Here is a 144,179-nt window from a genome sequence, read left to right on the forward strand (position 1 = left end):
TGTTACTATGGTATATTGAAGTATAATTACAAGCATTCCATAAGTGTCAAAGGCTTTTATTGACAATTACATTAAGTTTATGCAAAGAGTCAATATTTGCAGTGTTGACCCTTCTTTTTAAAGACCTCTGCAATCCGCCCTGGCATGCTGTCAATTAACTTCTGGGCCACATCCTGACTGATGGTAGCCCATTCTTGCATAATCAATGCTTGGAGTTTGTCAGAATTTGTGGGTTTTTGTTTGTCCACCCGCCTCTTGAGGATCGACCACAAGTTCTCAATGGGATTAAGGTCTGGGGAGTTTCCTGGCCATGGCCCCAAAATGTAGATGTTTTGTTTCCTGAGCCACTTAGTTATCACTTTTGCCTTATGACAAGGTTCTCCATTATGCTGGAAAAGGCACTGGTCGTCACCAAACTGTTCTTGGATGGTTGGGAGAACTTGCTCTCGGTGGATGTGTTGGTACCATTCTTTATTCATGGCTTTGTTCTTAGGCAAAATTGTGAGTGAGCCCACTCCCTTGGCTGAGAAGCAATTTACACATGAATGGTCTCAGGATGCTTTACTGTTGGCATGACACAGGACTGATGGTAGCGCTCATCTTGTCTTCTCCGGACAAGGTGTTTTCCAGATGGCCCAAACAATCGATAAGGGGATTCATCAGAGAAAATGACTTTACCCCAGTCCTCAGCAGTCCAATCCCTGTACCTTTTGCAGAATATCAGTCTGTCCCTGATGTTTTTCCTGGAGAGAAGTGGCTTCTTTGCTGCCCTTCTTGACACCAGGCCATCCTCCAAAGTCTTCGCCTCACTGTGCGTGCAGATGCACTCACACCTGCCTGCTGCCATTCCTGAGCAAGCTCTGCACTGGTGGTGCCCCGATCCCGCAGCTGAATCAACTTTAGGAGACGGTCCTGGCGCTTGCTGGACTTTCTTGGGCGCCCTGATGCCTTCTTCACAACAATTGAACCTCTCTCCTTGAAGTTCTTGATGATCCAATAAATGGTTGGTTTAGGTACAATCTTACTAGCAGCAATATCCTTGCCCGTGAAGCCCTTTTTGTGCAAAGCAATCATGACGGCACATGTTTCCTTGCAGGTAACCATGGTTAACAGAGGAAGAACAATGATTTCAAGCACAACCCTGCTTTTAATGCTTCCAGTCTGTCATTCAAACTCAATCAGCATGACAGAGTGATCTCCAGCCTTGTCCTCGTCAACACTCTCACCTGTGTTAACGAGAGAATCATTGACATGATGGCAGCTGGTCCTTTTGTGGCAGGGCTGAAATGCAGTGGAAATGTTTTTTGGGGGGATTAAGTTCATTTTCATGGCAAAGAGGGACTTTGCAATTAATTGCAATTCATCTGATCACTCTTCATGACATTCTAGAGTATATACAAATTGCCATCATCAAAACTGAGGCAGCAGACTTTGTGAAAATTAGTATTTGTGTCATTCTCAAAACTTTTGACCACGACTGCACTGCTTTTGAACATATGGGGCTTTGGTCAAAAGTAGTGTACTATAGGGAATAGGGTGCTATTTGGGAGTGATGCAGAGTGATTTGTGTTGATATGATGGAGATTCACAGTGAGGTTATTTTTCCTGGGGATGTTGTTGTTGACAAAGAACATCAGAGCTGTTTGGAGTCAGATTGTGGAACTCTATCAGCCATAAAAACAGCATCTGAGAGACCAGCACAAACAACCTCCTCCCTCTCTCTCTCTCTCTCTCTCTCTCTCTCTCTCTCTCTCTCTCTCTCTCTCTCTCTCGCATCCCTCCGTCTCTCTTTCTTGCTTTCTCTCTCCCTCCCTCTCCACTACTCTCTCCCTCTCCAACCATCTCCCAACTCTCATCCTTTCCTCTCTCCATTTCATTTCACACATATTATTTAGTATATGTAAAGACAAGATTAAATCAAGAATAGTCTGATGGGTGACAATATTAGCCTATCACTTGTGAATTATATATTATCACTTGCCCAGCTTAAGGCAAGAAACAATGCCTTTTTTTGTGTAACTTTTTCAAATCATAGTGGCACACCTCATGTAGCCTAGCCCATCGGCCTATATGTTTTGATAAGGTTTGTATTACAACTAAAGTGGCCAAATAACTTCTTAAAATTAAGTACATTCATTCGCTTTACAAGGGGTGTAGAGCCTAACTGGCATACATACAGTGGGGGAAAAAAGTATTTGATCCCCTGCTGATTTTGTACGTTTGCCCACTGACAAAGACATGATCAGTCTATAATTTTAATGGTAGGTTTATTTGAACAGTGAGAGACAGAATAACAACAAAAAATCCAGAAAAACGCATGTCAACAATGTTATAAATTGATTTGTATTTTAATGAAGGAAATAAGTATTTGACCCCTCTGCAAAACATGACTTGGTGGCAAAACCCTTGTTGGCAATCATAGAGGTCATACGTTTCTTGTAGTTGGCCACCAGGTTTGCACACATCTCAGGAGGGATTTTGTCCGACTCCTCTTTGCAGATCTGGGACCATAGTCACCAATTATGATCATTTCTTTGGCAGTGGGCAAACGTACAAAATCAGCAGGGGATCAAATACTTTTTTTTCCCTCACTGTAAGCAGTGTGTGAGTTTCAAGTTTGGCGCGAGCAGTTGCGCCCCTGATGTGTCTGTCTTCACTTGTAGCCTGGGAGAAAGACCCGATCATGTGAGCCATGTGAGTGAGAGGTGCTTCGGAGCAGGCAGCAGAACGCAGCACTCTGGGCCAAGGGCACAACGGCCACTGCCTGCAAAAGGCATGGATTTTTTCAGGGTGCATTACAGCCACACAAAGGGGATGCCGCCGGGAAATTTGAGGCATTAGCAAGTGCTTGTCAAATTGTGAATGAGAGACTGATGAAGTGTACAGCCTGCGCAAAAAACAAAGCAGAGCTCATGCCTTTCATGCAACTTTTTTCAAATCATCATTAGAGTCGCATCATGCAGCCTTACAATGTATTAAAAATGAAAACATATAACCCAACGTTTGTAGAACAACTAAAGTCATATTAATAACTCTAAATTAAGCATTTAGGAGTGCCTATTTATTTGTTAACCGCTCAACACAGAATAGCCGCATGTGCGCACTCCCACAAATCGTTTGGATAAAATATCCTTTCTATTTTATTCAGCTTTGTTAAATTATATTCTTCATACTATAAAATAATATAAAATAATGCCACGGAATTCTAAGCAAATCTTGTCTGCTAAATGAACTAGTGCTGCCCACAGCCATATGGCATAGCCAGATCAGGACCTAACATAAGGACAACTCAGAGTATGCGATTCTGTTCTTCTGAAATAGACTACATTTTCTTCATATCATGTTTCTTTAGGCCTGTCTTAAATAAATAATGGATTTATTGTGAAGTTGTAAGCTATATTACATGGATTTATTAGACTTTTTAAAATGTAGATGTTCCAAAGGTCTGCATCAGTGGCTTGTAGGCTATGTGTGGAAGCCAGGAGATGCTAAATGTGTTTATGTTAATTAACGGTCAATTACCGTGAGACCGACAGTTATTTGCTTGCCAATCATCGGCTGGCGAAATTTCGTGACCGCCACAGCCCTAATCTTAACCTGTGTCATGTAATCTGGAAACACGTTGTCCATTGCATCGCATGCAGTACAGCTGGGTCTCTGCATGCGATGTGTGTGTGTGTGTGTTTGATGTCTACATCTGTTAGCTGAGCTGGGATGTTGTGTCATGTCTGCCTGTGTGAACTCCACTGCATTGCTGTGTGCGTGTGTGCTTGCTTGCTTGTGTGTGTGTTCGTGTGCCTTCATGTGTGTCTGTGTGTTCTCCATATGTATTCTCAGTGTGCAGCAGGCAGCAGCAGGGTGCGTGTTGAGGACAGCAGTGAACTGTGATTATATTCAAGGAGGCATAATGAGGAAGGAATGATGATGAGAGATACAAATATGGAATGAATAGACAGAGGAACAGTAAGACAGGAAGACTGGCCCCCTCATTAATAGGCAACCTATAATCCACACTGTTGTCATGTCATCTACATTGCCTCTCTCTGTGTGTGTCCCAAATGGCACCCCATTTCCTATATAGTGGTGCTTGCCTACAGAACTGCCCCTCCCTATCTTCAGGCTATCCCACTCCCCCCCCAAAAAACAAAACAACAACTGTCTTTTCCTACTAGCACTGACCTTGCTGATAACTTTGAGGAAAAATGTACTTACTATGACTGTGGTATGTGGTTGTCTCATCTAGCTATTTTAAGATTAATACACTAACTGTAAATCGCTAAATGACTAAAATGTAAAATGTAAATATAGTGCACTAATACCCCATAGGGTTATGGTCGAAAGTGGTGAACTAAATAGGGGTTTAGGGTGCCATTTGGGATGCAGTCTCTGTCAGGCAGTGACTTTCTTTGAATGTAATGACATCAATGTGAATCTAATGATGTGGATTTTTTATTTGGATTAATAACTGAAATCAGATTAGTGGATGATCATATTTACATTTACGTCATTTAGCAGACGCTCTTATCCATGAATGTATATTTTTCTTTCTCGCTCTCTGCTAGACGCTCTCTCTCTCTCTACCTCCCTCTGTCTCCTCCAGTGAAAGAACATAAGGTTCTAAGCTAAAATACAGATGAATATTCAAATCTATAGCAGAATAATCCCTAGCTGGGAGTGGTGTGTGTGTGTGTGTGTCTAGTACATTAGTCAACTTCTAAGAAGCCAGGAGTCTATACCGGCATGCATTAGATAAGTCCTCAATGGCATTGGCACTCTACTCCCTATGTGGGACGTAGACATTGACTAAAGGAATGAATGGATGAATTGTTATTTTCCATTGACTTCATTAAATATCAGAATTTCCTTCTGAACCAAAAACAAACCAATCAAAAAGCCGTTGTGCTGTTTTATCAAATGGAGCAGCCTGCTGGCATCCATACTAATGTGTGTGTGTGTGTTGGCTTCCAAACCAGTGAACGTTAATGTCCCCTCACCGAAGATGAAAATATATGTAATCTTAATGTTCTGGTGCCGTTCGGCCAGTTTAGAGTATTGATTGGGGACTTATTTGTTGGAGGAATGTAACAGTTTTGTGATGTTTTACTTGTGCTTCCTATGACTGTGTTTTTGTATTTTAATGTGTATGTATGTATGTGTGTATGTATGTGTATGTATGTACAGTTGAAGTTGGAAGTTTACATACACTTAGGTTGGAGTCATTAAAACTTGTTTTTCAACCACTCCACAAATTTCTTGTTAACAAACTATAGTTTTGGCAAGTCGGTTAGGACATCTACTTTGTGCATGACACAAGTAATTTTTCCAACAATTGTTTACAGACAGATTATTTCACTTATAATTCATTGTATCACAATTCCAGTGGGTCAGAAGTTTACATACACCAAGTTGACTGTGCCTTTAAACAGCTTGGAAAATTCCAGAAGAATATGTCATGGTTTTAGAATCTTCTGAAAGGCTAATTGACATCATTTGAGTCAATTGGAGGTGTACCTGTGGATGTATTTCAAGGCCTACCTCCAAACTCAGTGCCTCTTTGCTTGACATAATGGGAAAATCAAAAGAAATCAGCCAAGACCTCGTAAAAAAAAATTGTAGACCTCCACAAGTCTGGTTCATCCTTGGGAGCAATTTCCAAACACCTGAAGGTACCACGTTCATCTGTACAAACAATAGTACGCAAGTATAAATGCCATGGGACCACGCAGCCGTCATACCGCTCAGGAGGGAGACGCAGTAAAACAAGTCTTAAATCGACATAACCTGAAAGGCCGCTCAGCAAGGAAGAAGCCACTGCTCCAAAACCGCCATAAAAAAGCCAGACTACAGTTTGCAACTGCACGTGGGGACAAAGATCGTACTTTTTGGAGAAATGTCCTCTGGTCTGATGAAACAAAAATAGAACTGTTTGGCCATAATGACCATTGTTATGTTTGGAGGAAATAGGGGGATGCTTGCAAGCCAAAGAACACCATCCCAACCGTGAAGCACGGGGGTGGCAGCATCATGATGTGGGGGTGCTTTGCTGCAGGAGGGACTGGTGCACTTCACAAAATAGATGGCATTATGAGGACAATGACCCCAAGCACACTTCCAAAGTTGTGGCAAAATGGCTTAAGGACAACAAAGTCAAGGTATTGGAGTGGCCATCACAAAGCCCTGACCTCAATCCTATAGAAAATGTGTGGGCAGAACTGAAAAGGCGTGTGTGAGCAAGGAGGCCTACAAACCTGACTCAGTTACACCAGCTCTGTCAGGAGGAATGGGCCAAAATTCACCCAACTTATTGTAGGAAGCTTGTGGAAGGCTAACCGAAACATTTGACCCAAGTTAAACAATTTAAAGGCAATGCTACCAAATACTAATTGAGTGTACTTCTGACCTACTGGGAATGTGATGAAAGAAATGTAAGCTGAAATAAATAATTCTCTCTACTATTATTCTGACATTTCACATTCTTAAAATAAAGTGGTGATCCTAACTGACCTAAGACAGGGAATTTTTACTAGGATTAAATGTCAGGAATTGTGAAAAACAGAGTTTAAATGTATTTGGCTAAGGTGTATATAAACTTCCGACTTCAATTGTACTTTTGATACTTAAGTATATTTCAAACCAAATACTTTAAGACTTTTACTCAAGTAGTATTTCACTAGTTGACTTTCACTTTTACTTGAGTCATTATCTATTGAGGTATCTTTACTTTTACTCAAATATGACAATTGGGTACTTTTTCCACCACAGGGTAATTGGTATTGCCAAAAATAAATACAAAAACTTTAGCAGCCATGCCATTCTAAAGAGGTTTATTCTACCTGTAAGATTGTTAGGAAGATTATTCAAATTAAATCGATCTGCTTTCATATTGTTGAGTAATGGAATATAGTTATGTTTATATATATATATATTTTTTGTCATTAATCATCTTAAGTATTTAAAAAAAAAATTGTGGTCCACTTAAAGCATGGGAGTCAAACTCATTCCACGGCGAGCCGAGTGTTTTTTCCTTTCAGTTAAGACCTAGACAACCAGGTGAGGGGAGTTCCTTACTAATTAGTGACCTTAATTCTTCAATCAAGTACAAGGGTGGAGCGAAAACCCGCAAACACTCGGCCCTCCGTGGAATGAGTTTGAGACATGTGACTTAAAGGATTGCTGTAGATTGTGATTCCTTTTTTCCTTTTTCCTATTGCCATTATTTCGTGTTTTTCCCCACGTTAATCTTATATCCTGTGATTTTGAGTATTCTGAAAATAATTTTAGCAAAGGGGGCATTACATTTTCAATATTGGTCTGGTATATCAGGAGATAATCTGCAAATAAATTGAGTTTATATTCATGTTTACTAGGGGTGTAACGATCCATCTACTACATCGATGTATCGATTTATATTCCTATGATCCAACTACATCGATCTGTGCTCGGCGAGTTGGCCTTTTGGACAACATATATCAATCTAACATCGTTTTAAAATGTAATAAATCGATTGTATCGATACTAGGAAATAACCCATTGGATTTAAGCACGTCAGACTTTATATGGATGTTTTTTCTTAGCACTTTTAATGATAAAGGCTTTAAACATTACTCGATTCAGTCTGCCTATCCGTGACGTCATCGCCCGCGCCAGCAGCAGCGCAGAGCGCAAAGACAACAAAACATAGCATGGCGGACGACAGAGGAGAAGCCGACGAGCGAGAAATTATCAAGCCACCATTGCGGTCCTTACAAGAAACAGGAATCTAGGAAACTTCACCTGCACTGTCCAGTATCCAGGTATTTATTTCAGTCACACTGGTTGAATTTTTGGCTAAAAGGTTACTGAATCGATTTCAAGTCACTGAATCGTTTCGGATCGTATCGTTCTAAATGAACCAATATCGTCCTTGAATCGTATCGACAACCACGAATCGTGATACAAATCGAATCGTTGTTAAAACGAATCGTTACACCCCTAATGTTTACCAATACTGATACCTGTTACATTTGGGTCCTGTCTAATTCTGTCTGAAAGCGGTTCAATTCCCAGTGCAAGAGGAAATCCCTGTTTTGTGCCCCTTTCTAAAGAAATGTCATCAGACAATGTATTATTTGTGTATATTTTTGCTTTAGGACATGTATACCACATTTTTATTAAATGTATTATTGCAGCTGGAAAGTTGCTGCTTAAGTTCCCAAAATTGTATATTCTTCTTTACCTTGTGAAGATTGTTTATGGGCTTTTTATAAGATAGTGATTTAATTTCTATATCAGATTAAACTTTTGCAGAGTATGAGATTATCATCCTCCTAATGTATGCCTTAAAGGCATCCTAAATTATATCGGGGGTCGGCTTTTCTCTGTAATGGTAAAGGTTTTAATTTGTCCATTTACCTATTTAGTAAAGTTCAGATCCAGAAGATGCGCTCTGTTCATTTTCCAAACTCTGTCGCTAAGTGTATTTTTTATTGGTGTAATTAAACATGATACTGGAGAATGAGCCGATATCACAAAATCATGAATTTTGGAATCCAGTAAATTGTTGAGCGCATTTTTGGAAATAAAAATGTAGTCAATTCTTGAATAGCTTTTCTTACTTTGAGAAAAAAAGGAATAGTATTTTGAAGTTGGGAATACTAATCTCCAGGTATCCAGTAAATTATTTGTAGAGATTAAAAGGTTCAGCCTCTTTGGAGGTTCATTGAATTTGACTTTTTTATTGCTACTTCTGTCAATCTTATCAAATGTATGATGTAGGTCTCCTGCTAAGATAATTGGTTGTGTCTGGATTTGATCTAATATAGCTTGAATTCTATTTTATAACACCAGATTTGCCCCTGCTGGGATATACATTGAAATCAATGTGTATTTTTCACCATGTAAGGTAGAATTCAACATTAGAAAATGGCCTTCTTGATCTGTTATCTAGCTTATCCAGTTAATCTTCTGAAGTTTGCACCTTTGTTTTCCAGAAGGCCAATTTTGTTGTGTTGTTCGTCCACGTGCCCACCCTGTATATGCATGTCTGACACGATAGACTCTACTTTCCTTTCGAGCAAGTCTACTTTTTTTAACAGGAGATTGTAACAGTTTGTTTGTTTGGTGAGCATTGAGAGCATTTTAGCTCTGTTTTCCTGCATATCCTTCAGCTGTTCGTTGCTTTCATTTGTATCTCCAAGTTGTTCTTTGTCTTTTCCTTTAAGGGAAGCCATGGCTTGTTGGGTTTGAGTCTCAGTGTTGCTTTGCTCATAGATTTGGTTCGCTGTTGTGTACAACTGACCGCTCACACTTTCCAATTTGCTCGGGATATATTGATCTATCGATTTTAATCCTTAAGCTTCTATTGACGCACCCGTGCGTCAATTTAAGTAACATAATAAAACAAATCCCCATCAAAATCCGATATTTTTGCATGGGCTCAATCTACCGCATCCGCCTATGTCAGCCTTCCGCATCTGCGGTGGAAGGTGGCCGAGCTACAGTGGTGTTTGTCAGACCATGAGACATCCCAGAAATTCGGTCTTCTATCTGTAGCGTCAGCCTACAAACTATTATGATCTCACGAACACAATGGTGTTCTCCATTTTGCTCTACGACCCCCACAAGTGTCAAGGGACTCGTCTGAAGGTAACCCATGCAAACGAATGGAAGTATAGAGGTAGTTTTGTGACAACAAAAACAAGGGGTTAAATAGGTGATATAACGTCTTTTTATACAGTATTTGTTAATGTCTTTGATTTCATGAGCTGCGTGGGATTGGGAGGATGAGGACATGCCATGTAATTATTTATGTCACTGGTGGGTGCCAGGAGGTCTGCGTGCCAAGATAGCTTGGGGGCCACTTGTGTTAATCTTAGAATGAGTACGTGATGGAATATCCTTATTAGGGTGCGAGCTGACTGGGTTGCAAGATGATACTATTGTTGTTGGGAGTGACAGTCAATAATGGTTGGCAACTGTTGGATGGAATTAGCTTGCAAAGCTGTAAATAAACTGAGAGATTTTGTATGCCTATCATTCAGATGACAATAGGCTACGCCCGTACCGCTTATGTGAATCCAGTACTGTAATATTAAATAACACTAAACCAACTCTCCATCTAAGTGTTTAACTATTCTTTTACATCCTGAAGTACTCGATACCAGAGAAACTCGTCATAACAGATTGCCGTCTAAACGAACAGGATGCAGTTTACAGCCGAACTAACAGGTAAGCAGACTCGTTTTTTGATTAGGTTAAATTCTGCTTATTTGTGGTAAAGCTGAGCTGTGACGAAGGTTTAAAATTCAAAAAAAATGTTTGAGTGGAACAGATGAGTGGTATTCAAGTACATAAATAGATATCAAAGAAATATCAAATTAGACAATGACATGGTGCTATGATTCTAAACAGGTTTGTTCAGAGTAATGAGTAAAAAACAACAGAGGAGAAGGAGAGTGGGTTTAACAAGATTGGGTGTAGGGTCTTTTGATGTTTATGACATTAGAAAGATAGAGGTTTGAGTCCTTTAATGTGAAAATTCATTATAAAGTTGTAAAGAGGTTCAAGTCCTCCACAAGAAGAGATTATTGTCACACCCTGGCTCTGGGACTCTATATGTTGAGCCAGGGTGTGTTCATTCTATGTGTTGAAGTTCTATGTTGGGAGTTCTAGTTTGTTTATTTCTATGTTGGCCTGAGTGACTCCCAATCAGAGGCAACGAGTGTCAGCTGTGGCTGGTTGTCTCTGATTGGGAGCCATATTTAAACTGTCGGTTTTCCCTTAGTGTTTGTGGGATCTTGTTCCAGTTGGTTGTGTTTAGACTTAGGACGTCACGGTATCGTTTGTTGTTTTGTTATTCGTGTGTGCACTTTAATTAAATAAAGTATGTTCGCTCAACACGCTGCGCCTTGGTCTACTCGATACGACGATCGTGACAGAAGATCCCACCATACAAGGACCAAGCAGCATGTCCAGGAGCAGGCAGCCTGGACGTGGGAGCAGATCTTAGATGGGCAGGGGTCCTGGACCTGGGAGGAAATCCTGGCCGGGATGGATCGCCGGCCATGGAGTGAGACGGTAGAGGCGCGACGGAGAGAGGAGCAACGGCGTGATCAGTGTCGTCGTCGAACGGTCGAGAGGCAACCCCAAACATTTTTTAGGGGGGGGCACTCGGCATGGGCGACTGCGCAGCAGGAGGCTGCCACAGGGCGATTAGGTGAGGAGGCCACCAGGTTAAGGGGGCTATTGGCGCAGAGGGAGCAGGAGTTAGTGTTACAGAGGGTGGAGCTATTGGAGGCGATAAGGGAGAGGGTGAGAATTGAGGCACGGCGAGAGGAACTCGGTAGACAGCTGAGGGAGCGGAGGGTGACGACGAAACCCAGTCCCGCTCCTCACACCAAGCAAGTGGTGTGTGTCACCAGTCCGGTCCGGCCCGTTCCTGCTTCCCGCACTAAGTGTACGGTGCGCGTCGCCAGCCCGGCCCGGCCTGTTCCTGCCCCTCGCACCAAGCCTACGGTGTGCGTCGCCAGCCCGGCCCGGCCTGTTCCTGCCCCTCGCACCAAGCCTTCGGTGTGCGTCGCCAGCCCGGCCCGGCCTGTTCCTGCCACTCGCACCAAGCCTACGGTGCGCGTCGCCAGCCCGGCCCGGCCTGTTCCTGCCACTCGCACCAAGCCTACGGTGCGCGTCGCCAGCCCGGCCCGTTCCTGCCCCTCGCACCAAGCCTACGGTGCGCGTCGCCAGCCCGGCCCGGCCTGTTCCTGCCCCTCGCACCAAACCTACGGTGTGCGTCGCCAGCCCGGCCCGGCCTGTTCCTGCCACTCGCACCAAGCCTACGGTGCGCGTCGCCAGCCCGGCCCGGCCTGTTCCTGCCACTCGCACCAAGCCTACGGTGCGCGTCGCCAGCCCGGCCCGGCCTGTTCCTGCCCCTCGCACCAAACCTACGGTGTGCCGCCAGCCCGGCCCGGCCTGTTCCTGCCACTGCACCAAGCCTCGGTGCGCGTCGCCAGCCCGGCCCGGCCTGTTCCTGACACTCGCACCAAGACTACGGTGCGCGTCGCCAGCCCGGCCCGGCCTGTTCCTGCCACTCGCACCAAGCCTCACGGTGCGCGCCGCCAGCCCGGCCCGGCCTGTTCCTGCTACTCGCACCAAGCCAGGGGTGCGAGTCGTCAGCCTGGTAAAGCCGTTGCTGCTCCACGCACCAAGCCAGGGGTGCGAGTCGTCAGCCTGGTCCAGCCTGTTCCTGCTACTCGCACCAAGCCAGGGGTGCGAGTCGTCAGGCTGGTAAAGCCCGTTGCTGCTCCACGCACCAAGCCAGGGGTGCGAGTCGTCAGTCCGGTGAGGCCCGTTCCGGCTCCACGCACCAAGCCAGGGGTGCGCATCGTCAGCCCGTCCGGCCGTTGCTGCTCCACGCACCAAGCCAGGGGGTGCGCATCGTCAGTCCGGGTGAGGCCCGTTCGGCTCCACGCACCAAGCCAGGGGTGCGCATCGTCAGCCCGGTCCGGCCCATTGCTGCTCCACGCACCAAGCCAGGGGTGCGCATTGTCAGCCCGGTCCGGTCCTTTCCTGCCTCACGCACCAAGCCAGGAAGGCGCGTCGTCAGTCCGGCACAACCCGTGCCTGGGTCACGGGTGCCTAATCAGGTACCGGTCAACTGCTCCACAACGGAGCTGAATCTAACCGCTCCTGCTACGTCCAGTTCAGCTCCAGCCAGCGGGGCCAGACCGGACCAGGGGCACTATGGGGGGATTATTGGAGGGTGGTGGGCAAGCCCGGAGCCAGAACCGCCGCCGAGGAGGAATGCCCACCCAGCCCTCCCCTGTTTTGCTCTGGTGGAGGCGCGGTCGCAGTCCGCGCCTTTAGGGGGGGGTACTGTCACACCCTGGCTCTGTGACTCTATATGTTGAGCCAGGGTGTGTTCATTCTATGTGTTGAAGTTCTATGTTGGGAGTTCTAGTTTGTTTATTTCTATGTTGGCCTGAGTGACTCCCAATCAGAGGCAACGAGTGTCAGCTGTGGCTGGTTGTCTCTGATTGGGAGCCATATTTAAACTGTCGGTTTTCCCTTAGTGTTTGTGGGATCTTGTTCCAGTTGGTTGTGTTTAGACTTAGGATGTCACGGTATCGTTTGTTGTTTTGTTATTCGTGTGTGCACTTTAATTAAATAAAGTATGTTCGCTCAACACGCTGCGCCTTGGTCTACTCGATACGACGATCGTGACAATTATAAAGTGTGATAAATTGTCACGATCGTCGTAGGGAATAGACCAAGGCGCAGCGTGATGAACGAACATGTTTAACTTTATTATCTTTAGTGATAATAGACACCAATAAACAAAACAAGAAACGACTCGTGAAGTCCACGGTAACAATGACCAACACGGAACAAGAACCCACAAACACAAAGGGAAAACAGACTGTTTAAATATGGCTCCCAATCAGAGACAACCAACGACAGCTGACACTCGTTGCCTCTGATTGGGAGTCACTCTGGCCAACATAGAAATAAACACAACAGAAAGAACACACCCTGGCTCAACATATAGAGTCCCAGAGCCAGGGTGTGACAGTACCCCCCCCTAAAGGCGCGGACTGCGACCGCGCCTCAACTTGAACAAAACAGGGGGGGGCGGGGTGGGCATTCCTCCTCGGCGGCGGTTCTGGCTCCGGCCTTGCCCACCACCCTCCAATAAACCCCCATAGCGCCCTGGTCCAGTCTGGCCCCGCTGGCTGGAGCTGAACTGGACGTAGCAGGAGCGGTTAGCTTCAGCTCCGTAGTGGAGCAGTTGACCGGTACCTTACCAGGCACCGGTGACCCAGGCACGGGTTGTGCTGGACTGACGACGCGCACCCCTGGCTTGGTGCGTGAGTAGGAACGGGCCGAACCAGGCTGGACGACTCGCACCCTGGCTTGGTGCGTGAGTAGGAACGGGCCGGACCAGGCTGACGACTCGCACCCCCTGGCTTGGTGCGAGTGGCAGGAACAGGCCGGGCCGGGCTGGCGACGCGCACCGTAGACTTGGTGCGAGTGGCAGGAACAGGCCGGGCCGGGCTGACGATGCGCACCATAGGCTTGGTGCGTGGAGCAGGGACAGGCCGGGCCGGGCTGGCGACGCGGACCGTAGGCTTGGTGCGAGTGGCAGGAACAGGCCGGGCCGGGCTGACGATGCGCACCATAGGCTTGGTGCGTGGAGCAGGGACAGGCCGGGCCGGGCTGGCGACGCGCACCGTAGACTTGGTGCGAGTGGCAGGAACAGGCCGGGCCGGGCTGACGATGCGCACCATAGGCTTGGTGCGTGGAGCAGGGACAGGCCGGACCGGGGCTGGCGACGCACACCGTAGGCTTGGTGCGTGGAGCAGGGACAGGCCGGACGGGCTGGCGACGCACACCGTAGGCTTGGTGCGTGGAGCAGGGACAGGCCGGACTGGGCTGGCGACGCACACCGTAGGCTTGGTGCGTGGAGCAGGGACAGGCCGGACTGGGCTGGCGACGCACACCGTAGGCTTGGGGCGTGGAGCAGGGACAGGCCGGACTGGGCTGGCGACGCACACTGTAGGCTTGGTGCGTGGAGCAGGGACAGGCCGAACCGGGCTGTGGAGACGGATAGGAGACCTGGAGTGAAGAGCGGCCACAACCCGTCCTGGCTGAATGCCTACCCTCACACACTCTGTGTGAGGCATCCGCACAGGACGTACAGGGCGGTGTACCCGTAACCTGGTGGCCTTCTGAATCCGCCCCTTTTCTGCCTCCGTCAGCCCCGTCGTCCATGCCGTGTGCCCCCCCCTAAACATTTTCTGGGGTTGCCTCTCGCCTGTCCGACGTTGACACTGCTGACGCCGCTGCTCCTCTTTCGCCAGGGCCTCTCCCGGCGCTTCCTCCCATGTCCAGTCCAAGTTCTGCCCCGGGACACGCTGCTTGGTCCTTACTTGGTGGGTTCTTCTGCCACGATCGTCGTAGGGAATAGACCAAGGCGCAGCGTGATGAACGAACATGTTTAACTTTATTATCTTTAGTGATAATAGACACCAATAAACAAAACAAGAAACGACTCGTGAAGTCCACGGTAACAATGACCAACACGGAACAAGAACCCACAAACACAAAGGGAAAACAGACAGTTTAAATATGGCTCCCAATCAGAGACAACCAACGACAGCTGACACTCGTTGCCTCTGATTGGGAGTCACTCTGGCCAACATAGAAATAAACACAACAGAAAGAACACACCCTGGCTCAACATATAGAGTCCCAGAGCCAGGGTGTGACATAAATAAGTCCTTTGTTGTTGAATCATCATAAAGTGTAATAAATAGGTTTGAGTCCTGTGGTGTTAAAGAATCATCATATAGTGTTAGATGTGTTAGGAGGTTCAAGTCCTCAACAATATTGTAAAAGCACTATGAGAGAATTAGTCCTTGGTGAATTACTCAAAATGGTCAGGAGAGAGAGAGAACAATTTGCATCCTGTAGCACGAACTCCAAAAAGTTTTGGGACACTGTAAAGTCCATGGAGAATAAGAGCACTTCCTCCCAGCTGCCCACTGCACTGAGGCTAGGAAACACTATCACCACCGATAAATCTACAATAATCGAGAATTTCAACAAGCTACGGCTGGCCATGCTTTCCAACAGGCTACCACTACCCCGGCCACCAACTCTGCACCCTCCGCTGCAACTTGCCCATGCCCCCCCGCTTCTCCTTCACACAAATTCAGACAGCTGATGTTCTGAAAGAGCTGCAAAATCTGGACCCCTACAAATCAGCTGGGCTAGACAATCTGGACCCTTTCTTTCTAAAAATTGTCGCAACGCCTATTACTAGCCTGTTCAACCTCTCTTTCGTAACATCTGAGATCCCCAGAGATTGGAAAGCTGCCGTGGTCATCCCCCTCTTCAAAGGGGGTAACACTCTAGATCCAAACTGTTACAGACCTATATCCATCCTGCCCTGCCTTTCGAAAGTATTTGAAAGCCAAGTTAACAAACAGATCACCGACCATTTCGAATCCCACCGTACCTTCTCCGCTATGCAATCCGGTTTCCGAGCTGGTCATGGGTGCACTTTAGCCACGCTCAAGGTCCTAAACGATATTATAACCGCGATCGATAATAGACAGTACTGTGCAGCCGTCTTCATCGACCTGGCCAAGGCTTTCGACTCTGTCAACCACCACATTCTTATTGGCAGACTAAATAGCCTTGGTTTCTCAAATGACTGCCTCGTCTGGTTCACCAACTACTTCTCAGATAGAGTTCAATGTGTCAAATCGGAGGGCCTGTTGTCTGGACCTATGGCAGTCTCTATGGGGGTGCCACAGGGTTCAATTCTTGGGCCAACTCTTTTCTCCGTGTATATATATGATGTCGCTCTTGCTGCTGGTGACTCTCAGATCCACCTCTACGCAGACGTCACCATTTTGTATACATCTGGCCCTTCATTGGACACTCTGTTAACAAACCTCCAAACGAGCTTCAATGCCATACAACACTCCTTCAGTAGCCTCCAACTGCTCTTAAACACTAGTAAAACTAAATGCATGCTCTTCAATCGAACGCTGCTGGCACCCGCCCACCCGACTAGAATCACTACTCTTGACGGGTCTGACCTAGAGTATGTGGACAACTACAAATACCTAGGTGTCTGGTTAGACTGTAAACTCTCCTTCCAGAGTCACATTAAGAATCTCCAATCCAAAGTTAAATCTAGAATCGGCTTCCTATTTCGCAACAAAGCCTCCTTCACTCATGCTGCCAAACATGCCCTCGTAAAACTGACTATCCTACCGATCCTTGACTTCGGCGATGTCATTTACAAAATAGCCTCCAACACTCTACTCAGCAAATTGGATGTAGTCTATCACAGTGCCATCCGTTTTGTCTCCAAAGCCCCATACATTACCCACCACTGTGACCTGTACGCTCTTGTTGGCTGGTCCTCACTACATGTTCGTCGTCAAACCCACTGGCTCCAGGCCATCTATAAATCACTGCTAGGCAAATCCCCGCCTTATCTTAGCTAATTTGTCACCATAGCAGCACCCACCCGTAGTCTGCGCTCCAGCAGGTATATCTCACTGGTCATCCCCAAAGCCAACACCTCCTTTGGCCGCCATTCCTTCCTGTTCTCTGCTGCCAATGACTGGAACGAATTGCAAAAATCTCTGAAGCTGGAGACTCTTATCGCCCTCACTAACTTTAAGCATCAGTTGTCAGAGCACCTTACCGATCACTGCACCTGTACACAGCCCATCTGTAATTAGCCCACCCAACTACCTCATCCCTATATTGTTATTTATTTTGCTCTTTTGCACCCCAGTATCTCAATTTGCACATAATCTCTTGCACATCTAGCATTCCAGTGTTAATACTAATTGTAATTATTTTGCACTATAGCCTATTTATTGCCTTACCTCCATAACTTGCTACATTTGCACACACTGTATATATATTTTCTTTTCTATTTTTTGACTTTATGTTTTTTTACCCCATTTGTAACTCTGTGTTGTTGTTTTTATCTAACTGCTTTGCTTTATCTTGGCCAGGTCGCAGTTGTAAATGAGAACTTGTTCTCAACTGGCTTACCTGGTTAAATAAAGGTAAAAAAAAATAAATAATAATAATAATAACTCATACAGCATAAAGAATCAGAGCAGATACAATTAAGCATGTTGAATCATGGCACCAATGACAAAATAGGTAAATGAAATTTTAATAAAGATCAAGTTGGGGATTTGATTCAAGTATTTGATTAATAATATTACATGAACTAATAAAAGTAATGGATAGTCAACTTAGTAGACCGGTGTCTGGAAAGACAGTCACCATTAAGATTAAATCAGAGCTTCATTTACCTTGAAGAGAGAGAAAGGAAATGACAAAATTATTACAGACAAATCCGCATTTAAAACAAGTATTTTTTTAAAGTAGTGAAAATCAGACAATGTGCGAAAGGATGTTAAGTAAATTAGGATTTTTCTATGGGGAACCATATATTAGTGATTTATCAGCATGGACAGATAATGAGGATCCTCAATAATCTATTTTTTAAAGGGGATAGGTTAAAGATAGCGCGAAAAATTTGCTAACAACGTTAAGTAATTAAATGGAACTACATAGGCTATTTTCGGAAAAAAAAAGCTCAAAGTAATTTTTATCTGAAAGGGTGCATAATAAATTATATGAATGTGTATGATAATTTGATATAAGTTGAGATAAGAAGTTTCGATGTATAACACAATTAGGTCATAGAATATCAAGGAGTGGTATGGAGAGTGTGAGGTTATTTTAGAGAGTAGTGGAAAAGTCTATGTTTTAATGAGAGGCTTGACTTTGACAGGGTTTCCTGGAGGTTAGAGAACCGGTGAGGATCCCATGACAGGAAGGTCAGTGTCCGGGAAAAAAAAGTTGTTTTGTTTTTTGGTTCTGCTGGGAGTATGTTTGAAGAAGTTGATTTGTGTCTATTGAGAATCTTTAAAAAAAAAAATGTTTGATGTGAGTACCTAGGAGTTTCTAACTTTCCATATGGAGTATGTGAAGATATGAAAATAGGATGAATTTTATGTGTGTGTAATCGATTACTAGAGCGGTGATTAAGTAATAATTAGAATAATATGTACAGTGGGGAGAACAAGTATTTGATACACTGCCGATTTTGCAGGTTTTCCTACTTACAAAGCATGTAGAGGTCTGTAATTTTTATCATAGGTACACTTCAACTGTGAGAGACGGAATCTAAAACAAAAATCCAGAAAAACACATTGTATGGTTTTTAAGTAATTAATTTTCATTTTATTGCATGACATAAGTATTTGATCACCTACCAACCAGTAAGTATTCCGGCTCTCACAGACCTGTTCGTTTTTCTTTAAGAAGCCCTCATGTTCTCCACTCATTACCTGTATTAACTGCACCTGTTTGAACTCGTTACCTGTATAAAAGACACCTGTCCACACACTCAATCAAACAGACTCCAACCTCTCCACAATGGCCAAGACCAGAGAGCTGTGTAAGGATATCAGGGATAAAATTGTACAAGGCTGGGATGGGCTACAGGACAATAGGCAAGCAGCTTGGTGAGAAGGCAACAACTGTTGGCGCAATTATTAGAAAATGGAAGAAGTTCAAGATGATGGTCAATCACCCTCGGTCTGGGGCTCCATGCAAGATCTCACCTCGTGGGGCGTCAATGATCATGAGGAAGGTGAGGGATCAGCCCAGAAATACAGGGCAGGACCTGGTCAATGACCTGAAGAGAGCTGGGACCACAGTCTCAAAGAAAACCATTAGTAACACACTACGCCGTCATGGATTAAAATCCTGCAGCGCACGCAAGGTCCCCCTACTCAAGCCAGCGCATGTCCAGGCCAGTCTGAAGTTTGCCAATGACCATCTGGATGATCCAGAGGAGGAATGGGAGAAGGTCATGTGGTCTGATGAGACAAAAATAGAGCTTTTTGGTCTAAACTCCACTCGCCGTGTTTGGGGAAGAAGAAGGATGAGTACAACCCCAAGAACACCATCCCAACCGTGAAGCATGGAGGTGGAAACATCATTCTTTGGGGATGCTTTTCTGCAAAGGGGACAGGACGACTGCACCGTATTGAGGGGAGGATGGATGGGGCCATGTATCGCGAGATCTTGGCCAACAACCTCCTTCCCTCAGTAAGAATATTGAAGATGGGTCGTGGCTGGGTCTTCCAGCATGACAACGACCCGAAACACACAGCCAGGGCAACTAAGGAGTGGCTCCGTAAGAAGCATCTCAAGGTCCTGGAGTGGCCTAGCCAGTCTCCAGACCTGAACCCAATAGAACATCTTTGGAGGGAGCTGAAAGTCTGTGTTGCCCAGCGACAGCCCCGAAACCTGAAGGATCTGGAGAAGGTCTGTATGGAGGAGTGGGCCAAAATCCCTGCTGCAGTGTGTGCAAACCTGGTCAAGACCTACAGGAAACGTATGATCTCTGTAATTGAAAACAAAGGTTTCTGTACCAAATATTAAGTTCTGCTTATGTCATGCAATAAAATGCAAATTAATTACTTAGAAATCATACAATGTGATTTTCTGGATATTTGTTTTAGATTCCGTCTCTCACAGTTGAAGTGTACCTATGATAAAAATTACAGACCTCTACATGCTTTGTAAGTAGGAAAACCTGCAAAATCGGCAGTGTATCAAATACTTGTTCTCCCCACTGTATGTATTAACTTCCTCACCCAAACGTAGTCGTACATCAGGGGTGGGAAATAATAAATAAAGGTTTTCTGATCCGTTAATGGATCATTTGATAGAGATAAGGTTTAAGAAATGAACTGCCCATAAGGAGTGGAATTTAAAGAAGTAACTTATAACATAGTACAACGCCAATTTAGGGTTTCCATTAAACTAATTATCATTGCACAGCTAAGGTGATGAAGTGAAGGAATTTCATTTTGAATCAGATGGTAAGACAATAAACCAGTGTAATTGGGCTATAAATCTGGGTTTCTGAGTGTAATTTAACTGTTGGTATGTGTTGCTGTCACGATCGTCATGAAAAGTGGACCAAGGCGCAGCGTGATATGAGTACATACTTTAATAGGTACTTTTCAAATACAACAAAAACAACAAAACGATACGTGAAGTCCTCGGTCAATAACACAAACCTACACGGAACAAGATCCCACGAATCACAAGTGCACAAAAGGCTGCCTAAGTATGGTTCCCAATTAGAGACAACAAGCAACAGCTGATTCTCATTGCCTCTGATTGAGAACCATAAAAACACATAACCTAGAACAGAACATAGGAAACGAAACATAGACACTACACAAAGAACCTAACACCCTGGCTCAACATACAAGAGTCCCCAGAGCCAGGGCGTAACAGTACCCCCCCCCCCAAAGGCGCGGACTGCGACCGCGCCAACATAAACCCAACAGGGGAGGGGCCGGGTGGGCATTCCACCTCGGAGGCGGATCCGGCTCCGGGCGTGACCACCACCCTCTAACAACCCCCCCGTAGTGCCCCTGGTCTGGTCCCGCTGGCTGGAGCTGGACTGGACATCGGTGGAGCGGATTGCTTAGGCTCCGGTGTGGAGCAGCTGACCGGTACCTGACCAGGCACCGGTGAAACAGGCACGGGCTGTGCCGGACTGACGACGCGCACCACAGGCTTGGTGTGGGGAGCAGGAATGGGCCGGACCGGGCTGACGACGCGCACCACTGACTTGGTGCGGGGAGCAGGAACGGGCCGGACCAGGCTGACGATGCGTACCACTGGCTTGGTGCGGGGAGCAGGAACAGGCCTGACCGGGCTGGCGACGCGCACCACAGGCCTGGTGCGAGGGACAGGAACAGGCCGGACCGGGCTGGCGACGCGCACCACAGGCTTGGTGCGAGGGGCAGGAACAGGCCGGGCCGGGCTGGCGACGCGCACCACTGGCTTGGTGCGAGGGGCAGGAACAGGCCGGGCCGGGCTGGCGACGCGCACCACTGGCTTGGTGCGAGGGGCAGGAACAGGCCGGGCCGGGCTGGCGACGCGCACCACAGTCTTGGTGCGAGGGGCAGGAACAGGCCAGGCCGGGCTGGCGACGCGCACCACAGGCTTGGTGCGAGGGGCAGGAACAGGCCGGACCGGGCTGGCGACGCGCACCACAGGCTTGGTGCGAGGGACAGGAACAGGCCGGACCGTACTGGGAACACACACCACTGGCCTTGTGCGGGGATCAGGAACGGGCCTGACCGGACTGGTAACACACCCCAGTACCTCTCGCCGTGCCTCTACACTCTCCTTCCTCCTCATGACCAATGGCCCCCGTAACCTGGTGGCCTCCTCTCCTAGTCCACAAACTCGCCCTGTAGCTGCCTCCAGCAGCCCCGTCATCCATGCCGTGTGCCCCCCCCAAAACATTTATTGGGGTTGCCTCTCACCTGTCCGACGACAACACTGTTGGCGCCGTACCTCCTCTCTCGCCAGGGCTTTAACTTTAGCCCATGGCCCTTTGCCCGCGAACATGTCCTCCCAGGACCACCATTGGCCCACCTGGGCCATCGCCAACCGCTCCAGCTCCTTACCCGGCGTTTGCTCCTGCACATGCTGCTTGGTCCAGTTTTGGTGGGATCTTCTGTCACGATCGTCATGAAAAGTGGACCAAGGCGCAGCGTGATATGAGTACATACTTTAATAGGTACTTTTCAAATACAACAAAAACAACAAAATGATACGTGAAGTCCTCGGTCAATAACACAAACCTACACGGAACAAGATCCCACGAATCACAAGTGCACAAAAGGCTGCCTAAGTATACATTTACATTACATTTTAGTCATTTAGCAGACGCTCTTATCCAGAGCGACTTACAGGAGCAATTAGGGTTAAGTGCCTTGCTCAAGGGCACATTTACGTCATTTAGCAGACGCTCTTATCCAGAGCGACTTACAAATTGGTGCATTCACCCTATAGCCAGTGGGAAAACCACTTTACACAATTTTTATTTTTATTTATATATATTTTTTTTTATATACCCTTTGTTATATACCCTTTGTTGGCAATGACACAGGTCAAACGTTTTCTGTAAGTCTTCAAAAGGTTTTCACACTGTTGCTGGTATTTTGGCCCATTCCTCCATGCAGATCTCCTCTAGAGCAGTGATGTTTTGGGGCTGTCGCTGGGCAACACAGACTTTCAACTCCCTCCAAAGATTTTCTATGGGGTTGAGATCTGGAGACTGGCTAGGCCACTCCAGGACCTTGAAATGCTTCTTACGAAGCCACTCCTTCGTTGCCCGGGTGGTGTGTTTGGGATCATTGTCATGCTGAAAGACCCAGCCACGTTTCATCTTCAATGCCCTTGCTGATGGAAGGAGGTTTTCACTCAAAATCTCACGATACATGGCCCCATTCATTCTTCCTTTACACGGATCAGTCGTCCTGGTCGCTTTGCAGAAAAACAGCCCCAAAGCATGATGTTTCCACCCCCATGCTTCACAGTAGGTATGGTGTTCTTTGGATGCAACTCAGCATTCTTTGTCCTCCAAACACGACGAGTTGAGTTTTTACCAAAAAGTTCTATTTTGGTTTCATCTGACCATTTGACATTCTCCCAATCCTCTTCTGGATCATCCAAATGCACTCTAGCAAACTTCAGACGGGCCTGGACATGTACTGGCTTAAGCAGGGGGACACGTCTGGCACTGCAGGATTTGAGTCCCTGGCGGCGTAGTGTGTTACTGATGGTAGGCTTTGTTACTTTGGTCCCAGCTCTCTGCAGGTCATTCACTAGGTCCCCCCGTGTGGTTCTGGGATTTTTGCTCACTGTTCTTGTGATCATTTTGACCCCACGGGGTGAGATCTTGCGTGGAGCCCCAGATCGAGGGAGATTATCAGTGGTCTTGTATGTCTTCCATTTCCTAATAATTGCTCCCACAGTTGATTTCTTCAAACCAAGCTGCTTACCTATTGCAGATTCAGTCTTCCCAGCCTGGTGCAGGTCTACAATTTTGTTTCTGGTGTCCTTTGACAGCTCTTTGGTCTTGGCTATAGTGGAGTTTGGAGTGTGACTGTTTGAGGTTTTGGACAGGTGTCTTTTATACTGATAACAAGTTCAAACAGGTGCCATTAATACAGGTGACGAGTGGAGGACAGAGGAGCCTCTTAAAGAAGAAGTTACAGGTCTGTGAGAGCCAGAAATCTTGCTTGTTTGTAGGTGACCAAATACTTATTTTCCACCATAATTTGCAAATAAATTCATTAAAAATCCTACAATGTGATTTTTCAATTTGTCTGTCATAGTTGACGTGTACCTATGATGAAAATTACAGGCCTCTCTTATCTTTTTAAGTGGGAGAACTTGCACAATTGGTGGCTGACTAAATACTTTTTTTCCCCACTGTATATCTGCATCACGTTTTGTGTGTAATTACTATTTTTGGATTGCTGATTATAACTGAATGTTAACTAAATGTATACTTTCTCTTCCAGGAAAATTGGGATTTCCTTATCTTTCATTGGAATGTTTCCAAAGTCTGTGGGCTAGGGGGAGCAGTTAGTAAAATTTGGCAGTCTTATAATTAGGTCATAAGAGGGAGCTACCAAATTAAATAAGGCCTGGCTATTTTTGTTTGTTGTTTTCCAATATGCTTTTTCAAATAACCACACACAACCCACCTATTATAATGGTTATATAGGGTTTTGATTTTGATTTTAGGGGGTTTTAACAGGTTAGAGATGTCTTAAAGTGGCACACACATGGACTTTTCTGAAGTTTTTTGTTTTGTTTTGGGTAAACACATAATTTCTTTTGAGAAGAAATGTAATGAGGACTTACTGTACACTTGGGATACAAAATTTATGAAATGTTTTGACTGTTCACTTCTTTGAAGGGTTTGAATGACCTCTGAACTCTGTCCTGACTTTCTAGTGTGAATTGATCACCCACACTGGAAAGCCAAGAGGCATAGGATGAGGAATTTAAGGTAATTTATTGAGTTGAGGGTCATTTATAATACTGATAATTATGAAGAAGTTTATAATTTGGCAATAGTCCTATATAGGATTCGGACCATAACAAGGACAGAGTGAGAGAGCTAGTCCTGAATGATGAACACATGTCGCTAGTCAATTTTAATATTACTTGAATTACCTTATGGGATACAATTAAGTTAAGGTATTATCAAAAGTTTGTCATTTTAATTTAATTTATTATTTTGGCTTGGAAGGCAACTTTTGAACGCATGAATCACGATGTGAGTCATGTGTCCAAAGGGGGAAGTACTGGTCGCATGGGGCTTTTTGGTAAATGTTCAAATTGTATAAAGAATATGAGCAGTAGTAATTAATGTGTTATGGGTTAGATTAAATGTTTTATGTGCAAGTGTATTTTTGGTAGGAGGCAGGGTGTAGAGGAGGCCTGTCTCTGAAACTAGTGACCTATAAGCTGCAAGAATGTGCACTTCCTAATCTCAAGGCTCTGATAAGAAGACAGGGTATAGTAGCATACGGTGTCTCACCGAACAATGTTCCTAAGACTTTCTTCCCACGGGTGAAGGCTTCTCTGCCCAACCTAACAGGAGAATCTGGGCATTGTCTGCGCCCTGGAGACTGGCGGTAAATGATTACAGAAGTAAGAGATGGACAAAACCTAGGTGGGGAGGTCAGTACTAGGTGTTGTTGGCTACATCGATGGAGGGGAAGGTAGCAGAGAAAGATACCTGCATCCATGTGTCCCACTGTAGGAGTGGTCAAACCCAGAGGAGGAAGATGGCACCGCCACTGCGGAGCATTGTTTTATTTTGTGTCTGTCTGTGTGTCTTTGCAGCAGGGACTCTCAACTTCCCTATTGGGACGCTGCCAGAAAGACACACTCCACAGAACGATGTTGATAAATGGAGAAGGACTCTGCATGATCCGAGACCCTAGTGACGGAAGAAGGTTCAGAGCTAAAGGGACCATAGATCATCACCCAGGCTACACCAACGGATGTACGGATAGAGGGGAGATCGACCTGGTATCATCTAAACCACTGCAACAGAGTACTACGAGGAAACCGACGACCTAGAGATGAGGGAGCTGAGGACGCTGGAGCTGACAAGGATCAGGTGATGGGAGACGATGGCAAGGGGAATGCTACTGATGAGCTATGTGTTCTGGCTGATTCCCTCTGTGGAGGGACAGACCTCCAAGAACATCCAAGAACTTCAAGATCTTCTAGAATTTCAAGAATCACCTGACATTCACACCATTCATTTCTCTGTCTGGATGGTTTCCCTAACAGAAATTGGGGAGTATATTAGAAATTGGTATTAAGAATAATTGGTAAAACATAATAATTTCTCATATAGTCAATGCTTATATGGATTTCTTGGATTAGAAATGACCACAACTAAACTGTTATGTTCGGTCTTCTCTCGAGGTAAATACAGATGGTGTCTTGATGCATATCAGGGATAATTTGGCCTAGAAAGTTGTAAAGAAAAAGAAGGAAAAAAAACTGAACCGGCTGAAGATGAATATCAGAGGCGTTGAAGACGTTCCTGTACAGCACCACTTCTACCTGCAACCGGTGTAATACATCCAATCGAAGCTATCAACTGTCTTTTATCTCATGCTTTTCTCGCAGGAGTGTGACGGGAGTCCACGAGGAGTGAGGATGGAGAGAGATCTGTTCAAATACAACATTTCTCATGTTGTTAGTATACTGGTTGGCAAAGGGACAAGACAGAATGGGGTGAAGAGATGGTGGTGACTCGGATGAAGGTGGGACTGTCTGAAGAGGATAATGAACATACGCCAGAAGATTGAGTGCCAGTGAAGGAAGGAGTTGGCTAGCTGTGTCGATAATACATTTGGATTTATCTACATTTGCTAATTTGGGTAGGAGGTATAAACACTACTAAATTAATAGTACTAAGAATGCATTGAGATAATGATCTGTAGTTATTCTCATGATGAGGAAGGTAATACTGGCATTCTGGATTGTTATACTGTGTCACGATCGTCATAATGAGTGGACCAAGGCGCAGCGTGATATGAGTACATACTTAAATTAGTAACAACCCCCCCGTAGCGCCCCTGGTCTGGTCCCGCTGGCTGGAGCTGGACTGGACGTCGGTGGAGCGTATTGCTTAGGCTCCGGTGTGGAGCAGCTGACCGGTACCTGACCAGGCACCGGTGAAACAGGCACGGGCTGTGCCGGACTGCCGACGCGCACCACAGGCTTGGTGCGGGGAGCAGGAATGGGCCGGACCGGGCTGACGACGCGCACCACTGACTTGGTGCGGGGAGCAGGAACGGGCCGGACCGGGCTGACGATACGCACCACTGGCTTCGTGCGGGGAGCAGGAATGGGTCGGAATGGGCTGACGACGCGCACCACTGGCTTGGTGCGGGGAGCAGGAACGGGCCGGACCGGGCTGACGATGCGCACCACTGGCTTGGTGCGGGGAGCAGGAACAGGCCGGGCCGGGCTGGCGACGTGCACCACAGGCTTGGTGCGAGGGGCAGGAACAGGCCGGACCGGGCTGGCGACGCGCACCACAGGCTTGGTGCGGGGAGCAGGGACAGGCCGGACCGGGCTGTGGAGACGGACTGGAGGTCTGGAGCGAAGAGCTGACACAACCCGTCCTGGCTGAATGCCTATTTTTACACACTCTGTGTGAGGCATCAGCACAGGACGTACAGGGCTGTGTACTCGTACTGGCACTACAGCACATGACACTGGCGCAGGATATCCGGGACCGAGGAGGGGTACTGGAGGCCACAAGCATTGAGCCGGCACACTCCGTCCTGGCTGCATGCCCACCTTAGCACGACACGTGTGTGGTGCTCGCACAGGACGTACCGGACTGTGCCGGACCACTCGCGGCACAGTACGCAGCTCCGCATACCTCGGAACCTGCCCAGTCTCACGCTGCCTAGCCTGAGTACGGGGAGTTGGCTCTGCTCTACCTCTAGGCTCCGCCAACCTCCCTTCCAGCCCCCCAAACCCGGTGGCCTCCTCTCCTAATCCCCAAACTCGCCCTGTAGCTGCCTCCAGCAGCCCCGTCGTCCATGCCGTGTGCCCCCCCAAAAAAATGTCTTGGGGTTGCCTCTTGCGTGTCCGACGTCGACCCGGTTGGCGCCGCTGCTCTTCTCTATGGCGCGCCTCCACCGTCTCCTCCCACGGACGGCGATCCTTTCCGGCCTGGATTTCCTCCCAAGTCCAGGACCCCTGCCCGTCCAAGATCTCCTCCCAAGTCCAGGCTGTCTGCTCCTGGTCACGCTGCTTGGTCCTTTGATGGTGGGATCTTCTGTCACGATCGTCATAATGAGTGGACCAAGGCGCAGCGTGATATGAGTACATACTTAAATTAGTACTTTAAACAACAATTACAAAACAACAAAACGATACGTGAAGTCCTCGGTCATGTACACAAACCTACACGGAACAAGATCCCATGAATCACAAGTGCACAAAAGAATGCCTAAGTATGGTTCCCAATCAGAGACAACAAGCAACAGCTGATTCTCGTTGCCTCTGATTGAGAACCACCCCGGCCAACATAGAAACACATAACCTAGAACAGAACACAGGAAACGAAACATAGACACTACACAAAGAAACTAACACCCTGGCTCAACATACAAGAGTCCACAGAGCCAGGGCGTGACATACTGTATGTAATATACAGTAGGGAAAAAAAGTATTTAGTCAGCCACCAATTGTGCAAGTTCTCTCACTTAAAAAGATGAGAGAGGCCTGTAATTTTCATCATAGGTACACGTCAACTATGACAGACAAATTGAGATTTTTTTTTCAAGAAAATCACATTGTAGGATTTTTTATGAATTTATTTGCAAATTATGGTGGAAAATAAGTATACGGGAGCTAATGACTGTTTCGCCCAGTGATGTAGTCGAGTCACTAAACCTCCAAGTCCAAGTCACCAATGGTCGAGTCACGAGTCCCTATGGCTGAGGTCCGAATCCCAGTGCTCGAGTCCTGGTCCAAGTGCTCAAGTCTGAGTCATTGGGTCCACATTAACTCAAAATAAAGTTATTTACCCAGATATAGTGTAGTGGCAAGAGGAATTTTTTCAATAAATTGTTTGCTATCTCTTTTCCTTTCTTTCTGTACCACCAAATGTTTGCATATAGGCTACTGGTAATGTTACCAGGGCCACATTCAGTCGCAAAACGCTCTCGAACGTTGCAGATAGACAACCCATGAATTGAGCCAACGTTATTTCTTATTCAACATGTCAGAGGCATGTTTGTTCTTCATAGCATATTTCTATCTGAATGTTCCAAAACGTTGCATCCTGCTGAACACGCCCCAGGTTGTTAGCCATAGCTAGCTAATGAGGTAACATGACTGAACAAGGTGTAGCCTAAACAAATGGTTAATGGTACAGAAACACACACATGAACAGCAGCTTCACACTCCTGCAGCACAGACACACACACATGCACACACGCAGGCAAGCACGCGCATGCTCACGCACACACACACACTCCACTAGAAATCACGCTCTAGTAGTCTGGTGTAGTAGCAGTTCTCTTTTCTCCGAACTGTACATTACAGAGGGGAGATTTTATTCCTGATTTCCTTTCTCAATGTGTTCTCTTCTGCCTTCAGAAAGTATTTACACCCTTTGACTTTTTCCACATTTTGTTGTGTTACAGCCTGAATTTAAAATGTATTCAATTGAGATGTTGTGTCACTGGCCAACACACAATACCCCATAATGTCAAAGTGAAAAGATGAAATGTCTTGAGTCAATAAGTATTCAACCTCTTTGTTATGGCAAGCCTAAATAAGTTCAGGAGTAAAAATGTGATTAAAAAGTCAATTAATAAGTTGCATGTTTTTGAATGACTACCTAATCTCTGTACCCCACACATACAAATATCTGTAAGGTCCCTCAGTCGAGCAGTGAATTTCAAACCCAGATTCAACCAAAAAGACCAGAGATGTTTTCCAATGCCTCGCAAAGAAGGGTACCTATTGGTAGATTACCACATTCATGGTGGAGGTGGACGCCTCAGAAGTAGGTGTGGGAGCCATCCTGTCCCAACGCCAAGGTAACCAACAGAAATTGAATCAATGTGCATACTTCTCAAAAACATTGTCTCCTGCAGAGAGGAACTGTGACGTCGGCGACCGGGAGCTCCTGGCGATGAAGTTGGCATTAGCGGAGTGGAGACACTAGCTGGAGGGCGCCAAGGAGCCAGGAGCGGCTGAACCCGCGCCAAGCAAGGTGGGCCCTTTTCTTCACCAGATTTCACTTCACCCTGTCATATCGCCCAGGTACTAAGAACATCAAAGCCGATGCCCTGTCCCGTCTCCACAATTCGGGAGAGGTTCCGATCCCGAGTGCGACCATCATTCCACCCTCTCGAATCGTTGCTTCCGTTCTCTGGGACGTAGACGTGGACATCCCACCAGGCTCTGGAGAGGGAACCCGTGCCGGCTACCTGCCCTCCAGAGCGCACCTGTTTCCATGGGGGTAAGGAATCAACTGTTGACCTGGGCACACACATCCCTCGCTGCTGGACACCCAGGTATCACCCGCACTATCCAATCCCACTCCGATAAGTACTGGTGGCCCACCTTGGTGCAGGACGTTGCCCGCTATGTCAACTCCTGCTCCCTATGTGCCCAAATCTAATCTCCCTGGCAGGCTCCAGCAGGGAAACTCCTTTCCCTTCAGCAGGGAAACTCCTTGCCTCAGCGGCCTTGGTCACATCTGTCCATAGACTTCAGAACTGATCTCCCCCTTTCTGATGGTTGTACCACTATTATAGTTATAATATAATATGCCATTTAGCAGAAGCTTTTATCCAAAGCAACTTACAGTCATATGTGCATACATATTTACGTATGGGTGGTCCCGGGAATCGAACCCACTACCCTGGCGTTACAAGCACCATGCTCTACCAATTGAGCTACAGAGGATGTCACGGCCGTCTACGGAAGGAGTGGACCAAAGCGCAGCGTTTGTAGCGAACATGACTTTATTAAAGTTAAAGTGCACGAACGAGAAAACAATAAACAATGACGGATAGTGAAGTCCTCAGTACACAGACTGAAACATGGAACAAAAACCCACAACCCTAAGGTGAACACTGACAGGTTAAATATGGCTCCCAATCAGAGATAACGAGCCGACAGCTGACACTCGTTACCTCCGATTGGGAGTCACATGACGAGACAAGACACTACAACCAAAACCAAACACAACCAAATGAACACACCCTATACCCAACACAACCAAATGAATACACCCTGGCTCAAACTACACAGTCCCGGAGCCAGAGCGTGACAGTACCCCCCCCTAAAGGCGCGGACTGCGACCGCGCCTCAATAAGGGCTAAACAAGGGAGGGCTGGGTGGGCATACCTCCTCGGCGGTGGTTCTGGCTCCGGCCCTAGATCCCCACTTCCTCTCCAACCCCCCAAAGTACCCCTGGTCCTGTCTAGCCCCGCTGGCCGGAGCCGGACTGACGACACGCGCCCCTGGCTTGGTGCGTGGAACAGGAATGGACCGGAATGGGCTGGCGACGCGCACCACAGACTTGGTGCGGAGATCAGGAACGAGCCGGACAGGGCTGACGACGCACCCCGTAGGCTTGGTGCGTGGAGCAGGGACAGGCCGGGCAGGGCTGTCGACGCACACCGTAGACTTGGTGCGTGGAGCAGGAACAGGCCGGACCGGGCTGGCGACGCACACCGTAGACTTGGTGCGTAGAGCAGGAACAGGCCGGGCAGGGCTGTCGACGCACACCGTAGGCTTGGTGCGTAGAGCAGGAACAGGCCGGGCAGGGCTGGCGATGCACACCGTAGGTTTAGTGCGTGGAGCAGGAACAGGCCGGGCTGGGCTGGCGACGCACACCGTAGACTTGGTGCGTAGAGCAGGAACAGGCCGGGCAGGGCTGTCGACGCACACCGTAGGCTTGGTGCGTAGAGCAGGAACAGGCCGGACCGGGCTGGCGACGCACACCGTAGACTTGGTGCGTAGAGCAGGAACAGGCCGGGCAGGGCTGTCGACGCACACCGTAGGCTTGGTGCGTAGAGCAGGAACAGGCCGGGCAGGGCTGGCGATGCACACCGTAGGTTTAGTGCGTGGAGCAGGAACAGGCCGGGCTGGGCTGGCGACGCACACCGTAGGTTTAGTGCGTGGAGCAGGAACAGGCCGGGCAGGGCTGTCGACGCACACCGTAGGCTTGGTGCGTGGAGCAGGAACAGGCCGGGCTGGGCTGGCGACGCACACCGTAGGTTTAGTGCGTGGAGCAGGAACCGGCCGGGCTGGGCTGGCGACGCACACCGTAGGTTTAGTGCGTGGAGCAGGAACAGGCCGGGCTGGACTGGCGACGCACACCGTGGGCTTGGTGCGTGGAGTAGGAACAGGCCGGGCTGGACTGGCGACGCACACCGTGGGCTTGGTGCGTGGAGTAGGAACAGGCCGGTCCGTACCGGGAACACACACCACTGGCCTTAACTGGGGATCAGGAACGGGCCGGACCGGACTGGTAACACACATCAGTCTCTCACGCCGTGCCACAACAACTTCCCTCCTCTACTCGCCAATGGCTCCCGTAATCCGATAGCCTTCTCTCCACATCTCCCTGTGGCAGCCTCCTGCTGCCCAGTCGCCCATGCCGTGTGCCCCCCTAAAAAATTATTGGGGGTGCCTCTCGTCCTTCCGACGATGGCCCTGCTGACGCCCGTTGCTCCTCTCCTGCCAGGTTCTCCCCCTTCATCGCCCTCCGGTACCGGACGGCCTCCTCCTGCGTAATATGTCCCCAGCCGAGGAGGACATCCACCAGCGTTCTCTCCTGCGGGTGTTCCTGTATATGCTGCTTGGTCCTTTTGTGGTGGGTTTTTCTGTCACGGCCGTCTACGGAAGGAGTGGACCAAAGCGCAGCGTTTGTAGCGAACATGACTTTATTAAAGTTAAAGTGCACGAACGAGAAAACAATAAACAATGACGGATAGTGAAGTCCTCAGTACACAGACTGAAACATGGAACAAAAACCCACAACCCTAAGGTGAACACTGACAGTTTAAATATGGCTCCCAATCAGAGATAACGAGCCGACAGCTGACACTCGTTACCTCCGATTGGGAGTCACATGACGAGACAAGACACTACAACCAAAACCAAACACAACCAAATGAACACACCCTATACCCAACACAACCAAATGAATACACCCTGGCTCAAACTACACAGTCCCGGAGCCAGAGCGTGACAGTACCGCCCCCTAAAGGCGCGGACTCCGACCGCGCCTACACCCCAAAATAGGGGAGGGCTGGGTGGGTGTTGCTCCTCGGAGGCGGCTCCGGCTCCGGGCTTGACCACCACCCCACTTCACTCCCCCCGTAGTGCCCCCGGTCTGATCTGACCCCGCTTGCTGGATCAGGACCTCCGACGCGCACCCCTGGCTTGGCGCGTGAGGTAGGAATGGACCGGACCTGGCAGACGATACGCACCCTTTGCCTGGTGCGTGGAGCCGGAACAGGCCTCACCAGGCTGAAGACTCGCATCCCTGGCTTGGTGCGAGTAGCAGGAATGGGCTGGATCAGGCTGACGGCTCGCACCCTTTGCTTGGTGCGAGTAGCAGGGACGAGCTGAACCAGGCTGACGACTCGCACCCTTGGCTTGGTGCGAGTAGCAGGAACGGGCTGGACCAGGCCGACGACTCGTACCCCTGGCTTGGAGGACATCCACCAGCGTTCTCTCCTGCGGGTGTTCCTGTATACGCTGCTTGGTCCTTTTGTGGTGGGTTTTTCTGTCACGGCCGTCTACGGAAGGAGTGGACCAAAGCGCAGCGTTTGTAGCGAACATGACTTTATTAAAGTTAAAGTGCACGAACGAGAAAACAATAAACAATGACGGATAGTGAAGTCCTCAGTACACAGACTGAAACATGGAACAAAAACCCACAACCCTAAGGTGAACACTGACAGGTTAAATATGGCTCCCAATCAGAGATAACGAGCCGACAGCTGACACTCGTTACCTCCGATTGGGAGTCACATGACGAGACAAGACACTACAACCAAAACCAAACACAACCAAATGAACACACCCTATACCCAACACAACCAAATGAATACACCCTGGCTCAAACTACACAGTCCCGGAGCCAGAGCGTGACAGAGGACCACAAAACATTTACGTCATTTAGCAGAAGCTCTTATCCAGAGCGACTTACAGTAGCAATTAGGGTTAAGTGCCTTGCTCAAGGGCACATCGACAGATTTTTCACCTAGTTGGCCATGGGATTAGAACCAGCAACCTTTCGGTTACTGGCACAATGCCCTTAACCACTAAGCTACCTGCCGTTGTTGACAGATTCTCTAAATCCTGCTGTTTTATCCTTCTCTCTGGTCTTCCTACCACATATTACGTTACAGCACTAAAGTAATACTGCAAAAAATGTGTCTAAGTAATTCACTTTTTCTCCTGAATACAACATGTTATGTTTGGGGCAAATCCAATACAACACATTACAGAGTACCACTCTCTGTATTTTCAAGCATAGTGGTGGCTGCATCATGTTATGGGTATGCTTGTTATCGTTCATTAAGGACTGGGGAGTTTTTCAGGATAAAAAGAAACAGAATGGAGCTAAGCACAGGCAAAATCCTAGAGGAAAACCTGGTTGTCTGCTTTCCTCCAAACACTGGGAGATGAATTCACCTTTCAGCAGGACAATAACCTAAAACACAAGGCAAAATCTACACTGGAGTTGCTTACCAAGAAGACAGTTAAGGTTCCTGAGTGGCCAGGTTAGTTTTGACTTAAATCTACTTGAAAATCTATGGCAAGACCTGAAAATGGTTGTCTAGCAATTATCTGCAACCAATTTGACTGAGCTTGAAGAATTTTGAAAAGAATAATGGGCAAATGTTGCACAATCCAGGTGTGGAAAGTTCTTAGAGACTTACCCAGAAAGACTCACAGCTGTAATCACTTCCAAAAGTGCTTCTACAAAGTATTGACCTAGGGCTGTGAATACTTATACAAATTAGGTATTTCTGTATTTAATTTTCAATACATTTGCAGAAATGTCAAAAATCATGTTGTCACTTTGTCATTATGGGGTATTGTGTATTATGGTGACAAAACAATCTATTTAATCCATTTTGAATTCAGGATGTGGAATAAGTCAAGGTATACGACTAATTTCTGAAGGCACTGTATGCTTATATTTTCTGTAATTTTAGTAGATAAACATGTAACACAACAACTCAGCAGTTGGGGTGAGCTGTGTGTGTGTGGTGGGGGTGTATGGGGACATGTGTGTGTGTGGGGGGGGGGGGGGATGTGTGTGCAAGCAAAGTGGGAGATAGATGATAATATTTGTGAATGTGTGTGTCAGCGAGACACTACTGTGTGTGTGTGTGGCCACAGTATACTAAATCCAATTTTGTGTTTTGACAGGTCTAAATGAGAAGTTATGGGGAAAAAATTGAGCGTGAGAGACAGACCGACACAGAGATGATGTGTGTGTGTGTTTGTGTACTCTATCTCCCTATGGATGAGTCTTGTTGACATTAATCCTTATGACAGACCACACACAGCATGGCCATTCATGACATTTCATTGTTAGACAGTGCCACACACACACAGTCGGAGGACAGTCAACCCTCTGGTTGGGACGTTGTTGTCTGCTTGTTGCGTGAGGTAGAGCGGGGAAAGGGATGAATGAGAGAGAGAAGGGTGAAACGTGGTGAGAGAGAGAGAGGAGAGACAGCTGCTTTTCAACTCCCCCCCACTCCCCCTTTACATTTTAGTCATTTAGCAGACGCTCTTATCCAGAGCGACTTACAGTTAGTGAATGCATACATTATTTTTTTCCTACCCCCTGTGGGAATCAAACCCTCAACCCTGGCGTTGCAAACACAATGCTCTATCAACTGAGCTACCTTTCTCTCGCTTGCTCTCTCTCTGCTGGTTACAGGGTCGCTAGGATTTCCTTAGGTCGATTAGGTTGCTGGTGTTGGTCGTACACAACAGTTTTATGTGTTGGCTCAAAGTGTTTCCTTTTAAATTCAGCGTTTCTCTCTGTCTCTCTGTCTCTGTCTCTCTCTCTCTCTCTCTCTCTCTCTCTCTCTCTCTCTCTCTCTCTCTCAGAAGAACCTCTGCAGCCATGTCACACCTACACCTCCACCTCCCATCCCTCCATCCCTCCTCTCCCTCCTCCATCCTCCTCCTCCTCTTCCTCTCTTCCGTGCTCCTCCTGTCCCTTCCCAGCCTGGCCCTGGCCGGTTCCACTCCTCCATCAGAGGGGGGTCACTTTAAGGCTAACTGCACGGCTACAGGAGACCCCTGTCAAGAAGGGGTGGTACTGCCCATCTGGAACCCCCAAAATCCCTCTGTAGGAGACAAGGTGACCATGGCTTGAAATCTGTTGTTATTCTTTTTTTCATTTTTTTAAGTAGCAGCCGATTGCACGTTATAGAGCACTGTTGACAATGCAGCTTTTAAAGGCAATGTGTTCCCGCATTCACGGTAAACGCTGCATATGTCAGCTCAATAGGAAATTACCTTTTAATGTCAAGCATGCAAGTGAATCCCGGCCTTATTGTCTGTATTTTGTCTGTATGCTGTGAACTGAATTGCATCATTGAGGACATTAAAGTTTTTCTAATCTAATCTAGGTGGCGAGGGCCATCGTCTACTTTGTAGCTCTCATCTATATGTTCCTGGGGATGTCCATCATCGCTGATAGATTCATGTCTTCTATAGAGGTGAGAACACACACACACCTGCATAAACATACACACACACACGTGCATGCATGCATGTATACACACATACACACCTGCATACACATGCACATACACGTACATCACGCACTGAGCAGCTATAACTAAATAAAAAAGTAACATTTATATATCATTTGTATATTTTTTAAGGCCCAATGCAGCCGTTTTTATATCAATATCAAATCATTTCTGGGTAACTATTAAGTAAGTACCATACTGTAATAGATTTCACATAATTGGGCAAAAATAGCTTTTTAGCTAAAAACGATTTCTCAAGCAAGAAATGCTAGAACTGTCTGGGAGTGGTCTGATTGGGGAGGGGAAAACGGAAAACTGGCTGTTATTGACAGAGAAGTTTGGAACTCTCTTTGTTATTGGTCTATTTATCAGTTTACTGCATGGTGATGTCACCATGGAAAGCTGAAACTCCCGCCCATTCAAACCTGCTGATTAGAAGGTCCTGTGTAAATTGTATTTTCAACCAGCAACTATCAGGAAATAACACTGATCAAATTTCATCACATTTTTACAGTGTTAGTTTCATCAGCTGTTGTACACAATATGATATAAAACACAGGAAAGACTGAATTTTGAATGCACTGGGCCTTTAAGATTGCCATCAATGGTTTCATTCATTTTGTATTCTATTCTATTCAAGGCTATCAAAATTAACACTTTAGTTAAAGTTAACTTTTTGAATTTTTCACACCGTTTATTTTTTCTTGCGCACTTAATCGCATCTCTGTGTTTTTGTAATGAGCCTTTAGAGCACAACACACTTGGTAATCGGCAGCTAGCAGCTGCAGCAGCTGTACAGCTGTCTGTCTTTCTTGTGTTGCTGAAATCAAAGATGGTTTATTATGAAGATGCCTAGAAACTGCTTCAATAGATGGGTTGGTTCTATAGCAACAAAACCGAAGCGTGTCAACTATTGGGCAAAACAGACCGTGTTGCCTTACATGCTACCCAGACCGCATGCAGGCAAGTTTATTTTGTCCCCCCACACCAGACGCGATCAGGACACGCAGGTTGAAATATCAAAATAAACTCTGAACCAATTATATTAATTTGGGGACAGGTCGAAAAGCATTAAACATTAATGGCAATTTAGCTAGATAGCTTGCTGTTGCTAGCTAATTTGTCCTGGGATATAAACATTGGGTTGTTATTTTACCTGAAATGCACAAGGTCCTCTACTCCGACAATTAATCCACAGATAAAATGGTAAAAGTTTGTTTTCTAGTAATCTCTCCTCCTTCAGGCTTCTTCTTCTTCTTTGGACTTTAAAATGGATCAGAAAACCAGTCAGTATCTGGTGTGACCACCATTTGCCTCATGCAGCGCAACACATCTCCTTTGCATAGAGTTGATCAGGCTGTTGATTGTGGCCTGTGGAATGTTGTTCCACTCCTCTTCGATGGCTGATGGCTGTGTAAAGTTGCTGGATATTGGCGGGAACTGGAACACGCTGTCGTACACGTCGATTAGAGCATTCCAAACACACTCATGGGACATTTTCAGCTTCCAGGAATTGTGTACAGATCCTTGCGACATGGGGCCATGCATAACATGCTGAAACATGAGGTGATGGTGACGGATGAATGTTACGACAATGGGCCTCAGGATCTCATCACGGTATCTCTGTGCATTCAAATTGCCATCAATAAAATGCAATTGTGTTCATTGTCTGTAGCTTTTGCCTGCCCATACCATAACCCAACTGCCACCATGGGGCACCCTGTTCACAACGTTGACATCAGCATACACGCTGTCGGCCTGCACAGTTGAAACCGGGTTTTATCCGTGAAGAGCACACTTCTCCAGTGGCCAACGAAGGTGAGCATTTGCCCACTGAAGTCGGTTACGACGCCGAACTGCAGTCAGGTCAAGACCCTGGTGAGGATGAAGAACACACAGGTGCTGTGGCGGAGGCGGTCACAATATTTCATCAGCCAGTGACTGTCAAGCAAATAACTGTCGGTCTCACGGTAATTGACTGTTAATTAACATGAACACATTTAGCATCTCCTGGCTTTCACACATAGCCTACAAGCCACTGATGCAGACCTTTGGAACATGTAATATAGCCTACACCTTCACAATAAACCCATTATTTATTTTAAACAGGTCTAAAGAAGCATGATATGAAGAAAATGTAGTCTATTTCAGAAGAACAGAATAGCGTACCCTGAGTTGTCCTGATCTGGCTATGCCAAATGGCTGTGGGCTACACTAGTTCATTTAGCAGACATGGTTTGCTTAGAATTCCGTGGCATTATTTTATATTATTTTATAGTATGAAGAATACAATTGAACAAAGCTGAATAAAATATAAATATTTTCTCCAATCGATTTGAGGGAGTGCGCACATGCGGCTATTCTGTGTTGAGCGGTTAACAAATAAATAGTGACTCATATGTGCTTAATTTAGAGTTATTAATGTAACTTTAGTTGTTCTACAAACGTTGGGCTATATGTTTAGATTTTTATTACATTGTAAGGTTGCATGATGCGACTCTAATGACGATTTGAAAAAAGTTGCTTGAAAGGCATGAGCTCTGCTTTGTTTTATGTGCAGGCTGTACACTAGTCTCTCATTCACAATTTGACAAGCACTTGATAATGCCTTGAATTTCACGGCGGCATCCCCTTTGTGACCATAACGCACCCTAAAACAATCCATGCCTTTTGCGGTCAGTGGCCGTTGTGCCCTTGGCCCGGAGTGCTGCGTTGTGCCCTTCTCCCTGAGTACTGTGCGCTCCTAAGCCCCTCTCCCTCACATGGCTCTCCATCACGTGATCGGGTCTTTCTCAAAGGGTACAAGTGAAGACAGACACATAGGGGACGCAACTGCACGCGTCCTTATCCAATTCCGAGGTGCATATTGAAGATATTGGAAGAACTGTACACATTACCTACCGCAGTGAGGCCCCGGTCTTTGTACCGGGTGATCGGGTCTGGCTCTTGACCTGGAATCTGCCACTCCGCCTGCCCTACCGGAAGCTGAGCCCGCGGTTTGTGGGGCCGTTCAAAGTCCTGAGGAGAATAAACAAGGTTACTTATAGGTTACCACTCCCTCCAGATTACCGCATTAACCCCTCGTTCCATGTGTCTCTCCTCAGGCCGGTGGTGGTTGGTCCGCTCCAAGAATCTGAGGTGCGGGAGGTCCCTCCATCCCCTCTGGACATGGAGGGGGCCCCGGCGTACTCCGTCCGTTCCATCCTGGATTCGAGGCGTCGAGTGGGGGTCCTTCAGTACCTCGTGGAGTGGGAGGGGTATGGTCCGGAGGAGCGGTGCTGGGTCCCGGTGAGGGATATCCTCGATCCCTCCCTGTTGCGGGATTTCCACCGTCGCCATCCGGCTCGCCCTGCTCCGCGTACTCCTGGTCGTCCCCGAGGTCGGTGTCGGCGTGCTGCTGGAGCTGCGCGTCAAAGGGGGGGTACTCTCACGACTTCCTCCGAGGCTGCCTCCTCTCCTTGTTCGGGCAGGCTTATGCGTTCCTCGTCACCGGCCTTCTAGCCACTGCCGCTCCTCATCTCATCATTCCATTTGTTTTGTCTTGTTTATTACACACACCTGATTCATATTCCCTCATCAGTACCTGTATAAGTGTTCCCTCTGCCCCCTTGTCTTTGTGTGTGATTGTTTATTGTGGAGGTTCAATAAGCTCGGTGGAGCTCTATTTTATTTTCTATCACCGGGTTATTTTCACCCGTGTGCTTTGTTGTTTTCCAGTGTGCCTGTTTTCCGCACTGAAGTGTTTGATGCATTGCTGCATACTACTGTGTTCGGAATAAACCTTTTATTCTGTGATTTGCCCTCCTGCGCCTGACTCCTTCAAATCACAAATCACAGTGTGAAATTTGTCGAGTGTTTATTAAGTTAAAATAAACATGTATGCATATCACGCTGCGCCTTGGTCCGTCCCATCCTTCAACGAACGTCACAGAAGATCCCACCAAACGAGGACCAAGCAGCGTGTCCAGGAGCAGACAGCCTGAACCTGGGAGGAGATCCTGGACGGTAAGGGATCCTGGACTTGGGAGGAGATTCAGGCTGGGATGGATCGCCATCCTTGGGAAGAGACAGTGGAGGCCCCGGTATAGAGAGGAGAAACGGCGCCAACAGTGCCGACGACGGAGACCCGAGAGGCAACCCCAAGAAAAAAATTTGGGGGGGCACACGGTGTGGACGACGAGGCAGCAGGAGGCCGCGACAGGGCGGATCTGCTGGTTAGGAGAGGAGGCCACCATATTACGGGGGCTATTGGTTCAAAGGGAGCAGGAGGTATTCGGTCAGAGGGAGGTGCTACAGGAGGCTAGAATGGAGAAGGAAGGTGTATAGGCACGGCGAGAGGAGCTTGTTAGGCAGCAGAAGGAGCGGGGGTTAATAAAGGAACCCAGTCCTGCTCCTCGCACCAAGCAAGTGGTGCGTGTCGCCAGTCAGGTCCGGCCCGTTCCTGCTCCCCGCACCAAGCCAGTGGTGCGCGTCGCCAGCCCAGCCCAGCCTGTTCCTGCTCCTCGCACCAAGCCAGTGGTGTGCGTCACCAGTCCGGCCCGGCCTGTTCCTGCTCCTCGCACCAAGCCAGTGGTGCGCGTCGCCAGCCCGGCCCGGCCTGTTCCTGCTCCTCGCACCAAGCCAGTGGTGCGTGTCTCCAGTCCGGCACGGCCCGTGCCCGTTCCACCGGTGACTGGTCAGGCACCGGTCAGCTGCTCCACTCCGGAGCCAGAGCATTCCGCTCCACCGGTGCCTGATCGAGCTCCAGTCAGCGGCTCCACTCCGGAGCCAGAGCAGTCCGCTCCACCGGTGCCCAGTCCAGCTCCGGTCAGCGGCTCCAGTCCAGACCATGACGTCAGCCCCTCTCCAGGTTCGGGGTCTCCCACACCAGGGTCCAGACAGGGCCTGGCGTATCGTGGGAGGAAGGAGAGGGGAAGCAGCGCGCCGAGGTCCAGACCAGACCAGGGGCGCAACAGGGAGGCGGAGAGTGAGAGGTCGTCACGCCCCGAGCCGGATTCGCCTCCGAGGCGGAATGCCCACCCGGCCCCTACCCTGTAATGTTTATGTTGTGCGGTCGGTGTCCGCACCTTTGGGGGGGGGGGGGTACTGTTACGCCCTGACTCAGGGGAGGCTTAAATGTTGAGTCAGGGTGTGTATATTCTTTGTTGTGCGTTTTCTATGTTTGTATTCTAGTATGTGTAGTTCTATGTTGGCCGGTGTGGTTCCGAATCAGAGGCAGCTGTCGCTCGTTGTCTCTGATTGGGGATCATACTTAGGCAGCCTATTGGCACTAGTGGGTTGTGGGATCTTGTTCTGTGTAAGGTATGTTGTGTGTGCTACCTTGGACTTCACGTTTCGTTTCGTTTCGTTTCGTTTATTGTTTTGTCGAGTGTTTATTAAGTTAAAATAAACATGTATGCATATCACCCTGCACCTTGGTCCGTCCCTTCTTTCAACGAACGTGACAATAGCGAATGGAGGACTATTTCCTGTGGTTCATTTTCATGCCAGCCAGGTTGGCTGTACTCCTGTTGTAAAGATAAGCAATGTGCTTAACATTAGGAAAGTTGAATAATAAATATATTAGACCAAGCCTATAGAAAGCTGATGGGATCCTCCTCTATTTAATAGAGGTCATCACTCTGTTTTCTCGCACAATTGCATAGCCTATAGAAATGTTGCGCAACATGGGCTCTCATGAAATGTTTGATTTGATTTTCAAACACATTTGCATTGATGTCAGAGTGATTAGAGGTACAATAGAGTGCTGAGTACCAGGCAGTTAGCAAGTTTGGTAGGCTACTAATGACCATCAGCAGCATCAGAGCTTGGAGAAGCCTAATTACCGTGACTAAGCGGTCACATGGCGGTAATACGGTCACCGTAACAGCCCGAGGTGAGCTTCCCTGAGACGGTTTCTGACAGTTTGTGCAGAAATCCTTCGGTTGTGAAACCCACAGTATCATCAGCTGTCTCGGTGGCTGGTCTCAGATGATCCCGCAGGTGAACAAGCCGGATGTGGAGGTCCTGGGCTGACGTGGTTACACGTGGTCTGCGGTTGTGAGGCCGGTTGGACATACTGCCAAATTGTCTAAAATGACGTTGGAGGCGGCTTATGGTAAAGAAATCAACATTACATTCTCTGGCAACAGCTCTGGTGGACATTCCTGCAGTCAGCATGCCAATTGCACGCTCCCTCAAAACTTGAGACATCTGTGGCATTGTATTGTGTTGCAAAACTGCACATTTTAGAGTGGCCTTTTATTGTCCCCAGCACAAAGTGCACCTGTGTAATGATCATGCTGTTTAATCAGCTTCTTGATATGTGTCACGCCCTGACTCAGAGGACGCTTGTATGTTGAGTCAGGGTGTGTATTTTTCTTGCTGTGTTTGTCCATGTTGTACATTCTAGTATGTATAGATCTATGTTGGCCTGTGTGGTTCCCAATCAGAGGCAGCTGTCGCTCGTTGTCTCTGATTGGGGACCATACTTAGGCAGCCTATTGGCACTAGTGGGTTGTGGGATCTTGTTCCGTGTTAGGTATGTTGTTTGTGTACCTTGGACTTGTTTTGTCGTTGTGTTTAATAGTCAAATAAACATGTATGCATTTCACGCTGCGCCTTGGTCTGACCCGTCGATGAACGAACGTGACAATATGCCACACCTGTCAGGTGCATGGATTATCTTGGCAAAGGATAAATGCTCACTAACAGGGATGTAAACTAATTTGTGCACAACATTTGAGAGAAATCTGCCTTTTGTGCGTATGGAACATTTCTGGGATCTTTTATTTCAGCTCATGAATCATGGGACCAACACTTTACATGTTGTGTTTATATTTTTGTTCAGTATATATTTTGTCTCCAATGTTTATTGAAAACATTAATACATTTGCACAATGAGCACTTGTTGTCTCTCAAATACATCGTTACAGTTGTTGGTTAGCTTGCGAATTTTGAATATATTAGCATTGACATGAAATCAGTCAAAACACCAAAACAAGTCATGGTATCAAGAACAAGATGAAACTAGCTGAAATGAGTCACTTACGATTCCCCACATGGCAGCTTCTTGTCATTGTTGGTAGCTATCTGGCCATCCAGAATCATAACAACTCACGGACTTCTGCCCCGTTGAAGCGTTCACATCGTTTTTATGACTTTGTCAGCTAACTCATCTATAAAATCCCTGATCACACTTCAAATCAAATTGTACTTGTCACATGTGTAGACCTTACCGTGAAGTGCTTACTTACAAGCCCTTAACCAACAATGCAGTTTTAAGAAAAATAGAGTTAAGAAAATATTTACGAAATAAAATAAAGTTAAAAAAAAGATTGAAAAAAGTAACACAATAAAATAAAAATAATGAGGCTATATACAGGGGGTACCAGTACCGAATCAATGTGCGGGTGTACAGGTTAGTCGAGGTAATTTGTACATGTAGGTAGGGGTAAAGTGACTATGCAGCGAGTAGCAGCAGTGTAAAAACAAAGGGGGGGGGATGGGTCAATGCAAATAGTCCGGGTTTTCCATTTGAATAATTGTTCCAGCAGTCTTATGGCTTGGGAGTAGAAACTGTTAAGGAGCCTGTTGGACCTAGACTTGGCGCTCCGGTACCGCTTGCTGTGCGGTAGCAGAAAGAACAGTCTGTGACTTGGGTGACTGGAGTCTTTCACAATTTTTTTGGCCTTCCTCTGACACCACCTAGTATGTAGGACCTGGAGGACCCAGTAATGTACTAGGCTATACGCACTACCCTCTGTAGCGCCTTAAGGTCGGATGTCAAGCAGTTGCCATACCAGGTGGTGATGCAACCGGTCACGATGCTCTCGATGGTGCAGCTGTAGAACTTTTTGAGGATCTGGGGACCCATGCCAAATCTTTTCAGTGTCCTGATGTGGAAAAGGCGTTGTCGTGCCCTCTTCACAAGTTTCTTGGTGTGTTTGGACCATGATAGTTTGTTGGTGATGTGGATGCCAAGGAACTTGAAACTCTCGACCCTCTTCACCACAGCCCCGTCGATGTGAATGGGGGCATGTTCGGCCCTCCTTTTCCTGTAGTCCACGATCTTCTCCTTTGTCTTGCTCACGTTGCGGGAGTGGTTGTTATCCTGGCATCACACTGCCAGGTCTCTGACCTCCTTCCTATAGGCTGTCTCATCATTGTCGGTGATCAGGCCTACCACCGTTGTGTCGTCAGCAAACTTAATGATGGTGTTGGAGTCGTGCTTGGCCATGCAGTCATGGGTGAACAGGGAGTACAGGAGGGGACTAAGCACACACCCCTGAGGGGCCCCCGTGTTGAGGATCAGTGTGGCAGATGTGTGGAAGTCCAGGATTCAGTTGCAGAGGGAGGTGTTTAGTCCCAGGGTCCTTAGCTTAGTGATGAGCTTTGTGGGTACTATGGTGTTGAACGCTGAGCTGTAGTCAATGAACACCATTCTCACATAGGTCATAGGTGTTCCTTTTGTCCAGGTGGGAAAGTGGAGTGCGATTAAGATTGCGTCATTTGTGGATCTGTTGGGGCGGTATGCGAATTGGAGGGGGTCTAGGGTTTCCGGGATGATGGTGTTGATAGGAGCCATGACCAGCCTTTCAAAGCACTTCATGGCTACGACGTGAGTGCTACGGGGCGGTAGTCATTTAGACAGGTTACCTTCACTTTCTTGGGCACAGGGACTATGGTGGTCTGCTTGAAACATGTAGGTATTACAGACTCGGTCAGGGAGAGGTTGAAAATGTCAGTGAAGACACTTGGCAGTTGATCCAAGCATTCCCTGAGTACACGTCCTGGTAATCCGTCTGGCCCCACGGACTTGTGAATGTTGACCTGTTTAAAGGTCTTGCTCACATCGGCTATGGAGAGCGTGATCACACGGGCATCCGGAACAGCTGGTGCTCTCATGCATGCTTCAGTGTTGCTTTCCTCGAAGCGAGCATAAAAGGCATTTAGCTCGTCTGGTAAGCTCGCGTCACTGGGCAGCTTGCGGCTGGGTTTCCCTTTGTAGTCCTTAATACTTTGCAAACCCTGCCACATCCGAAGATCGCCAGAGCCGGTGTAGTAGGATTCAATCTTAGACCTGTATTGACGCTTTAACTGTTTGATGGTTCGTCTGAGGGCACAGCGTCTGATTAGTGTCCCGCTCCTTGAAAGCGGCAGCTCTAGCCTTTAGCTCGGTGCGGATGTTGCCTGTAATCCATGGCTTCTGGTCGGGATATGTACGTATGGTCACTGTGGGGACGACGTCGTTGATGCACTTATTGATGAAGCCGGTGACTGAGGTGGTATACTCTTCAATGCCATTGGATGAATCTCGGAACGTATTCCAGTCTGTGTTAGGAAAACAGTCCTGTATCTTAGCATCCGCGTCATCTGACCACTTCCGTATTCAGCGAGTCACTGGTACTTCCTGCTTTAGTTTTTTAGTTGTAAGCAGGAATCCGGAGGATAGAATTATGGTCAAATCACAAAGGGAGAGCTTTGTACGCGTCTCTGTGTGTAGTAAAGGTGGTCTAGAGATAGTGTTGGCTACAGCTTATCATGAGGTACTCTACATCAGGCGAGCAATACCTCGAGACTACCTTAATATTAGACATCGTGCACCAGCAGTTATTGACAATTAGACACACACCCCAACCCCTCATCTTACCGGACGTAGCTGTTCTGTCCTGCCGATGCACGGAAAACCCAGCCAACTGTATATTATCCGTGTCGTCGTTCAGCCACGACTCGTTGAAACATAAGTTATTAATGTTTTTAATGTGGCGTTGGTAGGATAGTCTCAAACGGAACTCATCCAGTTTATTCTCCAGTGATTTCACGTTGGCTAATAGAATGGCTGGTAGAGGTGGGTTACCCACTCGCCGACAAATTATCCAAGGCACCTTGATCTCCGCCCCATGTATTTCCTTATTTTCTTCATGCGAATGACAGGTATTTGGGCCTTGTCTGAGAGCAACATTATATCCTTCGCGTCCGATTCATTAAATAAAAAATCTTTGTCCAGTTCGAGGTGAGTAATCGCTGTTCTGATATCCAGTAGCTCTTTTCGGTCATAAGAGACTGTAGCATCAACATTATGTACAAAATAAGTTATAAACAATGCGGAAAAACACAATTGGTTAGGAGCCCGTAAAACGGCAGCCATCCCCTCCGACACCATTCTTCTAGCTAGCTAAACTCATGCGCAGAACACGTCATCGGGTCTAATGGTTGTGTCACACCGAACTGCGCATGTGCAGGCCGTCAAATCAAAATCACTCAGATTGTCACTTTCACGAGGTTGGAAAAATAACATGTTCAGCTTCTTAAGACATTGGCTCGAATTTAGGTTGTGCCTTTAAAAATCGAGAAATGTAACAACTAAGGAAGAATTTTTCACTTCTCTCATTGACTTCCCAAACCCGGTCTGTCGAGTGCTTCGCAAAGCATTCCCAGAAATATTGTGATGTTGGTCCTTTGGGTTTAGAAACTCTGTGCTGAAACCATCCACTATCTATGCAAGTTTGAGCAACAACTTTTAAGGAAAACATACAAAGTTTAACAATAAACACTTCCCAGGGGCTTCTTTAATAAAAGCAAAAACGTTGGTAATCCTTAAATGTACAGCCTGTTAATTACCTCTTAATTTTTACTAGGTAAATACATAGTAAGACAAATGAAATTTAGTCTTAAATGTACTTACCAAGGATGTAAGTACTACATACTTAAATAGTAAATACAAAGTCACAAAATGTCATTATAAAAGTAAGTATGAAGGTAGGTACAACTAAGTACCAGTTATCTGTAAATGGTATTCTTAATGTTAATCAATCCAGATTCAGACCTAAACATAGCACCACTACGGCTACCATGCTTTTTGTAAATTATATTGCAAATGTCTTAGATGATAGAAATAATTGTGCTGCTATGTTTGTAGACTTGTCACAAGCTTTTGATACTGTAGACCATGTCATTCTGTTTAATATGCTGTCCTCGATAGGTTTGGGTACTGATGCTTGCCGATGGTTTCATAATGATCTCAATAACAGAACTCAGTCCATCAAGGTAGATGGCGTCCAATCTGAGTTCCTTTAGTTACATAAAGGGGTGCCCCAAGGTTCATACTCAGCCCACTACTGTTTAGAATCTATGTACAGTAAATAACATTGGTAATGCTGTAAAAAATAATAATATATATATATATATATATTCATTTGTATGCAGATGGTAGAGTGTTGTATTCCATTGCTCCATCGGTTGGCCAAGCCTTTTCACATTTGAAGTCTGATTTCCAAGCACTGCAGAGGTCAGTATTGGATCTAAAGTTAGTGCTAAATGCAAACAAAACAAAATGAATGCTTTTTTCTAGGTCCCATAACCCAGATTTAAATGAATATGTAATGACTTGTTTGAACGGTACACAAATTGAGCGAGTTCCTTCCTACAAATATCTTGGTGTCTGGCTTGTTGACAGATACCCTTCGGTCTCCACAGAGTTGGGTAAAGCTGCTTTTAGTTTATGTGGAACAACTTACAGAGCTCTCTGAAATTAGATGTTCTGGTCAGAGACCTATATGTTGATAAATGTGTCTGTTTTTCTTAATATGTTTTGTAATATTGTATATTGTATGTGTTTGATGTATTTATGCAGGGCTCATCTGTAAAAGAGACCCTAGTTTCAGTATGATTTCCCTATGAAAATACAGCTAAAAAATAAATAAAGCTAATAACTATGTAAATACCTAGTCACACCACTATTTCAATGTAATATACAGTCGTGGTCAAAAGTTTTGAGAATGACACAAATATAAATTTTCACAAAGTCTGCTGCCTCAGTTGTTATGATGGAAATGTGCATATACTCCAGAATGTTATGAAGAGTGATCAGATGAATTGCAATTAATTGCAAAGTCCCTCTTTGCCATGAAAATGAACTTAATCCCCAAAAAACATTTCCACTGCATTTTAGCCCTGCCATAAAAGGACCAGCTGACATCATGTCAGTGATTCTCTCGTTAACACAGGTGAGAGTGTTGACGAGGACAAGGCTGGAGATCACTCTGACATGCTGATTGAGTTAGAATAACAGACTGGAAGCTTTAAGAGGGTGGTGCTTGAAATCATTGTTCTTCCTCTGTTAACCATGGTTACCTGCAAGGAAACACGTGCCGTCATCATTGCTTTGCACAAAAAGGGCTTCACAGGCAAGGATATTGCTGCTAATAAGATTGCACCTAAATCAACCATTTACAGGATCATCAAGAACTTCAAGGAGAGAGGCTCAATTGTTGTGAAGAAGGCTTCAGGGCGCCCAAGAAAGTCCAGCAAGCGCCAGGACCGTCTCCTAAAGTTGATTCAGCTGCGGGATCGGGGCACCACCAGTGCAGTTCCTTATTGCAAACAGGATGCATGTTTTGAAATACAGTAAAGCCAAACAATTCAGGGTGAAGTTTATTTAATAAAAATCATCCAAACAAACCGAGTAGAAATACATTTGTACTCACAGTCATAAAGAGCTAGCATAACAACAAAAGTTAATTACATTAATTTCTATGTGAATATTATGATTTGATGATTTGGATGTAAATTGTTTTTACATTAGCTTCATACAAGTTATTGTATCCAAATGACATAAATATAAAGCAAACAAATATGACTGAATAGAATGACTGCATACATTCCAACAACGAGCTAACATAGAAGATTGCTAGCCAAAGCAAATTGACTTGCAGAAATAGCTTGCTGACCATTTCGCTTGACAAAAAAAGTGCCACAAAACAACTGTAAATAGACATGTAACGTTTCCACAAGTATATTACCTTGTAAGACAACTATATCTTAACACTCAAAAGAGCTAGATACATTTTGTACAACATTAAGCTAAATTACAACAAAAGCGGGAGCTAACATGCTAACACACAATGTAATGTCAATGGCGATTCGATAGCTTAATTAGCCTAGCACCCTAGCAGACTTTAGAAGCTAGAATAAACACAAAAAACGTAATTCCAACATAAACCACTGCTTGTACTAACGATGATGCAATCTCTATTGCACTCCACACTGCCCTTTCCCACCTGGACAAAAGGAACACCTAAGTGAGAATGCTATTAGTTGACTACAGGGTAGGTAATAACACATCTGCCACGCTGATCCTCAACACAGGGGCCCCTCAGGGGTGCGTGCTCAGTCCCCTCATTTACTCCCTGTTCACCCATGACTGCATGGCCAGGCACGATTCTAACACCATCATTAAGTTTGCCGACGAGACAACAGCGGTAGGCCTGATCACCAACAACCATGAGACAGCCTATAGGGAAGAGGTCAGAGACCTGGCCGTGTGGTGCCAGGATAACAACCTCTCCCTCAACGTGATTAAGACAAAGGAGATGATTGTGGACTACAGGGAAAAAAAGAGGACTGAGCACGCCCCCATTCTCATCGACGGGGCTGTAGTGGAACAGGTTGAGAGCTTCAAGTTCCTTGGTGTCCACATCACCAACAAACTAGCATGGTCCAAACACACCAAGACAGTCGTAAAGAGGGCATGACAAAGCCTATTCCCCCTCAGGAGACTGAAAAGATTTGGCATGGGTCCTCAGATCCTCAAAAAATTCTACAGCTGCACCATCGAGAGCATCCTGACTGGTTGCATCACTGCCTGGTATGGCAACTGCTCGGCCTCCGACCGCAACGCACTACAGAGGGTAGTGCGTACAGCCCAGTACATCACTGGGGCCAAGCTTCCTGCCATCCTGGACCTCTATATCAGGCGGTGTCAGAGGAAGGCCCTAAAACTTGTCCAAGACTCCAGCCACCCTAGTCATAGACTGTTCTCTCTGCTACCGCACGGCAAGCTGTACCGGAGCGCCAAGTCTAGGTCCAAAAGGCTTCTTAACAGCTTCTACCCCCAAGCCATAAGACTCCTGAACAGCTAATCATGGCTACCCGGACTATTTGCATTGTCCCCCCACCCCCTCGTTTAAACTGCTGCTACTCTCTGTTTATTATCTATGCATAGTCACTTTAACTCTACCCACATGTATATATTACCTCAATTACATCGACTAACCTGTGCTCCCGCACATTGACTCTGTACCGGTACCCCGTGTATATAGCCTCCCTACTTATCTATTTTTTACTTAACACTTATTTTTCTTAAAACTACATGGTTGGTTAGGGGCTTGTACAGTGGGGATAAAAATTATTTAGTCATCCACCAATTGTGCAAGTTCTCCCACTTAAAAAGATGAGAGAGGCCTGTAATTTTCATCATAGGTACACGTCAACTATGACAGACAAAATGAGAATTTATTTTCCAGAAAATCACATTGTAGGATTTTTAATGAATTTATTTGCAAATTATGGTGGAAAATAAGTATTTGGTCAATAACAAAAGTTTCTCAATACTTTGTTATATACCCTTTGTTGGCAATGACACAGGTCAAACGTTTTCTGTAAGTCTTCACAAGGTTTTCACACACTGTTGCTGGTATTTTGGCCCATTCCTCCATGCAGATCTCCTCTAGAGCAGTGATGTTTTGGGGCTGTCGCTGGGCAACACGGACTTTCAACTCCCTCCAAAGATTTTCTATGGGGTTGAGATCTGGAGACTGGCTAGGCCACTTCAGGACCTTGAAATGCTTCTTACGAAGCCACTCCTTCGTTGCCCGGGTGGTATGTTTGGGATCATTGTCATGCTGAAAGACCCAGCCACGTTTCATCTTCAATGCCCTTGCTTTTTATGCCTGTTGTATTCGGCGCATGTGGCAAATAAAATTTGATTTGAAATAACATTTCATTTGAGTTTTGAGTTGTAAATTGAAACATCTTCAATTAGGGTCAAATTTGAACAATTTCTAAAATTGTGATGAATCATAGTTAACTATACAGAACACCATACAGTGAGGGAAAAAAGTATTTGATCCCCTGCTGATTTTGTACGTTTGCCCACTGACAAAGAAATGATCAGTCTATAATTTTAATGGTAGGTTTATTTGAACAGTGAGAGACAGAATAACAACAAAAAGATCCAGAAAAACTCATATCAAAAATGTTATAAATTGATTTGCATTTTAATGAGGGAAATAAGTATTTGACCCCCTCTCAATCAGAAAGATTTCTGGCTCCCAGGTGTCTTTTATACAGGTAATGAGCTGAGATTAGGAGCACACTCTTAAAGGGAGTGCTCCTAATCTCAGTTTGTTACCTGTATAAAAGACACCTGTCCACAGAAGCAATCAATCAATCAGATTCCAAACTCTCCACCATGGCCAAGACCAAAGAGCTCTCCAAGGATGTCAGGGACAAGATTGTAGACCTACACAAGGCTGGAATGGGCTACAAGACCATCGCCAAGCAGCTTGGTGAGAAGGTGACAACAGTTGGTGTGATTATTTGCAAATGGAAGAAACACAAAAGAACTGTCAATCTCCCTCGGACTGGGCTCCATGCAAGATCTCACCTCGTGGAGTTGCAATGATCATGAGAACGGTGAGGAATCAGCCCAGAACTACACGGGAGGATCTTGTCAATGATCTCAAGGCAGCTGGGACCATCGTCACCAAGAAAACAATTGGTAACACACTACGCCGTGAAGAACTGAAATCCTGCAGCGCCCGCAAGGTCCCCCTGCTCAAGAAAGCACATATACATGCCCGTCTGAAGTTTGCCAATGAACATCTGAATGATTCAGAGGAGAACTGGGTGAAAGTGTTGTTGTCAGATGAGACCAAAATTGAGCTCTTTGGCATCAACTCAACTCGCCGTGTTTGGAGGAGGAGGAATGCTGCCTATGACCCCAAGAACACCATACCCAACGTCAAACATGGAGGTGGAAACATTTTGCTTTGGGGGTGTTTTTCTGCTAAGGGGACAGGATCAGAGGGACGATGGACGGGGCCATGTACCGTCAAATCTTGTGTGAGAACTTCCTTCCCTCAGCCAGGGCATTGAAAATGGGTCGTGGATGGGTTTTCCAGCATGACAATGACCCAAAACACACGGCCAAGGCAACAAAGGAGTGGCTCAAGAAGAAGCACATTAAGACCCTGGAGTGGCCTAGCCAGTCTCCAGACCTTAATCCCATAGAAAATATGTGGAGGGAGCTGAAGGTTCGAATTGCCAAACGTCAGCCTCGAAACCTTAATGACTTGAAGAAGATCTGCAAAGAGGAGTGGGACAAAATCCCTCCTGAGATGTGTGCAAACCTGGTGGCCAACTACGTCTGACCTCTGTGATTGCCAACAAGGGTTTTGCCACCAAGTACTAAGTCATGTTTTGCAGAGGGGTCAAATACTTATTTCCCTCATTAAAATGCAAATCAATTTATAACATTTTTGACATGCGTTTTTCTGGATTTTTTTGTTGTTATTCTGTCTCTCACTGTTCAAATAAACCTACCATTAAAATTATAGACTGATCATTTCTTTGTCAGTGGGCAAACGTACAAAATCAGCAGGGGATCAAATACTTTTTCCCTCACTGTACATTAACTCACTTAATTGTTTTAATCATTTGACAGCCCTAATTCTGTTTTATTCTACTCTACTCCACTTAGTTCTATTCTGTGCTTTTCTATTCTACTCTGTTTGGTTCTGTTCTATTCTATTCTACTCTACTCCTCCAGGTTATAACATCTCAGGAGAAGGAGTTAACCATAAAGAAGTCGGACGGGGAGACGACCACGGCTACAGTGAGGATCTGGAACGAGACGGTCTCTAACCTCACTCTCATGGCTCTGGGGTCATCCGCCCCCGAGATATTGCTCTCTGTTATAGAGGTAACACACACACATACACACACACACCTGAGATACTGCTCTCTGTTATAGAGGTGTGATGTATGTCTGGATACATGAATCAAACATTCTTTATTAAAGTAACTGGTCACTCACTCACTTGCAGCATACTGTACGATGTATCAACTTGACCTGATGCTGAAGAAAAGCGAAGCAGAACAGAGAAATTAACAGTTCTTACTTTATCTTTAACCTAATTGGGATCCCCATTAATTGACACCATGACGACAGCTTATCTTCCCGGGGTCCATTCTCATTTATTGAGCTCATCAATAAAGTGTATCCAATAATCACATGATGTGAACACATGAAACTATTTACTTTCATAGTTTATTGGCACAGTTTGCCCCCAGGTACACTTCTAGTCTCTTAATCCTTGTTCACACCCCTCTCTATCCTGCTCTCTGTCTCGCCCTCTCTCCTTCAGGTCTGTGGCCATGGCTTCGAGGCAGGCTCTCTGGGCCCCTCCACCATTGTGGGCAGCGCAGCCTTCAACATGTTCGTCATCATAGCCCTGTGTGTCTACGTGGTCCCTGATGGAGAGACCAGGAAGATTAAACACCTGCGTGTTTTCTTCGTGACTGCGGCGTGGAGTGTGTTCGCATACATCTGGCTCTACCTCATCCTGTCTGTGTTCTCTCCAGGAGAGGTGGAAGTCTGGGAGGCCGTGATCACCTTTCTGTTCTTCCCCCTGTGAGTAGGATACACACACATGCACGTGTTGGCACACGCACATGCATGCATGCATACACACACACACACACACACACACACACACACACACACACACACACACACACACACACACACACACACACACACACACACACACACACACACACACACACACACACACACACTCACACACACTCACCTCTCTCTCTCTCTCTCTCGCTCTCTCTCTCCCCTCTCTCAGGTGCGTGGTTCAGGCATGGGTAGCCGATCGACGACTCCTCTTCTACAAGTACGTCCGCAAGCGTTACCGCGCCGACAAGCACCGAGGCATCATCATTGAGACGGAGGGAGGGATGGATGGAGGGATGGGAAGACGAGGAGGGGTGTTGGGGCCAGGAGGGTTCACTAAGACAGACATGATGGAGCTGGATGGACAGGCGGTGGATGAACGGATGGATGGAGAAATTATAGAGGATGGAGGACTGGGAGGAACGAGGGATCTGGAGGACGTGGCGAGGAGAGATATGGCGAGGACGCTGAAGGAGCTGAAAGCAAGACATCCTGATAAAGACACAGAGCAGCTCATAGAGATGGCCAACTACCAGGTAACCAGCTTATAAAGGCTTCATAGAGCATTCATGGAGACTTCATAAGCACAACATAGCTGCTTTACGCTTTACATTGACATTTTAGATATTGTGTAATTATTGGGTCCCAATATAAATGAACAACAATTTATAAAATCTTTATAGAGTATTCATATGGACTTCATAAGCACTAAATAGATGCTTCACATATAATTTATTAACAGAGTCTGGACTAAATCCTTTATTATCTCTCCTGTCAGGTGTTGGTCCAGCAACAGAAGAGCCGAGCATTCTACCGTATACAGGCAACCAGGATGATGATTGGAGCAGGGAACATTCTGAAGAAGCATGCTGCAGACCAGGCTAGGAAGGTACGGACTGTCCATTGCACCTATTCTCAAACCAATGTTGTACCAAACTTTTTCTTTGATTTTTCATTCTGCTGATCATATCTGAATTTTGAACTTGCACCCAAATGCTCAGTTATCAATTTATCAATGGAATAGTCAAAATCAGAAACATGTTATCCATCGATCAAACTCTCTACATCACTCTCCTTCAGGTGGTGAGCTCCCACGAGCCCCACCCCCAGGAGGATAACCCCCACACGACCCGGATGGAGTTTGAACCCTCTCACTACCAGTGCTTCGAGAACTGTGGATCTCTCAAACTGACCGTGGCCCGACATGGGGGAGACCCAGGAGCTTCTGTTATGGTAGGGGAAGGAGAGGGTGAGGAGTAGGGGCATGGGAGGGGGTGAGAGAACTGTGGATCCCTCAAACACACTGTAGTCAGGCATGGAGGACATCCAAGTGCTTCTGTTAAGGTAGGGGGGAGGAGAGGGGAGGAGGGGGAGGAGAGGGGGAGGAGGGGGAAGAGCAGACCGAGAAAGGAGGAGGGAAATGAGGATAGGATGGACTACTCAGATATTTTTGCATGATGAAATCACTTTTAAATTTGCTTGATTGGCATGACGTAACAATGTACAGTACATATTGCCAAAGCGTACTTTGGAGATTAAGTGATACATTTACTATATTAACATAATTTAAATAATAATAATCAATATTGTCAACGGGACAATCAGTAACAACAATAATCAAGGGTAAAAATAACCATACAATTGACAATAACAATAACAATGGCATAGAGGACATGTGCAGGTTGGTTGGTCTGTCAGACACTGTCCCTCAGTTTATGGCAGGCAGCAATGTAGTGTGCTACCAACCCACAGCTCTCTGCGTCTTCCCCCAACAGGACGGGTAGCCTATTCTCATCAGAGAGGTCTTTAAAACCTTGAATGAGGGTTTCAAATTTGGGGAAATGACACTCTCTAATTGTTTTATATTTTTGACATTTTGTCAGGAAATGCAGCTCTGTCTCGGGTCCTGCTGTGGTGCAGTGGTTGCACATCCTTTCCTCTACAGGGAGCAAGGTTTTCCTGTCTCTACCCTTCTCAATGGCAAGGCTGTGCTCACTGAGCCTGTACCTTGTCAAGGTTTTCCTAAGGTTTTGATCAGTAACCATGGTCAAATAGTTTGCCATGGTGTACTGTCGATTTAGGGCCAGATAGCACTTAATTTTGCTTTATGCTTGTGTTTCCCAATAGGTAATGTAATTTTGTTTTGACTGTGTTGTAATTTGGTTTATTCTGATTGATTGGATGTTCTGGTCCTGAGTGTGTTAGTAAAACAGGTGTGTGAACTCAGCCCCAGGACCAGCTGGATGATGGGACTCTTTTCTTTGCTTAGCTCTTGGCATTGCAGGGCTTGGTAATGATATGAGAGGGGGGTCACTGTATTTGAGATGTTTCCAAAACGTAATTGCTCTTTTTGAGTTTTTATTATTGGTGGATATTGGCCTAATTATTTTCTCTCTCTCTTTCTAACAATTTTTCTCATCTTGCGCGGGGGCGCGGGGGCTCGTAGTGGTGCCCTACAGGACCGTAGACGGGACAGCACGGGGAGGAGAGGACTACGAAGAGGTGTCGGGAAAACTGGAGTTCCAGAACGACGAGACTATGTGAGTCTGACTGTTCTCATTTCTGAGATCCTTCGTTCCATGATTGACTTTCTTTCTCTTTCAAGCTCACACTCACTCTCAATCTCAATTATATGTCTGTGACTCAGACGTGTGTGAATGTTTGTCTTTTCGTATGATCCTTTGTTCCATGATCGTCTCTCTCTCTCTCTCTCTCTCTCTCTCTCTCTCTCTCTCTCTCTCTCTCTCTCTCTCTCTCTCTCTCTCTCTCTCTCTCTCTCTCTCTCTCTCTCTCTCTCTCTCTCTCTCTCTCTCTCAATCATAACACTTCAGTCAAAGAGAGACGAATGACAGTGCTGTATCTATGTGAGTGCTTTGACAGCCAGTGTGAGTGAGTGAGTGTGTGTGTGTCTGTCTGTCAAGTAACCCAGCACTGTCAGGGCTGTCCAAGAGCTGCTCTTTTACAGCTACCCCGCTGAGAAGGTTTGAAAGAGAGATTGTGTGTGTGTGTGCGTGCATGCCTGCGTGTGTGTTTGTGTGTATGTTTTAGTGACATCTTGACATAGTGGTCCAGAAGCATGCCAACTGATACCAGCCAGACGACAGGATAATGTCACGACAAGGGCACAAAGTGTGTGTGTGTGTTTGATGGAAGGAGAGAGAGAGAAAGTGAGTCTTTGATGCAGCATTTGCATGTCTTCCCTCTAAACATGACTGAAGTCAATAGGTGAGAGTGTAGCTCTGATGTTTGTGTGTGTGTCTATCAGCTCAAACTTTAGTGTGTGTGTGTGTGTGTGTCATATCCAGTGTGTGTGTGTTTGTGTTTGACTGTGTGTGTGTGCTGTGATGTAAAAATAGATATGAATGACTAAATGAGTGATAGCGAGTGAAAGAAGGAGTAGTATTGATATAAGAGGAGGATGAAAGGAGGTCAGGAAGAAAGGGAAAGATGAGAAGAAAGGAGAGTGAGCCTTTTTAGATTCTGTTGTTCATGGGAAAGCTGGTGAGAGAGAGGGATTACAGAAAGGCATTGATGTTGAATAGTTAACTACACTGCTTGATCGATACCTTTCCTCATCCCTCCTCCCACTTTCGTCCCCTCTTCCGCTCATTCTCTCTCCCTTTTTCCAACCCTCCTCCCTCTATTTCTCCCCATCTTTTCTTCCCCTCCTTCTCTCCATTCCCTCCCCCTCCTCATTCCTCCTTGATTCAGGCTTATTGATGTATTTCTCATCTAGATTCACTCCTTCCCCCTTTTTCCCCCATTCGCGATCTCTAACGTTAAGGAAGTCTCACGTTTTTGCTCGCCTGAGTTAGAATACCTCATGATAAGCTGCAGACCTTACTTTTTACCAAGAGAGTTTTCATCTATATTTTTCATAGCTGTCTATTTACCACCACAAACTGATTCTGGCACTAAGACCGCACTCAACGACTTATATAGGGCCAGAGCAAACCATCAAACAGGCAAAGCATCAATACAGGCTCTGACGCTTGTCGGATGTGGCAGTGTGGCAGGGCTTGCAAACTATCACAGATTACAAAGGGAAACCCAGCCGCGAGCTGCCCAGTAACGCAAGCCTACCAGACTAGCTAAATGCTTTCTACTGTATGCTCATTTCGAGGCAAGCAACACTGAACCATGCATGAGAGCACCAGCTGTTCTGGACGACTGAGTGAGCTCGCTCTCCGTAGCCGATGTGAGTAAGACCTTTCAACAGGTTAACATTCACAAGGCCGTGGGGCCAGACGGATTACCAGGACTCCCCATAGCACTCACATCTGTAGCCATTAAATTATTTGAAAGGTTGGTCATGGCTCACATCAACACCATCATCCCAGACACCCTGGACCCACTCCAATTCACATACCGCCCCAACAGATACACATATGACGCAATCTCTACTGCACTCCACACTGCCCTCGCCAACCTGGACAAGAGGAACACCTATGTGAGAATGCTGTTCATCGACTACAGCTCAGTGTTCAACACCATAGTGCCCTCCAAACTCATCACTAAACTCAGGACCCTGGGACTGAACACCTCCCTTTGCAACTGGATTCTGGACTTCCCAGGTGGTGAGGGTAATCAATAACACATTCGCCACGCTGACCCTCAACACGGGGGCCCTTCAGTGGTGCGTGCTTAGTCCCCTCCTGTACTCCCTGCTCACCCACGACTGCGTGGCCACGCACGACTTCAACACCATCATTAAGTTTGCTGACGATACGACAGTGGTAGGCCTGATCACCGACGACGAGACAGCCTATAGGGAGGAGGTTAATGACCTGGCAGTGTGAGGCCAGGAAAACAACCTCTCCCTCAACTTCAGCAAGACAACGGAGCTGATCGTGGACTAAAGGAAACGGAGGGCCAAGCACGCCCCGATCTACACACCCTCAAAAAGTTATACAGCTGTACCATTGAGAGCATATTGACTGGATGCATCACCGATTGGTATGGAAACTTCTTGGCATCTGACTGCAAGGCACTACAAAGGGTAGTGCGTATGGCCCAGCACATCACTGGGGCCGAGCTCCCTGCCATCCAGGACCTCTATACCAGGTGGCGTCAGAGGAAGGCCCCAAAAAATGTATAGAAAAAAGTAATAGACTGTTCTCTCTGCTACCGCACGGCAAGCGGTACCGATGCACCAAGTCTGGAACCAACAGGACCCTGAACAGCTTCTACCCCCAAGCCAGAACACTGCTAAATAGCTAACTGGACTATCTGCATTGCCCTTTTTGTACCAATTGTTTTGACTCATCACATACGCTGCTGCTACTATTTATTATCTATCCTGTTGCCCAGTCACTTTACCCCTACCTATATGTACATATCTACCTCAATTACCTCTGCACATCAACTCGGTACTGGTAACCTGTGTATATAGCCAAGTTATCGTTACTCATTGTGTATTTATTCCTCGTGTTATTATTTTTTCAATAATTTTTCTCAATATACACTGCTCAAAAAGATTAAGGGAACACTTAAACAACACAATGTAACTCCAAGTCAATCACACTTCTGTGAAATCAAACTGTCCACTTAGGAAGCAACACTGATTGACAATACATTTCACATGCTGTTGTGCAAATGGAATAGACAACAGGTGGAAATTATAGGCAATTAGCAAGACACCCCCAATAAAGGACTGGTTTTGCAGGTGGTGACCACAGACCACTTCTCAGTTCCTATGCTTCCTGGCTGATGTTTTGGTCACTTTTGAATGCTGGCGGTGCTTTCACTCTAGTGGTAGCATGAGACGGAGTCTACAACCCACACAAGTGGCTCAGGTAGTGCAGCTCATCCAGGATGGCACATCAATGCGAGCTGTGGCAAGAAGGTTTGCTGTGTCTGTCAGCGTAGTGTCCAGAGCATGGAGGTGCTACCAGGAGACAGGCCAGTACATCAGGAGACATAGAGGAGGCCGTAGGAGGGCAACAACCCAGCAGCAGGACTGCTACCTCCTCCTTTGTGCAAGGAGGAGCAGGAGGAACACTGACAGAGCCCTGCAAAATGACCTCCAGCAGGCCACAAATGTGCATGTGTCTGCTCAAACGGTCAGAAACAGACTCCAAGAGGGTGGTAATGAGGGCCCGACGTCCACAGGTGGGGGTTGTGCTTACAGCCCAACACCGTGCAGGACGTTTGGCATTTGCCAGAGAACACCAAGATTGCCAAATTCGCCACTGGCGCCCTGTGCTCTTCACAGATGAAAGCAGGTTCACACTGAGCACATGTGACAGACGTGACAGAGTCTGGAGACGCCGTGGAGAACGTTCTGCTGCCTGCAACATCCTCCAGCATGACCGGTTTGGCGGTGGGTCAGTCATGGTGTGGGGGTGGCATTTCTTTGGGGGCCGCACAGCCCTCCATGTGCTCGCCAGAGGTAGCCTGACTGCCATTAGGTACCGAGATGAGATCCTCAGACCCCTTGTGAGACCATATGCTGGTGCGGTTGGCCCTGGGTTCCTCCTAATGCAAGACAATGCTAGACCTCATGTGGCTGGAGTGTGTCAGCAGTTCCTGCAAGAGGAAGGCATTGATGCTATGGACTGGCCCGCCCGTTCCCCAGACCTGAATCCAATTGAGCACATCTGGGACATCATGTCTCGCTCCATCCACCAACGCCACGTTGCACCACAGACTGTCCAGGAGTTGGCGGATGCTTTAGTCCAGGTCTGGGAGGATATCCCTCAGGAGACCATCCGCCACCTCATCGGGAGCATGCCCAGGCGTTGTAGGGAGGTCATACAGGCACGTGGAGGCCACACACACTAATGAGCCTCATTTTGACTTGTTTTAAGGACATTACATCAAAGTTGGATCAGCCTGTAGTGTGACCTCCATGGGTTGATGAATTTGATTTCCATTGATAATTTTTGTGTGATTTTGTTGTCAGCACATTCAACTATGTAAAGAAAAAAGTATTTAATAAGATTATTTCATTCATTCAGATCTAGGATGTGTTATTTTAGTGTTCCCTTAATTTTTTTGAGCAGTGTATATATTTTTTCTCTGCATTGTTGGGAAGGGCCCGTAAGTAAGTATTTCACTGTTAGTCTACACCTGTTGTTTACAAAAAACATGTGACAAATACAATTTGATTGGAATTTGTCCACCTCCCTCTCCCCCATCCCCCTCCATTCCCATCTTCTTTCTCCCAAGAAGGTATAGGGGGTGCAATAAAAAAATAAAAAAAATAAAAACCAAATGTTATTTGTCATGAGCCGAATACAACCTTACAGTGAAATGCTTACTTACAAGCCCTTAACCAACAATGCAGTTTTAAGAAAGAATACAAAAAAAAATCACAAAAAAATACAATATAAAATAATACGAAATAAAAGTAACAAATAATTAAAGAGCAGCAGTAAAAATAACAATAGAGAGGCTATATACAGTGGGTACCGGTACCGAGTCAATGTGCGGGGGCACCGGTTAGTCGAGGTAATATGTACTTGTAGGTAGAGTTATTCAAGTGACTATGCATGGGTAATAAACAGAGTAGCAGCAGCGTTAAAGGGGGGGTAGCCATTTAATTAGATGTTCAGGAGTCTTATGGCTTCGGGGTAGGAGCAGTTTAGAAGACTCTTCGACCTAGACTTGGCGCTCCAGTACCGCTTGCCGTGCGGTAGCAGAGAGAACAGTCTATGACTAGGGTGGCTGGAGTCTTTGACAGTTTTTAGGGCCTTTCTCTGACACCGCCTGGTATAGAGGTCCTGGATGGCAGGAAGCTTGGCCCCAGTGATGTACTGGTCCGTACGCATTACCCTCTGTAGTGCCTTGTGGTCAGAGGCCGAGCAGTTACCATACCAGGTAGTGATGCAACCAGTCAGGATGCTCTCGATGGTGCAGCTGTAGAACCTTTTGAGGATCTGAGGACCCATGCCAAATCTTTTCAGTCTCCTTAGGGGGAATAGGTTTTGTCGTGCCCTCTTCACGACTGTCTTGGTATGCTTGGACCATGTTAGTTTGTTGGTGATGTGGACACCAAGGAACTTGAAGCTCTCAACCTGCTCCACTACAGCCCCGTCGATGAGAATGGGAGCGTGCTCGGTCCTCTTCTTTTTCCTGTAGTCCACAATCATCTCCTTTGTCTTGATCACGTTGAGGGAGAGGTTGTTATCCTGGCACCACATGGCCAGGTCTCTGACCTCCTCCCTATAGGCTGTCTCGTTGTTGTCGGTGATCAGGCCTACCACTGTTGTGTCATCTGCAAACTTAAGGATGGTGTTGGAGTCGTGCCTGGCAATGCAGTCATGAGTGAACAGGGAGTACAGGAGGGGACTGAGCACGCACCTCTGAGGGGCCCCCCTGTTGAGGATCAGCGTGGTGGATGTGTTGTTACCTACCCTTACCACCTGGGGGCGGCCAGTCAGGAAGTCCAGGATCCAGTTACAGAGGGAGGTGTTTAGTCCCAGGGTCCTTAGCTTAGTAATGAGCTTTGAGGGCACTATGGTGTTGAACGCTGAGCTGTAGTCAATGAATAGCATTCTCACATAGGTGTTCCTTTAGTCCAGGTGTGAAAGGGCAGTGTGGAGCACAATAGAGATTGCATCATCTGTGGATCTGTCAGGGATGTATGCAAATTGTTGTGGGTCTAGGGTTTCTGGGACAATGGTGTTGATGTGAGCCATGACCAGCCTTTCAAAGCACTTCATGGCTACAGACGTGAGTGCTACGGGTCGGTAGTCATTTAGGCAGGTTACCTTAGTGTTCTTGGGCACAGGGACTATGGTGGTCTGCTTGAAACATGTTGGTATTACAGACTCAGACAGGGAGAGGTTGAACATTTCAGTGAAGACACTTGCCAGTTGGTCAGCGCATGCGCTGAGTACACGTCCTGGTAATCCGTCTGGCCCTGCGGCCTTGTGAATGTTGACCTGTTTAAAGGTCTTACTCACATCGGCTACGGAGAGCGTGATCACACAGTCGTCCGGAACAGCTGGTGTTTCAGTGTTACTTGCCTCGAAGCCAGCATAGAAGTAATTTAGTTTGTCTGGTAGGCTTGTGTCACTGGACAGCTCGCGGCTGTGCTTCCCTTTGTAGTCTTTAATAGTTTGCAAGCCCTGCCACATCCAAAGAGATTCGGAGCCAGTCGGCAGCCATCCCATCCAGCGCCATCTTCTGTCAGACAAAAGCTAGCCTTAGGGGCATAAGGGATAACTTCATCATTGGTTTCTCTCCCTATTCAATATTTCTATTCCACATGCCCTCTTTTTCTCTCCCTCTTTCTTCCTCTCTAGTCTTCCTCTTCCTCTCTCCGTCTCTTCTTTCATCATTTCATCTGTTGTATTTGCTGTGGAAACATCTTTCAAATATCCCTTTATCTGTTTTTGTTCTCTCTCTTCTACACTTTTCCCAAACTCATTTTCTTAATTTCACCTCATCTCTCTCTCTCTCTCTCTCTCTCTCTCTCTCTCTCTCTCTCTCTCTCTCTCTCTCTCTCTCTCTCTCTCTCTCTCTCTCTCTCTCTCTCTCTCTTTCTCTCTCTCTCTCTCTCTCAATTCAATTCAATTCAATTCAATTCAAAGGGCTTTACTGGCATAGGAAATATATGTTTACATTGCCAAAGCAAGTGAAATAGATAATAATCAAATGAACTATCAAAAAGAACAGTAAACATTAAACTCACAAAAGTTCCAAAGGAATAGAGACATTTCAAATGTCATATTATGGTTATGTACAGTGTTATACCAATGTGCAAATAGTTAAATTACAAAAGGGAAAATAAATCAACATAAATATGGGTTGTGTTTACGATGGTGTTTCTTGTGGCAACAGGTCACAAATCTTGCTGCTGTGTTGGCACACTGTGGTATTTCACCCAATAGATATGGGAGTTTATAAAAATTGGATTAGTTAAAAAAAGAAAATATGGGTCTGTGTAATCTGAGGGAAATATGTGTCTCTAATATGGTCATACATTTGGCATGAGGTTAGGAAGTGCAGCTCAGTTTCCACCTCATTTTGTGGGCAGTGTGCACATAGCCTGTCTTCTCTTGAGAGCCAGGTCAGCCTACAGCGTCCTCTCTCAATAGTAATGCTCACTGAGTCTGTACATAGTCAAAGCTTTCCTTAATTTTGGGTCAGTCACAGTGGTCAGGAATTCTGCCAGTGTATACTCTCTGTTTAGGGCCAAATAGCTTTCCAGTTTGCTCTGTTGTTTGGTATATTATTTCCAATGAAATTACATTTCTCTCTCTCTCTCTCTCAATTTCAATTTCAATTTCAATTTAAGGGCTTTATTGGCATGGGAAACGTGACCAGGAGACCAATGGGGCGGCGCACAATTGGCCCGGCGTCGTCCAGGGTATGGGAGGGAATGGCCGGCAGGGATGTAGCTAAGTTGGTAGAGCATGGCGTTTGCAACGCCAGGGTTGTGGGTTCGATTCCCACGAGGGGCCAGTATGAAAATAAAAATAAAAAAAATAATGGATGCACTCACTAACTGTAAGTTGCTCTGGATAAGAGCGTCTGCTAAATGACTAAAATGTAATGTAAATGTGTGTTAACATTGCCAACGCAAGTGAAGTAGATAGTAAACAAAAGTGAAATAAACAATAAATATTAACAGTAAACATTACACTCAAAAGTTTCAAAAGAATAAAGACATTACATCTCTCTCTCTCTCGCTCTCTCTCTCTCAATTCAATTCAATTCAATTTAAGGGCTTTATTGGCATGGGAAACGTATGTTAACACTGCCAAAGCAAGTGAAGTAGATAGTAAACAAAAGTGAAGTGAACACTCAGAAGTTCCAAAAGTTCTCTCTCTCTCATTCATGTTTTACTCATTTCTGACCTTCAGTTCTCACCTTCTATCCCCTCTCTCTCACCCCCTCTGTCTCTCTCGCTCTCCATCTCTCTCTCTCTCTCTTACTTTCTTATATGTATTTTTAGGTTTTCAGCAGAAAAGGTAGAATCAACCGCTCCTTTCCTCTCTTCTCCTCTTCCCTTATTCTCACACCTCCATCCGTCTCTGTCTGTTTTTACTCAATAGAACCTAAAGGTGCTTGGCTGGCATTAAAACCACCTACAGTTATTGCCAAGGCAATTTAACTGAATAAAACCATCTAATAGCTCAGTCATAGTTTTCCCTACATATCTCTCTCTCTCTCTCTCTCTCTCTCTCTCTCTCTCTCTCTCTCTCTCTCTCTCTCTCTCTCTCTCTCTCTCTCTCTCTCTAGGGTGGATGAGAAAGTCTCTTTTTATTGTACACGCTGGCTCTCTCTGATTCTCTTGGTTATTCTCTCCTTCTCCCTTCCCTCCCTCGATCCCTCCCTCCCTCTATTTTCTTAGCAGCGGTTTTGTCCCTGTGGTTATTCTTCAACCCTTCTGACACACACACACACACACTCACAAACACACCCACAGCCCTGTGATCATGCCTGTGTGGTCTTACACACACTTTAATTAGTGAACAGAGACCCACCCCGCCACCTCCTTTCTTTCTCTCTGTCGCTCACTTCCTCTCTTTTTCTTTTGCTCCCTCTCTATATACAGTATATTCTCTTAAACTCTGTCTCATCTTTCTCCCTCTCCCTCTCTCTTAATCTACAGTGTGTGTGTGTATATATACACCACCGGTCAAAAGTTTTAGAACACCTACACATATTTGTTTAAATTATTTTTTACTATTTTCTACACTGTAGAATAATAGTGAAGACATCAAAACTATGAAATAACACATATTGAGTCATGTAGTAACCAAAAAATTGTTAAGTAAATCAAAATATATTTTATATTTGAGATTCTTCAAATAGCCACCCTTTTCCTTGATGACAGCTTTCCACACTCTTGGCGAGAATTCTCAACCAGCTTCATGAGGTAGTCACCTGGAATGCATTTCAATTAACAGGTGTGCCTTCTTAAAAGTTAATTTGTGGAATTTCTTTCCTTCTTAATGCTTTTGAGCCAATCAAATGTGTTGTGACAAGGTAGGAGGGGTATACAGAATATAGCCCTATTTGGTAGACCAAGTCCATATTATGGCAAGAACAGATCAAATAAGCAAAGAGAGACGACAGTCCATTATTACTTTAAGACATGAAGGTCAGTCAATACGGAAAATCTCAAGAACTGAACGTTTCTTCAAGTGCAGTCGCAAAAACCATCAACCGCTACGATGAAACTTGCTCTCATGAGGACCGCAACAGGAATGGAAGACCCAGAGTTACCTCTGCTGCAGAGGATAAGTTCATTACAGCTACCAGCCTCAGAAATTGCAGCCCAAATAAATGCTTCACGGAGTTCAAGTAACAGACACATCTCAACATCAACTGTTCAGAGGAGACTGAGTGAATCAGGCCTTCATGGTCGAATTGCTGCAAAGATTATTCTACAATGTAGAAAATAGTAAAAATAAAGAAAAACCCTTGAATGAGTAGGTGTTCTAAAACGTTTGACCGGTAGTGTAAATCACAGTAATTATAAATCCATTGCAGTGTGATGACTGCTCCTTAATACTTCCACAATTCCCAGTGCTATAGCCTCTCTTTCTCTCATTGTCTCTCTCATTCTCTCTCTCATTCTCTCTCTCTCTCTCTCTCTCTCTCTCTTATTCTCTCTCTCTCTGCAGAATCTCTCTCTTTTGGTTTCAGCAGAAATCTCTCTTAAACTCTCCCCCCCGCCCTCTCTCTCTCTCTTTTTAAAATCAAATACATTTGTATACAGTGTGAAATAGAGAGTATGGACAGTATATGAATAGAAAAGGTGTGTACAGCAGTAGTTATATAGGATGAGCCTTGACTAGAATACAATATACAATATACCTATGAAGTGGGTAAAACAGTATGTAAACAGTATTCAATCTGTAGTGGGTAAAACAGTATGTAAACAGTATTAAAGTGACCAGTGTTCAGTGACTATATACTGTACATAGGGCAGCAGTCTCTAAGAAGCAGGGTAGAGTACCAGGTGGTAGCCAGCTAGTAACAGTGAATAAGGTTCAGGACAGGGTACTGGGCAGAGGGCGGCTAGGGGTAACTATTTAACAGTCTGATGCCCTGGAGCTGTTTTTCAGTCTCTCGGTCCCAGCTTTGATGCACCTGTACTGTCTCTGCCTTCTAGATGGTAGCGGGGTGAACAGGACATGGCTCGGGTGGCTGAGGTCCTTGATGATCTTCTTTGCCTTCCTGTGACACCGGGTGCTGTAGAGAGGTTATTTTCCTGCCACCACTCCGCTAGTGCCCTCACCTCCTCCCTGTAGGCTGTCTCGTCATTGTTACCACTGTTGTGTCGTCAGAAAACTTGATGATTGAGTTGGAGACATGCGTGGCCACGCAGTCATGAGTGAACAGGGAGTACAGGAGGGGGCTGAACACGCACCCTTGTTGGGCCCCCGTGTTGAGGATCAGCATGGCAGAGGTGTTGTTGCCTACCTTCACCATCTAGGGTTGGCCCGTCAGGAAGTCTAGGACCCAGTTGCACAGGGCAGGGTTCAGACCCAGGGCCCTGAGCTTAGCAATAAGCTTGGAGAGCACTATGGTGTTGAAGGCTGAGTTGTAGTCGATAAACAGCATTCTTACATAGGTATTCCTCTTGTCTAGATAGGATAGGGCAGTGTGCAGTGCGATGGTGATTGCTTTATCTGTGTCAGGTAAGGTGGAGGTGAGATGATCCTTAACTAGCCTCCCAAAGCACTTCATGATGACAGAAGTCATTTAGTTCAGTTACCTTCACTTTCTTTGGTACAGGAACAATGGTGGACATCTTGAAGCAAGTGGGGACAACAGACTGGGATAGGGAGAGATTTAATATGTCCATAAACACTCCAGCCAGCTGGTCTGCATATGCTCTAAGGACGAGGCTTGGGATGCCGTCTGGGCCGGCAGCCTTGCGAGGGTTAACACGCTTATATGTCTTACTCACGTCAGCCACAGAGAACGAGAGATCACAGTCCTCGTGAGCAGCGTTGGCCCGCGGCGGCGACTCAGGGTTTTCCTCGAAGCAGGCAAAGATGGTATTTAGCTTGTCCGGGAGCGAGGCGTCGGTGTCCGCGACATGGCTGGCTATCCCTTTATAATCCATGATTGTCTGGAGTCCCTACCACATACGTCTCATGTCTGAGCCTTTGAATTGCAACTCCACTTTGTCCCTGTACTGTTGATTTGCCTCTTTGATTGCCTTAGAGGGCATAGCTGGTCTGTTTGTACACGTCCATGTTAATAGTCGAATTTCCGTGGTTAAATGCGGTGGTTCGCACTTTCAGTTTTGCGCAAATGCTGCCATCTATCCACGGGTTTTGGTTACGATAAGTTTTAATCGTCACAATGGGAACAACATCCTCTATGCACTTCCTGATGAACTCAGTCACTGAGTCAGTGTATATGGCAATACTAGGCAACCAGGAACATTTCCCAGTCGGCTTGATCAAAACAATCTTGAAGCATAGATTCCGATTGGTCAGACCAGTGTTGAACGGTCCTTATCACGGGTACTTCCTGTTTAAGTCTCTGACTATAGGAGGGGAGGAGCAAAATGGATGCGTGATCTGATTTGCCGAAGGGAGAGCAGGGGAGGGCCTTGTAGCTGTTCCGGACGGGGGAGTAGGTTTGGTCGAGGGGGCTCGATGCGCAAGTAGCACAGGAATGTGTTGATAGAACTTTGGTAGAGTTTTCCTCAGATTTCCTTTATTAAAGTCCCCTGCTACAATAAAGGCGGCCTCAGGATACGCGGTTTCCAATTTACACAAAGTCCAGTGTAGTTCCTTGAGAGCTGTCTCGGTGTTGGCTTGGGGGTGAACATACGCGGCCGTGACTATGAACAAAGAAAATTATCTTGGGAATAAATGCGGTTGGCATTTAATAGTGAGGTATTCCAGATCGGGAGAACAAAAGATTTGAGTTCCTGTACATTACCACAATCACACAATGAATAGTTAATCATGAAACATACACCTCCACCTTAGTTTTTCCCAGAAAGTTATTTCTTCCTGGACGGAGAACCCTGCTGTCTGAATGAACGGGGACAGTGTATCCGGAGAGAGCCATTATTCCTTAAAACTCTCCCTCTCTCTCTCTCTTGTTTTTTTTGTTCAAAGTGAACAGTCTTTATTTGCCCGACAGGAAAGTGTTTGCATGGCTAATGCTCCATGTTAGACAGGGGAATAGAACAGACGGGAAATGCCTCTGAGACGAAGATATGGTTTTACACCAGTTTTCTCTAGTACACTCTCTGTCTCTCTCTCTCTCTCTCTCTCTCTCTCTCTCTCTCTCTCTCTCTCTCTCTCTCTCTCTCTCTCTCTCTCTCTCTCTCTCTCTCTCTCTCTCTCTCTCTCTCTCTCTCTCTCTCTCTCTCTCTCTCTCTCTCTCTCTCTCTCTCTCTCTCTCTCTCTCTCTTCTCTGTCTTTCTTAGGCAGCCTCTGTTTGTCTGTCCATCCATCCATCAGTCAGTCTGCAAGCTCACACACACACAAACCCAGACACATACAAATATAAACTATAATAAACTAATACTGCAAAACACTAAGACACAGATGACGAGGCCCTCACACAACACTCCTACTCACTTTGTGTGTCTGTGTGTTTATAGTGCAGTAGTGATGGACAGGAAGTGACAGGAGGATGGTGGAGGAGATGGAAGGAGAGAGGAAAAGAGAGAGAGGGAGAGAGTGAAGAGAGCGGGTGAGTAACTGTTAAGAGGACCACAAGGTAATTGCTACTTTAAAAGGAGGATAAATGGATGTAGAGTTGGAGAGATAAAAAGAGTGAGAGAGAGTGAGAGAGGGAGAGAGACAGATTAAGAGAGAGATGGAGAGATGAAAAGAGAGAGAGAGGGTGTCTATGCCATAATGCCTTGACTTTAAAGGTCCACTGAGGTCCTGTATTAGAGAGAGGGAAAAGGAGAAGGGTTTATGTGAGAGAGATGGAATGGGGCAAATGAGACAATGGGTAAAGGGAGAGAGAGGGAGAGAAGGAAAAAGATTGATGGAGTAGAGTAAGTGGAGAGAGGAAGACAGGGTTAGGATGAGAGAGAGTGATGGGTATCTGGAGGAAGATAGAGAAAGATTGAGTGTGAAAGAGGGGAGGAGAGAAGGAAAGATGGGAGAAGTGGCACACAGTTGGTGAGGCCAACTGGTGTCTCTATCGGTGGTAAGAGAGGGATGAGGATAGGAAGAGGAGGGATAAGGAGGAAGGGAGGAGAGTATGAGGATAAATAATTTGGAGAGGAGAAGATGAGGAGGGGAGGGGGATTTAAATGGGGAGAAGGGGATATAAGGAGAGGGGGAGAAAGGGAGGGGGAAAGAGGAGGAAAAATAGATTGGAAAGTAGAAATTGAGGAGGGGAAAGGGGAGGAGAAGATGAAAGTTAGGTTGGAGAGGAGAAGATGCAGAAGGGAGAAGAGAAGGATACTTTGAGAAAGAGAGGAGGGGGAGAAGTGGTGAAGAAAGGACGAGGGTGAGAGGAGGAAGTGATATTTTATGGCACTCGGGTATGTGTGTTTGTCTGTGTTTATGTGTGTGCCAGCGGATGGCACGATGCCGTGTTGGCTTTGGTTGTTAGGATGATGGGCAGCTAACGCTTCGAGACAGAGTTTCACCTTCAGCTGTCTGAGGAGAGGAGAACTGTCAATAACACACTTCAAACGCACACTACTCCCCCTACTTTTCTGCCTCCTCTTCTTCTTCTACCAGCTATTTACAGTGGGGCAAAAAAGTATTTAGTCAGCCACTATTTGTGCAAGTTCTCCCACTTAAAAAGATGAGAGAGGCCTGTAATTTTCATCATAGGTACACGTCAACTATGAAAGACAAATTGAGAAAAAAAAAATCCAGAAAATCACATTGTAGGATTTTTTTATGAATTTATTTGCAAATTATGGTGGAAAATAAGTATTTGGTCACCTACAAACAAGCAAGATTTCTGGCTCTCACAGACCTGTAACTTCTTCTTTAAGAGGCTCCTCTGTCCTCCACTCGTTACCTGTATTAATGGCATCTGTTTGAACTTGTTATCAGTATAAAAGACACCTGTCCACAACCTCAAACAGTCACACTCCAAACTCCACTATGGCCAAGACCAAAGAGCTGACAAAGGACACCAGAAACAAAATTGTAGACCTGCACCAGGCTGGGAAGACTGAATCTGCAATAGGTAAGCAGCTTGGTTTGAAGAAATCAACTGTGGGAGCAATTATTAGGAAATGGAAGACATACAAGACCACTGATAATCTCCCTCGATCTGGGGCTCCACGCAAGATCTCACCCGTAGGGTCAAAATGATCACAAGAACGGTGAGCAAAAATCCCAGAACCACAGGGGGACCTAGTGAATGACCTGCAGAGAGCTGGGACCAAAGTAACAAAGCCTACCATCAGTAACACACTACGCCGCCAGGGACTCAAATCCTGCAGTGCAAGACGTGTTCGCCTGCTTAAGCCAGTAAATGTCCAGGCCTGTCTGAAGTTTGCTAGAGTGCATTTGGATGATCCAGAAGAGGATTGGGAGAATGTCATATGGTCAGATGAAACCAAAATATAACTTTTTGGTAAAAACTCAACTCGTCGTGTTTGGAGGACAAAGAATTCTGAGTTGCATCCAAAGAACACCATACCTACTGTGAAGCATGGGGTGGAAACATCATGCTTTGGGGCTGTTTTTCTGCAAAGGGACCAGGACGACTGATCCGTGTAAAGGAACGAATGAATGGGGCCATGTATCGTGAGATTTTGAGTGAAAACCTCCTTCCATCAGCAAGGGCATTGAAGATGAAACGTGGCTGGGTCTTTCAGCATGACAATGATCCCAAACACACCACCCGGGCAATGAAGGAGTGGCTTCGTAAGAAGCATTTCAAGGTCCTGGAGTGGCCTAGCCAGTCTCCTGATCTCAACCCCATAGAAAATCTTTGGAGGGAGTTGAAAGTCTGTGTTGCCCAGCGACAGCCCCAAAACATCATTGCTCTAGAGGAGATCTGCATGGAGGAATGGGCCAAAATACCAGCAACAGTGTGTGAAAACCTTGTGAACACTTACAGAAAACGTTTGACCTGTGTCATTGCCAACAAATGGTATATAACAAAGTATTGAGAAACTTTTGTTATTGACCAAATACTTATTTTCCACCATAATTTGCAAATAAATTCATTAAAAATCCTACAATGTGATTTTCTGGAAACAAAATTCTCATTTTGTCTGTCATAGTTGACGTGTACCTATGATGAAAATTACAGGCCTCTCTCATCTTTTTAAGTGGGAGAACTTGCACAATTGGTGGCTGACTAAATACTTTTTTCCCCCACTGTATTTCAGTAAAACATAAAGATGTGATGAAGAGAATAACATACATGAGAAAAAGGGGGATAGAGAAAAAGAGAGAAGAGAGAGAGATGAAAGGAATGAGAGATAGTGACGTAGTACGAGTCTACCCACCGGGCACACACTGGTTGAATCAACATTGTTTCAACGAAATGTGTCAATGTATTGTGGTTTGTAATCAACGTCGAAAATACATTGGATTTGAAAAAAGTAATCAAACAGTACTATTTTCATCTTATTTCAACCAGCGTTGTAAACGTTGAAATTAGGGTAAAACTTCAACTTAAAAATACTGAACAAAAATATAAACGCAACATGTAAAGTGTTGGTCCCATGTTTCATGAGCTGAAATATAAGATCCCAGAAATGTTCCATATGCACAAGAAGCTTATTTCTCTCAAATTCTGTGCACAAATTTGTTTACATCCCTGTTAGTGAGCATTTCTCCTTTGCCAAAATAATCCATCCACAGGTGTGGCATATCAAGAAGCTGATTAAACAGGTGCACCTTGTGCTGGGGACAATTAAAGGCCACTCTAAAATCTGCAGTTTTGTCACACAACACAATGCCACAGATGTCTCAAGTTTTGAGTGAGCATGCAATTGGCATGCTGACAGCAGGAATGTCCACCAGAGCTGTTGCCAGATAATTACATGTTAATTTCTCTACCATAAGCTGCCTCCAACGTCGTTTTAGAGAATTTGGCAGCACGTCCAACCAGCCTCACAACCGCAGACCACATGTAACCACGCCAACCCAGGACCTCCACATCCGTCTTCTTCACCTGCGGGATCATCTGAGACCAGCCACCCGGAGAGCAGATGAAACTCTGGGTTTGCACAACCAAAGAATTTCTGCACAAACTGTCAGAAACCATTGTCGAGATGTGACTTTCATTAATGTGATGACTGTTATTTATCGAATAATTACCTACTATGTTTAATGGTTACTAGATTAAATTAATCATGTAACAATTAACTCATTAGGAATTTGGGGCACCACGGGAGAAGTTGTTTAATGAGTTACCATCTCCCGAATTAAACTCAATAATATATAGATATCGATAACAGTCACTTATTAATCGTTTATCTCATATCAGTCTCATTCTGAATGTCGCAGACTTCTTGAATCTGCACAAACCTGAGTCTTACTGATCATTCCGTACCACACAAATTGATTTTATTATTTATTTACTACCAAACTAAATGATAATACAGGATACATACACGTTATTGAATAGAAACTTAATACGATGACGACAGGTTCCTAGCAGACTAAAACAATATGACACTTGTTACAAAAGATGGAGAGTTAAAGAGAGCGAAAGCGAGAGAGGAAGAGAAGCAACACTTGGATACATTAGGGAACTACTCTCACAGTAATCCTAATACCTTGCCCCAAACTGCCAGCCCTTTTGGGTAAGAAGTAATGCATGTCTTTACGTGTTGAAGGTCTTCGTTGTGTATCTCTGTTGGACCCAGGCCTTCGTGGAAAGGGTTCGATTGGGCCTTCTCCAGGTGTAAGGCTCTGATTGTCCACAAGAAGTCACAATGTGTTTATTCTTAGTTCTCTGTTTACATTCACTCGTTCTGGAAGTGGTCTTCTGAGTACGGCTAATCAGCCACGTCGATGATCCCCAGTGGGGTGATGAGAGCAGTGTAGTAGATGATGGTTTGAAGAGAGTAATAGGATGGTCCCACTTAAATTCACCTTCTTAGATACAGTACTTAGAAAAGCTATTCAGACGTAACATTGATTGTTAGAGAGGCGACTTTGTTGTTTTCACTTCGTGTTGATTTTCAGGGTCGTAACCAATGGAGACCTAAGCTGCAGCTTGAGTCCGCCTGGTCTGCTAGGTTAATTCTTAACTCAATCTTTTATACCCTCGGGAAAAAAGGAGCGTTTCCATTATACTGACACGCTCTCTGAGCTCCCTCGAGCGTGGCTAGTTACGAGGCAAAATATCATCATCACTGTGATCTTGTTAGAAAGCTAAAATCACATTCCTATATTCACGAAAACATTGTCTTCCTCCTTGATATTTTCTACACAAGGTAAAGGATGTAAATCTGATATACACAGTGTAAAAGCTCAACAAGTCACAATGTTTTTGTTATAACGTCCTTATAACATTTTTAATGACATCACAAAAAATACTTTAATTTTCCATATTCCAGTTCTCATTATTCCCAACATTCGGATGTTGAAATATATTGTCCCAGTGTTCATTGTTGGCTGTTGAAGTTTTTGGGCGGCAAAACCTTCTGTAACAAAGGGATAGTTATTTCACAATACTGAGGAACAAAGGGAGAGAAGCCCCTCCTGCCTAATTTACGACCGAGTGTTAAGGTGTCAAAACCGGCCCACCCCCCCATTCCCCTTTTCTGTGGGTTAGAGGGTCTGCTAGTTGTCAGCTATTTCCCAAGCTGATGTGAGGCCTTTGAACCTCACCCAGGAGAGTCATGACACCATCTCAGGGAAGCCCATCTGTGTGCTCGTCGTCCTCACCAGGGTCTTGACCTGACTGCAGTTCGGCGTCGTAACCGACTTCAGTAGGAAAATGCTCACCTTCGATGGCGACTGGCATGCTGGAGAAGTGTGCTCTTCACGGATGAAACCCGGATTCAACTGAACCGGACAGATGTCAGACAGCATGTATGGCGTCGTGTGGGTTGCTTATGTCAACGTTGTGAACAGAGTGCCCCATGGTGGCAGTGGGGTTATGGTATGGGCAGGCATAAGCTACGGACAATGAACACAATTGCATTTTATCGATGGCAATTTGAATGCAGAGATTCCGTGATGAGATCCTGAGGCCCATTGTTGTGCCATTCATCCATCGCCATCACCTCATGTTTCAGCATGATAATGCACGGCCCCATGTCGCAAGGATCTGTACACAATTCCTGGACGCTGAAAATGCGTATACTACGAAGCTATATGGAATTGTTTTAAGAATCTTTTTGCTATTTAATTTTAAGACCCCTTGAAGTATCAAGAAAATGTTGTACAAAATTATTTGATGAAAACATTTATTTGGCCTTAATGCTATTAGCCAATACAAACGCATTAAATAACAGATTCACTACATGGAACAACAGACAACATTTAAAATTTATTTTTACATGTATTTAGCTCCTTATTTTTGTCACTAAACATTCTCCATATACACAGTACCAGTCAAAAGTTTGGACACCTACTCATTGAAGGGTTGTTCTTTATTTTTACTATTTTCTACATTGTAGAATTAATAGTGAAGACATCAGAACTATGAAATAACACATTAGGAATCATGTAGTAACCAACAAAGTGTTAAACAAATCAAAATATATTTTATATTTGAGATTCTTCAAATAGCCACGCTATGCCTTGATGACAGCTTTGCACACTCTTGGCATTCTCTCAACGAGCTTCACCTGGCATGCTTTTCCAACAGTCTTGAAGAAGTTCCCACATATGCTGAGAACTTATTGGCTGCTTTTCCTTCACTCTGCAGTCCGACTCATCCCAAACCATCCCAGTTGGGTTGAGATCGGGGGATTGTGGAGGCCAGGTCATCTGATGCAGCACTCCATCACTCTCCTTCTTGGTCAAATAGCCCTTACACATCCTGGAGGTGTGTTGGGTCATTGTCCTTTTTGAAAAACAAATGATGGTCCCACTAAGCCCAAACCAGATGTGATGGCGTATCGCTGCAGAATGCTGTGGTAGCCATGCTGGTTAAGTGTACCTTGAATTCTAAATAAATCACAGACAGTGTCACCAGCAAAGCAACCCCACACCATAACACCTCCTCTTCATTCTTTACGGTGGGAATTACACATGCGGAGATCATCCGTTCATCCACACGGCATCTCACAAAGACACGGCGGTTGGAACCAAAAATCTCAAATTTGGACTCCAGACCAAAAGGCACATTTCCACTGGTCTAATGTCCATTGCTCATGTTTCTTGGCCCAAGCAGGTCTCTTCTTATTATTGGTGTCCTTTAGTAGTGGTTTCTTTGCAGCAATTCGACCATGAAGGCCTGATTCACACAGTCCCCTCTGAACAGTTGATGTTGAGATGTGTCTGTGACTAGAACTCTGTGAAGCATTTATTTGGGCTGCAATTTCTGAGGCTGGCAACTCTAATTAACTTATCCTCTGCAGCAGAGGTAACTCTGGGTCTTCCATTCCTGTTGCGGTCCTCATGAGAGCCAGTTTCATCATAGCGCTTGATGGTTTTTGCGACTGGACTTAAAGAAACTTTCAAAGTTCTTGAAATGTTCCGTATTGCTGACCTTCATGTCTTAAAGTAATGATGGACTGTCATTTCTCTTTGCTTGTTTAAGCTGTTCTTGCCATAATATGGACTTGGTCTTTTACCAAATAGGGCTATCTTCTGTATACCCCCCTACCTTGTCACAACACAACTGATTGGCTCAAACGCATTAAGAAAGAAGGAAAGAAATTCCACAAATTAACTTTTAAGAAGGCTCACCTGTTAATTGAAATGCATTCCAGGTGATTACCGCATAAAGCTGGTTGAGAGAATGCCAAGAGTGTGCAAAGCTGTCATGAAGGCAAAGGGTGGCTATGTGAAAAATCTAAAATCTCAAATATATTTAGATTTGTTTAACACTTTTTGGGTTAATACATGATGATGTGTTGTTTCATAGTTTTGATGTCTTCACTATTATTCTACAATGTAAAAAATAGTAAAAAATAAAGAAAAACCCTTGAATGAGTAGGTGTGTCCAAACTTTTTACTGGTAGTGTACTTCCATAAAAAAATGTGACTAGTACTGGGGGACCTTCAGACAAGTCTTGTGAGGCCTGTGTGTGTCCTAGAGCAAAACAACATGTCTCACCTTTACACAGAAGGGACATATTAGTGTGTAGCCCAAACTGTTTGGATACTACAGACAGAAGTTGGCAGATCGGCTGTACCGACATCAGATGATTAAAGGAAAACTGAGAATGCCATAATGTTTGTGAGAGTCTCATCTTTCCATATAGGGGTCATAATAGTTTGTAGGCCAAACAGTTTGGACGCTAGAGACGATTTTGTATGAATACCAATTTCCGGGATGTCTCATGGTCTGACAAATATCGCTCTAGCTCTGTCACCTTTCACCACAGATGCGGGAAGTATTACATAGGCAGATGCGGTGGATCCAATGCAAAAAAACAGAAATCTATAGATTCAACTGACAGATTTTGATGGGGATTTTTTATTATCCTAATTAGATGTCTGCGCCCCCGCGGACATCAACCTTAAGGGGCTAAATAACATTGAATAGTTGAAAGTAACTGCTCTAACTTTTCTTACAAAAGCTGTATGTGAAAGTAAATTTGGAGTGAGGTTGGGTTTATGTAGGCTACATTGACATCTGATTTTCCCAATGGACACCATCATTTCAACGTGAAGCTAGGTATACTATCATTAGTCAGTGGTTGATGGGATCTTTGGAAGTTTAGAAGTAGTTACCATTAGCCGTATAAATAGGATGCCAAATTCATGATAATAATGAATTATTGGGGCGGCAGGTAGCTTAGTGGTTAAGACCGTTGTGCCAGTAACCGAAAGATCACTGGTTCTAATCCCCGAGCCGACTAGGTGAAAAATCTGTCGATGTGCCCTTGAGTGAGGCACTTAACCCCAATTGCTCTTGTAAGTCGCTCTGGATAAGAGCGTCTGCTAAAAATGACTAAAATGTAGAAAAAGAAATAAACCTTTACATAGCCAATGGCGACAGCTAGTCTTATTGCAGTGTTGATTGGGGTGTAGTGGTGTGTTTCCTGTCACAGCTAACACCTGGATAGTGTGAGAAACTATCCTAACAACATTGGAACATAAAGCCTTCAATATCTCATCCTGGAATATCCAAGGCATGAGGTCATCTGCCTTTGGCTTAAAGAGCAGGAACCTGGAAATACAGACATTATCCTACAAGAAACATGGTATAGAGGAGATTGACCCACTAGTTGCCCTCTAGGTTCAGAGAGCTGGTAGTCCCATCCACCAAACTACCAGGAGTAAAACAGGGAAGGGACTCAGGGGGTATGCTAATTTTGTAGAGAGCAGACCTAACTCACTCCATTTAATTAATCAAAACAGGAACATTTTACATTTGTGGTAGGCTTCGAGGGGACCCCTACGGTAGGTACACCTATAGCTCATCTCTTGGCAGTAGTACTGTAGACTACTTTATCACTGACCTCAACCCAGAGTCTGTCGGAGCGTTTACAGTCAGCCCACTGACACCCCTTTCAGATCACAGCAAAATCGCAGTCTACTTGAATAGAGCAATACTCAATCATGTGGCATCAAAGCCAAAATAACTGAATAATATTAAGAAAGGCTATAGTCGGAAGGAAAGTAGTGTGGAAACCTACCAAAAAACTATTAGGCAACAACAAATCCAATCCCTTTTGGACAACTTCCTGGACAAAACGTTTCACTGTAAAACTGAAGGTGTAAACTTGGCAGTAGAAAACCTAAACAGTATATTTGACCTCTCAGCTTCCCTATCAAACAAATCTAAACATTTCAAGTAGACAACCTAAGAAAATTCACAACAATGACAAATGGTTTGATGGTCCTCTGTAGCTCAGCTGGTAGAGCACGGCGCTTGTAACGCCAAGGTAGTGGGTTCGATCCCCGGGACCACCCGTACACAAAAAAAAAAATGTATGCACGCATGACTGTAAGTCGCTTTGGATAAAAGCGTCTGCTAAATATTATATTATATATATTATATATTATATATATATATATTATAAGAATGCAAAAACCTAAGAAAGAAATGGAAAAACCTATCCCACCAAAAACATAGAGACCCAGAAAACCTGAGCCTACACCTTCGCTATGGAGAATCACTAAAACAATACAGAAATACACTACGGAAAAATAAGAAACAGCATGTCAGAAATCAGCTCAATGTAATTGAAGAATCCATCGAATCTAACCAAAATTGGAACACACTCAACAAACAACAACACGAAGAGTTATCTATCCAAAACGGAGATATATGGATAAACCATTTCACCAATCTTTTTGGCTCTATAACAAAGAACAAACAGCAAAAACATATACATGATCAAATACAAATCTTAGAATAAACTATTAAAGACTACCAGAACCCACTGGATTCTCCAATTACATTGAATGAACTACAGGACAAAATACAAACTCTTCAACCCAAAAAGGCCTGTGGTGTTGATGGTATCCTAAATGAAATGATAAAATATACAGACCACAAATTCCAATTGGCTAAACTTAAACTCTTTAACATCATCCTCAGCTCTGGCATCTTCCCCAATATTTGGAACCAAGGACTGATCACCCCAATCCACAAAAGTGTTGACAAATGTGACCCAAATAACTACCGTGGAATATGTGTAAACAGAAACCTTGGGAAAATCCTTTGCATTATCATTAACAGCAGATTCGCACATTTCCTCAGTGAAAACAATATACTGAGCAAATGGGTTTTTACCAAATTATTGTACCACAGACCACATATACACCCTGCACACCCTAATTGACAAATAAACAAACCAAAACATAGGCACAGTCTTCTCATGCTTTGTTGATTTCAAAAAAGCGTTTTACTTAATTTGGCATGAAGGTCTGCTATACAAATTCATGGAAAGCGGTGTCGGGGGAAAAACATACAACATTATAAAATCCATGTACACAAACAACAAGTGTGCGGTTAAAATTGTCAAAAAAACACAAACATTTCTTTCCACAGGGCCGTGAGACAGGATGCAGCTTGAGCTCCACCCTCTTCAACATATTCAGACCCCTTGACTTTTTCCACATTTTGTTACATTACAGCCTTATTCTAAAATTGATGAAATTGTCATTTTTCTCATCAATCTACACACAATACCCCATAATGACAAAGCAAAAACAGGTTGTTAGACATTATTGCAAATTAATTACAAATAAAAAGCTGAAAAATAACATTTACATAAGGATTCATACCCTTTACTCAGTACTTTGTTGAAGCACCTTCTTGGTTGAAGCACCTTTGGCATCGATTACAGCCTTGAGTCTTCTTGTGTATGACACTACAAGCTTGTATTTTGGGGAGTTTCTCCCATTCTTCTCTGCAGATCCTCTCAGGCTATGTCAGGTTGGATGGGGAGCGTCGCTGCACAGCTATTTTCAGGTCTCTCAAGAGATGTTAGATCGGGTTCTAGTCCGGGCTCTGGCTGGGCAACTCAAGGACATTTAGAGACGTGTCCCGAAGCCACTCCTGCATTGTCTTGGCTGTGTGCTTAGGGTTGTTGTCCTGTTGGAAGGTGAACCTTCACCACAGTCTGAGGTCCTGAGCGTTCTGGAGCAGGTTTTCATCAAGGATATCTCGGTACTTTGCTCCGTTCATCTTTCCCTCAATCCTGACTAGTCTCCCAGTCCCTGCCGCTGAAAAACATCCCCACAGCATGATGCTGCCACCACCATGCTTCACCGTAGGGATGGTGCCATATTTCCTCCAGACGTGACGCTTGGCATTCAGACCAAAGAGTTAAATCTTGGTTTCATCAGACCAGAGAATCTTGTTTCTCATGGTCTGAAAGTCTTTAGGTGCCTTTAGGCAAATTCCAAGCAGGCTGTCATGTGCCTTTTACTGAGGAGGGGCTTCCGTCTGGCCACTCTACCATAAAAGCCTGATTGGTGGAGTGCTGCAGAGATGGTTGTCCTTCTGGAAGATTCTCCCATGTCCACAGATGAACTATGGAGCTCCTTCAGAGTGACCATCTGGTTCTTGGTCACCTCCCTGCCAGCTCTAGGAAGAGTCTTGCTGGTTCCAAACTTCTTCCATTTAAGAATGATAGAGGCCACTGTGTTCTTGGGGACCTTCAATGTTGCAGAAATTTTTTGGTACCCTTCCTCAGATCTGTGCCTCAACACAATCCTGTCTCAGAGCTCTACGGTCTATTCCTTCGACCTCATGTCTTGGTTTTAGCTCTGACATGCACTGTCAACTGTGGGACCTTATATAGACAGGTGTGTGCCTTTACAAATCGTGTCCAATCAATTGAATTTACCACAAGTGGATTCCAATCAAGTTTTAGAAACATCTCAAGGATGATCAATGGAAACAGCAAAGAGTCTGAATATTTCTGTTTTCTATTTTTAATAGATTTGCAAACATTTCTAAAAATCTGTTTTTGCTTTGTCATGAAAACAAATCCAATTTTGATAAACTCCCATATCTATTGGGTGAAATACCACAGAGTGCCATCACAGCAGCAAGATGTGTGGCCTGTTGCCACAAGAAAAGGGCAACCAGTGAAGAACAAACACCATTGTAAATACAACCCATATTTATGTTGATTTATTTTCCCTTTTGTACTTTAACTATTTGCACATCGTTACAACACTGTATATATCCATAATATGACATTTGAAATGTCTCTATTCCTTTGGAACTTTTGTGAGTGTAATGTTTACTGTTAATTTTATATTGTTTATTTCACTTTTGTTCATTATCTATTTCACTTGCTTTGGCAATGTAAACGTATGTTTCCCATGCCAAAACAGCCCTTTGAATTGAATTGAAATACACCACTCCTTCCTTCTCTCTGTCTTTCACATACCTATGGACCTATAGTTGTTACAGTCAGGTGGTTGTTCCGGCCTGGTGGTTGCTGTTCTGTGGTTTCAGGGGCATATTGGTTAGCTGTTGCTGGTCACACCTCACAGACTTTTGTCTGTCTTAAGATAACATACAGGAGATACACTTGATCTCTCTCTCTCTCTCTCTCTCTCTCTCTCTCTCTCTCTCTCTCTCTCTCTCTCTCTCTCTCTCTCTCTCTCTCTCTCTCTCTCTCTCTCTCTCTCTCTCTCTCTCTCTCTCTCTCTCTCTCTCTCTCTCTCTCAATTCAATAGACTTTATTGACATGGCAAGTTAAATTACTTACATTGTCAAAGTATACACTACCGGTCAAAAGTTTTAGAATACCTACTCATTCAAAGTAAAAAAAAAAACTATGAATAATAGTGAAGACATCAAAACTATGGAATAACACATATGGAATCATGTAGTAACCAAAAAAGTGTTAAACAAATCAAAATATATAAGTTCTGGAAATGTTCTGTATTGACTGACCTTCATGTCTTAAAGTAATGATGGACTGTAGTTTCTCTTTGCTTATTTGAGTTGTTCTTGCCATAATATGGACTTGGTCTTTTACCAAATAGGGCTATCTTCTTCCCTTCCTTGTCACAACACAACCGATTGGCTCAAACGCATTAACAAGGAAAGAAATTCCACAAATTAACTTTTAAGAAGGCACACCTGTTTTTTAAAAATGCATTCCAGGTGACTACCTCATGAAGCTGGTTGAGAGAATGCCAAGAGTGTGCAAAGTTGTCATCAAGGCAAATAATCTCAAATATAAAATATATTTTAATTTGTTTAACACTTTTATGATATTTCATTGAATGAGTAGGTGTGTCCAAACTTTTGACTGGTAGTGTATATCAACTAATACACCCTGTGCCATGGAATTGGTACATCAAAAATCTCTTCCCAGCTATTTTGCAATCTGTATGGCACAGCTGTCAACATCCTTTAATATTGCAGATAGATTGTAGCTTCCATCAAAGTAAATGTCTGCATCATTTCCAATTTTGTTTTTTGTTTGTTTTAAATATATTTTCCTTTATTATTTCCCCTAACCCTACCACCCCTCCCCTAATTGGAGTAAACTAATGGACAACAACAGCTTCTACATACTATATCAATTTTACGGACACAATGTATTTTACAATAGTTATATTTTGTTTGTTTTTAATCCCATCCTTCAGCTTCCCTCAATCCCTCCCATCTATCTCTGAAGACCATCAATTTGCCATATATTTTTCAACTGTGCTGTGGTGCTTCACAAATGTTCTGAACCTTTCTATTCTCATAGTTTCTACAGATTGTAAATTAAAGATACATTTTATTTTGTATTTTACCCCCTTTTTCGATCTTGTCTCCTCGCTGCAACTCCCAACGGGCTCGGGAGAGGCGAAGGTGGAAACATGCGTCCTCCGAAACTGCCGACCGGGGGTCAGCATGCAGGCACCCGGCCCGCCACAAGGAGTAGCTAGAGCGCAATAAGCCAAATAAAGTCCCACTGGCCAAACTCTCCCCTAACCCGGACAACGCTGGGCCAATTGTGCACCGTCCTATGGGACTCCCGGCCACGGCCAGTTGTGGCACAGCCCGGGAATGAACCCGGGTCTGTAGTAATGCCTCTAGCACTGCGATGCAGTGCCTTAGACTGATGCGCCACTCGGGAGGCCCCAAATATAAATGTTTTGCTAAAAGTATTATTATATTATTGATCGATTGACTATGACTTTTCAAATCACCCAGCAGTGCTATTTGCAGAGTTAGGTCCAGGTAAATGTTGCAATTCTTAAGTCATTCCTGGACCTGCAACCAAAAACAAGCTACATATGGACAGTACCAAAACAAATGATCTAATGGTTATATCTCTTCGCAGCAAAATCTGCAGAGCTGGGATGGTTGTATCCCCCATATAAATAACATTATATTGGTTGCAAGGATTTAGTACAATAATTGAAATTGAAAAATTATCCGTTTTGAATCCGGTGTTATATTGCATATCAGTTCATAAACCATGTGCCATGGAATCGGTACATCGAAAATCTTGCAATCTATATGGCACAGCTGTCAATTTTTTGGTCTTTAAATGAAACTGGTATCCTTTATTTATCACAATTTTCTTTAACCAATTTTGGTCTTTTACCTTTTCCACCTTCCACTTGACTCTTCCATTTTTGCGGTATGCTGCAGTTGGTTGGTTGTAATTTTGGGTAGAGCAGACATTTCCATATTGTTTTGTTAGCTGCATGTGTGACATAACTCCAGCAGTCCTATTTATGATATTGTCACGTCTACTCCCACTCCTCCCCTCTGGTGTTCGACGTCGCCGGTTTACTAACCACCGGTCCTTGTAACCGTCATTACGCACACCTGGCATCAATCATTTTGCGCACCTGCGCTTCATCATGAGGCATATCTGGACTCCATTAACTCACTCATTACCTCCCCTTTATCTGGCACTCCCTTAGGTCCTTTCCCCAGACAGTATTGTTTCTGTGTTTTATGTCAAGACGCTACTCCTATGTTGCATCGTTCCATGTTCTTTATTATATTAAACTTACCACCGACAGGAGGACCAGACTGCTGCCGAGTACGCTCTCACCTTCCGGACAGTAGCAACATCCAGCGGATAGAATGAGCCGGCGCTTCATATGCTATTCTGAAGAGGACTGCGTGAGGATGTCCAGATGGAACTGGCCTGTCGAGACGACAACCTCTCCTTGGACGCACTCATCGTGATGGCCATCCGTCTGGATAACCTACTTCGGGAGCGTCAGCACTCTCATCGCTTCTCTCCCTCCTTCAGTGAACACTTTGGATCAGAGCCTGAACCCATGGAGGTAGGGGTCACACGCCTCCCCGCGGCGGAGCGACACAGACGGCAACAGCTGGAGCTCTGTCTCTATTGTGGTCAAGGAGGGCACCAGCTCCAGCAGTGTCCGTTACGTTCCAACTCGGGATCCACGAGAGCAGAGGGACAGTCACGTGATCTTCCACCTCCTGGGGCAGGTGTGTGTATCCTCTCTTCATCACTTTCTGCCAAACCCTTTTTAGTGTCGATCACACTAGTAGACTGTCCCTCATGTACTGTTTCTTCAGCGTTAGTGATTCCAGACCCTTGCCTCCTCTCTTAACATCACCTCATCCCCGCTCTCCTCTCCTTTCCCGGTTCAAGCCCTCGATAATCGGCCATTAGGTTCTGGGTCCATCACATACATCACCAAACCACTCACCCTCACTGTGGAGTCCATCAGGAGAACATTCCCTTCTTCATCACCAGTGCACCAGCTCACAAGATCATCCTCGGCCTCCCTTGGGTTCAACGCCATAACCCCACCATCTCATGGTCGAGGATGAAAATCACGGACTGGAAACCTGAATGCTGGAGGACCTGCTTTCCCTTCCCCTGTGGTTCCACGTCCGTTGAGAGTCCTGTGGTTGCCCTTCAGCCCAACATCCCAGAGGTATACCAGGACCCGCGCCACCGGTCTCCCTCCTCATCTCCCCTGAGACTGTGCCATTGACCTGCTTGCAGACCCATCTACCCTCTGTCAGTGGCTGAGACCAAGGCCATGGAGGAGTACATCCAGGAGGCGCGCCAACAAGGTTTAATCCGCACGTCCACTTCGCCTGCGTCTGCAGGCTTCTTCTTCGTGGCCAAGAAGGATGGAGGGCTACGTCCGTGTATTGATTACAGAGGACTCAATGAGATCACCATCATGTACCGTTACCCTCTCCCGTTGGTGCCGGCAGCCATTGAACAGCTCCGCAGGGGCCGGTTCTTTACCAAATTCAACCTGCGGAGTGCATACAATCTCATCCGCATCCGGAAGGGGGATGAATGGAAGACAGCTTTTAGCACGATGTCTGGTCACTACAAGTACTTGGTGATGCCATTTGGCTTAGCCAATGCTCTGTCAGTGTTCCAGGCATTCGTCAACAAGGTGTTCCGGGACATGCTCGGACGCCAGGTGGTCGTGTATATTGACGACATCCTGGTCTACTCGGCTACCTTGGAGGATCACATCGCTCATGTCCGAGTAGTCCTGGAATGCCTCCTACCTAACCAACTGTTTGTCAAGGCTGAGAAGTGCCAGTTTCATCAGGAGGCTGTCTCCTTCCTAGGCTACCAAATCAGCCCGCAAGGAGTGAAGATGGACATCAAGAATGTAGATGCGGTCAGATCATGGCCAGTCCCAACCACCATAAAGGGGTTACAATGGTATTTGAGGTTTGCCAACTTCTACCGCTGTTTCATCAGGAACTTTAGCTCCATCACCGCTCCTCTCACCTCTCTCCTCAAGGGTGGTCCCCATAGGTTGGTGTGGAGTCCAGCAGCTGACGAGGTCTTTTGCCTACTGAAGGGGCGTTCCACTTCCGCCCCATTGCTCAAACACCCAGATCCCACGATAACCTTTGTGTTGGAGGTGGATGCTTCAGAAGTGGGTGTGGGGGCAGTTCTGTCCCAATGACAAGGTAATCCACAAAAATTGTATCCATGTGCGCATGACTCTAAGAAACTGTCCCCTGCAGAGAGGAATTACGACGTTGGCGATCGAGAGCTCCTGGCGGTGAAGTTGGCATTAGAGGAGTGGAGACACTGGCTGGAGGGCGCCAAGGACCCATTCATCATCCCCACCGACCATCGGAACCTGGAGCACATACGAACATCGAGGAAGCTGAATCTGCGCCAAGCAAGGTGGGCCCTTTTCTTTACGAGATTTGACTTCACGCTGACCTATCGCCCAGGTTCAAAGAACAACAAAGCCGATGCCCTGTCCCATCTCTACAATTCGGGAGAGGGTCCTGTTCAGAGTGCATCCATAATCCCTTCCTCTTGAGTAGCCCATGTGGTCTGGGATGTAGATGTGGACATTCGACAGGCTCTGGAGAGGGAGCCCGCACCCACTACCTGTTCTCCTGAGCGCATCTACGTTCCCATGGGGATAAGGGATTGGCTGCTGACCTGGGCGCACACAGCTGTCGTCGCTGGACATCCAGGTATTTCTCATACTACTCAATCTATCTCCGAGAAGTATTGGTGGCCTACCTTGGCGCAGGACGTTAAACTAAAAACATCAACTCCTGTTCCGTATGTGCTCAAACCAAATCTCCCCGGCACGCTCCAGCAGGGAAACTCCTTTCCCTTCCCGTGCCTCAGCGTCCCTGGTCTTATCTATTCATTGACTTTGTCACTGATCTCCCCTCCTCTGACGGTTTCACCACCATTTTGGTGGTTGTGGAAAGATTTTCCAAATCATGTCGTTTCATCCCTCTCTCTAGTCTCCCTACTGCTCTCTAGGTCGCTGAGGCACTATTGCAGCAGGTCTACCGGCATTATGGCCTTCCGGAAGACTCCAACCGTGGCCCCCAATTTACATCACGGGTATGGAGAGCCTTGATGGAGAAGCTCAGGCTCACGGTCAGCCTCACTTCCGGGTACAGGCCTCAGTCTAATGGGCAGGTGGACAGGATGAACCAGGAGCTGGGGAGGTTCCTGAGGAATCACTGCCAGGACCGGCAGGGAGAGTGGCCCAATTCTGTCCATGGGCGGAGTAAGCCCAGAATTCATTACGTCACTCCTCCACCGTGCTGACTCCCTTCCAGTGTGTTCTAGGTTTTCAGCCGTCCCTGGCTCCGTGGACCATGGGCCAGACTGAAGCTCCTGCGGTGGATGAGTGGTTCAGGCGCGCAGAAGTGTGGAGTGAGGTTGTAATCCAGAGAGGTTAGAAAAATAATCTAGATCCTCTCTGTGGAGGCTGTGGAGGGATCCAAATTGTGGATTTAAAAGAAAATGTGATTCATCAGCGTACAATGACACTTTCTTTTTTAAGCCCTGGATTTCTAGCCCCTTGATATTATTGTTGGATCTTGTCATGCGTCAGTGTGTAGCGGTAGGACGGAGTCAGGCGCAGGACACAGAACTTAGTCAATGACGTACTTTACTTGTCACAAGTAAATAAACATATCTTCCACGCAGGGAAGAAAATACCGACTCACATGACAATAACAACAAAACAACGAACAATCACGCACAACACCATGAGGGAACCAGAGGGTAAAATAGGGAAACAAATTATCATAATTGGAACCAGGTGTGTGCAATATAGACAAAACAAGTAGAACACAGAAACATAGATCGGTGGCAGCTAGTACTCCGGTGACGACAAACGCCGAAGCCTGCCCGAGCAAGGAGGAGGAGCAGCCTCGGCTGAATTCGTGACAGATCTGATTTTAATAGCTAACATTTCAATGGCCATAAATATATATGCCGATAGTGGACAACCTTGTTTTACTCCTCTGGACAGTTTAATACTTTCTGAGAAGTAGCCATTATTTACACCTAGGGTTACTATACATAACTTTAACCCATTGAATAAGGGATTCTCCAAAATTGAAATATTCCAGGCATTTATATATAAATTCCAGTCATACTTTATCAAAAGCTTTTTCAAAGTCAGCTATAAGTACCAGACCTGGTTTGCCAGATGTTTCAGTGTTCTAATGTTTCCAGTACTTGTCTTATATTATCACCATACAATTAACTTCGGTTAGTGGAGATGGAGGAGACTGAAACGAAAACATATGCTTAAAGTACTTTGCTTCCACTTTCAAAATATTGTTTGGTGAATCATGGGTGACTCCGTTATTTTTTAACAAGTTTCAGTAAATTATTTTTGATAGCATTTCTATGTTGAAGATTAAAAAATAATTGTGTACATTTTTCCCCATATTCCAGCCAATATATTACACTTGATCTTTATTTAATAAGTTCCTCAATTTCTTTTAGTTTTTCCTCTAATTTATGCTGTGCCTCTATGGTACAGTTTTTATTGCTGTCTATCTGTACTATTAGTCCTTCTATTTCCTTTGTTAATATGGACTCTTTTGTACCTAAATTGCTTTTGTTTTAGAGATGAGTATTGAATTACATGGCCTCGAAAGGCACATTTAAAAGTATCCCATACAATAAGGGGATCTAATGTACCTATGTTATGTTGGAGAAAGTCAGTTATAAATTGTTCTGTCCTAGTTAAAAACAAGTTATCATCCAATAGGCTTTGAATACATTTCCAATATCCTCGCCCACGTGGAAATTCTGTAAGAGTAATGTATATGCCAATTATTTGATGGTCCGACCACATTCTGTCCCCTATCAACACTTTTGTAACTTTTGGTGCCAGCGAGAATGAAGACGACTTGCTTGATTTATCCTCCGAAATGTATATCTCACTAAGTCAGGATATTTAAATCTCCATATATCCACTAGTTCTAATATATCCATGATATTCGGGATTTCCTTAAGTGCATGAGGTTGATAGTTTGTAGTGTGATTTTCTTTACGGTGCATTGAGGTATTTAAAACTGTATTATAATCTACCACCATAATAATAATATAATAATAATATAATATGCAATTTAGCAGACGCTTTTATCCAAAGCGACTTACAGTCATGTGCGTATACATTTTAACGTATGGGATAGTCTTGTATTGCTTGACTGTTTCAAATAAATTATTATATATACAGTGCCTTCAGAAAGTATTCAGACCCCTTGACTTTTTCCACATTTTCTGACGTTACAACCTTATTCTAAAATGGATTAAATAAAAATAAAATCCTCAGCAATCTATACACAATACCCCATAATGACAAAAAATATATAACTATTTACATAACTATTCAGACCCTTTCCTATGAGACTCGAAATTGAGCTCAGGTGCATCCTGTTTCCATTGATCATCCTTGAGATGTTTCTACAACTTGAGTCCACCTGTGGTAAATTTAATTGATTGTAAATTATTTGGATAGGCACACACCTGTCTATATAAGGTCCCACAGTTGACAGTGCATTTCAGAGCAAAAACCAAGCCATGAGGTCGAAGGAATTGTCCGTAGAGCTCCAAGACAGGATTGTGTCGAGGCACAGATCTGGGGAAGGGTACCAAAAACCTTCTGCAGCATTGAAGGTCCCCAAGAACACAGTGGCCTCCATCATTCTTAAATGGAAGATGTTTGGAACCCCCAAGACTCTTGCTAGAGCTGGCCACCCGGCCAAACTGAGCAACCGGGGGAGAAGGGCCTTGGTCAGAGAGGAGACCAATACCCATATGGTCACTCTGACAGAGCTCTAGAGTTCCTCTATGGAGATGGGAGAACCTTCCAGAAGGACAACCATCTCTGCAGCACTCCAGCAATCAGGCCTTTATGGTAGAGTGGCCAGACGGAAACCACCCCTCAGTAAAAGGCACGACAGCCCGCTTCGAGTTTGCCAAAAGGCACCTACAGACTCTCAGACCACACGAAACAAGATTCTCTGGTCTGATGAAACCAAGATTGAACTCTTTGGCCTGAATGCCAAGCGTCACGTCTGGAGGAAACCTGGTACCATCCCTACAGTGAAGCATGGTGGTGGCAGCATATCATGCTATGGGGAGGTTTTTCAGCGGCAGGGACTGGGAGACTAGTCAGGATCGAGGCAAAGATGAACGGAGCAAAGTACAGAGAGATCCTTAATGAAAACCTGTTCCAGAGCGCTCAGGACCTCAGACTGGGGCGAAGGTTCACCTTCCAACAGGACAATGACCCTAAGCACACATCCAAGACAATGCATGAGTGGCTTCGGGACAAGTCTCTGAATGTCCTTGAGTGGTCCAGACAGAGCCCGAACTTGAACCCGATCGAACATCTCTGGAGAGAACTGAAAATAGCTGTGCAGCAACGCTCCCCATCCAACCTGACAGAGCTTGAGAAGATCTGCAGACAAGAATGGGACAAACACCAAATACAGGTGTGCCAAGCTTGTAGCGTCATACCCAGTAAGACTCGAGGCTGTAATCGCTGCCAAAGGTGCTTCAACAAAGTACTGAGTAAAGGGTCTGAATACTTATGTAAATGTGATATTTCCGTTTTTTACAGAGTTGCTAACATTTCTAAAAACCTGTTTTTGCTTTGTCATTATGTGGTATTGTGTGAAGATTGATGAGGGACAATAAACAATTTTATCAATTTTAGAATAAGCCTGTAACCTAACAAAATGTGGAAAATGTCAAGGGGTCTGAATACTTTCCGAAGCTAACTAAAGTAATGAGTGACCATTTTAGAAAATCATGGCTTTGGTTGCATGCTATTTTATGTCAATCGTATTGCTGCTTGTAGCCTATAACTGATGCTTCGTGGTCTTATGCTGCCATCTATTGGAAATATTTAGCAATTAAAAGTTATTAATTCACATAAAGACATTGGTGAGGCAGCTGAGAAATAAGGTGTATTTTTCTTATTAATTCCTGAGAAAAGTCTCAAACCTGCCCCACCTATCCCACGCCAATTGCTGGACTTTCACATAGAGGTTACTAGGTCACACCCAGTTCAAACCACATTTTGAAAAAATACAACATCAAATGTGTCTTGTTTATCAAGTGTTCTGCCTTGCAATAATACATATAATACAATAACTAATAACAAAAAAAACAGCAAAATGCTTACATAGGTTTTGATTTAAAAAATAACAAAGAAATTGCTATTTAGTAATATAATGGTATATACTAACATAATATTATAACTAAAATAGTTTCTAAAAGTGTTCTAGGCTACCCTACCCTAGAATTAGGGTTAGGGTTAAGGCTAAAATAGGTTATACCTGGGGTTAAGGCTAAAATAGGTAATAACTAGGGTTATGGCTAGGGCTAAGGCTAAAATAGGTTATACGTAGGGCTAGGTTTAGGGTTTTTAAGGCAAAAAACAGTATGGGTTTATAGTTCTCTTGCTCCTCCCTGTGGCCTTCTGCGGGTACTAAAGACCTCATTCGCGACACTTTCTAGGTTCATAATCTGAGGTTGCAACTGCATCAGATCTACAAATCAATAAGCTAGACCTATCCATTTGGTTTGCAACTGAGTGAACCTGCGCAGCATTCGCTCAATTCGATGCCTATGAACGAACAGATTTCTACACATATCAAATTACCTAGCAGCCATGTAGAAACAACAAATCGATTTAAAAAAAACTGTTCTTTCTTAATTAAAAAATTTCTTCTGGCTGTTTAAATCGGCCACATCTTGAAAAAGAGGACAGGAACATCCGTTTTGTTTAGGTTTTACATATTTATCTGAAAGAATTATGGTTAACCATGAGTTTGATGGCTATGCGCCAGCCATCTCTAGCACTGTGGGTCACCACAACATGTACCCAGCCGAAGAGTGAACACCAAGTAGCGGTAACCTTGTTAATAATCAGTTACCTGAGGTAAGCATGCAAGGTTAACGCGGGCCGGTCTCATTGCCAACAATAGCGAAGTAGGCATTGTGACGCAGAACAATGGGCTGGGAATAGAACGTTCGGAAGGCGGTTGGTGCCACGGTGCTAAAAAAACTAATACAGTGGGGGGAAAAAGTATTTAGTCAGCCACCAATTGTGCAAGTTCTCCCACTTAAAAAGATGAGAGAGGCCTGTAATTTTCATCATAGGTACACGTCAACTATGACAGACAAAATGAGAATTTTTTTCTCCAGAAAATCACATTGTAGGATTTTTAATGAATTTATTTGCAAATGATGGTGGAAAATAAGTATTTGGTCAATAACAAAAGTTTCTCAATACTTTGTTATATACCCTTTGTTGGCAATGACACAGGTCAAATGTTTTCTGTAAGTCTTCAAAAGGTTTTCACACACAGTTGCTGGTATTTTGGCCCATTCCTCCATGCAGATCTCCTCTAGAGCAGTGATGTTTTGGGGCTGTCGCTGGGCAACACGGACTTTCAACTCCCTCCAAAGATTTTCTATGGGGTTGAGATCTGGAGACTGGCTAGGCCACTCCAGGACCTTGAAATGCTTCTTACGAAGCCACTCCTTCGTTGCCCGGGCGGTGTGTTTGGGATCATTGTGATGCTGAAAGACCCAGCCACGTTTCATCTTCAATGCCCTTGCTGATGGAAGGAGGTTTTCACTCAAAATCTCACGATACATGGCCCCATTCATTCTTTCCTTTACACGGATCAGTCGTCCTGGTCCCTTTGCAGAAAAATAGCCCCAAAGCATGATGTTTCCACCCCCATGCTTCACAGTAGGTATGGTGTTCTTTGGATGCAACTCAGCATTCTTTGTCCTCCAAACACGATGAGTTGAGTTTTTACCAAAAAGTTATATTTTGGTTTCATCTGACCATATGACATTCTCCCAATCCTCTTCTGGATCATCCAAATGCACTCTAGCAAACTTCAGACGGGCCTGGACATGTACTGGCTTAAGCAGGGGGACACGTCTGGCACTGCAGGATTTGAGTCCCTGGCGGCGTAGTGTGTTACTGATGGTAGGCTTTGTTACTTTGGTCCCAGCTCTCTGCAGGTCATTCACTAGGTCCCGCCGTGTGGTTCTGGGATTTTTGCTCACCGTTCTTGTGATCATTTTGACCCCACGGGGTGAGATCTTGCGTGGAGCCCCAGATCGAGGGAGATTATCAGTGGTCTTGTATGTCTTCCATTTCCTAATAATTGCTCCCACAGTTGATTTCTTCAAACCAAGCTGCTTACCTATTGCAGATTCAGTCTTCCCAGCCTGGTGCAGGTCTACAATTTTGTTTCTGGTGTCCTTTGACAGCTCTTTGATCTTGGCCATAGTGGAGTTTGGAGTGTGACTGTTTGAGGTTGTGGACAGGTGTCTTTTATACTGATAACAAGTTCAAACAGGTGCCATTAATACAGGTAACGAGTGGAGGACAGAGGAGCCTCTTAAATAAGAAGTTACAGGTCTGTGAGAGCCAGAAATCTTGCTTGTTTGTAGGTGACCAAATACTTATTTTCCACCATAATTTGCAAATAAATTCATAAAAAATCCTACAATGTGATTTGGATTTCTGGATTTTTTTTTCTCAATTTGTCTGTCATAGTTGACGTGTACCTATGATGAAAATTACATGCCTCTCTCATCTTTTTAAGTGGGAGAACTTGCACAATTGGTGGCTGACTAAATACTTTTTTTCCCCACTGTAGGAGCTGGCAGAGTGAAAAATGCCCTAAAATAAGGCTTGTTTTTTCGCGATTACTTCAAAACTACGGCAAGCAGCTGGGACATATGGTAATATTATGAAATTGGGCTCCATGGCGGATAAATTGAACTATGTTTCCAGCTTAACGCTTGTGTGTAATCGGCGCACAAATAAATATGCATAAATAAGCTAGCGAACATCTTTGGCTGCTATGATAGCCAGTTAACATTAGTTAGCTAGGTAACATTAGCTATCGTGTAAGGCCAGTTCATGCACCACAATATATAATGTTTTCTTACACAAAACATAGCTAGTTAACGTAATTTATGATAAGTTTAAAACCACCAAACTTTGGGAAACTACCACACTAGTCAATTTCATTTGCATTGCATAGATCAAGCTATGGTAAGACGAGGCAGCCAGATTTCAGACAGGACAAACACTGCAGTTAGCTACGCTGCATTTCCTCGACTAAGAACAACCAAGACCACACAAACCATAGCCGAGAAAACAAATTGTTTTGTTAAGAAATAGTAAGCTATTTACAGTCGGAGGTTTACATACACCTTAGCAAAATACATTTCAACTCAGTTTTTCACAATTCCTGACATTTAATCCTAATAAAAATTCCCTGTCTTAGGTCAGTTAGGATCACCACTTTATTTTAAGAATGTGAAATATCAGAATAATAGTAGAGAGAATGATTTATTTCAGCTTATATTTCTTTTATCACATTCCCAGTGGGTCAGATGTTTACATACACTCAATTAGTATTTGGTAGCATTGCCTTTAAATTGTTTAACTTGGGTCAAACTTTTCGGGTAGCGTTCCACAAGCTTCCCACGATAAGTTGGGTGAATTTTGGCCCTTTCCTCCTGACAGAGCTGGTGTAACTGAGTCAGGTTTGTAGGCCTCCTTGCTCGCACACACTTTTTCAGTTCTGCCCACACATTTTCTATAGGATTGAGGTCAGGGCTTTTGACTTTGTTGTCCTTAAGCCATTTTGCCACAACTTTGGAAGTATGCTTGTGGTCATTGTCCATTTGGAAGACCCATTTGCGACCAAGCTTTAACTTCCTGACTGATGTCTTGAGATGTGGCTTCAATATATCCACATAATTTTCCTTCCTCATGACGCCATCTAGTTTGTGAAGTGCACCAGTCCCTCCTGCAGCAAAGCACCCCCACAGCATTATGTTGCCAGCCCCGTGCTTCACGGTTGGGATGGTGTTCTCCGGCTTGCAAGACCCCCCTTTTTCCTCCAAACATAACGATGGTCATTATGGCCAGACCAGAGGACATTTCTCCAAAATGTACGATCTTTGTCCCCATGTGCAGTTGCAAACTGTAGTCTGGCTTTTTTATGGCGGTTTTGGAGCAGTGGCTTCTTCCTTGCTGAGCGGCCTTTCAGGTTATGTCGATATAGGACTCGTTTTACTGTGGATATAGATACTGTTGTACCTGTTTCCTCCAGCATCTTCTCAAGGTCCTTTGCTGTTGTTCTGGGATTGATTTGCACCTTTCGCACCAAAGTACGTTCATCTCTAGGAGACAGAACGCGTCTCCTTCCTGAGCGGTATGACGGCTGCGTGGTCCCATTGTCACGAACAGAAGAGGACCCAAGAGCGCAAGTTCAAATTCAGAGTTCTTTATTCAAGGTTACAGGCGGGAAGAGGAGTCCCAGGGGTGTCAGGGGTCTTTCAGGGTCCTCCTGTGGGTACCTGTGCTCCGGGGGTCACCAAATGTCCGGGGGTGTCCAGTCCAAGTGCTTAGTGTGTGTGTTCCCCAGTGATGGAGCGGCGTATCGGGCTGAGGGTGGTGAAACGTCTGGGCACGCTCATCTGGTGGTCGGAGACCGGAGGGGCTGAAGATCGGAGAGTAGTCGAGGTCCAGAAGGCAGGTTGGGATAGACGGGGCAGTAGAACAAGGAAGCAGTCAAGAAAGGATCGGTATCACAAACAGGAGTCAGAGCGCAGACAGGCAGGTTACTGGTCCGGGTTTGAAGACGATCTGACAGGGCTTGGCTGAAAAACAGGGCTTGATATACTGGGAGAGGTAGTGGGGAAATGCAGTTCAGCTGGCAGAGTAATTAGAACAGAGTGAGGCAAGGTGAGGATGGTGAGTGGGAAATGCAGTGCAGCTGGCCAGGTAACAAGAGCAGAGCAGGGCAGGTGGAGCTAGTTAGGCTGAGTAGAGAGAGGGAGGTGAGCAGAGTGGAAGATAATTGAATGCAATTAATGTTGCTACCAGGGAGAGAGAGTGCTCATGACAGGACCCCCCCTCCAAGGGACGGCCCCAGAAGTCCCAAGAACAACATCATGCCGGGAGGGTGGAGGGGAGCAGGCGGCGGGTCAGAACTCCTCCGAGCGGTCCGAGTGAATCTCCTCATCCTCAGAAGGAGCTGGAGGGTCACGGTCGGGAGACAGGACAGGCACTGAGACAGGAGCAGGGCGGGCCGGACGGCTAGGAACCCCTCTTGGACGGCCCCTACGGATTGCAGGCTGATCAGGATGTAGTCGGTGGAAGTCAGTGATAAGGGTCCGGTCCACTATCCTCCTGGCCGGGATCCAGGTCCTCTCCTCTGGACCATATCCCTCCCAATCAACGAGGTACTGGAGACCCCTACCCCTTCGCCTAGAGCGGAGCAGCCGCCGGACGGTGAAGACAGGACCGCCATCTACGAGGCGCGGAGGAGGTGGCGCCGGAGCTGCAGGGACCAGGGGACTTTCATGGACCGGCTTGACCTTGGAGACGTGGAAGGTGGGGTGGACCCGCATGGAAGCGGGCAACTGAAGTCGGACCGCCGTTGGACTGATGACTTTCTGCACAGGAAAAGGACCAATGAAGCGAGGGGCCAGCTTTCGTGATACAACCCGCAGCGGCAGATCCCGGGCAGACAGCCAGACCTTCTGACCAACCCGGTAAGTAGGTGCTGGGGTCCTCCGTCGGTTGGCACCGACGGCGTAGCTGGTTCCAGACTTCAGGAGCACAGTGCGAGCCTGGGCCCAAGTGCGGCGGCAGCGGCGGGCATACGCAAGAGCAGACGGACAGGTGGCATCCGCCTCCTGGCTGGCAAACAGTGGAGGTTGATACCCGTAGACACACTGAAAGGGGGAGAGCCCGGTGGAGGAACTGGTGAGTGAATTATGGGCATATTCCACCCAGAGCAGGTGTTGAGCCCAGGCCCGGGGATTTTGGGAAGCCACACACCTCAGTGCCTTCTCCAGCTCCTGGTTCATGCGTTCAGTCTGGCCGTTTGACTGCGGGTGGAATCCAGACGATAGGCTGGCGGTGGCCCCAAGGAGATGACAGAACTCCTTCCAAAAGGTTGCTGAGAATTGCGGGCCCCGGTCTGACACTATATCCTGGGGTAGGCCATGGATACGAAACACATGTTCCAGGACCACCTGGGAGGTCTCTTTAGCAGAGGGTAGTTTGGGAAGGGGCACGAAGTGGGTCATCTTACTAAAGCGGTCAACAATGGTAAGGATGACTGTGTGTCCGTCAGAGGGCGGCAGGCCCGTAACAAAGTCCAGTGAAACGTGGGACCAGGGCCTCTTGGGTATGAGTAGGGGTTGCAGCAACCCAGCAGGAGGCTGGTTGGGAGTCTTGTTTCGGTTACAAGTGGGACAAGCTCGGATGAATTCTCGGACATCCCGTCTCATCCCCCGCCACCAGAACCGCTGGCGGACCAGATGAAGGGTGCGAGTGATGCCGGGATGACAGGCCAGACGGGATTCGTGCCCCCCACTGAATCACAGGTGACCTGAGATTTGCTGGAACAAACAGACGGTTGGGGGCGCTGGTGCTTGGACCTGGCTGGTCCCGAAGAGCCTCCATGACCTGCTTCTCGATCTCCCAGGTGAGGGCCGCTACGACCAAGTGGCTGGGAAGAATGGGAGCTGTCATGGCGGTGGTCTCGTCCTTCTGAAACATCCGGGAAAGAGCATCAGGTTTGATGTTGCGAGATCCCGGGCGGTAGGAGAGCGTGAAATTGAAGCGCGTAAAGAACAGAGACCACCGCTGTTGACGGGAGTTCAGCCTCCTGGCTGTTTGGATATACTCCAGGTTCTTGTGGTCTGTCCACACTACGAATGGTTCCTTTGACCCCTCTAACCAGTGCCGCCATTCTTCAAGGGCGAGCTTGACAGCCAACAGCTCGCGGTTCCCAATGTCGTAGTTGCATTCGGCAGGGGTTAGCCGACGGGAGTAGAAGGCACAGGGGTGCATCTTGCCATCCTCAGCTGCTCTTTGAGAAAGCACTGCACCCACTCCCACGTCCGAAGCATCTACCTCCACCACAAACTGCCTTGCTGCATCTGGCATCTGGAGGATGGGAGCAGAAGTGAAACATGTCTTGAGGATATTGAAGGCCTTATCAGCAGCTGATGTCCATTGGTACGGTTGTTTAGTGCTGGTTAGCGCCGTGAGGGGTGCAGCCACTGTGCTATAGTTTCTGATGAATCTCCTATAAAAGTTGGCAAAGCCCAGGAACTGTTGCAACTTCTTCCGAGACTCAGGAACTGGCCAGGAAGTGACAGCCGACACCTTCGTGAGATCCATCTGAATGCTGCCCTCGGTCACCACATACCCCAGGAATGAAACGGTCTTGGCATGGAACTCGCACTTCTCTGCCTTCACGAAAAGAGAGTTCTCCAGCAGGCGGCGCAGGACCAACCGGACGTGGTGCGTGTGTTCTGACAGAGTCTTTGAGAATATTAAAATATCGTCAAGGTACACAAATACGAACGTATTTAGCATGTCCCCTGAGGATATCATTCACTAGGGCTTGAAAAACTGCTGGGGCATTGGTGAGGCCGAAGGGCATGACGAGATATTCATAGTGGCCGGTTGGTGTGTTGAACGCTGTCTTCCATTCGTCTCCCTCCCTCATCCGCACCAGATGGTAGGCATTGCGAAGGTCCAGCTTAGTGAATACAGTGGCTCCCTGCAGCAGTTCGAAGGCAGACGAAAGTAAGGGCAGTGGGTAGCGATTCTTAACCGTGATGTCGTTCAGACCCCGGTAATCAATGCATGGACGAAGAGAACCGTCCTTCTTGCCGACAAAGAAGAATCCCGCTCCTGCGGGGAAGACGACGGTCTAATTATCCCGGAGGCAAGAGAGTCATTAATGTAGTCCTCCATGGCCTTTCTTTCCGGGGCTGACAGTGAATACAGACGACCCTTGGGAGGTGCTGTGCCAGGCAGGAGATCAATCGCGCAGTCATAGGGTCTGTGTGGGGGGTAGAGATGTCGCCTTGGATTTGTTGAACACCTCTTTCAGGCTGTGGTAACAGGCCGGAACATTGGATATGTCGGAGGTAGCGCTAGATCCTTCCCCGGTGAACGGGCAGGGTGGCCCCCCTTAAACAGGTCTGGTGACAACTCCTTCCCCACTCACGGACTGTTCCTGTCTCCCAGTCGATGTGGGGGTTGTGCTGACGGAGCCACGGGTATCCAAGAATGAGTGGTTGGCCAGGTGAGTGTAGGAGGTGAAACTGGATGGACTCCTGGTGGTTTCCTGACAGCAGGATTGTCACAGGGGCGGAGATATGAGTGACAGTGCCAAGATGATGCCCATCCAGGGCTCGTGCAGGAATGGGTTGTGTCAGTTGATGATGGTTCACGCCCAGTTGCTGTGCAAGCTCAGGGTCCATGATGTTTGCTTCGGCTCCGGAATCCACAAGGGCGGCCAATGTATGAGTCTTGTCAGAAAGCTGAAGGCGGAGATGAAGCAGGGTCTTTCGGATGGAGGGAGACTGAAGGCTTGTTGAGCTCACCCGGATCTCCCCTACACCTGGTGAGCTGCGGCTTTTGCCGGACAAGTAGCGACACGGTGATTCTCGCCACCACAGTAGAGGCAAAGGTTGGAGCTTAGACGGCGCCGACGCTCCTCGGGAGTCAGAGAGGCACGGCCAATCTCCATGGGCTCAGGCTGATTGAGTTGGCTATGGGACTTGACAGGCAGGGGCTGGACAGAAGCGGTATCGACCCGAGTACGGATGGCAGGTTGACTGAGACGGCCCTTCTCCCTCCTCCGGGTCTGTATACGGCGGTCAATGCGAACGGCAAGGTCAATGGCGGCATCAAGCGTTGAGGGCGGGTCATGGGAAACAAGCTCGTCCCTTGATATAGTCCGCCAGGCTATGGAGGAAGGCTTGCACCAGTGCCTCTGGGTTAAACGAGCTTTGACTGGCCAGGGTACGAAAGTCAATGGAGAAGTCTGCCACTGTCCGATTGCCCTGACGGATGGTGAGCAGAGCTTGTGACGCTTCGGCTGTTGGCGAGCCTAGGTCAAAGACCTTTAACATCTCCTCCTCAAAGGCACTGAAGGAGGCACAGGCTGGGGTTTGCCGGTCGAATTCCGCCGTTCCCCACAACCGAGCTCGACCGGTGAGATGTGTGATGACATACCCCACCTTGGCTCCCTCTGTTGAGAAAGTCCTGGGCTGTAGTGCAAACTGGATTCGGCAGCTGCTCAAGAATGGTCTTACTTGCTTCTGGTTGCCATCAAAACGTTCCGGGTTCCCAATCCTTGGTTCAGGAGCGTGGGGATCTGGTGGCAGCACTGCCGGGCCTGCAGCATTGGGACCTCCAGCGGAGGGATGAAGGAGTATCGGTGGTACAGGAACAAAAGGACCAGGGGGGTGCAGGTGGAGTAGCCGGGCTTGAGAGTAGTTGCAGGGCTTGGGCTAGCTGTTGTTGCTGCAGTTGGAACTGTTGTTGCTGCTGGTTGAATAGCTGGAGAAGGGAAGCGATGTCGCCAGCCATCCGATTTATGTCTCCCTCAGAGCGTTCCAGTCGCTGTAGGGCAGTCCTCTCTGGCTCTTCCTCCATCGTGGTCAGGGAGTGCGCTGGGTCCATGATGGTCAGATCGTTCTGTCACGAACAGAAGAGGACCCAAGAGCGCAAGTTCAAATTCAGAGTTCTTTATTCAAGGTTACAGGCGGGAAGAGGAGTCCCAGGGGTGTCAGGGGTCTTTCAGGGTCCTCCTGTGGGTACCTGTGCTCCGGGGGTCACCAAATGTCCGGGGGTGTCCAGTCCAAGTGCTTAGTGTGTGTGTTCCCCAGTGATGGAGCGGCGTATCGGGCTGAGGGTGGTGAAACGTCTGGGCACGCTCATCTGGTGGTCGGAGACCGGAGGGGCTGAAGATCGGAGAGTAGTCGAGGTCCAGAAGGCAGGTTGGGATAGACGGGGCAGTAGAACAAGGAAGCAGTCAAGAAAGGATCGGTATCACAAACAGGAGTCAGAGCGCAGACAGGCAGGTTACTGGTCCGGGTTTGAAGACGATCTGACAGGGCTTGGCTGAAAAACAGGGCTTGATATACTGGGAGAGGTAGTGGGGAAATGCAGTTCAGCTGGCAGAGTAATTAGAACAGAGTGAGGCAAGGTGAGGATGGTGAGTGGGAAATGCAGTGCAGCTGGCCAGGTAACAAGAGCAGAGCAGGGCAGGTGGAGCTAGTTAGGCTGAGTAGAGAGAGGGAGGTGAGCAGAGTGGAAGATAATTGAATGCAATTAATGTTGCTACCAGGGAGAGAGAGTGCTCATGACACCCATGGTGTTTATACTTGCATACTATTGTTTGTACAGATGAACGTGGTACCTTCAGGCGTTTGGAAATTGCTCCCAAGGATGAACCAGACTTGTGGAGGTCTACAATTTTTTTTCTGAGGTCATGGCTAATTTCCTTTGATTTTCCCATGATGTCAAGCAAAGAGGCACTGATTTTGAAGGTAGGCCTTGAAATGCATCCACAGGTACACCTCCAATTGACTCAAATGATGTCAATTAGCCTATCAGAAGCTTCTGAAGCCATGACATCATTTTCTGGAATTTTCCAAGCTGTTTAAAGGCACAGTCAACTTAGTGTATGTAAACTTCTGACCCACTGGAATTGTGATACAGTGAATTATAAGTGAAATAATCTGTCTGTAAACAATTGTTGGACTTGTGTCATCCACAAAGTAGATGTCTTAACCGACTTGCCAAAACTATAGTTTGTTAACAAGAAATTTGTGGAGTGGTTGAAAAACGATTTCTGACTCCAACCTAAGTGTAGGTAAACTTCCGACTTCAACTGTATGTCTCACTCTGTGAGCATTTATAAGAAATGCAGGATGTGCAGTATATGATGTGCAAGAGGGCATGCATTATGTATGTATTATGTGTTTTGAGTGTGTATGTGTGTGCACTTAAAAATGTATGTGTCATGCATGTACAGTATGTAGTATGTGTGTGTCATCAAAGACCATCTCTAGCAAGTGCGTCAGCAGCAACACACACACGCACGCTCTGTGGTTCTGTGAGGTACTAGTTGCCATATTGAGGATTAGAGTTTCAGCACTGGCCATTTGTACCACTGATAATTTAATGACACCCTCGCTGTGTGTGTGTGACAAAGAGAAGGAAAGAGAAAGATAGATTGTCTCCCGTGAGAGTTCTTATAATCAGAGTTTTGTTTGTGTATGCAGTTCACTCTTCTCCAAGGAGTGTTGTGTGTGTGTTCTCAATTTCTCTCCTCTTCCCCTCTGAGCGTTGTGTTTACTGCATCTCTTAACCTTTTCAGTTGCATGGTTTTAATGTAGATCTTTCTCTAAATCAGATCAACAGTGGCAATAAAGTCAGTTTAAAAATGACCTCTCTCTCCTTCTTTCTCCCCATATTTTTCTCCCCCCTCCTCATCTCTCTCTCTCTCCCTCCCTAATCTTCTCATCCTCATCACGCCTTCTCTCACTCCTCCTCCCTCTCTCTCTCTGTGTGTATGTACAGTAGCTAAAGAGTGCCAATACAGGTTTTCTAAAAGGAAAATAATAATCTCTCTTCTCCTCATCCCTCTCTTTCTGTCTGTAGGAAGATAATCGAGGTGAAGGTTATTGATGATGAGCTGTATGAGAAGAACAAGACCTTCACCATGGAGCTGGGGGTACCGGTACTGCTGGATGCAGGCCAGAAACACGGTGTGTGTGTGTGAGCAGGCTTTCCAAGAAAATCCATCAAAGCCAGCAGATGTAGTATATCAAGGTCTCATCATACCGCTAAGAAGTAGAATAAAGGAAAAAATATATATATATATAATATGAATAATAAGACAGAAAAAAGAGAAAGGGTTGTGGTAGTATTAGTGGTTAATGCCGTACAGTGTATGAAATATCACGATATTACTTAATTCTCTTATTCTTTTTGGTGATGGTATTTTATATACATTTTAATTATCTAATAAGATAAGAGGTTATTATAGTTTAATGTAGTGTATTCCTTGAACCGTGACAGCAATGAGTGAACGCCACTCATTTTACTCTGTCTTTCTCTCTCTTTCTTTCTCTTTTTCTTTCTTTTTTTTTCTGTCTTTTGCTCTCTTTCGCCCTTTCTCCCCTTCCCAACAATATTTTTTTCTAAAATATAATGAATAAGACTCCATATGTTTCATGTTCAACATAAAAGCCTACAGCCTAGGGCAGAGTTCATTACCTCAGAAAATAACTGGTTTCAGTTATAGCATATGTAGCGTTAGCTTAGCTTGTATCTGGATGCTAATGATAACATGCAACAGTATCAAGTACAGTCTTACCGTAGCTTGTCTCTTCATGCTAACAATAGCATTCAGCAGTATCAAGTGTTGTGTTAGCATAGCTTGTGTCTGGGCGCTAGTGATAACCGGCTGGTGTGATTTAATTATGCAACAATAGTGATGCTAGCTAGTGAACGCATACACACACACACACACATTATGACAAAACTCGGTCCTGGGGACCCCAAGGGGTGAATTTTTTTTTTTTGGCGCTAGCACTACACAGCTGATTTTAAATAATCAAAGCTTAATGATGAGTTGATTATTTAAGTCATCTGTGTAGTGCTAGGGCAAAAACCAAAACCCTTGGGGTTGCCAGAACGAGTTTGGGAAACACTGACCTAGCCTATAAATGAAAGTTTGTAACGTAGATTGACAGGTCAAGAGAGAGAAATTGGCGTAATCATGGTGACAGACAGTGACACATTCAATACAGCCTTGCACACTCTTGCCTGCATCTAGTTAATCTGGGGTGTTATCTTTAGTCCAAACTGTTTTTGTTGCATTTGCTTCCGTTTAAGAAACGTTTTGCAACAGAATCGGCGGATCACCCGCACACACAGTTCACTTTCATAGCAACCACATACAAACAGCATCATCACTTTGCTCGTTGTATAATTTCTTCTTGCATCTACGCGCTCTCCTCCTCTCACCTTTTCCCTTTGCTTGTGGACTCTCTCCAAGCCAAACCTTTGTACCATAACCGCTAACCTCTCCAAGCCAAACCTTTGTACCATAACCGCTAACCTCTCCAAGCCAAACCTTCATACCATAACCGCTAACCTCTTCAAGCCAAACCTTCATACCATAACCGCTAACCTCTCCAAGCCAAACCTTCATACCATAACCGCTAACCACTACACAGCCTACATCGTTGTCACCATATTAACGTTATAGTCAACAAACTAGAACTAAGGCGTTAGTAAACCCACAATCCAATTCATGTGTTCAGTAACACAGTGCAGCAAGCAGTTTAGCAGTTACACCGGCAGGCCCTGGTGGCAATGCATTTATGAAACCAAAAGCACCTTGACTTGGAAGAGTTGCAGTGTTGGATAGCTTTAGCCAGCTAGCTAGCATAAATAGCATTCCTCTCTGTTTGAGTCAGGTTGTTGAGTAGGCTAAATTAGCTGCATTAGCTAGGTAACTGAAAAGTAAAATAAAAATACAATGAAATAGCTCTTTCTCTGCTGCTTCTCCTTAATATTTTATGAAATACATTTGTTCAAAACAGTTCAACTATTGTTTTGCTCTCCGAGTCAACTACTCACCACACTTTATGCACTGCAGTGCTAGCTAGCTAGCTAGCTGTTACTTATGCTTTCAGTACTAGATTCATTCTCTGATCCTTTGATTGGATGGACAAGATGTTAGTTCATACTGCAAGAGCCCTGATACAGTGCTTTCAGAAAGTATTCACACCCCTTGACTTATTCCGCATTTTGTTGTGGATTAAATCAAGAACAAAAAAATCTCACCCATCTACACACAATACCCCATAGCTCAATTGGTAGAGCATGGCGCTTGTAACGCCAGGGTAGTGGGTTCGATCCCCGGGACCACCCATACGTAAAAATGTATGCACACATGACTGTAAGTCGCTTTGGATAAAAGCGTCTGCTAAATGGCATATTATTTTTTATTATTATTATTTAAAAAAAATTTGGGATTTGATGCTTTTTAATTAGCCCAAGACTGATAAGAGACTCTCTGTGTTCTCTCACAATGGAGAGAGTTAAAGGGATTTGCATATGGATTTGCATTTGTATACGCATCAAAAGTCCCAATGCAAAGCTACACCTCACTTTTCAATTTTTCAAGTTATTACATAAAACCAATCAGAACCGATCAGAATTCTGAAGTCTTCCAGAAATGTTTTTGAGTGGCGACGGGTCATAAAGAGGACGTGGCCAGCCAGCCTATTCCCTACAATGTAATCTCAGACAGAAATATCTTCAAATGTATAACTTCAAATTAAACCAAAATGGCTACTGGTTTCAATTACATTTTCAGCCAATTTACAAGCAAATACTATGAATTTACTGTTACAAATCAGCTTGCAAGGCTGCTAGCCAACTACCCTGCTGACGTTATCCCTAACAGCACTGCATGAGACAACCAGTGTCTATCAACACCTAGCTAGCTAATGTACAGCTTTAATAGCGAATTGAGCCACATTAAAGTAAACCAACATTTTGGAAATGCATAATGCCATCTAACCAATTAGCTATCAAAAAATGTTATATGCAGTTATTTTAGCCAGCAAGCTAGCCAGCCAGCTAATGTTAGCCATTTTAGCCAGCTAGCTAGCCTAGCCAGTTAGCTAGCCTAGCCAACCACCACGGTCGGCATAAGCAGCAAGCCAGAACAACACCCTCGCCAGCAGATCAAAAGCTAAGAGAGAGCAGAGACTTACAAATTGAGGGCTGGGGCCCATCCGATGGTAAAAAAGTGGAGGCTGAGTTACCAAAGTGAGAGCAAGGGAGAGAGGCGCTTCAGAGGGGTGAGGCCATAGTGCTAGATAGCCAGTGAACAAGCAGGGGGAGGCAGGGAGAGAGTCAGTGAGAGTAATCCAATAGCGATATAGCGAGATAAATCCAAAGTAGATAGATTCCAGAGGCAATAATCCAAAGTCGGCACAGGGGACGAAGGGAACAGTCAACAAGCCGGTGATCGGAGGAAGGCTCCAGGCAGGTGGAGGTGATCACACAACAGCACAGTTCAGACTCAGTTGTAAGTCAGCTCTAAGCCAAGGTTGAAAAGGCCTTTGATAAAGTAAGACTGGATTTTATTTATAAATGCCTGGATTTTTGCAATTTTGGTGAGTCTCTTATAAAATGGGTAAAAGTAATGTATTTCAACCTCAGGTGTAAAATAGTAAATAGCGGCTACTTCTCAGAGAGTTTTGAATTGTCAAGAGGAGTTAAACAAGGGTGTCCGCTGTCACCATATCTATTCGTTATGGCCATCAAAATGCTAGCTATTAAAGTCAGATCAAATATCAACATTAGAGGATAAGAAATTTACAATTTTTACATTACCCTGCAGTTTACCTATAAAATGGGCTGACGGTGAAGTAGACATAATTGGTATTCATATCACAAAATATATAAATGAGCTCTCCACAATACATTTAAATAGAAAACTAGTAAAAATAGACAAGATCCTTCAACCATGGAGAGGTAAATACCTGTCTATTTATGGAAGAATTGCACTGATTAACTCCTTAGTCATATCATATTTTTCTCACTTACAGTGCATTCGGAAACTGTTCAGGTCCATTGACTTTTTCTACATTTTGTTACATTACAGCCTTATTCTAAAATTGATTAAATTGTTTTTTTCCCCTCATCAATCTACACACAATACCCCATAATGAAAAAGCAAAAACAGGTTTTCATCAAGGATCTCTCTGTACTTTGATGCGTTCATCTTTGCATCGATCCCGACTAGTCTCCCAGTCCCTGCCGCTGAAAAACATCCCCACAGCATGATGCTGCCACCACCATGCTTCACCGTTGGGATGGTGCCAGGTTACCTCCAGACGTGACGCTTGGCATTCAGGCCAAAGAGTTTGATCTTGTTTTCATCAGACCAGAGAATCAGCCCGCAAACTCCAAGCGGGCTGTCATGTGCCTTTTACTGAGGAGTGGCTTCTGTCTGGCCACTCTACCATAAAGGCCTGATTGGTGGAGTGCTGCAGAGATGGTTGTCTTTCTGGAAGGTTCTCCCATCCCCACAGAGGAACTCTAGAGCTCTGTCAGAGTGACCGTTGGGTTCTTGGTCACCTCCCTGACCAAGGCCCTTCTTCCCCGATTGCTCAGTTTGGCCGCGCGGCCAGCTCTAGGAAGAGTCTTGGTGGTTCCAAACTTCTTCCATTTAAGAATGATGGAGGCCACTGTGTTCTTGGGGACCTTCAATGCTGCAGAAATGTTTTGGTACCCTTCCCCAGATCTGGGCCTCGACACAATCCTATCTTGCACTACGGACAATTCCTTCGACCTCATGGCTTGATTTTTTTATTTTTTTTTGGGGGGGGGGTAGATCAGCTTAATATTGCAGATAGATTGTAACTTCCATCAATGTAATTGTATTGCATCACTTCCAATCCCCCATGTTTATATATATATATACAATGGGGGAAAAAAGTATTTAGTCAGCCACCAATTGTGCAAGTTCTCCCACTTAAAAAGATGAGAGAGGCCTGTAATTTTCATCATAGGTACACGTCAACTATGACAGACAAATTGAGAATTTTTTTTCCGGAAAATCACATTTTAGGATTTTTTATGAATTTATTTGCAAATTATGGTGGAAAATAAGTATTTGGTCACCTACAAACAAGCAAGATTTCTGGCTCTCACAGACCTGTAACTTCTTCTTTAAGAGGCTCCTCTGTCCTCCACTCGTTACCTGTATTAATGGCACCTGTTTGAACTTGTTATCAGTGTAAAAGACACCTGTCCACAACCTCAAACAGTCACACTCCAAACTCCACTATGGCCAAGGCCAAAGAGCTGTCAAAGGACACCAGAAACAAAATTGTAGAACCGCACCAGGCTGGGAAGACTGAATATGCAATAGGTAAGCAGCTTGGTTTGAAGAAATCAACTGTGGGAGCAATTATTAGGAAATGGAAGACATACAAGACCACTGATAATCTCCCTCGATCTGGGGCTCCACGCAAGATCTCACCCCGTGGGGTCAAAATGATCACAAGAACGGTGAGCAAAAATCCCAGAACCACACGGGGGGACCTAGTGAATGACCTGCAGAGAGCTGGGACCAAAGTAACAAAGCCTACCATCAGTAACACACTACGCCGCCAGGGACTCAAATCCTGCAGTGCCAGACGTGTCCCCCTGCTTAAGCCAGTACATGTCCAGGCCCGTCTGAAGTTTGCTAGAGTGCATTTGGATGATCCAGAAGAGGATTGGGAGAATGTCATATGGTCAGATGAAACCAAAATATAACTTTTTGGTAAAAACTCAACTCGTCGTGTTTGGAGGACAAAGAATGCTGAGTTGCATCCAAAGAACACCATACCTACTGTGAAGCATGGGGGTGGAAACATCATGCTTTGGGGCTGTTTTTTCTGCAAAGGGACCAGGAAGACTGATCCGTGTAAAGGAAAGAATGAATGGGGCCATGTATCGTGAGATTTTGAGTGAAAACCTCCTTCCATCAGCAAGGGCATTGAAGATGAAACGTGGCTGGGTCTTTCAGCATGACAATGATCCCAAACACACCGCCCGGGCAACGAAGGAGTGGCTTTGTAAGAAGCATTTCAAGGTCCTGGAGTGGCCTAGCCAGTCTCCAGATCTCAACCCCATAGAAAATCTTTGGAGGGAGTTGAAAGTCCGTGTTGCCCAGCGACAGCCCCAAAACATCACTGCTCTAGAGGAGATCTGCATGGAGGAATGGGCCAAAATACCAGCAACAGTGTGTGAAAACCTTGTGAAGACTTACAGAAAACGTTTGACCTGTGTCATTGCCAACAAAGGGTATATAACAAAGTATTGAGAAACTTTTGTTATTGACCAAATACTTATTTTCCACCATAATTTGCAAATAAATTCATAAAAAATCCTACAATGTGATTTTCTGGAGAAAAAAAATCTCATTTTGTCTGTCATAGTTGACGTGTGCCTATGATGAAAATTACAGGCCTCTCTCATCTTTTTAAGTGGGAGAACTTGCACAATTGTTGGCTGACTAAATACTTCTTATATATAAACCCCAGTCGTACTTTATCAAATGCCTTTTCGAAGTCCGCTATGAATAGCAGGCCTGGTTTCCCAGATTTTCCATAGTGTTCTGTTGTTTCCAATACTTGCCTTATATTATCTCTAATGTATCTTCCATGTAAAAAACCTGTCTTAGAATGAATAATATCCGACAATACCTTTTTAATTCTATGCGCTATACATTTTGCTAGAATTTTTGCATCACAACACTGAAGTGTAAGGGGCCTCCACATTTTTAAATGGACTGGATCTTTATATTTTCCACTTGTATCCTGTTTCAGTAATAATGAGATCAGACCTTCTTATTGAGTGTCAGATAATCTACCATTTACATAGGAGTGGTTAAGAAATGCTAATAACGGTCCTTTTAGTATATCAAAAAAGGTTTGGTATACCTCAACTGGTATGCCATCCAACTCTGGAGTTTTCTCGGACTTAAAGTATGTAATTGCATTCAGAAGTTCCTCCTCTGTAATTTCACCTTCACATAAGTCTTTCTGTATGGCTGTTAATTTTACATTATCAATAGAAAAAAATCTCTACAATTAGTTTCAGTTAGAGGAGATGGAGGCGACTGAAACGAAAACATATGCTTAAAGTACTTTGTTTCCTCCTTCAAATTATCATTTGGTGAATCATGGGTTACTCCGTCAATTGTAACCAGTTTCATTAAATTATTTTTGGTAGCATTCCTATGTTGAAGGTTAAAAAAGAATTTGGTGCATTTTTCCCCATATTCCATCCAGTTTGCTTAATTTTTTATAATATATTACACTTGATCTTTCTTGAACAAGTTTCTCCATTTCTTTTTGTTTTTCCTCTAATTTATTCCGAGCCTCTATGTTACAGTTGTTATTGCCATCTATCTGTTCTGTTAGACTTTCTATTTCTTTTGTTAGTATAAACTTTTTTGACCTAAATTGCTTTTGTTTTCAAGATGAGTACTGAATTGCATGGCCTCTAAATGCACATTTAAAGGTGTCCCATACAATAAGGGGATTTGCTGTACCTATGTTATGTCGGAAAAAGTCAGTTATAAATTCCTTGTCCTAGTTAAAAATAAATGATCATCCAATAGGCTTTGATTAAATTTCCAATATCCTCGCCCACGTGGAAATTCAGTAAGAGTAATGTATATGCCAATTATATGATGGTCCGACCGCATTCTGTCCCCTATCAACACTTTTTAACTTTTGGTGCCAACGAGAATGAGATAAGAAAGAAGTCAAGATGAATAGCTTGATTGAGTCTCCGCCACAAAATCATGGCTTGATTTTTGCTCTGACATGCACTGTCAACTGTGGGACCTTATATAGACAGGTGTGTGCCTTTCCAAATCATGTCCAATCAATTAAATTTACCACAGGTGGACTCCAATCAAGTTGTAGGACCATCTCAAGGATGATCAATGGCAAAAAAAATTTTTTATAAATTTGCAAACATTTCTAAAAACCTGTTTTCGCTTTGTCATTATGGGGTATTGTGTGTAGATTAATGAGTTTTTTTTCTCCATCCATTTTAGAATAAGGCTGTAACCTAACAAAATGTGGAAACAGTCAAGGGGTCTGAATACTTTCTAAAGGCACTGTACTTATGGCGCTGCCTACTCCTGATTATTCGTTTTTCAAATCATATGAGCAAAATATATTTAGCTATATCTGGGATGCTAAACCAGACAAGATAAAGCGTGCCTATCTATATAATGAATATGAACTGCGTGGGTTGAGATTATTACATTGAAAAGCACCAAACCTCTCTCTAAAAGCTGCACTTATACACAAGTTTTACTTGAAACCTAAATGGTTCTCAAGTAGATTACTAAGAAATGCTCATCCATTGTTTAAAAATTGCCTTTTTGCTTTTTTGCAGATTGCCATGTCTCATTTTTGATTAATTGAAAATGAAACCTTTTTCACAGTATCTCTCTTTTTCAAACAAGCATTGCTGAGCTGGTTACAATTTCAATTTAATCCCCCTGAAAAGATGGAACAAATATTACAACAAATATTATGGTTGAACTCAAATGTGCTGGTTTAAAAAAGACCTCTATTTATGGAAAAGGTGTTTGAAAAGGGTATTTTGTTTTTAAATGATATTGTAAATTTGAATGGTAGAGTTATGTCTTTCATGGAGTTATCAGAATTGTATGGGAAGGTCTGCTCAATCCAAGATTACAACCAATTGATTACAGCATTACCCCAACAATGGAGGAGGCAGGTGGCAGCAGGAGGAGGTAGGGAACTGGTCTGTCTGCCCAATATAAAGGATAAAAACTGGCGGAGGAATAAAAATAGCATAAATAGGAAAGTATACCAGTTCAATTTGAGGACCGAGATGTTGACAGCTGTGCCATATAGATTGCAAAATAGTTGGGAAGAGATGTTTGATGTACTGATTCCATGGTACAGGGTGTATGAGTTGATATATAAAACGACACAAGATTCAAGACTTCGTGCTTTTCAGCAAAAATTATTGTACAGAACAAAATGTTGAATATTTGGAGCATACAATAATCGCTGCTCTGCAGATTTTGTTGTGAGGATACAGAATCAATAAACCATTTGTTGTGGTATTGCCCTCAGGTAGCCTGTTTCTGGTCTCAGCTTCAGGAATGGCTGAAAAAGCATAACATTAATAAAAAATTGACCCTAGAAATAGCATTGTTGGGAGATCTGGAGAGACCTGGTCAGTCAATTACAAATATACTAATACTCTTAGTAAAAGTATTTATCTTCAACTCGCAATCTGTGGATTTTATTTGATTAGATAGATTCTAATTGTATGTTAAACATCACAGCATTGTTGAAAGATATATGGTGTGTAGGAATCCGAAGAGGAGGGCCAGCAGAGATAGGTGGGATGGGCTGAGGGAAGCTAAGGGTTGGGATGTGGAATTGGAGACAAGTGGGAGTGGAGTTGCTGGGCGGGGGATAGAATGACGGTCAAAGATAAAAGCAAAACAATTAAGTAAAACATTTAAAACAATTAAAAATAAGTTTGAATGACACTGAGGGGCAACGTTGTTACATCTAATGCCTGTTTGCCTGAGACTGATGCCGCGCAGGTGTTTGTAAGCGTGTAATAATAATAATAATATGCCATTTAGCAGACGCTTTTATCCAAAGCGACTTACAGTCATGCGTGCATACATTTTTGTGTATGGGTGGTCCCGGGGATCGAACCCACTACCTTGGCGTTACAAGCGCCGTGCTCTACCAGCTGAGCTACAGAGTGTACACATGCATATACACATACTCTCATTCAAACGCACATACATGCACATACACGGACACACACTTAAATTATTATTTTATTTCATTATGATTATAAAACATTTTGTGGGGGGACTGTGGGGGGGTCTCGGATGGTTGAGGGGCAGCTCTCGGGGAACTGTGGGGGGGGGGGGTCTTGGAGGGCTGGTGGCCTGGCGGTTGGGAGCTTGGGCCGGTGGTTGATAGGTCGCTGGTTCGGGTCCCCGTTTTTGACTTTGTGGGAGATCTGTCGACGTGTCCTTGAGCAGGGTGTTGACCCTGGTTGCTTCTGTGGGTCGCTCTGGATGGGAGTCTGTTAGATGACTGAATGTAATGTAAATAATACATATTTTTTAAAAGCCAAGGTTGGAAAAGTTACAAAACTCTGGTAGCCTACTTCACAGACAGCAAGCCGAAAAGTTGACAAAACAAAAAGGAGGAAAAAACTAAGAAAGGACAAACGAGGTACTAAACAATTAGAGCACCAAGAGCCTGCCAGTGTTGAAGCTGGAGTGCCACGTGCCCCATCTGTTTCTTGTTTACATCACACTTCCTTGTGATTGGTGGATTGTAGCTCACCACCGCCAACACTTGAACACTCGGTCTGGAATTTAATACATGCGGGCATGACTAGTAGCTAATGTTAGCCAGCTCGAGCTAGCATACGAACTCTGTAGAACAGAGTAGGTTCTTTGAATGACATTGCCAATAGTGCATTGTGGGTAGTTCCGAAGATATCCGAAAATAAGTAAAAACCCCAAAACATAAGTTGTTTTGGAGTTATAGGTAACCAGATTGTGAATACAGCTAAGATATGAAGTCTTTGACCAAACTCTTGCTTCCTACCCTTTAAAGAGAGACATTTCCTCTCCAGTACAGCAAGAGATGAGTTTCCTAAAAGCCACGTTAGCTACAAAGCTTTCCAGAAACTCATCCCTTTTCCCTCATTCCTCCATCTCCTAGGCGACTCCAATGAGAACAAGCCGTCTGATGACGAGATAGCCAATATGGGTTGTCCCAGTCTGGGAGAGAACACACACATTGAGGTGGTCATCGAGGAGTCCTATGAGTTCAAGGTGTGTGTGTGTGTGTTTGTGTGTGTGTGTGTAGGGGTTAATTTTTGTATTATTTTACTCTGTTTTATGTATTTGTTTTGTGTATTCATTTTGTGTATTACATGTATTGTTGTGTATTGGTTTTGTGTATAATTGTTTTGTCATCTTTTTGTATGGTTTGTGTATTCATTTTGTGTATCATTTATGTATATGTATGCATGTGTGTTTGTGTGTGTGTGTATGTAGTGTGGTGTGAACACACTTATAAGGAGAACTAAGAAGTTATACTCTCTCTTTGTCACTTTCTGTCTCTATATTAATATGCTTGTATGTTTCTGTACACGAACGCATGGGTGTGTATGTACAGTGTGTGTGAAGCATCTTCAGTAAGCTTATTAAAGACTATTACTAAATTATTTATCTCTGTTTAAGCGTCTGTATTAACTCTATAAGCTGAATCATAACTTGAGTTCCATGAGTAACCCAGGCTTTTGTGTATATCAATCAGGCATTGATATCAATGATAAATCAGTGGGAGATTTATGAAAAAAGTTAAAGAAAGTTACGATCTCAAGATAAGATTCAGCAGTGTGTGTGTTTGTGTATTCACTGAGTGCATGGGGCGGTCTCGTGCGTGTGTATAGAACACGGTAGATAAGCTGATCAAGAAGACTAGCCTTGCGTTGGTGGTGGGGAGCAGCAGTTGGAGAGAACAGTTTGTCTCCGCTGTCACTGTCAGCGCAGGTAACTACCTCACTTCCTGTCTGCATGATGTCACTTCCTATCTACAGAATTTTCTGAAAACGTACTGACTGAACAGAATTTAACACATTTGGAATTAGAACCCAAACCCTCATTTGTTGTCGACGTGCCCTTGAGCAGTGTGTTGACCCTGGTTGCTTCTGTGGGTCGCTCTGGATGGGAGTATGTTAGATGACTGAATGTAATATAAATGTTGAGTGACTTCACTGCAAGTAGATTGTATGTTTTAATATTCAAAAAATTATTATAATACAAATAAATAAAAAGCCAAGGTTGAAAAAGTTACAAAACTCTGGTAGTCTACTTCACAGACAACAGGCCGAAAAGTTGACAAAACAAAAAGGAGGAAAAAACTAAGAAAGGACAAACGAGGTACTAAACAATTAGAGCACCAAGAGCCTGCCAGTGCTGAAGCTGGAGTGCAGGGGCCCCCACGTGCCCCATCTGTTCCTTGTTTACTCTTTATACAACACTCTCTTTATACAAGACTCTGCGGCTCATTGCCCCCCCCAGCCTTCCTCTGTCCCCCTTCTCCCCCCTCCAGGTGATGATGATGAGGAAAGTGGTGAAGAGCATCTCCCGTCCTGCTTTGATTACATAATGCACTTCATCACCGTCTTCTGGAAGGTTCTATTCGCCTTCGTCCCTCCGACGGAGTACTGGAGCGGCTGGGCCTGCTTCATAGTATCTATATCTCTGATAGGTACGTAACCCTGACCCCTAACCCACTGAAATTTAGGTGGAACTCCATACAATATGATATGCAGTTCTATTCACGCCAGGGGAACCAAGCAGGAGTTAACAACTTTGGTGAAATTCCACATGATTATTGCATTTTAGTTTTTGTGTATTGCACTTGCATTCAGTAGCATCTATGAATCACATGATTATGCATAGCATTGACATCAAACTAAAGAACCAAGGACACGGATGGTTCCTGATTCTTTCTGGTGTTTACACAACTGGTGCTGTGAGATTAGGATATCAGGATTCAAGGATGCTGTGAGATTAGGATATCAGGACCTGCTTAGACAAAGCAATTGTAACAGTAGAGCAAAGGGTCGCAATATATGGGAAAAGGAATGGTTGCAGTATTGCCGTTGTAATGAGTACATGATGTATGGAATGCTAAGGCATAAATGTATGAACGCGTGTATTCTTATTTTAAATTGATGTAGTTCTATCCTTGTGCTGTACTTGTCTATTAATGTTATGTATTATGCCATGTGTTATGTTTTGTATGGACCCCAGGAAGAGTAACTGCTGCTTTAGCAGTAGCTAATGGGGATCCTAATAAAATACGAAAAAACTATCCCCTAACCCCTAACTCAATGGTACGGCTGGGCATGCTTCATTGTATCTATCAGTCTGATAGGTAGGCACTTAACCCCTAACCCATGACCCCTAACCCAACAGAGTACTGGTACAGCTGGGCCTACTTCCTGCTTCTGTATCCATCTCACTCATAGGTAACATGAAGTTCATGTTTAAAATGTGATTCCCCACCAGAGACCGGAGTTCAATCCCTCTCTCCTTTCCTCATCTGTACCCCTTGTAATGTCTGACTAAACCTATACAATAATATTGTATTACATCCCTGAAAGTTGAGAAGAGTAACTTGTCAAGGAAATGTTTACAGTATGGATTATTTTATGTACCTGATAGGAGTTCTAACGGCTGTGACAGGGGACCTGGCCTCTCACTTCGGCTGTACCGTGGGTCTGAAGGACTCTGTCACTGCCGTGGTGTTTGTAGCGCTGGGGACATCTGTACCAGGTAGGCTACACACAGTACACACAGCGCAATAGGGTCACACAAACACAGCCTTATCTACACACACACCGCAGGGGTCACACACACAGCCTTGCATACACACACACACATACCGCAGTAGTGTTTTTAGCACCAGAGACCTGTGTCACACACATTCCTAAGTAGGCAGGCGTACAAGCACACGTGCAAGTTCTCTATCTTTCTTTCAATTACTCTCCATGTCTCTCCAAATTCTCCTCACGTTCTCTCTACTGCACACACCTGCTTTCATACCCTCTTACCCCTGTCCTTTTTCTCTCTTCTCTCTGCTCTCGGTTTGTCCTAATTATGCAATCACGATGATGTAATTACATTTTAAACTGTAACCTTCATGCCTCAGTACCCAGGTGTGTCTCCTCTGCTGTAGATGTTGCGACTGAGAGTATGCGTGCAGGCATTCATGTGTGGATTATGACCACCTTAGGGAGTGTGTGTGTGCGTTTGTGAAGATGGGATTGGTCTGCCTCTCCCACGAGGTGTTTGTTTTCTCTTTTAAACTAGTTGAAATCGTTTTTCTTGTCTCCCCTATTTGCCCATCCTCTCACCTGCTCCCTCGCCACCATTACCCAGACACCTTTGCCAGTAAGGTGGCCGCCATCCAGGACCAGTACGCTGACGGCTCCATCGGCAACGTAACCGGTAGCAATGCAGTGAACGTGTTCCTAGGCATCGGAGTGGCGTGGACCATCGCCGCCGTGTTCTGGCATTCCAAGGGCCAGGTGTTCCGTGTTGACCCGGGCTCGCTGGCGTTCTCCGTCACACTCTTCACGGTGATGGCGTGCACATGTGTGATGATGCTACTTTACCGGCGGCGAGCGTCGGTGGCGGGTGGCGAACTCGGAGGACCAAGATCGTGACATCACTGGTCTTCATGTCCATGTGGCTGATTTACATACTGCTGTCATCGTTGGAGGCATACTGCCATATACCTGGGTTCTAGAGAGGGATGAGAGAGAGAGGGGGAGGGGGAGAGAAAGAGGGAAAGAAAGGCAGAGGGGGAAGACGGGAAGGAGAGAGAGGGAGGGGTGAGTGAAGGGAGGGATGAGGGTTAGGGGGAAAGAGAGAGGGGGGAATACACACATGGAGGGAAGGAGGGGAAAGTGAGGGAGGTTGATGAGGAGATAAAGCAGGAAAAAAGCAGTGGACAAAGAATGTTGGAAAGAGTTAGTATGGATAGAGGGATGAGGGAAAGAAAGAAAAACCTACATAGATATGTGCCCTCTCTATTCTCTTCTTCTCTCTCTCTCTCTCTCTCTCTCTCTCTCTTTCTATTCTCTTCTTCTCTCTCTCTCTCTCTCTCTCTCTCTCTCTATCTCTCTATTCTCTTCTTCTCTCTCTCTCTCTCTCTCCTCTATCTCTCTCTCTCTATTATCTTCTTCTCTCTCTCTGTCTCTCTCTCTCTCTCTATTCTCTTCTTCTCTCTCTCTCTCTCTCTCTCTCTATTCTCTATCTATCTCTCTCTCTCTCTCTCTCTCTCTCTCTCTCTCTCTCTCTCTCTCTTTCTTTCTTTCTCTCTTTCTTTCTTTCTTTCTTTCTTTTACTGCCATGGCGATCAAGGAAACATCTGAAAGAAGAACTCAACATCCCCAAGACAATGGCCGTGTCCGAAATCTGGCTTGCCTACTACTTATTTAAACTGCATTCTGTGTACTCGTCTTACTACATACTATTTAGAACATACTGTTTAGTAAAAATGAATGCAGAAAGCAACAAATATCAGCATACTAGGCTCAATCTACTGAGAATGGATCTTCTAATAGGCATTTGCGTTTATTCCTGCCATTCATTCATTTTGGTGGGTCCCCTCAGCTGATTATCAGCTGTTGTCAAACACACGTGAGTCTCGAAAGACTATTTTCTTTCTCAATAGTTTGCAGCAAATTCTACTAGATGAAAAGCCGAAATGAGGATGACATCCTGGCATTCAAAGTATAGTCAATTTTGGAAATTTGACATACTAGAAAACTTTCTTTTTTTCTTATACCCAAAATGCCTACTATTTAGAACGCAACTATGGTTATTCGGACACAACCCATCTCCTAACCTCTGACCCCACCTAACGCTGTCAGTGGCCAGCTCCCCTCACCCCCTTCGACTTCTACAACAACTCTACCCCCTCCCGTTCAACCCTGAAGGGTCACTAGAAGCCACTACTATAATCCCCTGCTGTTGTCCTTACCTTACCTGTCCACTAGGGGGTGTTGTCCTTAATTTACCGGTCATATCAGAGGTGACATGTCAACCCCTGCCTTTCTATCTACCACTTTACTTGATGAGACTCCTCTTGTTTCTTCTCCTCTTTCTCTTCCCTTCCTCACTCACTTCGTCCAGCCTTATTATCCAAGAGAATGTAAACGTCCTTATCAACTGTACAGCAGAAATGGAACGTAAATGACAGAAAATAGATGTTGTGGTGGCAGCTGCAGAGGAGTACCTGGGTGTACACGTTTTTATTGCAGAAGAGTATAATGGTTGGTGATGCAATTCTGTAATATTTTTCCCACTTGTTTATTTTTTGTATCACAAATGTAACGTGATTGAAAACACACTACCCCACAGTAGGTGGTGGCATACACAAACAAATTTTGCGAACGCCATGATACCAAAGAAGAAAAATAAGATTACATATTATATATGACTATGGCCAGTGATGTTGTCTTGTTGTGAAAGACTCATGTATATAGCCTTGTGTCAATTGAGAATTGTTGACTAAATCAGTCAGGGGTTCTCAATTCTCTCTAGTGATGGGTAACCGGGGCATTCTGAAGGCTTCTGCGCTTTCACCAAATTGTGCCAAAAAACGGTTCATTACGCGGAGCTTCATTGTCAGTTCACAATAACCATTAGTGACATCTGCTGGTAAGCAATAAATAGTAGCGTGTTATTATAGGAGGCACATTTTTTTTCTTCACTGTTAAAAACTGTGGCGCAGTGGTAAGTCATTGGCTTTAGTAGCTTATAATCAGTTGGAATACCAGATTGTCATCTTACATCATGCTTCTCTTTTTTGCCTTCAAGTTTACTATTAAAAAAAACGGAATCTATGGAATTATTTAGGATGCTTAAGACAGAAGCTTATACTATACTAAATTAAACAAATTATTTGAACAACAGTGCAAAAAGTGTGGTTTAACATAAAACAATTTCCAAAACAGTGTGCCTTCAACAGGATTCGCCCTCATACCCTCACGTCCCTGAATGTTCTATAGTTCCCTACTCTACCTGCTAAGGTACCGGTCAGGTGAAACTGTTTGTACAAAATCCTAACTATATTTGTCAGTACGGTGTCCATTAGAAGTTGGTGTTTGAAAGCAGCTTGGAATCGAAGAAAGCACTGGAACCACAGCTAAATCCGTTGGATCTCGCATTTTGCAACACACGGTTTGAAAAAGCACGTGATCAAACGAAGCTTCGGACGTTATTGATGACGTACTTCTGATAAAGTGATTTGCGCATCGGCACACTGCTTCGAACTCATACAAGGCACATCAGAGCCACTCTGTCTCAGTACGTGTAGTGTAACTATATGATGCTGTCTAGTCAGAAAGAGTATGACATTGTTGCCGCCCATAGCATTGAATTCAAGGGAAGCCAGCGAGTGAGTGAGCTCAGCTGTCAATAGTCCTGGCGCACCAAACAAAAAGTGTCAAGGAAAGTGTTATGTATGGTACGACGTGCTGTACGTCGTACTGTACGTTGTTATGGTTTACGACAGTGTGCTGCGTTACGGATGAATGGGTTGTCAGAATGCGTGGCACATGTCATTAAACGACAGAGTGATGTTCAATGTGAAACTGTGCAGATGTCCGTTCTTTTACAACTAGGCTAGATATAACATTGGCGACGAAGATGGCTGAATTCAGTTTACCACCGCCAGCACCATTCCTCGCCGTGCCTGGCGAACCTCCAGTCCCGTGGAATAACTGGCTTGATAGTTTTAACACTTATTTAGAAGCTATGGACTTTTCTACAATCTCCGACAAGCGGAGGACAGCACTGCTCCGTCACTGCCTTGGTACAGAGGGACAGAGGATTTTCAGAGCGCTTGGATCGGCTCCTACATTCACTGCTGCAGTCAGCCTCTTACGGAACCACTTCGCCGGGAAAGAGCGAGTGCTCCTCCGACGCTACCGGCTACGGAAGAGACACCAACGGCCGGGTGAGTCCATTCAAAGCTACGTGGCTAATCTGAGGGATTTGGCTAGCTCTTGTAACTACGGGACACTTCAGGACGAGATCATCAGGGATCAGTTGATAGAGGGGACGTTATGTGAAAAGACAAGGGAGAAACTGCTTTTGGAATCGGATAATTTACAACTAGATGGAGCTATTAAAATAGCACTCCAGGTTGAAGCGGCGTTGGAATGCTCTTCTATGCTAACAGACAGCTCTGCAGCATACACTCGGCCCCCAGCCATTCTCACACAGCAGCTTCAGCCCGAGCAGGCGCACTACAACGATCACGCGGCTGCGCACGCCCTCCCGCGTCGATAGCTGCATGGACACAGACACCGACATGCCCGTGCAGCAGGCACACAGACAAACAAACAGAACTAGCTGTGGCAACTGTGGGGCTAGCTCTCACAATTCAAGGGCTTCAAACTGCCCAGCCCGTGGGAAAATATGCAAGAACTGTTCAAAATACAATCACTTTGCGAAAGTGTGTCGTTCTGCCCCTGCTACTAGCTCCACCCAGAACAGGCCCTTCGTTTCATCTCACTCTCAACATGAACACACGGAAATCCGAACCGTCTCCACCAACCATGTGTCATTCAGGACATGCACTGTGCAGCTGGGTGAGGTGGGTTTACCTTTGCTGCTGGATACTGGCGCTGCGGTGTCGTTGCTCAACCTTGCCACTTACTACAAGTTTTTCAGTCACCTACCACTCCAACAGCCCTCCACTGCCCTGTGTGGGTACGGTAGATCTAAGATAGACATTGTAGGCACCCTCCAGGTCCCAGTACACTACGGCACCAAACATCTGCCATCATTCACATTTCATGTTGCAAAGCGGGGTGCCAACCTCCTGGGCCTCGACCTCTTCACAGGCTTGGGATTCACACTGAGAGATGACAGTGGGTCAGCTATCTACCAGGTTACCTGCACATGGCAACAGAACTGGCCGACTCTGTTTGATGGACTGGGCTGCCTCACAGCCTTTACTCACAGGCCCCTAGTGAATCCGGAAGTGACCCCAGTCATGCAGCCCCTGCGGCGCATTCCCTTTGCACTGCGTGATGATGTCACAAAAGATCTCCAGTCACAGTTGGATGCAGGCATCATTGAGCCAGTCAACGCTGCCCCCTGGATTTCAAACTTGGTCATTGCAACCAAAAAGTCCGGTGGAATCCGGACCTGTGTGGATCTCCGTGCTGTGAACAAGGCCGTTGTCCCGGATAAGTACCCCTTGCCTACAGCTGAGGAGCTGACCGCACAATTCCATGGCTCCACGATCTTCACGAAGCTTGACCTTCGTCAGGGTTATCTTCAGGTACCCCTCCATGCAGCTAGCAGAGACCTCACGGCCTTTGTCACACACGCTGGCGTGTTCAGATATACACGCATGCCTTTTGGACTTAGCTCCGCCCCCAGCTGCTTCCAGAAGGTGATGAGCACCATCCTCGCTGGAATACCTGGGGTGGCGGTCTATCTGGATGACATCGTGGTCCACGGCCCTGACCTCCACATCCATGATTATCGACTCCACAGAGTATTCAGTGCTCTACTGCGGAACAACCTGACCCTGAACGGTGGAAAGTGCACCTTTGCAGCTCCAGCCGTCGAGTTTGTGGGCTTCCGCCTGTCGGCCAAAGGCATTGCCCCACTCATGTCGAACATTGAAGCCGTCCACCGGATCCCGGAACCGACCTCAGCCTCTCAGGTGGCCTCATTCTTGGGCATGACAGCTTACTACCTCCGGTTTCTGCCCCACTACTCTCAGACCACAGCGCCCCTTCGCCAGCTCCTCAAGAAGGATGAGCCATGGGCCTGGACGGCAGCCTGCTCAGACGCGGTCCGCTCACTGAAGAGCCAGCTCACCACAGCCCCAGTCTTGGCTCACTTTGACCCCGTCTGCCACACCATTGTCACATGTGACGCCTCAGCTGGAGCACTAGGAGCTGTCCTCTCACAGCTGCAGAATGGCATTGAGAGGCCCGTCGCCTTCGCCTCAAGGGCCCTGAGCCCCACAGAACAACGGTACTCTGTGGGCGAACGAGAAGCACTGGCCTGTGTCTGGGCGTGCGAAAGGTGGCACCTCTACCTATATGGCCGTCTGTTCACACTCCGAACCGACCACCAGTCCCTCACAACGCTACTGTCAGCATCAGGAACTGGCCACAAGCCACTTCGGCTGCACAGATGGGCCGACCGCCTCAGACAGTATGACTATCAGCTGAAGTTCACTCCGGGGAGGGATAACGTGGTGGCAGACCTCCTCTCACGCTCCTTTGACGCTCCTACTCCAACCGTCTTGCCAGACGACAACGAAACAGAGCTTGTACAAATGCTCTACGCTCCTCTTCAGTCAGTCGTCTCACTGGAGGAGCTGAAGCAAGCATCGGAACAGGATCCCACACTGTCTACCCTGCGCACCTACATACGCACTGGATGGCCAGCACATGTGCCGGAAGAGCTGGCGACTTTCGCCAGAGTGAAGCACGAACTTTCTTGCTGGGAAGAAGTCTGTGTCTCTCGAGGGTTTTGCACTGTGGTCCCGAGTGGCCTGCGTGCGCGTGTTCTATCCATGGCGCACGAGGGTCACTTGGGCATAGTCAAGGTCAAACAGCGATGTCGAGACCTTGTGTGGTGGCCAGGCATCGACCACGACATTGAAGCCCTGGTCAGGGATTGTGCTGCATGCCTCCTCAGTGGGAAAACAGGACAGTCCGCCCCACCCCCCTGCAGCCTCTCGCATGGCCGTCCCACCCCTGGGAGCACATCCAACTGGACATCTGTGGCGAGATCCATGGACACGCAGTCCCTCACCATCAGCGCTTCCTGGTGGTGGTGTATGACCTCCACTCTAAGTGGCCAGAAGTGGTTCCTGTCGGAACTGTCACAGCACAGGCCATCGTGGACATCCTAGACAGCCTGTTCACAAGGTGGGGCCTACCCCTCACCCTTACCACGGACAATGGGCCCCAGCTAACCTCTGCCGAGTTCTCCTCATATCTCAGCAACAAGGGAATCAAACACATCCGCACGGCCTACTACAACCCACAAGCTAACGGAGGGGTGGAACGCTTCAACCAAACGCTGAAGAACGGCATCAGAGCGCACCTGGTCCAGGGGTGCACGTTCCAAACTGCTTTGAATCAAACGCTAATGCACTACAGAGCAAGCAAACACACAACAACACAGGTCTCCCCGGCATCCCTCATGCTAGGTCGTGAGATGGAACTGCCACTGGACAGACTCAGAACACAGAGAGTAGCAGAACCGGCGACTAGGCGCACCCAAGAACAGCAGGCAGTGACCGGGCACCAAAGAGCAATGAAACAGCGTTTTGACAAGGCACACAGGGTGAAGAAGTCGATCATTCAAGTGTCAGACTGGGTCCGAGCCCGACGGCCTCAGCGGTGCAACAAAATGGCCTCATTCTGGTCGGACCCCTTGCAGGTCAGTCGACAACCTGGGGCCCGCCACATTCATGATGAGCAATGGATCACGCTGGCACGCCAGCCGCCTCAGAAAAGTCCCTGCCCCTCAAGGAACACGAAGGCACACAAAACAGACATGCAGGCCAGAGACGCCACCGGATGGACCTCCTCCACCACTACCACCTGAGCCCCAGCCTCTGTGGGTTCCCCAAGGGCCAGAGCCACAAGCGGTGACGGTGGAAGAAAGGCCTATGCGGGCACGAACTCGCCCTGCTTATCTGGGGGACTACTTAACCTCTTTTCATTCTTAGGCTCCGTTAGGTGTCTTAGTCAACCTCCAGGTTAATGGACTGAACTGGCTAGTTTGGAGAGTCCATCCGTTTAAGGGTTAATGTTTATTTCTTACAGGTATCACTCTAGGTTCTTGCCCTATGGACATTTTATATATGGTACCAGTCCCTGGTTTTGGAAAGGGGGGGGAAATGTTATGTATGGTACGACGTGCTGTACGTCGTACTGTACGTTGTTATGGTTTACGACAGTGTGCTGCGTTACGGATGAATGGGTTGTCAGAATGCGTGGCACATGTCATTAAACGACAGAGTGATGTTCAATGTGAAACTGTGCAGATGTCCGTTCTTTTACAACTAGGCTAGATATAACAGAAAGCCAGTTTGGATTTGACTTCAGACCAATCACATCACAAGCCAAATGTCATTCTTGACAGAAAAAAACTTGAATTGTTGCATCTTGTAGTGTTGTTGTCCTCCTGTGGCTAGCTAGCTAAAATTGCCCTTTCCTAAATTAGCCATCAATGGAGATAGGGATTTGGACTTAATTCTCCGTACTGGCAAATGATTATAACAGCGATTCTGATTCAACCATAAATTAATACATTGTGCCCCTGGTCTGAGAGGATGGAAGTTCAATTTGTAGCTAGATGTATTTTGTAGCTAGATGTAGTATGCTAATGTTAACTAGCTGGCCTGGCGTATCATTGCCTATGAAAGGAAGTTAGGCTAGCGAGCAAGTATTTTAGCCACATCGTATAGGACAACAAAAACTAAAAGCGTGCACTGTATGATCGAGTCACAGACCGTTTAGGCAACATGAAAGAGGAGGATGGCATTGACGTTTCTCTACAAGTAGGGTGAGTCAACATTATTTTTTTACTTGCAAGAACACACAAATAAATCAGTACCATGGACAGCCACATCATATTTGGCTTACGTTGATTGGACTAAATCATTTTTCGTATGTTTTAGTTGTCACTGTATTAGACTAAGCATAGGTGATTAGATGATGTTGAAGTTGGAATAGTCCTGGAATAGTGGAGGCACCTCCTGTTTTCTTTGCGACTTGAGGTAACTCTCCGTGTTTCTAAATCAATAGTTGTTTAGTAGTCTGAAAATGTCGGAAACATTACCTTGCTTGACCGTGCTGTAGGTCATGTAACTGTTTGTTTCATGTAATATGTTTTGTGGGCTTCACCGGACAGATGTTGCTCTGTAATGAATCAAATGTGTGGTTGAATTTATTCTGCCACTTTGTCTTCTTATACGTGTCCAAAAAAACAAAAATATTTCTTGCCATTTATGAACATCTTATTCAATGTGTTTCTATGGGCTATAGTAGTAATGGCCAAATTAAAATAAATAAATACATGTTAAAATACAAATTTAAATAAATAAATACATGAATATGTGGACAACTACAAATACATACGTGTCTGGTTAGACCGTAAACTCTCCTTCCAGACTCACATTAAGCATCTCCAATCCAAAGTTAAATCTAGAATCGGCTTCCTATTTCGCAACAAAGCCTCCTTCACTCATGCTGCTAAACATATTATTTTCTCCCAGATATAGGACACACACTTCAAATCCTTATTACTTATGATGTATGTTTTTACTGTATTTCTTGCCATTTATGAACATCTTATTCAATGTGTTTCTATGGGCTATAGTAGTAATGGCCAAATTAAAATAAATAAATACATGTTTATACCTAAAGGGGTCCTAAAATTCCAAATCAAATAGCTAAATGATCCATGGTATGACCACCTTAAAACAACGGCTTAGCCTTTTAGAGGTTAAGATTGAGAAAGGTTCTTTATAGAACCATTCTCCTTAAAGGTTCTATAAAGAACCATAAAATGTCACGGTTCAGACAGACGACCAGAGGACCACAATTGCGTCACACCAGAAAGTTTATTAAACTTAAGGGAAAAGGGAAGTAGGGAGTGAATGAAGGCTCCAGGGGTAACAGGGATCCCGTCCAATGTGCTGGGTCTGTGCCCCCCCCAGTGGCAGCGATGCGTCCTATGAAGCCGGTGGTGGGTGGTCCAGAAGTCCTGGGGGGGGGAGACACAGACACAACAGGGCGGAATGAAACCAGGCAGCAGTACAGTTCAAGGGAAATCCAAAATACGTAGTAGCAAGGCAGAAGGCTGGTCAGAGTTACCGGGATTGAAGAGTAGTCAGGAGTCGTAATGGCAGAAGCAGGTCTGGATCTCCTGAGGCAGAAGAGTATCCAAAAAAAACAGGCAGGTCCGGGGTCACAAAACCAGGGTGAGCCAGAAGCGCGAGCAAACAGGTTCCGGGGTGTGAGCTTTGCAGACGATCTGACACCGGAGAGCTGAAAGACAGGGCCTTAAATACTGGGAGAGGTAGTGGGTAATGCAGCGCAGCTGGCAGAGTAATTAGAGCAGAGCAGAGCAGGGACAGGTGGAGCTAGTTAGGCTGAGTAGAGAGAGTGGTGAGCAGAGTGGAAGAAAATTAAGGTGGTAACCCGGTGGAGTGAGAGGCCCATGACAGAACCCCCCCCCCAAGGGATGGCCCCAGAAGTCCCAAGAGCAACACCACGCCGGGCGGGAGGAGGGGAGCCGGAGGAGGGCTAGAACTCCTCCGAACGGTCCGAGTGAACGTCCTCATCCTCGGAGGAAGCCGGAGGGCCGTGGTCGGGAGATGGGACAGGTCCCGAGACAGGATCAGGCACAGGACAGGAAGCCGAGCGAGCAGGACGGTTAGGGACCCCTCTGGGGCGGCCCCTACGGATTGCAGGTTGATCAGGATGCCGTTGGTGGAAAGCGGTGATGAGAGTCCTATCCACAATCCGACTAGCTGGCACCCAGGTCCTCTCCTCAGGTCCATAGCCCTCCCAGTCAATGAGGTACTGGAGACCCCTACCCCTCCGTCTGGACCGAAGCAGGCGGCGGACGGTGTAAACCAGACCACCATCGACGAGCCGTGGAGGAGGAGGACCAGGCGCAGCAGGGACCAGCGGACTCTCATGGATGGGCTTAATCTTAGACACATGGAAAGTGGGGTGCACCCTCAGGGAATTAGGCAGTTGGAGCCGGACAGCAGTTGGGCTAATCACTCTTATGATAGGGAATGGGCCAATGAACCGAGGTGCCAGCTTCTGCGACTCCACCCTGAGTGGCAGGTTCTTCGATGACAACCACACCCTTTGACCAACATGGTAGGTGGGAGCAGGAATTCTCCGACGGTTGGCCCCGGTAGTGTAGCTGGCAACGGATCTGAGGAGTGTGGCTCGGGCTTGTGACCAGGTGCGGCGACATCGACGGGCAAAAGCAAGTGCAGATGGGCAAGTAACCTCCTCTTCCTGGCTGGCAAATAGAGGAGGCTGGTATCCATAAACACATTGGAAAGGGGACATACCGATGGCAGAGCAGGTCAGAGAATTGTGTGCGTACTCCACCCATGTCAATTGCTGCGACCAGGAGTGGGGGGTTGCGTGAAGTCATGCATCGCAGTGCCTTCTCGAGCTCCTGATTAGCCCGCTCTGACTGCCCATTGGATTGGGGATGGAATCCGGAAGTCAGACTGACTGTGGCTCCCAGCAGGTGACAGAACTCCTTCCAAAAAGCGGAGGAGAATTGTGGACCACGGTCAGAAACTACATCCCTAGGCAGTCCGTGGATCCGGAAGACGTGTTCCAGGACCACCTGGGCGGTCTCCTTGGCGGTTGGGAGCTTGGGGGAGGGAATGAAGTGTGCCATCTTGCTGAAACGGTCAACGATGGTGAGAATGACGGTCATGCCACTTGAAGGGGGGCAGCCCCGTGACAAAGTCAAGGGCGATGTGAGACCAGGGACGTCTGGGCACAGGCAGGGGCTGCAGCAATCCGGCTGGGGGCTGGCAGGACGACTTGTGTTGGTTGCAGATGGGGCAGGCTTGGACCGAATCCCCGTACATCCTTCCTCAGAGAGGGCCACCAGAACCTCTGGGCGAGCAGGTTGTAAGTGCGGGTGGAGCCAGGGTGACAAGCTAGGCGGGAGTCATGTCCCCACTGAACGACCTGGGACCTCAGGTCTTCGGGGACAAAAGGCGGTCAGCTGGGCAAGTGCTGGGACCTGGCTGGTTACGGAGAGCCTCCAGCACCTGTTCCTCAACAGCCCAGGTCAGAGCTGCAACGATGCAGGGACTTGGCAGAATCGACACAGGGTCCTTGGAGGGGGTGTCATCCTTCTGGAATTGACGGGAGAGGGCGTCTGGCTTGGTGTTGCGTGATCCAGGCCGGTATGACAGAGTGAAATTAAACCTGGTGAAGAACAGGGCCCAGCGGGACTGCCTGGAGTTCAACCGTTTGGCCGTGCGGATGTACTCCAAGTTCTTATGATCGGTCCAAACGAGAAATGGAATGGTGGACCCCTCCAGCCAGTGACGCCACTCCTCCAAGGCAAGCTTCACAGCCAGCAGCTCACGGTTCCCTATGTCGTAATTGCACTCAGAGGGGGACAACCGACGTGAGAAAAAGGCACAGGGATGGAGCTTCCTATCCTCCGCAGCCCACTGAGAAATCACAGCACCAACTCCCACATCCGAGGCGTCCACCTCCACAATGAATTGCCGGTCCACATCAGGCATCTGGAGGATGGGAGCGGAGGTGAACCTCACCTTGAGGGTACTGAAGGCTTTGTCGGCTGCTGGGGTCCAGGTGAAGGGTTGCTTGGTGCTGGTTAGAGCAGTGAGAGGGGCAGCAACGGTACTGTAGTTCCGGATAAACTTCCTATAGAAGTTAGCAAACCCCAGAAACTGTTGCAGCTTCTTTCTGTTCTCCGGAACTGGCCATGAAGTGACTGCTGATACTTTGGCAGGATCCATTTGGATACTTCCCTCTGCCACTATGTACCCCAGGAAGGCCACTGTCTTGACGTGAAACTCACATTTCTCTGCCTTGGCGTAGAGGGAATTCTCCAGAAGACGATGAAGGACTTGCTGGACATGGCGGGTGTGTTCAGACAGGTTTCTGGAGTAGATTAAGATGTCATCCAGGTAAACGAAGACAAACTTGTTTAACATGTCCCGCAGTACATCATTCACTAGAGCCTGGAACACAGCAGGAGCATTGGTGAGGCCAAAAGGCATAACCAGATACTCGTAGTGGCCTGTTGGTGTATTGAATGCGGTTTTCCATTCATCTCCCTCCCGGATCCGCACTAGGTGGTAAGCGTTTCTGAGATCCAACTTGGTAAAAACAGTGGCTCCCTGGAGCAACTCAAAAGCAGAGGTGAGCAGAGGCAGAGGGTAACGGTTTTTCACTGTGATGTCGTTGAGTCCCCTGTAGTCGATGCAGGGGCGAAGAGATCCGTCCTTCTTCCCCACAAAGAAGAAACCAGCACCAGCAGGAGATGAAGATGAACGGATTAATCCTGCGGACAGAGAGCCATTGATGTAGTCCTCCATGGACTTTCTTTCAGGAGCAGACAACGAATAAAGACGACCCTTTGGAGGAGCTGTCCCAGGGAGGAGGTCGATGGCACAGTCGTACGGGTCGGTGAGGGGGGCAGAGATGTGGCTCTTGCTTTGTTAAACACCTCTCTGAGACCATGGTAGCATTCTGGGACATTGGAGAGGTCAGGAGCGGAGTTAGTAGGTACTGGCCGAGGGGTAGTGCGGCAGTAAGCAGGCAGGTTCGGTGGCAGTCCTCTCCCCACTCCCTGATCACCCCGGGTCACCCAGTCGAGCTGAGGGTTGTGCCGGCGGAGCCATGGGTAACCCAGGATGAGGGGGTTGGCCTGGAGAGGGGAGCAGGTGAAACTGGATAGTTTCTTGATGGTTTCCGGACAGACCCATCGAGACCGGGGCCGTGACATGAGTGACCGATCCGAGTAAGTGTCCGTCCAGTGCCCGGGCAGGAATAGGAGGTGTCAAACGGAGGTTCTCCAGTCCCAGTTGGCGTGCCAGCTTGATGTCCATTATGTTGGCTTCGGCGCCAGAATCCACCAGAGCAGCCAGGGTGTGAGTTGAGTCAGAGAGGCGGAGGTGAACTTGCAGCAGGGGTTTGCGGTCGGAGGACTGGATGGTCATAGAACTCAACCGGACTCCCCCTATGCCCGGTGGGCTTCGGCCCTTTAAAGGGCAGGTTACCACACGATGTCCATCACCTCCACAATAGAGGCAGAGGTTTGAGGTGAAGCGGCGCTGGCGCTCTGCAGGAGTGAGAGAGGCTCGCCCAATCTCCATAGGCTCAGACTGATCAAGCTGACCTGGGTGAGTGGCAGTAGATGACAGGAGCCCAGTCGGATCTCTCCGAATGCCGGTAGTAGGTGGACCTTGGCGCCCCCTCTCACGACGACGGGTCTGTATCCTTCTGTCGATCCTGACAGTCAGTGCGATGGCTTCATCAAGAGTGGAAGGCAGTTCATGGGAGACCAACTCGTCCTTGATATAGTCAGCCAAACTATGGAAGAAACGCGTCCACCAACGATGGTGTGTTCCAAGAACTTCGTCTAGCCAGGGTTCGGAAGTCGATGGAATGGTCTGCGACTGTACGTCTGCCTTGTCGAATACTGAACAGTTCACGAGACGCCTCTGCGGTGGGTGAATCCAGGTCAAACACCTTCAGCATCTCCTCAGCAAACAGGTCGAAGGTTGCACATGCGGGGGTTTGACGTTCGAACTCTGCTGTTCCCCAGAGTCGAGCTCGGCCCGTCAGGTGAGTGATGGCATACCCAACTTTAGCCCCCTCCGTGGCGAAGGTCCTTGGCTGCAAGGAGAACTGAAGTCGGCAGCTAGTCAGGAATGGCCGGACCTGGGTTGAATCGCCGTTGAACCGCTCGGGGTTCCCAATCTTGGGTTCCGGAGCAGCGGCTGCAATGACCGGGGCAGGTAACTCGGGGGCAGGGCTGGTGGGCAGACTGGCTGGGGTAAGGTTGGTGAGGAGTTGAATGATCATGGCGAGTTGTTGTTGCCGCTGCTGGAACTGCTGCTCATGCTCCTCGGTTTCCATGTCGGGGAAAGTGTGCGCTGAGTCCATAATGGTCAGATCGTACTGTCACGGTTCAGACAGACGACCAGAGGACCACAATTGCGTCACACCAGAAAGTTTATTAAACTTAAGGGAAAAGGGAAGTAGGGAGTGAATGAAGGCTCCAGGGGGTAACAGGGATCCCGTCCAATGTGCTGGGTCTGTGCCCCCCAGTGGCAGCGATGCGTCCTATGAAGCCGGTGGTGGGTGGTCCAGAAGTCCTGGGGGGAGACACAGACACAACAGGGCGGAATGAAACCAGGCAGCAGTACAGTTCAAGGGAAATCCAAAATACGTAGTAGCAAGGCAGAAGGCTGGTCAGAGTTACCGGGATTGAAGAGTAGTCAGGAGTCGTAATGGCAGAAGCAGGTCTGGATCTCCTGAGGCAGAAGAGTATCCAAAAAAACAGGCAGGTCCGGGGTCACAAAACCAGGGTGAGCCAGAAGCGCGAGCAAACAGGTTCCGGGTGTGAGCTTTGCAGACGATCTGACACCGGAGAGCTGAAAGACAGGGCCTTAAATACTGGGAGAGGTAGTGGGTAATGCAGCGCAGCTGGCAGAGTAATTAGAGCAGAGCAGAGCAGGGACAGGTGGAGCTAGTTAGGCTGAGTAGAGAGAGTGGTGAGCAGAGTGGAAGAAAATTAAGGTGGTAACCCGGTGGAGTGAGAGGCCCATGACATAAAAAGGGTTCTATATAGCCGCAGAAAGGGTTGTAACCATAGCGTAACGCTTTTTTAGTGCTATATAGAACCTTTTTTAATGGTTCTTTATAGAACCTTAGGAAATAGTTCTTTATAGCACCATACAGGTTCCATTTACAGCCTTATGAGCATGGTCCTTTATAAAACAATACAAAAATCTATAATGAACAAAAATATTAAACGCAACATGCAACAAGTTCAAAGATTTTACTGAGTTGAAGTGCTGAAGTGTTGAGTTGAAGCGGGGTACCTTCTCCGCTATGCAATCTGGTTTCCGAGCTGGTCATGGGTGCACCTCAGCCACGCTCAAGGTCCTAAACGATATAATAACCACGATCGATAAAAGACAGTACTGTGCAGCCGTCTTTATCGACCTGGCCAAGGCTTTTGACTCTGTCAATCACCGCATTTTTATTAGCAGACTAAATAGCCTTGGTTTCTCAAATGACTGCCTCGCCTGGTTCACCAACTACTTCTCAGATAGAGTTCAATGTGTCAAATCGGAGGGCCTGTTGTCTGGACCTCTGGCAGTCTCTATGGGGGTGCCACAGGGTTCACTTCTCGGGCCGACTCTATTCTCTGTGTATATCAATGATGTCGCTCTTGCTTCTGGTGACTCTCAGATCCACCTCTACGCAGACAACACCATTTTGTATACATCTGGCCCTTCATTGGACACTGTGTTAACAAACCTCCAAACGAGCTTCAATGCCATACAACACTCCTTCCGTGGCCTCCAACTGCTCTTAAGCGCTAGTAAAACTAAATGCATACTCTTCAATTGAACGATGCTTGCACCCGCCCGCCCGACTGGAATTACTACTCTCGGCAGGTCTGACTTAGAATATGTGGACAACTACAAATACATAGGTGTCTGGTTAGACCGTAAACTCTCCTTCCAGACTCACATTAAGCATCTCCAATCCAAAGTTAAATCTAGAATCGGCTTCCTATTTCGCAACAAAGCCTCCTTCACTCATGCTGCTAAACATGCCCTCGTAAAACGGACTATTCTACCAATCCTTGACTTCGGCGATGTCATTTACAAAATAGCTTCCAACACTCTACTCAGCAAATTGGATGTAGTCTATCACAGTGCCATCCGTTTTGTCACCAAAGCCCCATATACTACCCACATTTTACATTTACAGCTCTTTGGTCTTGGCCATAGTGGAGTTTGGAGTGTGACTGTTTGAGGTTGTGGACAGGTGTCTTTTATACTGATAACAAGTTCAAACAGGTGCCATTAATACAGGTAACGAGTGGAGGACAGAGGAGCCTCTTAAAGAAGAAGTTACAGGTCTGTGAGAGCCAGAAATCTTGCTTGTTTGTAGGTGACCAAATACTTATTTTCCATCATAATTTGCAAATAAATTCATAAAAAATCCTACAATGTGATTTTCTGGATTTTTTTTCTTCTCAATTTGTCTGTCATAGTTGACGTGTACCTATGATGAAAATTACAGGCCTCTCTCATCTTTTTAAGTGGGAGAACTTGCACAATTGGTGGCTGACTAAATACTTTTTTCCCCCACTGTATGTAGCCTTAGAAATAAGGATAATGAAATCCATAACTTCCTAACATCAGATAACATTCATACAGTGGGGAGAACAAGTATTTGATACACTGCCGATTTTGCAGGTTTTCCTACTTACAAAGCATTCAGAGGTCTGTCATTTTTATCATAGGTACACTTCAACTGTGAGAGACGGAATGTAAAACAAAAATCCAGAAAATCACATTGTATGATTTTTAAGTAATTAATTTGCATTTTATTGCATGACATAAGTATTTGATACATCAGAAAAGCAGAACTTAAAATTTGGTACAGAAACCTTTGTTTGCAATTACAGAGATCATGCGTTTCCTGTAGGTGTTGACCAGGTTTGCACACACTGCAGCAAGGATTTTGGCCCACTCCACCATACAGACCTTCTCCAGATCCTTCAGGTTTCGGGGCTGTCGCTGGGCAATACGGACTTTCATCTCCCTCCAAAGATTTTCTATTGGGTTCAGGTCTGGAGACTGGCTAGGCCACTCCAGGACCTTGAGATGCTTCTTACGGAGCCACTTCTTAGTTGCCCTGGCTGTGTGTTTCGGGTAGTTGTCATGCTGGAAGACCCAGCCACGACCCATCTTCAAAGCTCTTACTGAGGGAAGGAGGTTGTTGGCCAAGATCTCGCGATACATGGCCCCATCCATCCTCTCCTCAATACGGTGCAGTCGTCCTGTCCCCTTTGCAGAAAAGCATCCCCAAAGAATTATGTTTCCACCTCCATGCTTCACGGTTGGGATGGTGTTCTTGGGGTTGTACTCATCCTTCTTCTTCCTCCAAAAACAGGCGAATGGAGTTTAGACCAAAAAGCTCTATTTTTGTCTCATCAGACCACATGACCTTCTCCCATTCCTCCCCTTGATCATCCAGATGGTCATTGGCCAACTTCAGACGGGCCTGGACATGCGATGGCTTGAGCAGGGGGACCTTGCGTGCGCTGCAGGATTTTAATCCATGACGGCGTAGTGTGTTACTAATGGTTTTCTTTGAGACTGTGGTCCCAGCTCTCTTCAGGTCATTGACCAGGTCCTGCCATGTAGTTCTGGGCTGATCCCTCACCTTCCTCATGATCATTGATGCCCCACAGGGTGAGATCTTGCATGGAGCCCCAGACCGAGGGTGATTGACCGTCATCTTGAACTTCTTCCATTTTCTAATAATTGCGCCAACAGTTGTTGCCTTCTCACCAAGCTGCTTGCCTATTGTCCTGTAGCCCATCCCAGCCTTGTGCAGGTCTACAATTTTATCCCCGATGTCCTTACACAGCTCTCTGGTCTTGGCCATTGTGGTGAGGTTGGAGTCTGTTTGATTGAGTGTGTGGACAGGTGTCTTTTATACAGGTAACGAGTTCAAACAGGTGCAGTTAATACAGGTAATGAGTGGAGAACAGGAGGGCTTCTTAAAGAAAAACTAACAGGTCTGTGAGAGACGGAATTCTTACTGGTTGGTAGGTGATCAAATACTTATGTCATGCAATAAAATGCAAATTAATTACTTAAAAATCATACAATGTGATTTTCTGGATTTTTGTTTTACATTCCGTCTCTCTTTCAGTCTTCCAGAGATTTGAGACTGGGACGGAGGTTCACCTTCCAGCAGGACAATGACCCTAAACATACTGCTAAAGCAACACTTGAGTGGTTTAAGGGGAAACATTTAAATGTCTTGGAATGGCCTAGTCAAAGCCCAGACCTCAATCCAATTGAGAATCTGTGGTATGACTTAAAGACTGCTGTACACCAGCGGAACCCATCCAACTTGAAGGAGCTGGAGCAGTTTTGCCTTGAAGAATGGGCAAAATTCCAGTGGCTAGATGTGCCAAGCTTATAGAGACATACCCCAAGAGACTTGCAGCTGTAATTGCTGCAAAAGGTGGCTCTACAAAGTATTGATTTTGGGGGGGTGAATTGTTATGCACGCTCAAGATTTATGTTTTTTTGTCTTATTTCTTGTTTGGCATCTTCAAAGTTGTAGGCATGTTGTGTAAATGAAATGATACAAACCACCCAAAAATCCATTTTAATTCCAGGTTGTAAGGCAACAAAATAGGAAAAATGCCAAGGGGGGTGAATACTTTCGAAAGGCATTATATTAGCCATTTCTGAGACTCACTTAGATCATTAATTTGATCATACAGCAGTAGCAATACAAGGATATAACGTTTATAGAAAAGACAGGAATGCTTATGGAGGAGGTGTTGGTATATACAGTTGAAGTCGGTAGTTTACATTCACTTAGGTTGGAGTCATTAAAACTCGTTTTTCAACCACTTCACAAATGTCTTGTTAACAAACTATAGTTTTGGCAAGTTGGTTAGAACATCTACTTTGTGCATGACACAAGTAATTTTTCCAACAATTGTTTACAGACAGATTATTTCACTTATAATTCACTGTATCACAATTCCAGTGGGTCAGAAGTTTACATACACTAAGTTGACTGTGCCTTTAAACAGCTTGGAAAATTCCAGAAAATGATGTCATGGCTTTAGAAGCTTCTGATAGGCTAATTGACATAATTTGAGTCAATTGGAGGTGTACCTGTGGATGTATTTCAAGGCCTACCTTCAAACTCAGTGCCTCTTTGCTTGACATCATGGGAAAATCAAAATAAATATTGTAGACCTCCGCAAGTCTGGTTCATCCTTGGGAGCAATTTCCAAACGCTTGAAGGTACCACATTCATCTGTACAAACAATAGTATGCAAGTATAAACACCATGGGACCACACAGCCGTCATACCACTCAGGAAGGAGACGCGTTCTGTCTCCTAGAGAGATGATCACAAAGCCCTGACCTCAATCGTATAGAACATTTGTTGGCAGAACTGAAACAGCGTGTGCGAGCAAGGAGGCCTACAAACCTGACTCAGTTACATCAGCTCTGTCAGGAGGAATGGGCCAAAATTCACCCAACTTATTGTGGGAAGCTTGTGGAAGGCTACCCGAAATGTTTGACCCAAGTTAAACTATTTAAAGGCAATGCTACCAAATACTAATTGAGTGTATGTAAACTTCTGACCCACTGGGAATATGATGAAAGAAATAAAAGCTGAAATAAATAATTCTCTCTACTATTATTCTGACATTTCACACTCTTAAAATAAAGTGGTGATCCTAACTGACCTAAGACAGGGAATTTGTACTAGGATTAAATGTCAGGAATTGTGAATAACTGAGTGTAAATGTATTTGGCTAAGGTGTATGTAAACCTCCGACTTCAACTGTATATATGCACACAATACCGGTCAAAAGTTTTAGAACACCTACTCATTCAAGGGTTTTTCTTTATTTTACTATTTTCTACATTGAATAGTAATAATAGTGAAGACCTCAAAACAATGAAATAACACATATGGAATCATGTAGTAACCAAAAAATTGTTAAACAAATCAAAATATATTTTATATTTGAGATTCTTCATATAGTAACCTTTTGCCTTGATGACAGCTTTGCCCACTCTTGGCATTCTCTCAACCAGCTTCATGAGTTAGTCACCTGGAATGCATTTCAATTAACAGGTGTGCCTTCTTAAAAGTTAATTTGTGGAATTTCTTCCTTCTTAATGCATTTCAGCCAATCAGTTGTGTTGTGACAAGGTAGGGGGGTATACAGAAGATAGCCCTATTTGGTAAAAGACCAAGTCCATATTATGGCAAGAACCGGTCAAATATGCAAAGAGAAACAACAGTCCCTCATGACTTTAAGACATGAAGGTCAGTCAATACGGAACATTTCAAGAACTTTGAAAGTTTCTTCAAGTGCAGTCGCAAAAACCATCAAGCGCTATGATGAAACTGGCTCTCATGAGGACCACAACAGGAATGGAAAACCCAGAGTTACCTCTGCTGCAGAGGATAAGTTCATTAGAGTTACCAGCCTCAGAAATTGCAGACCAAATAAATGCTTCACAGAGTTCAAGTAACAGACAAATCTCAACATCAACTGTTCAGAGGAGACTGTGTGAATCAGGCCTTCATGGTCGAATTGCTGCAAAGAAACCACTACTAAAGGACACCAATAATAAGAAGTCTTGCTTGGGCCAAGAAACACGAGCAATGGACATTAGACCGGTGGAAATTTGTCAGTTTGTCTGGAGTCCAAATTGGAGATTTTTGGTTCCAACCGCAGTGTCTTTGTAAGACGCGGTGTGGGTGAACGGATTATCTCTGCATGTGTATTTCCCACCGTAAAGCATGGAGGAGGAGGTGTTATGGTGTGGGGTGCTTTGCTGTTGACACTGTCTGTGATTTTTTTTGAATTCAAGGCACACTTAACCAGCATGGCTACCACAGCATTCTGCAGCAATACGCCATCCTATCTGGTTTGGGCTTAGTGGGACTATGAATTGTTTTTCAACAGGACAATGACCCAACACACCTCCAGGCTGTGTAAGGGCTATTTTACCAAGAAGGAGAGTGATGGAGTGCTGCATCAGATGACCTGGCCTCCACAATCCCCCGATCTCAACCAAATTGAGATGGTTTGGGATGAGTTGGACCACAGAGTGAAGGAAAAGCAGCCAACAAGTGCTCAGCATATATGGGAACTCCTTCAAGACTGTTGGAAAAGCATTCCAGGTGAAGCAGGTTGAGAGAATTCCAAGAGTGTGCAAAGCTGTCATCAAGGCAAAGGGTGGCTATTTGAAGAATCTCAAATATAAAATATATTTTGATTTGTTTAACACTTTTTTGGTTACTACATGATTCCATATGTGTTATTTCATAGTTTTGTTGTCTTCACTATTATTCTACAATGTAGAAAATAGTATAAATAAAGAAAAACCCTTGATTGAGTAGGTGTTCTAAAACTTTTGACCAGTAGTGTATATTCAGAGCCATATCCCTGTAATGCTTAGAGAAGATCTTATGTCAAGTGTTATTGAAGTGTTGTGGTTGAAGGTTCACCTGGCACATTTAAAGCTTTTTCCTTTTGGGTGTTGCTATAGGCCACTAAGTGCTAACAGTCAGTATCTAAATAATATGTGTGAAATGCTTGATAGTGTATGCGATCTAAACAGAGAGGTGTACTTTCTTGGGGACCTGAATAATGACTGGTTTTCATCAAGCTGTCAGCTCAGGAGGAAGCTTCTAACTGAAACCAGTGCCTTGATGAGGAATTGAAAAACTGTATGATTGAAAGAGATGGGGCAGAATGAGTGGCAAATAAGTCTGGCTGCACATCTGACTGGCTGACTTACTGCAAATTGAGAAATTGTGTTTGACCAAATACAATGCTATTTCTCTGTAAACAAATTAACAACAGATTTTCAGCATGCTTATAGAGAAGGGCACTCAGCATGTACTGCTCTGACACAAATGACTGGTGATTGGTTGAAAGAAATTGATAATAATAAGACTGTGGGAGCTGTACTGTTAAATTTCAGTGCAGCCTTTGATATTATTGACCATTACCTGTTGTTGAGAAAACTTGTTATGGTTTTTCAACCTCTGCCATATCATGGATTCAGAGCTATCTATCTAATAGAACTCTTTAATGGAAACTTCTCTAATGTCAAACATGTAAAGTGTGATGTACCGCAGGGCAGCTCTCTAGGCCCTCTACTCTTTTCTATTTTTACCAATGACCTGCCACTGGCATTAAACAAAGCATGTGTGTCCATGTATGCTGATGATTCAACCATATACGAATCAGCAATTACAGCTAATGAAGTCACTGAAACCCTTAACAAACAGTTGCAGTCTTTTTCGGAATGGGTGGCCAGTAATAAACTGGTCCACCCAGTTTATTACTCTAAAACTCTAAAACTAAGAGCATTGTATTTGGTACAAATCATTCCGTAAGTTCTAGACCTCAGCTGAATCTGGTAATGAATGGTGTGGCTGTTGAACAAGTTGAGGAGACTAAATTACTTGGTGTTACCTTAGATTGTAAACTGTCATGGTCAAAACATATAGATTCAATGGTTGTAAAGATGGGGTGAGGTCTGTCCATAATAAAGAGATGCCCTGCTTTTTTGACACCACACTCCACAAAGCAAGTCCTGCAGGCTCTAGTTTTATATGATATGTATTATTGTCCAGTCATATGGTCAAGTGCTGCAAAGAAAGACCTAGTTAAGCTGCAGCTGGCCCAGAACAGAGCCGACTTTTCACAGTCCCCAGGTCCAGAACAAATTCAAGGAAACTTACAGTATTATACAGAGCCATGAGTGCATGGAACTCCCTTCCATCTTATATAGCTCAAGTGAACAGCAAACCTGGTTTTAAAAAAACACCTCATGGCACAACGCCTCTCCCCCATTTGAGCTATTTGTTGTTTGTATGTACTGACATGTTAATGTTTTGAAATGTATGTAAATTGTAAAGTTTTTCGATATTTGTCGGACCCTAGTAAGGCTAGCTGTCTCCATTACACACTTGTACAAGTGTGTACCTATATAAGCATCCCCTCTTCTATAGTAGCCCAGCACAGCTCAGCCCAGCCTAGCCTATCTCAACGCAGCTCAGCATTTGAAACCAGGTTTGGGGAAATCAATTCCATTCCAGTTCCAAGTCAAGAAAATAGCAATTTATTCTCAAAAAAAAAAAATATTCAGTTGTAGAATTGGAATTTCAACATGGTTGAATAGAGATGGAACTCTGGTTGTAAGGAAGGATTCCAGGGCTCTTCAGACTGCGGAGGAGCGAGAGAGAGAGATGGAACTGTGGTAGTAAGGATTCCAGAGCTCTTCAGACTGTGGAGGAGAGGGAGAGGGAGAGAGCGGGGATAAGGACAGATAAGCGTAATGGGTTGATGACGAAACAGAGAGCGTAGAGGAGACAGATTTAGCTCTCCATGCTGACATTTGGCTATAAAAAGTCCTTTAAGTGTTTATGAATGCTATGTGTGTGTGAGGTGGGTATAGAAATGGAGAGAACGTGCGTAGATAGTATTTTTAGTCCCTCTTGTTGCTTAGTGACGATCTCAGAAAGCCATTGTCTCCCTTTCGCTGTCTGTTGTTGGTTCGGTTGTGTGTACAGTATGTGTGTGTATGTAATCTCTTTATAAGGGCGCCCCTGTCTGTCCCTGGCACGGGCCCATGGAGACTTAATAAATTAGAGTGCCAACCTGGACACAAAAAAAAGACATTGGATTCTGTGTGTGTATTAGTGAATTGTGTAACCCATACCATCTCCCACTCACAGGTTCAGAGCAGGGAGCAAAGGTTGAATGAGACCGGTGTGTGTGTGTATGTGTGACATTACTGTGGAGTACTATACTCCAACGCACACGCGCACACACACCTATTAATAGTGTGTGTGTGTGTGTGTGTATATGTGTTACAGTATGTCTGCACGCGTGCGTCCGTGTTTGTTTGTGTGTGTGTACATCTGTAATAGATGTCAGACCTGGCGTTGGGCCCAGCACTCTGATCCAATCACAAGAAGTAGTGTCTGGGAGTCACTGACCCTCTGTCTGACAAGCAGGAGACACACACACACACACACACACATAAGCTGGGTTAGGCTGGGCTGTTTTTTGAGGTGGAACACACAGCCAGGTCACCCGTGATACAAGTCAGCATCCATGCCTGTGGACGTCGGGAGAGTACGTGGAAACCGGCCACTAGGGGGCAACAGTGAACGGTGTTACGTTCAAGTAGGTTTCGGTTTTGCTAGGGAGTTGTGGACGGGAATGATGGGTAAGCATCTGCCTCTGGTTCCAAAGGTTGTAAATTGAAATCCAGCAATAGAAAGTTGTTTTTGAGATTTTTGTTTAAGCCTATCCCAAACCTTAACCCTTACCTTAACCATTTGGAGTTAATACCTAACCTTAAGATTTCTGAGTTAATGCCTTAACTTAACCTTAAACACCTCCAAATTTGAAGTTTGCAATAACTTCGAAATTTGACGTTAGACTGAAAGCTAGTTGGGAAGACGAGTATTTTTCAAATCAATCCAACAAGATAGACAACAGTATGGGATGGGATGAAATCCTGTCGTCTTTTTTATTGGCTTTGTATTTGTTTGTTTGTGTGTGTGTGTGTGTGTGTGTGTGTGTGTGTGTGTGTGTGTGTGTGAGTGGGTGTATGCATGTTTGTTGCAAGGTAAGTGTTTGCCCTTATCAGTACTGCCCATTCCCTTTGTGTGTTTACTTGCCCCTTATCAGTCACCTATCATTCTTTCTGTATCTATTGATTACTGTGCGTGTTTCTGTGCTTTGTTCCCCTCCCCTTAACTTTCTCCTTGCTAATATTAGCCACTCTGTTGCTATGAGCACTCCTTGGCTTCTGTTTTGTGTTTATGCTTTCACTTTTTTGTATTCGGATTTATGGACGATTCATTATAATAATATTATAATTCCTTTTTATTTTGATGTGTGTGCGTGCCTATGTGAGTGCATGTGTGACCAGTGTGAATTGCCTCTGCGTTGGGTTTTGCTCAGCTTACATATGCTTAGAGGATCAGGGTTGGTGTTGATCTTTTATTTTCTGATAATGACAAGAAAAACTTCCATAAACAAATGATGTGCTGCCCTTATACGCCAACTCCTCTCTTCCACATGGGTACAGTAGACAGGGCCATTAATAATAATGTTGTTTCACATAACAATGTAATACAAATGCAATGTACAGTAGTAAATCTACATGTACAGTAGCCTATAGGCCTAGGCTAGTCATCTTTCTCAATGACAGCCAGGCGTTACATATAGTACGTGACGTGCACTTGCGAACTGCTAACAGTAAAATATAGTCAAAGTATCTTAACAAACAAAAACACATATACCTGATATTGACAGGATTAACTTACATAAACAAATGCTGTGCTGCCCTTACAAGCAAACTCCTCTGCAAACTACAAATTCATAACGAAAGGGGACATCAATAGCCATGCTAGCCCAATGACGATGTAACATACTGTAGAAAGTACAGTACAGTAACTAGCGAACATGTAAAGTACAGTAGGACAACATTACAAGATAAAACGTATTAAATGACTGAAATGCATACATATCACAATAATTGTGGGAGACCATTATAATACACTGTCAGTGACCATTTAAACTCGTAAATTGTTTTAACATCTATGATTGATTATGAATTTTACAGTAACCTACCTCTTCCACATGGGTACAGTAGACAGGGAAAAGGTAAGGGGCAGGGGATGTTTATGAGGGGGAATACAGAAGGAGAAGGAAGTGTGTGACATTAAAAAGAGCACTCACAATAACAAAATTAATGTATGGTAATATTAGGCATGGAACTATTCTGATTTTGTGTAATTAAATGACATGAAATTTAACACTTGTTACATGTGCGTGTATGTCTCTGTGTTTTGTCTGGTTCCATACAACACAGTGGTTGCATTACTTTTATCTCATGTGTCGATGGGAAAATGTTGTAGGGATAGACTACATACATATTTTTAAGTAAAACAAGATCAAAGCTTTGTCTTTATTTTTCTCCAAGCTGAATTAAAACCTTGTTTGAGGTACCAACTAATCAGACTGAGTCCTGTGTGTCATTTCAACTTTACAGTCACGTATTGTACAGTACTGAGAGAGAGGGAGAGAGAAAAAGAGAGAGAGAAAAAAAGAAATAGAGGAGAAAGAAATTAAAACAAAATATCTGAGTGAACTTCTCTATATTTACTTCTTAGAGTTTAAAAAAGATGTTGCTTTGTTTTTACTTTGACCAGACAAATCCTGAGAAAGGCTAAAGGTGAAATAAATACTTATCTTTCAAATCAAAACTTGTATCTGTCAACTTCCCCTTCACGACAGCCTGACAACAGGAGCCCAACTGACAGACAGCTGCTATTCCCACGGCAACCACAGGTAACCACGGTAGCGTGACACCTTTCCGCTGGAGAGGAACGGAAGGAAAGAACGGAGCAGAAGAAAATAGAAAAAACAACAGTCCCGCAGGAGAGAGAGGGAAGGAGGGGAGAGAGAAAAGTTGGAGAAACTGGCAAAAAAAGAAGGTCGTGTGCAGAGAAGAGAAAGAAATTAACAAGAGAAAGTTTAGAAAAATGCTTTAGGATAGATTAGAGTAGCTACTGCACTACTCAGCAAAACACACCACAACAAGAGACCAAGGACTCTAAAGTTATACCACCTATTACTAATTGTAGAGTATACTGTACAAGAGCCCTATGTTCAGTGGCGACCCGTCATTCAGGGAAAGTGGGGCAGAGCCCCACCTGTTTTGAGGCCCACATTGGGGGCTTGCCTGTTTTGCATGTTATTTTGGCATTAATACGTGTCATATATCAGTTTGCAAATGATGTAAAAAAAAAAATTCAAAAAAATAATTGAGTTAATAAAGCTGCATACAATCATGGTCTCTTTTTTGCTTTATTGAGTAAGGCAGCTTCAAAATGCAGGTGTTTCAGCCTAGCTCAGTGCTTTCTGTGGTGGTGGGGCAGCCAGTGGAAAATACAGAGCGTAGGTGTTGGTAATGTTCTCTAGTTGTGCCGTGATTGGCTCAGTGTTCTGTCACTCATAGGGACCGCCAAGTCTAAGGGTAGAGCTCGAAAATTCAAGCCCCTTGGGTGCTGCCATAGCGTTACATTAGAAGTGCCCATCCAAGAAGGCTCAAGGTCATTGGCCATAGATAAAATTACATCAAATCACGTTATATCTACAGTAGCTTTGATTGGACTGATCATGTTAACATCATACTTTCAAAATCTTAGCTAGCAGTCATCATCATGAATAAAGTGGACAACGTACAGGCAAATCCTTTTTAATCCTTGTCATATGAAGATAAATAATGAAGAGAAATTATAGATAAAATGTATCGGTGCTCATCGGCCATTGGACATAAACATAACACAACAAGTTGGAAATTGCAAATTCAACAATGAGTGGTTTGGAAGGAATCAGTGGCTAACTGCAAGCATTGCAAAGCAATCACTAGCCTGCTATTCAGTGGAGCGGCTGTGTGGTCCCAAGTCTGGGATTAAGGGTCTCTTTTCCAAGCTTAAAATGATAAACAACCTCTCCCTCAACGTCAGCAAGACCAAGGAGCTGATCTTGGACTACAGGAAACAGGAGGTCGAACACGCCCTCATCCACATCGACAGGGCGGCAGTGGAGCAGGTAGACAGCTTCAAGTTCCTCTGTGTCCAAATCACTAAAGAAATGGTCCAAACACACACACACAAGGCACGACAGTGCCTCTTACCCCTTAGGAGGTTGAAAAAGTTTGGCATGGGCCTTCAAATCCTCAAAAAGTTCTACAGCTGTACCATTGAGAGCATTTTGACTGGCAATAGCACCGCCCTCAATCGCATGGCGCTACAGAGGGT

General features: G+C 45.5%; 1 pseudogene; it reads left to right on the forward strand.

The window, feature by feature from the left end:
• Positions 1-18,315: 18,315 nt before the first annotated feature.
• On the forward strand, positions 18,316-116,731 carry LOC121572448 (annotated as a pseudogene).
• The last annotated feature ends 27,448 nt before the right edge of the window (positions 116,732-144,179 follow it).

This window comes from Coregonus clupeaformis, chromosome 8, assembly GCF_020615455.1.
Source record: "Coregonus clupeaformis isolate EN_2021a chromosome 8, ASM2061545v1, whole genome shotgun sequence".
NCBI classification, from domain to species: Eukaryota; Metazoa; Chordata; class Actinopteri; order Salmoniformes; family Salmonidae; genus Coregonus; species Coregonus clupeaformis.